The sequence below is a fragment of the Brachyistius frenatus genome, unplaced genomic scaffold (genome assembly GCF_029030835.1).
Source record: "Brachyistius frenatus isolate BFR_SWC_R1_liver_20210118 unplaced genomic scaffold, ASM2903083v1 Contig_19, whole genome shotgun sequence".
Lineage (NCBI taxonomy): Eukaryota > Metazoa > Chordata > Actinopteri > Embiotocidae > Brachyistius > Brachyistius frenatus.
In genome coordinates, this window is record NW_027210618.1 from 1,409,909 (window position 1) to 1,554,087 (window position 144,179).

At 41.0% G+C, this 144,179-nt stretch overlaps 2 protein-coding genes and 1 long non-coding RNA gene across 3 annotated transcripts; 2 read left to right on the top strand and 1 right to left on the bottom strand.

The window, feature by feature from the left end:
* Positions 1 to 16,596: 16,596 nt before the first annotated feature.
* LOC138618975 (T-cell surface antigen CD2-like) lies at positions 16,597 to 18,253 on the top strand. The gene has a single exon (XM_069695103.1). It carries the CDS (start codon positions 16,710 to 16,712, stop codon positions 17,721 to 17,723), a length of 1,014 nt encoding a protein of 337 aa, XP_069551204.1. The 5' UTR covers positions 16,597 to 16,709; the 3' UTR covers positions 17,724 to 18,253.
* A 14,385-nt stretch (positions 18,254 to 32,638) lies between these two features.
* On the bottom strand, positions 32,639 to 115,294 carry LOC138619062 (A disintegrin and metalloproteinase with thrombospondin motifs 20). Its single transcript, XM_069695273.1, has 39 exons — positions 114,917 to 115,294; positions 114,410 to 114,774; positions 109,897 to 110,065; positions 100,803 to 101,056; positions 97,777 to 97,860; positions 96,809 to 96,933; positions 96,661 to 96,701; positions 96,136 to 96,241; positions 92,495 to 92,641; positions 89,191 to 89,332; positions 88,411 to 88,515; positions 78,442 to 78,587; positions 77,974 to 78,155; positions 76,963 to 77,099; positions 76,487 to 76,604; positions 73,871 to 73,966; positions 71,606 to 71,772; positions 71,261 to 71,390; positions 70,261 to 70,387; positions 69,964 to 70,174; positions 69,503 to 69,667; positions 68,767 to 68,937; positions 66,340 to 66,459; positions 62,192 to 62,299; positions 60,222 to 60,386; positions 59,152 to 59,421; positions 56,935 to 57,096; positions 56,553 to 56,729; positions 44,618 to 44,785; positions 41,326 to 41,499; positions 40,267 to 40,437; positions 38,816 to 39,016; positions 38,431 to 38,560; positions 37,364 to 37,458; positions 37,167 to 37,261; positions 36,871 to 37,004; positions 35,569 to 35,660; positions 35,359 to 35,463; positions 32,639 to 35,066 (listed from the first exon to the last, which is right to left on the bottom strand). The coding sequence occupies exons 1-39, from the start codon at positions 115,005 to 115,007 to the stop codon at positions 34,977 to 34,979; spliced, it is 5,736 nt and encodes a 1,911-aa protein (XP_069551374.1). The 5' UTR covers positions 115,008 to 115,294; the 3' UTR covers positions 32,639 to 34,976.
* LOC138619065 (uncharacterized) lies at positions 46,645 to 50,624 on the top strand. Its single transcript, XR_011310780.1, has 3 exons — positions 46,645 to 46,721; positions 47,644 to 47,688; positions 49,912 to 50,624. It is a non-coding gene; the product is annotated as an uncharacterized lncRNA (long non-coding RNA).
* Positions 115,295 to 144,179: the final 28,885 nt, after the last annotated feature.

Sequence of the window (144,179 nt, forward strand, 5' to 3'; positions counted from 1 at the left end):
TCAGTGAAGAGGCTGGAGCTTTTTGAGAGCTGCTTTAATCCATAGTGAAACCAAGCAACCGTTGACATCGAGCCTTGTTTATTATGGGGGAGGATTAAGGTATTGCTAGGTTAAGAACAACTTTGATCATGACTGCTGGCTCCTGGAATGCACAAAGGCTTGAGCGTAAGCCGAGGCAACAATTACCAGCCGACATAGTGTCATTAGATAGAGAGCTACTGCCCACGCTCCAGACACCTCCCCCCCCATAACCACGACTGACCAGGACCGCTGATAACATCAAACCCACTTCTACCCGTCCAAGCTCTGCCACAATCACACCAAGCAAGGCTTCCTAATGCGAAGTACAACTCTGCCAGACTCCACTGAGATCCAGCATTCCCCACAACTAAAGAAGAGAGGAGTGGCCCAACAGGAAGTGTCCAGGGTGTGCCAAAGTGGGAGGCTGCGATCCTGCGGGTGGTTAGGTCCATGGAGAGCTGCTCAGATGTGGTTCAAATGTGATGCTATCTTTCTCTTTATTTTTTTTTTCCTGCTACAGATTTACCAAAGAGGCAGTAAAATGACCTAAAATAGGTACAGGTTAAATAGTGTTTATTTTTCTTTGATTCCAGGTTTACTGGAGATTACTGTAAAAGTACAATAAAGTTACGGTCATCCGCTTGTAATCATTGTGATTCTTTAATTTAAGTGTTAACCCTATTCCTGTAAATAGAAGGAAAGAGCTGCGGATGTGTAGATTCTGATCTCATGAACACATGAGCTCTGGTCAGAGTCTTTGAATCGGACCCTACAGCGGTGCCATTGTTCATGTTCTGTTATGAGCTCTCATAGCAGCTCACAGTCAGTCAAGTGAATTAAGATTGCTGGAGTTGCAGTCAAATTTGACGTTTGCATGCGTATCCATCTTCGGAATCCAATGCACCACCTGATAACAGGCAAAACCTATAAAATCAAAATTAAATCCTGCTGTGATCCCATAACACTTCAAAAAGAAGGTTGGCAAATGATAATCAATATTGTAGTGAAAGCTTTAGGATTTTTTTTTCCTGTACAAGATGATTTCAAATTAATTTTGTGTGTCTACCAAGTGCTCTTACTTTGTTAAGGGCCACAGGTAATACCTGGATTAACCTCATTGAAAAAAGACAACAGTGCTGTAAGTTTACTCGCTGGCTGTCTGCACTTGAAATGTGTGTGCAAACTAAATTAGAGCATGAAATCAACAAGCTGACCATTGACCCATCTGCTCCTTCTGCCCTCTTGACTCTTGAGGTAGGTTAGGTTAGGTTAGGTTAGGTTAGGTTAGGTTAGGTTAGGTTAGGTTAGGTAGTTACTTTATTAATCCCCGAGGGGACATTTTTTCGCTACAGCAGCATTAAGAAGCAATAAGATAATAATAGAACAATAGAAAAGCAATAAAATAGCAGTAAAATAGCAGTAAAAAATATAAAATGCACAGTGTATATGTATATACAGTACAGTATATATCTATATATATTATATACAAACAACCAAGAAACACAGTCAACAGTGTTATTGTTACGTGATGGATTTTGCCAGAGGTGAGTTATTGTACATTATTGTACATTTGCCAACCTTCTTTTTGAAGTGTTATGGGATCACAGCAGGATTTAATTTTGATTTTATAGGTTTTGCCTGTTATCAGGTGGTCACTCACCAAATGCCTGCAAGGTCAAAGCGGGGTCAACGTACCTGCAAACATGGAAGTGGGAGGGATCGCAGGGCCACCCTTCTGTTGAGAGCCTGCTAACATTTGAGAGTGGTGAGGGTCAAATCACTGTTACACTCTGCTATCTGTTTAAATGTTTGGAGCTTCGGGATTATTTTGTACAACGTGAACAGGGCTCTATCTTAAACTGCCTGCAGCTGTGGAGAGCCGCAGACATCCTGGCAGTGTTTCCTTTCTAATCAGCCGGCTTACGGAGAGTTTATTCTCTTGAATATGCTTGCATAAGATCCGTAGTTGTCATAAATCTTAAGAGTCGCACAACAAAAGTCCAACTCAGCAGTGTTTGTCAGTGAATGCGCAGTGTTGACATAATCAACAACCCTCTCTTTGGGTCTGATTATGCCACAAAATATTCAGTCCCAACAATGTTTTCCACCACTCACTTCAGGGTTATTGCTTTCAGCTGGCCAAGCACCATTGATCTACACCCTGAGCATTTATATTGTGCATATCAACAGGAAACAAATCAGCACTGAGTAAACCCACAGTGTTTTGGTAAAACTCACAAAGACTGTGAGATGACTGGCAGGAAATATGTAAATAACAGCTCTATTTTTACCCAGGTCGCCCGCAGAAGCCACAAAGGCTGACAGTTTGACAACACTGGAGGGAAATAAAAAGTGTCTTGTGACAGTGGTTCATCAGCAACAGCATGAGACAACATCTGGCAATAGTTGGCGTGTCTTAGGAAAGATCGGGGAGTTTAAGTTTTAGATTTTAGGTTCTGATCTTCTTCGAGCAGTGTGTGACACTCCTTCTGCCACACTCTTTCAGCTTCAGAAATGCGCGTGGGTTGTGGTCCATTCATCGACTTTTGGTACTTTCCAAAACTGACCATCAACAGCAATGCCCACTTCACACAACAATTAGGCAAGTGTCTGGTGGTTAGAAAACCTGCAGGCCTTTAACTGTCTTTTCAAGCTTCTTTTTTTTTTTATCCCATCTTTCACACAATACCACTGTCACATTTGTGTATAACGGAGTACAACACTTTAAAAACCTGTCAAGGGAAATGCAGAAAATGTGCACCGTTATCCCCGTTTGTGTAAACTGTCATAAACACTGGTTTATTTCAAGTTGGCACCAGAATTTAGAGTGGTATTTTGACGGCTGGAAACTTGAGTGAACTAGAAATTAGAAACCTCAAGTTTAAAGCTACATCTCAATTAAGGCAAATTTGGCTTAAATCTATTTCTATCTCTCACGTGTTTGGATTTGCAGAAAATTTCTATGGCATGACTTTTTTTAAATGCAGAAAACACAAAGTTATGTTAGAAGGCGTGAGCTGGGAGGGCGTCAGCCAGAAAACACTTGTTAACGGATACTCATTTGAATTAAAAGTTAAAGTAGAAATGTAACATAATTTACACGTAAGGGTCACATGAACCACAGGTGAACAGAAAAGCTCACATAATTTGAATACTTGGGGTATACAAACACAATTTTTTATTTCTTTTCATCTGTTGTGCTAATAGTAAACTCAACCTGACATCAAAATTTGGTGAGCTCACAAAGTGGCCACCAGCTGTGACATCACCCATTGGTTTGTGAACTGCTGTTATGAAGCCTCAAGTTTGGATTTTGGCTGTTTTTTTTAGCTCGTTTGGAGCCAGAAGTGACCATATTTGGATGAACTGGGGACGAGCAAGCGGTGGATCTGACTCGTTCTGATTGGGAACCTGACGATAATACGTCCCACCCACCTTTAGTGGAAACCTGACTGCACCACAGGCCTGTCAATCAAACAGACAAGCCCCCAAGCACAGCTTGTTGAGGCCTAATTTCTAATTAATGATGGAATCATTTTCAGATGAACTACTAGAAAACTAATAAGAAGGAGTGACTTTAGCTGACAACATCATAGAAACTTCTGTAAAAAAAAATATTGACTTTTTATTTCACAAGACAAATTTAATGGGAGCTTATGGAGCCAGAGCCTTTTTAGAGTCGACCCCTAGAGGCTCTCGTGGTATTGCAGCTTAAGGAACTTCCGCATTTGGCATTTGCCCAGTGGCTACATCCACTTTTATATACAGTCTATGGTGCTCACAAAACCAAAACAAGCTTTAGTTACAATAATGCATGCAGGTTAGTCAGCAGAATTATTTTCAGACATCTGATGCTCTCCAGTACACCTATCCTCTATCTATTTGGTCATAAATAGATCCGATTGCTGTACTCTATATCCATTTCTTTCCCCTCCTACTACCCCATTTCTCACAAGTTTTGTGATCTGACGTAGACCCTACTATGTGGAAAGACTTTGAGTCATAGTAAGTACAGAGGCATTTTCTTGCAACAGTTTGCAAGCTTTTACAAACATGCCAAATGTGATTGCATTTTGAGTATCCTGAGAGCTGTGGTCTTTTACACAGTCCAAAGAAAAACACCAATTTACTTTCAATCGCTCGAGGCTGATGCTGGAAACATGACCGATATTTTGACAAGGCTTTTGGGAACATTATCACAAACAGCTCAAGCTGAGAATTTGTACGACTTTTGCTATCCTCAGATAATGCTTGAACTCTGCGTTACCTGTGGTTGGTAAGCTATACTTGGCACGGCTGACACTGAGATAGGTCACGTGACACACATTGCTGGCCTTTCTGTCATTATTATTGCAAATGGATTTGAAAGTGGATTTGATTCACCTCTGTAATTTATTAGTTTTAACCATAAATGGCAGGTACAGTTTAGATTTTACTTGAGATTCATGGCAAAGCTCATGTGACCTGAATTCAAAATCTACTGCAAAACAAACTAAGGATCTTTTGGGAACTCTCCACTACAGTAAAATAATTCTGCTGAGCACAGACTTTTCAATCTAGGCTGAAAAATTATCGGTGTTGCAGCATTAATATTTCTAAATAGGGGATTTCACTTTCTGACTCTTTTAGCAGACATGCAAAGTAAAAGCGTAGCATATCATTAGATCAGCAATGATTCCAAGGCCTCTGCCCTCATGGCATGTTCAGGCTTTACAACGAGACTCTTATCAGAGACAACGCTGCATTCCACTGCAGGGCAGATGGAGTCACATTTTTCTCTATCCATCGACAAGATTTACTATTGCGCCCACTATCTCTATGATTTGTAGCTACAACCCACTTTGAAATTATACCATTTACCTCTGCTCCCTCTGGCACAACACATGCAGGGCTTAAATATGGAGGTCTATGGTTGGTGCTTACATTTGCACTCACTTTTCAGTAAAATCATATCATTCTTTCTGTGTTCATCTGTTTCATTTTATCCTGAGTCAAAATGGCTTCCCTTCAAATTTTTCTTTTTGCCTATTTGACAGGAATTTGTCATTTACAAGTAATTTACAAGTTGTCATGATAAAAAAAAATAGCCTTACTGAGTAGCAAGCAGAGAAATACACCACCACATTTTCTTAATTCATATCTTTAACTGTTTATAGTTTAAATACATTTATATGAGTAATTTAATCTTGTAATTGTAATAAATTATCAGTTTTCCATATCCTAATATTTTAACGTTCAACATTAAACATCAGACTGAGAATTAAAATTCAAGCTCAGTACCTCCCGAATTTCAGAATCAGTCAGGTGACATGGAGTCTCTACATACACATTACACATTTTATAGTTGTTGTCAGACTAAAGGCCTGGTCACACAAGCATCTAACTCTAAAATATCTCAGTCAATCAGTAAATTCCAATTTACCACAGTTTGTGGAGATTCGCTTGCAGGTGCACCTCTGAGAGGACAGAGAGTGGAAGAGCCCAAAGTGAAGGTAGCTTGTAATGCACCATTCACTTTTATCTAACAGAGTCTAACAGAGTATATCCTGCTTTACAAAAGAGGCCTGGTTTGCACATAGTTGGGAAACAGGAATCATTGCGCAGATAGGTCATTTGAATAAAATGTGTGACCTTGTTGAAATGAGTGACTGAGCTAATGAGCCACTAATAGCAAACTATCAGCTAACATGTTAATAGATAGCTTGTCTGGTAAAACAGCTCACCAACTTGCTCTGTGAGTAGTAATTACATTATGTCCCCAAGATTACGAAACAAATATTTAACAATGACATATGAATGAATTTTGCTCTGACACTTTCTGGTGTGTCCATTACTTAGCTACTGTAAGAGTCTTACAAATGTCGATATTGACATCTTAAATTGGAGTAAGGATAACTCAGTTGTCATGTGTAGTCTGGTTTCTTTGGGTTTTTTCATTCTTCTCTGACTGACCTGGATATAATATTAACAGAGGGACTGAACTTTATGTGACAAATGGTCTACACTTATATAATGCCTTGTACCTTAGTGGGCTCCAAAGCACTTTACAATTTTTGCCTACCTGCCTGCCTGCTAGCCACCCCCCCCACACACACACACACACACACACACACAATAACTTGGGGTTCAATGTCTTGCCCAAGGAAAAGGACAAAAGGAGAAACTGAGAATTGAAACACCGATCTTCTGATTAGTGGCAATCAGACCACCATGTGAATATATCTGCAGAGACCATCCTGGGTTGTTTATCTTAATTAGTGCAAAGAGGAAATTCTGTGCACTTAAGTCCATCTACCAGTGGCACCTTAGTGTTTTCTTATGCTAGTGCATCAGGCCATGCAAGCAGTTTGATCATGAACTGTAAGAGGCAAGTAGGAAACCGTGCTGTTATTTTTTTTCCGACTAGGCAGTGACCAATAAACTATCATCTTGCATTCCATGCAGCCAACTAGCTCTTCCTGTCTTTGAACTTTATCCAGCACCAAAAAACAGAAGCTTCAGTGTTCAAAGAATGCTTGGCAAAGTTGATGCTGCAGTGTGATTCCAACCTATGAGTTAAGAAGCACGAGGATTACAAGGAACCGACAGAATGGCCCTCTTCCTGCTTTGAATTAAATCCCCCTTTCTGTCTCTCTTCTGTGTCCACAGACAGCTATGTCCATGCTGCGAGGGCCAGGGCACCATACCAGGGTGCTGTAAGCTGTTTGACCTGCATGAAAGTGTTACAGCAGAAGAAAAAAGGCTGACCTCTTCTTCTTGGTCAACATAACCCTCTAAAAAAAAAAATCATTTGAAGTTAAAGCTGCGTGTTAAATGAATCTCTGGTCCGCCAAGATAAGATATACTCAGCAGGAAGCCTTTTGAAGGCGTCTTCTCTTTGTGGGTGTGATGATGAAGACATAATGGACTATAATTTTTGAATGCTAGATTAGCTTTTCAGAAAATATACTCGCTTTGAGATTCAATGTTTGTAAAATTTGTGTCAATACTTTGACAAGAACACATTAGGAAAACAAGCACAAGGATAGAGAAACTCAACCTCAGCATTTAACTATACTGAAATCTGTGGTTCAGAATTCTGGGAATACTGTACAATTTTCAGGCAGTCACTTATGAAAGGTAATTCCCTCAGGCATTTTATATGACTCTTTGCGGTAACAGGTGATAATGTGTTGTCAGGTCAAAAGGAGTTTTCTCATTTGTTATACCGTGGAGACAAACCCCTTTAGCTGAAGGTAAAAGCTTGACAAACTGTAAATAGATGCAATCATGCCCTTTGAACTGTATTTTCCTTTATATGCGAAAGTAATATTAAATTTGGGGCTTGGCAGCTGGCCAAAACAAAAACAAAGATGGTCTGGATGTCTTTCAGCAGTAAGATTGAGAGGGTATGATGATGTTGAATCTGATTCAGGCTATTCTCTGGAAAGACTCCATCACTGTCGTCCTCACATTGAAGACACGAGCTGATGCCGGGCACTTCAAAGAACTGGGAGGAGAACTGGGAGTAATTCAGAATTACTGGTTTCCTTTTGGCTTATCCCATTTTCGGAGGAATTTCTTGTATGTAAATAGTTGTTTGTGGATTTGATCAGTTGGGACCACACCCAAGCATGGCACAAGCCAAACCGTCTAGTCTCACTCAGCGACATCCATGCAACCTTATCACTAAACCAGGAACACATCCTCTCTATGGCTCTATCAGATTCAACTGACAGACATGACCGACAGCGTTATCTCTTGGATACGAGTAGGTTTTTGATCTCTTGATCTTTTCTCACATTTGAAGCCACATCAAAAGAGGCTTTAAGCTATTTAAAGAAGGTGGAGAGTACAGCATCCTGCCTTCATATGAGCTAATCCAAGCCAGGTGGAAGAAGGAGAAAGGAATGAAGACTGATGGATGAACTGATGTACAGATGTAGCCAGTGGCACTGCAATGCTGTGAATCCTGTATATACAAACAATGCATTCAGAGTCTTTGTTTAAAAATTGTTCACTGTGCGTTTTTACAGCTGCCTTAATGTTTGTCTTTTGTCCAGAGTGACCTACTGACAATTTGTGCACATTGAAGTCTATGTTCACACAAATTCATGACTTAAATATCCGGGTCCTTCTAATATTTATAAAATCAGTCATGTTTACTAGTGTATCTCTGGTGTTACAGTCATGTGTTTCATATAACCACCATCCACCCTGACAACCTCAATGTGACCCCAGTGTGGTTCATAACTGTACAGTTGCCTTCATTCCAGAAAAAACACAGACACTGAACCTAACGTGAACATAATCCAGATTGCGACATTTGTCACCACAAGGTGAAAACTATTTTGTAATATATAAACTTAATTTCTCAAAAATACAAGTACATATTAACATGTTGAGATTTGGAGGTGCAGAGTGGATTTTTTTTTTTTTTTTTTAAACTCAGGACAGAACCTGTTCACCCCTCTTTCCATTTTTATGACTCCAAATCTATATTTAATGCATAGACATTCTCTATGTTCTCACGTAACGCTCAAGTACATCTTTATGATTATCTGCCAAAATATTGAATTCCTTCTGTGAGTGCCTCAGTTTGAACAATGAGTCCCAATGGAAGGATTGCTTAATTCAAGATCTACTGGGAATTAACACTCAACTTGTCATCTTCACACTGCTTTCTCTGCTCATTGTTTGGGTTTGCTGCTCTGCACCCAGACGGTATAACTCAGGTTTCCCATGTTGCTGTCCACCCAGTACATAGTCTAAAACTTATTCCAGCTGGTCTCGACCTATTTTAATTGCAACACATAACATGCACAGGTTCTGACACTGCATCAGATTTGTCAGGCTGAGGTTGAGTTCAGGTCTGGACTTCTGTGTGCTACAGTGTGCTCAGCTGTGAGTAATCCTAACAAAACAGCAAGCAAGATCCCAGTATTTTCATCAAACTGATATTATTATTAATATTATCAAGACGCCAAATCTTTCACCATAAACTTCTTTCCTTTCAGAGTTGAGGCTAGCATTTCCCCACAGGTCCGAAGAACAGGCACCACCAAACAACTTTCCTTTATAAACACCAACTCCTAATTAGTGAGTGGGTGCTTGAAACCACTAGGTCTGACTCATTACACCACATTTTACGAATGCAAACAATGTGACTTAACATTACCTTCAAACAAATAAAAAGAAAGTAAGAAAGACGCAGCCCCCAGGGGTATGAAGGAAATCTCAAGATTCACACTAGTAATGACCAACGAGATGAAATAAAACGTTTTTACTGTGTGTAAATTTGAGCAAATCTCTTAGACTTTAAATTACCTTTCCATTTTAAGGAGTGCCACCACCTGGCACCACATTGTTTATAGAGCCATCAACAAATGATATAATGTTTCCAAACTTATGGTATAAACTGTATAAAGAACCATGGCACACTTTTGATTGCGTTTCTCAACCAACTGTTAAGCTGTCTGCCAGACAGAATCCGAGATTCATGAGTGCAATAGAGCTTAACAGTAAATAAAGCTGGTGCTATGTTCTTGTGGGTTGTCAGGATGATGAAATTACCCATTTTTACTTGCACTTATTCAGGCTGCTGTTCCTCACCTCCAGCCATGCAGTGATTTACAGCACAGTTCTGCGTCTATTTCGACTAGTGTGTTGCACAATGTGTTTTAGCTTGTTCAACAGACTCACTTAAGCAGAAAAATAAGCATTTAATCACAGGTTTCTGGACTCACCCTGAACTTTTTACTGCACCACTGATAGTGCTGCTGTTTCAGCAAAAAAAGAAGGTTCCACAGCTTGGCAACTTTTATCTGCTGGCAGATAATTATGGAAATTAATGATTTTGATGGTTGTTGTTCAGTGAATGCGGGTGTTAAAAAAAAAAAAAGTGATGTGTGATATAAATGAATGAAGAAAAAAGCCACTAAATTAGCAGAGGAAACAGTCAGAAAAACCCTGTTTCTACTTGCGTTCAAGGGGAGAACAAGCGGCTTAAAATGGGTTTGATTTAGACTGGATAAGAAAAAAAATAGATGAAAGAAGGCAAAGTCAAACTAACTGGGCAGCATAATGGGCTTCAACACAACTTTCCGGACTGGCACCATGAAAAAAAAAAGGGAACGGGTGTGGAACAAGTGGGATGCTTCATCTGTTAAGGATTAACTGTCCATTAGTCATAAAAGCAGAGTGTAGACAGGATGACCCTCAGGCAAGAACAAATGACAGTCTGTGGTGAAATCTCAGAAAACAAGTGTTTGCTCATTCTTCCCAGCTGTCCAGCAAACTTTGTTTTAACAGAAATGCTAAGTTGGCTTTGATCAACCGGCCATCTCTGACCTAGAAAATGAAGCCAACGCAGAGGTACCAATAACTGCAGTTTCTTGAATGGCCACTTAAGGCTGGCTCCAAAAGTGAGTCAAACCCCAAGGAAAGACTTTATAGCAGATATGAACATGTTTACAGCCTGGTAATGGCCAAAAATGGTTTTGGTCTCTGTAGCTAATTTTCACATTCTTGATAAATGTAATGGCCTTAATTTTTTTACAACTCAAACATTTCATTTTTAGTGAGGCTTTAAGTCATGCATACTTAAGGGAAGGGCTGCTTTGAGTGACAGGTGGGTGCTGAGACAGTCAGCAAGCTATCTCCAGGTTTTAGAAAGCACCCACGCTCCACCTCTTTGCCCAGTTTTGGAGCCACCTGAAATTCAACTTTCAAACCAATCTTCAGGAAACCTATGGGTGACCTCATGCAGGCTACATCTATTATTTATATAGTCCATCGCTTTGATGGACCTACAAACCTTGTTTAGATAAAGCCTTGTAATTGTCAGGCAATGTTTTTGTATAAACTTACACTCAAATGCAATAGCTTTTCTGATTGGACCTAATTATACACAACTACATTAAGTTAATGGAGAGCTGGTCGTGTCCGGAGCGTATGGTCAGCCACAAAACATCTCACTTAAATATCCTCCTCAGTTTTCACAGGCCAGTAGGGGAAGACAACAGGGAACAGATGCCCTGCAGTCATAAAAAAGCGAAAAGGGGAAACAAAACAATCCTTCTTATTTGTTTAAACTTGAACTCCAGCAAGCTGATGGGAGGTAGGTTTCGGGGTCATTGGTGTCAGAGTGCTTCCCCTTTCTGCAGCGCCTCCCTGCGCACATCAAAGATCCCGAGCATCGGCGGATAGCTGGTCAGCGCGGTGAGCAAAAACAGCTGGGCCCGAGCAAAACAAAGATGATATAAGTGGCTTCCTCCTCGGTGGCGGCACCAGAGTAGTCAACAATGATAAGTAACAGCCTATATTGTGTTTGAAGCGCCGCGCCACCCCACACCCGCCGATCCCCCTCACCACACCGAAGCCAGACAATTTAGAGCCCCGTGTAATGCAAGAGGAAATATAAACTGTGATCTCTTGAACCCTGTCAAAAAAAAAAAAAGGTCTGGCTTTTGTCTCTACAACCATTTTGGGGAGGTAGTGAGAGTGATTTTAAGGACTGTGATCTGTGAAAGCATTCAAACTTCCCTGGGGGAAGTATAATGGAGCTACGAAGGGTATGATTGGGCAAGAAAATGATACACGTGAAATGATGCCTCGTTTTGGCGAAAAGTCTGACAAATTGTTTCCTGGTTTTTCTGTTACCTGAGTGGGAGATGCAGACAGACAGAGAATGACGAACACACAGTACTCTGCACCATACTTGTACTTCTTCCTAAAACAAAACCAAGCCCTTAACATTTTACATACATAACACACTGGCTGCTAACAGACACATCAAATTAGAAATATAACACCTTTCAAGTGAAAGTAAACCTCTCAGTCTATGACACACTTTGACAGCAAAATAACGATGTTATTCAGATGACTCATGCTAAGAAAAACAGGACAGGCTGCAGAGTTGGCAGTGACCAGACCTTGCATATGGATAGACTTTTTTTTTTCCCTAGACAGTACCCAAAATGGAGGTAAACATTTTCAAGAGATGCACAATTTCCCGTTGGATTTAGCTGACAGTGCTCCAGGCATGCATGACACAGGGTAAGCATGAATCTATCTTCAGCAGCTGCCAGGAGCAAAAGGTATAATTTGCATACACAAGATCTTTTTCAAAACAGAAATAATTTAAGTTACTGTGTTGACCCTAAGTCCATATCTGCAGTCAAGGGAACCAGGATACAAGACGCAAACTTTTTTGTGCATTAAAGCCGAGGTCTTCATATAATCCAAACTAAATTACAAGGTTAATGGGATAGAGCTGTTTGGGGAATTATGTTGTATTATGTAAACAAAGTTGGTTAATATGATTATTGTGGGCACACATCGTCTGCGCCTGATTACTTCTGGTGTTGAATGGTGTATACGCTTAATTCTCTTGTATTAAGCAAATGCGTGAATGTGTGACAGTTAACTTGTGACCAGTACCTGGACCTGTAGCCTCTTAAAGTTAATTTAAAAACATGCTCTCCTCTAATTAATCCCACGCACTTTGGTCAACTCGGCACGGGCTGAGGTACGCATTTAGAAAAAGTTTGAAGTTTTGAACTGGTATTATAAGGGATGGCCTTTGTCTTGATTCCTAATAAGACAATTAACTTGTCACTGAGAGATCAAGAGGGTTTATGGTATGGTTTTGAAAGTAGCACAATGTATTTAATAAATGGACTGCAGTTATACAGTACAGTTCTTTTATCCAAAGCACTTTAGAATCTAAAGTCTCATTCACCCATTCACACACTATCATCAGTGATGCTATCAGTGTAATGTGCTGTCTGTTAGGTTCACCGTCTTGTTCCAGTGTACTTAAACTCTGTGAATAATGGACAATCCACTTTACTTCCTGAAATAGATGCTGGTATCTTTGCAGACATACTTGTGGGCCATATTGGTTAAGCTGTTGGCTGGTTGACAAGTGACATGCTAGCACTATTGAGCTAGTTGGTTATCAGCAGCTTACCCAAAAATATTTATTTGTATTTCATAACATAGTTTAAAAGACCTATTAGTACCATCAACTCCTGTCTCGATTGCGAACCACTATTTTCTGTGGAGCAGAGTTATATAAAATCAGATGGTGACACATGTATGGCTTCCATTTTGTACCCTGTGGCTCTCTCTTCCTTCAAATGTTGCAAGGTAAAAGCACCAATTTAAATTTAAAGCTGCTCTTTATGATAAAGCTCCTTACAGATTTACTTGTTTATTAAGAATTGGTTAAGTAACCTGTTAATTGTTAATGTTCATGTGATAAGGCTCTTCGAGAGTTTCTGTTCATCCAGTTCAAACTACCAACACTTGGCTCTGAGTGTCATCACTGTCCCCCAGATTACATTGACTTTGGAGAGCAGGGGGGGCCATCCACCCCTTTTCATCCCCCGGGGCCGTCCAGGGCCGCAGCCATGTCTGGTTAAAGTGTGAGTCAAGGAGCTCACAGCCGGGCTGTTACACCTCCATCTGGGTCCCTGAATTAAACATCAGCTAGGCAGACGGGCTCCCTGCCTCAGAGCGTGAGGGGCCGGTAACCGAGGCCAATTAACCCGTGCCTGGTCTATTCAGACCTTAGTGTGTAGCCAATTAAGGGGGCATGTCAAAAGATGATAAAACGGTTGGGTTTGAATTGACATTAGGGACACTGGGTACGGTTTGCATAAAATCATTGGGGCTAAAAAGGAACACTTGGTCCTTGGCAAGGATTGCAGTCATAATAACCCAAACAAACACATTAAAAACACATTAAAAACATCCAGGATAATCATTCATAATAACTGAGGCTACTTGAGCTTTTGTTTCCCTAAAGCTTCCAAGAGCAGCAACAATATTTCCTTCAAGTAATTTGAGAATAACAGAACTTTTTTTTTTAATTGAATTGAACACTGAACTTAGAATATCTTCCCCTGACATATGTCACATTATGGCACTATGTCATCAGACACTACTTTGTCTTCACTGCAGCTCAGTTCCTCTGTCACCCATCTCGTATAAGGAAATATGTCAGCAGATGAGACATGTCAGGAAACAGTGAATGAGGATAGCAGAAGTGAACAGAATCAGGACACTTATTTCCTTCTACCACTGAAACAGACGCAGATGGTCTCAGCTGTGGCCCAATCATAAACTAATGTGGCCTCGCAAATCCTGTCACAGAGGAAGTCTCTTTTTTTTTTCCTTCCTGCCAGTAGAAATAATCATAGTCATTACGTTTTTTATTAATGATCTAAATGATTTGTCATAGAGGAGCTCTGCTGTGCAAACACCAACTATGTAATGTTGTGACTGGGAAAAACATTTGCAGTGTAACAGGATGCAGACAGAGTTTGATTTAGCTTTCATGGACTCGTGCCATGGACATCCCCAAATAATATGTCCAGGATTTATCTTTGTGCGGTGCAGTCTGTAAGTATTAGGAAAGTGATATGTTTTTCATTGTTTTGGCCCGACTCCAGAACACTGCATTTAAAATGAAACATATGCTGGGAGGTCAAGGTGCTGACTTTCAGCTTTAAGGGTGTGTTCACACTGACAAGGGATGAAGAGTGTGGCTCTTTTTACCTCTAAGGGAGGGAATTGGGGTATATATAAAGAGGTCTACAATTTTTACATGTTTTATTGAACACCAGACAGAGGTCTCAGTTGTAACATTTTCACACATTTACTTTTACACTCTTGATCATTGATCTTTTGCTGGTGGCGCTGACACAACTCCAGTAGGCGCTGAAACTAGTCATGTAAAAAGCTGGGTCATGAATCTGCTGCAGCTGACAACCTTCGCTGCACTTCTGAGTATGTTTTTGTTGCCAGGTGCACTATTACAGACATTTATCAAAAAAGGTGGAGAGTTTGGAAAACGCAACTTCTTAGTTTAAAGTCAGCTATGATACAAAACACAAGTTTTACCATATGTCTGACTGCCTTTTTTTTTTTTTAACCTGCGTCTGTGAACCTGCTGCTTTCAATTCAGCGCACACACACACACACACACACACGCACACACGCACACACGCACATATTTACACATATGTTCCTATTTGTAAGCCCGGCCAGCAGGGAAAATTCTTGGCGATATAATCTTTACAACATTGGTAACTAGGAATTCATTGCGTTCAGCCCTCACTACGTCCCCCTTTGAATAGCTAACATTTTACATCAATCTCTCCCCTCAGGGTAGGAAAAAGTGTAATGATGGTGAAACTAAAAGAAACAGGTGTTCTTCACGCTACGGGTATCTTTGAAGGTGCTGAGAGTTACAGAAAGATTGTGAATCACTGCTAATTGCACAAAATTATAGTTGTGGGGTGTAAAATGAACTCATCCCAGTGTAGCTCGAGCCAACACACTTATAGCAGTACTTTGGAGGGTTGTAGACGGCATGAATTATGGAATGACAGAGGTATTTCTGGATGGTAGCAGAAGAATGACTCTGGTTTACTGGAAAGGCTGCAGGAGGTTTACAAAAAGCTCACTTGATTATGACGATTGGAGTACATTTTGAAAGCAAATTTGGTTATTTAATGACATGAAAAAAATGCAGCTCATTTTAAGATCTGCCAAATTAGAAACCTAAGGGAAGTGAAATCAGCTGTCACTGTGTGCCACATGAAGACTTATTGGATTCAAACTATGGAGCCAAACAAGGATGGAATATGACAAGGATTGGCTGGAGCCTCTGTTCTTGTTTATTAAGAGTAAAATTCATTTGTGTAGCTTTCTGTACATGAGCTCTTCTCTGAAGTTAGAATTTATTGAAATGATTTAATCTAATTGTTATTTGACAGCACATCTCTAATTACAAAATACATATACTCTGTAGTTAACTTGTTCAACTGAAGCCACTAAAACAAAAGCATGTGCAACAGAGAGTGTGGCCTCTCATTGTTCAGTTGCTTTATCAGAAGATGCAGCCGTGACTAAACCCATTTAGAGTAGACAAATACAAGTCATTTGTATTCTTTGACAGGCAAAAACCAATAACCAGGATAAATAATGCAAAAGCCAGCGGGGAAATATCTAACTGGTGATAAATCTCAGAATGTCTTTCATATCATTTCAGTAACTTAATAAACTGTGTATATTAAGTTTCTGAAATATTATACTGAGTACTGCTGGTTGTCTTTACACAACACAAAACCATAATCAATCCAAGTATGTGTGAAGTCTGAGATATTCACCTCTGCAGATTGATATAAACCAAGCTTTCAAATAAAAATAAATGATGATTTTAATATATGAAAGACTGATTTTGTTGTCTTTATTGTCTATTCTCTTTTGTATTCTGACTTGTTTGCTATATGACTGAAATAGACTTGACTTGCAATGTGGTTTTAGTGGTTCATTCAGCTCTTTTGCAATGAGGTTATGTTTGGCAATACTGCAGTGAATCATGTATTTACATAATGGAAGCTGAAAATGTCAGTTCTCACATGATTTGCATGTTTGTAGTCTTTGGAGAACTGAAAGTAGACTCTTGACTAAGAATTCACTTGGTACTGAGGATTCACTTCTCTTTTAGGGCTGGATGTTTGTTCTTTAGGTGCCCTTTATAATCTGGGTGGCAAATTTTATGACTCATTTTGTCACTGCTGCTTCTCGGTCAGGGATTGGAAATCCTCTCGACATCGAGTGCTCTGAAATAACAATTTCTGACGAAAGTTAGCAAGGATATATAGGACTACCCAGAAGACATACTTCTTCAAATCATGGCGTGTTTTACTACCATACTCCATGTCATCATTTTGTTGGGATTCATCAACGTCTCGGCAGGAGAGAAGGACAACTGTGAAATCTACGCTGCTGTTGGACAGAGTGTGACTCTGCCTTTTGTCTTTGATGGACTGGTAAACTCATATGTGGTGAGATGGACTCATAACAGCAAAATCATTTTCTACAGAGAACAAGGGAGAGTGTCTATTGGAAAATCAACGGACATCTCTGCAACTGGATCTCTCCTGCTGAAAGTCCTAACATCCGCAAGTGCAGGAACTTACCGAGTAAACATACTATATCCTAATGGTACTTTCGTTAAAACGTGGACTGGTCGCCTCTGTATGATGGACAACGTGTCAAAACCTGAACTCAATTATGTCTGTGACCTCAAAACTGGTGCTGTTAATTTGAATTGCCAAACAGCCAAACCTCAGGATCTGGTGTTCTCATGGGCGCTTGACGGAAAGACATTAACAAGCGAAACAAAACAAACTCTGAGTATATCTCTGACCCAGCTGAAAGGGGAGAGGAGCTTCTCGTGTAGTGTGGCAAACAAAGTCAGCAAGGAGAGCAGCAGCATTGTTCGTCCAACCTGTAAAAGTCCATCACCGCCACCTTTGCTTTGTTATACACCCAAAACTGTTAAGACAGCGCTAATAGGAGGAGCAGGAGTGATCCTTCTTTTACTCATTATCGTCATCGTATTATGCTGCTGCTACAGACGCAAAAAGTCCCAAATGAGACTCGGGGATAAAGGGGCACTGAGGATGCTTTCTCTAAACAAAAGAGAGGATGGCGCCATTAGCCCAGAGTATGAGACCATGCACCCGACGGAGAACTCTCTGCCCCCGACCCCTCAGCCTCCACCAAGAGCCTGTTACCAGACTGTTCAGCCTGAAGTTCACACTGAAAGCGGGCCTGCACAGCTACCCACAGCTGCTGAAGAACAACAACCTTCACCGGTTCCAAAGCCAAGGACGAAGAACCCCCAGACACCGAACATCTGAACATACCGTCCTCTCTTAGCATCCCAGGGACATTTAAAAGAACATGTTTGTAGCTTGACAACAGGGGAAAAAAAAAAAATTCTTAATTGCCTACAATGTTAATTTACATATTTTTTAATCACATAAATACTTTTATGTAAAACTAGAAAGATACAGTATTTGATGTTTTGGTGGTGTGGGCCTTTGAGCTAGAATTTGAGACAGCAACATCTTTGTTTTCTTCAAATGTAATGTCGGGGCTTATCTTTGTTGTTTTATTGTTGATGTTTAAAACTTTTAGTAGTAGGTGTTAAGAGTTGGTGGGGGGTGTCTTATCCCTGTTATACATTATGATGCAACAAACTGTGCGAGATGAATTTCAAACACTGTCCTCCAACCCGTCTTTTATGCAAGCAGCGTATTATGACCTACAGCTCCGCTTTTGAAAGTTAAGCGACCTTTTGTGGTTGCATAAATAATGATTATCTGGTACCCATGTAATGTGAGTTTTTCCTTGTTAGAAGATTGGATTAAAAAAAAAATGCTGGTGATATTCTGTATTTGTCATATTTTTAACCAATCCAAGAGTACTAAACCCCCAAGCTCACTTTTTCCAACACAAAAGATGTACAACATAAACTACGAAACATAGAGATTAGCTTTTAATTTATTTTCAGGCTAAATCATTTCACAAAACAGCTTGGCACTGTAGTGTTTACATTTCTCTAACAAGAGCAAACTTTTTTGAGGACTAATTTCAATTTTGGCTTGATACACATTTGATGGTTTAGTTTTTTTTATTTGCATTAAAATCTCCCCACAATGAGGACAAATATACAGAAGAATATTGCACGACTTTTTCCTACAAGTTGTCTTCTTTTTTTTTTTAAACATTACCTGGTATGGTATAAGGACTAAAAAAAGTAAAGGACAAAAGTATGAAAAAGTAAAAGCGTCTCAACCTCTTCTGTCACAGACAAACTATTCACCACTTGACCTACTTTTGTGCACATTTTATTGAATGAAGACTATTTTTAGCAGCTCCACTGATCCACGATCCACTTTACACAATAATCTTGAAACATAGCAGCTGGGCTTACTGTAATATAATAACACTTTTTGTTTACATATACAATATGGTGTTTGAAATAAATAAAGTTGTCTAAAACGGTCCCGTATCCCATTTGCGTGGAAAACTACATTAGGCAGCTTATCTGTGTCAAACACAGTCCTTTGTTCCAGCTTCTTACATGTCAGCATTCTTGCACTTATTAAAATTTGCTTGCTTGCAAGAAGTTATTAAAGGGAAAAAAATCAATAGAGAAATGGATTAGCCAAGGCAAATATCTATTATCTCCAATGGGTAAATGGTAATCCACACATGAAAGTGTTTGCTGTCTCGCCTAATGCTGTGTGACAGCCACATAATGGAATCCCCCTGAGCGTCATCGCCTAAAACTTACAAGCCAATGTCATCTTTTGTCAGGTCCTGCTCAACTCCTGCTCTCTTTACATGGCTGAAATTTTCAGTCCAGCCAGCAGGGATTTGGCTGTAAAGCTGCTATCTGCTCCTGGAACAATGCCCTTTTTTTTTTTTTTTTTTTTTTTTCCTGCGTTTCTCAGTATCACTGTTTCTCAAGAAACACAGAGACTTGACTGGCAACAAGCCACGTCACTTCCCCCACCAGCTAGAACTGTGCACGATATACACAATCAGAGATGGAACAATATACATGCACATACTTAGACATACTGTATTCTCACTTACAGTACACACAACCACACGGGACTACATTTCACGATACAACTTAATGAAACACATATCATACATCTATGCCAGATCTACCCTGGAAATAGAAGGGAAATACTTCTGAAATGTGTTTAATCAGTGGCTCTTGGAGTCTAGAGGATATGTCCTTTTGATCTCGGAGTGTGTGTCCAGGAAAAAGGTCAATTACCCATGGAAAGTATTTTTACTCATGTCAGATCATTCCTATTAAAGTTCTCCTGTTGTCAGACGCTGCCAAGTCTGGGGAAAGTACAAATTAGAACATCAGAGGTCAGCCAGCGCAGTGGCCTTTTTCATCAGATTTGTCTGAAAATACTGAGATGATTATGACCTATTAGCATTCTTGAGACAACTTGGCACTCCTTGATCTCAGTTCTTTTCTGAAGCTTTAAGCATGCAACGAAGCCACGATCTTCCAATCAGTCTCCACCAGTGATGTAACAACTTTGAATACCATGTTGTTTACAGAAAAATCTTTTAAAAGTGTGGAAAATTGTAAGAAATCTTTAAGTGTGTTACTGCTGAACATTAAAATGGTGTTAAATCTGTTTCATTAAGCTCCAAATTCACAGTATCTGTCAACACATCAGTCCTGTTGCTGTTTTCTCCTCCATCTGTACACTTCACCATTTTTTGTATTTTTTTTCACAGTGCATGTAAATTCAGGACTGGCTCTACACAGTCTGTGGGTGTCTGCAAAACGGTTTCCAAATTTTGCTGAGGAAACAGGCTGCCCTGATTTTTAATGGAGGCAGAATACTTTCCAGACTCAAGGTTTAGCATATAACTGGCTCTAATGTGATTTGCTAAAAGATTATGTTTTTGAGAGGAAATTTGCCTTTTCATCTGACCACAGATTCAGCCACACTGAGCTGCACCCCTTCATTAGGTTGCACCAGGTTGTATATAAAGTCCTCGCTTAGTTCTTTTAAGTGCTAGATAGTTTCAAACCATGAGTTTTTCAGCCTGGGTGAAACCTTAAAATGAAGGAAAGCCTTAACAATAATGACAATCTACTATGTAAATAGGAAGTCATTATAGCATCAAAGGCTGAAATGGAAGTCCAAAACAGTTTTTTTTGGAGGCTAAAACAATATACCTGCCAATCCTTTGTAAATGTGGTTCTGACACATTTTTTTTTTTTTTTTTTTTTAGAGAAGGTAGTATTGTTTTTGTGATTTGAGGCCAGGTCAGTTATACAAATTACTTGATATACTGTTTAGAATAAGTGGGGAAATTTCTGATGAAGTAAACGTGACTGACATTTTAATTTCATTTAAAAGCTTTTCACTTTACATCATTATGAGATAACATGTTAATTAGGTCACTTCTTGGATGAAAAAAGCAGCTCACATTTAAGATTATACAGAGTGCTAACCAAAAAGGTCATATGACATTATGTCCTATGTAAATTTTAATGTTATGTCCATCTCTGTCATTACACAAGGATCAATTGTTGAATCTGTTTTTGTGTATTTAACCAGATTGTCATAGCAGACCAGTATCTCGCTGTTGCTTGCACTGTTGCAAAACACTCTCTCGTTGTCTATTTTGATTAGGACACACCAGCAGAGGCTGATTCCATGAAAAATAACTGCTCGTGAAAAAATAAGCTTCCAATACTTCCCTGATCTGCTACCTAACAATTTTATAGTTTTCTTCATGAATGAATCAAATGTTTTGACCAATATGTGAAACGTGTTTACTTGATGAGTCCTACTCACGCCTGCACTTTTATAACAACATCACATTAAACTCGAGTTAATGGATGTATTGAGTTCATTAAGTAGAAATCCAAAAGCACAGAGTCCTGGCTATACTTCTGTTTGGTGGCTTTCTTTTTTTTTTTTAAGGTGCAAATCCACAGTTATAACCTTAAAACCAACTTAAAAAAAAAAAAAAAAAACAATGAGGAAGTCTTAAATTTGGCATCTGAAAGCAGTTAGGAATGCATGTATAAATCACTTTGATACCATATCATGTGTCCAGGAAATGAAAAGTGGAGGTCATACAGGAAGAAAAGATGGACAGAATCAATGTTGAGACCATATCGAAGTGAGTAGAACAAATATTCCCCTAATTTCATTCTAATGCCTCAGCAGCTGCTCTGAGCCAGAGAGGCTGGCGTGTGAAAAGAGAAAAGGCTAGCAAAACAACAGCCCTTTGTCAGAAACAGACATAGACGGGGGGCGCCGCTACCATTTGTAGCAGCGGAGGAATGTGACAGCACCAAGGTCTGCAGACGAGAACATCACTGCTCTCAGCAGATATTTCAAAATAGTTCACTGCAACAACAAAAAATTAACTCCGTGTGTAGTGTATTCACTAGTAAAGAATACTATATTTTAAAATAAAATAAATACACTACACACCTGTCTTGAATATTGAGTGGCCCGGTGAGGGTGTAGACAGCCACGTGGCCTCCTCCGTTAAGTTTCGTGTTTTATTCACCTGCCATCAAGGAGCTTCATCAGAAGTTCTGAGCGCCTGACGAAGCTGCTTACTGTATGTTGCAACACAGACATGATGCCTCACAGGCTTCCCCCCTGCCAATGTACTTGGGAGGACAGAAAGAAGCTGGAGAGCAAGCGCTTTACATCTCCACCACCCATCCAAAAACAATCAAGACAACTTATGTCAGTAAACTAATAACTTTCTTCTGAATATAAGAGAACATTTTAGGGAACTCAGTGTTTGAAATTACAAGCAACAACACCCTGGAGCGGCGACATGATCCACCAGATATCTGCCAAACAACTGACATCCTTTCTCTTCTTAATCCACACGTGAATCTCCACAGATGAGAAGTGTAGCACATAATACATTATATTTTTGGTGCAGGAAGGGGAAAAATAAACAGCTTACCGCCCAAGTAAGATATCATAGGTGCACTGCCAAGTCAAATTGTGAATAAATCCTTAAAGCTGAGGAAACACGCAAGGTGTTCAATTAAAACTGTCTTAAGCCTAACTAAACCCTGGTTGTGTTACTTTCACAGTCATTCCTAAGTACATTCATGTTGTAATTGACATCCTAAACGTTGTGTGTGACTATTCATATGTGCATGCACTGACAGAAAACTGTCAGCTGCCATTAAGTATGAATTGTTTTATCCTTCTATACAACCAGTGTTGCAAAAAAAATAACAAGATCCCAACATTTGTTTTAAAGAGGCAGTCTCACATGTAGAGTGTTTTTTTACTCCATTGCTTCACTTACTACAAGCGCAATTGTGTTTGGACCATGTGGGAGATGTCAGTAGTGGTTAAAGGATCCCTTTCAGGATGTTAAACCTCGTCTGTTTGTTATCCCTCACCAGGTGTATCTTAGAGTTTGTCTTCATCATGTGCGCCGCAACGAAGCAGGTGAAGCTCCCACACGGGGGAAGAGTCTAAACAAACATTCCAGGATAATCAGCTGTAGACAAAAGAAAGGAGGTAAACTCCAGTCCACAAATGCTGTAAAGCAGCCCTATCATTTCCACTACAACCAGAACTCTATAATAAAAATGCTTCTATCAGCCAAATTACCCATCCATGGTCTTGCACCTGATATAAATCAGATGGAAGAAAAATTCCACCTTCTGCTCTAATAAGCATCTTGTGTGCACCGACTCAACGGTCATGCAAAGATCAAACATTTCTGTAACATTCTTGGAGATGTGTATGTGTGTGTGCCAACATAAAATTACAACCTGGCAAAAGAAAAAGAAGAACAAATCAACACCCTACTGCTTATGATGTACATTTTGCACAATAAGACTTTTTGCTTTGACATGTAGGGCATAAGCATTTAAGATGATTGTCCCACAGCTATAATGCCTTTTGAGGAACACCCAGAAGAGATAATTTGGATAGTTTGAAGCCTTTGTCTTGCTCTCTGGAGCTATCTCCTCTCAGAGAAAAGGATCCCTTCAGCCTTATTGTGTGTGTGGATCCATGAAGGGATGACAGCATCTCAGTGAAGGGCCATGCAACAATAGTTCAAGATGAGAGAGGTGTAAAGGTGCGACAAAGGGCTAACAACAGAAGGTTTTGCTTTGGCTATGTTGTGCCTATCTCAGAAAGCATCACCACAACACTCCAATGGCCTCTCTGTGTGGCCTCGGGATCTTCAAACAGCTTTAAAAAAATAAAATTTAAAAAAAAAAGGTACTCTGCTGTTTGTAGTGGCCTCATGCTGGAAAATTGCCCTGAAAAGTATTTTATCAGCAAAGTAGATAAAAGCTTTGAAAAAAATACATGTGTTTTGCGGTGTATGTGTAGTTTTTTTTTTTAAAATTTATTGCTGCCATAGAAACCATCTGGTTGAGAGAGTTGTGTCAGAAAAAAAAATGAAGGTTGAACAAGTCCACCACTCCTCTGATAGGAACTGCAGCAATAATAAACCATATTTCTAACAAGCTGTGTTTAAAGTATCAGGAGTTGACAGAGGATAAAGGAAAAGTACTTATTATGACTTTTAATATGATTCTTATTAAGAGGCAAAGCTATAAATGAGTATGCAAAGGTTAACACTGAAGCATGACTGTCTAATTGGGAATACATCTAATCATGTGTCTAACAAGTCTTCTGGGCCAATTAATCTGAGTCAATTCTTGTCCTTATGGCAACTGACAGACAGTCTGGACAAAGCGGCCACTGATGTCGCACTCTGTGCCAATAAATGTGTCAGAAGCAGCTGGGTGGAGTATGTCGTTGAGCTGTAGTACCATATGGAGTGCTAAAACGGAATAAATCCTGCTGCCACTATGACATTTGAAAAGCTCATGAATCTTTCTTGTATGACACGTGTGTCATTCAACACTGTCCGGGAAGTCCATGTGCAAAGTGCAAACAATGGCCTTGGTGCAAGGCTTGAATTTGAGTTGCCTCTGAATACAATACAGAGAAGCTTCAGAACAGAAGCTGTCTGATATCTATTCATTTTTAGAGGAGCAGCAGAAAGACTGATCAGCAGTATTATGAATGAAAGCCAAGAATGCATGTTGGTTACTCTGGTTGTTTCGATGGAGCCACCAGTTTGATTTACTGCTCGTTTACAGAACACACAATCCTGGTAAAAAAAAAAAAGACAAATTATTTTTCTTGAAAGATTACACATCTTTCTTCATTAGCTGAGAACGTTTTAAGGCATTTATGGTTAACATCTACAAAAATGCAGTCTTTATCTGATCCCTGTTCCACACAATAATTTGATTTAATCTATGAATGTTTACAAATCCTCAGTTTAAATTCACACCCAGACATGAATGTAATCACTTCTAAAACACATCCTTGGTTGAAATTATGGGTTTGGGGGCTTTTCTTTTCTCAGCCGGACACATTTGTCATAGTCTAACATGAAAAAGCTTGGATCACTTTAAGTGTTGCCTTTCTGCACTTTTCAGATGTTGCAGTAGCTGCTGATTTAAAACATAAAAAATTTAAGAAAAACATTGTTTTGAAAACACAACCGTTGATTAATTACATACCTTCTTAATCTATGCAGTGTCATGGAGCTGGCTGAAACATTTTCTCCTCTCCTCTCCTCTCCTCTCCTCTCCTCTCCTCTCCTCTCCTCTCCTCTCCCTCCTCCTCTCCTCTCCTCTCCTCTCCTCTCCTCTCCTCTCCTCTCCTTCCCTTCCCTTCCCTTCCCTCTCCTTCCCTTCCCTGACACATGCACACATGAGGTGAGACTGATCTTTTGCATGGGAAGCATATACATAACCAAATAACCCTTCCCTTTGGGCAATTTATAATCTCCAAATCACCTAACCTGCATGCGTTTGAACTGTGAGAGGAAACCAGAAATTCCACAGGAAACCCTCACAGACCAAGTGAGCACATGCAAAATCTAAAATAGGAGTAAAATGCTAACAATAGACTGGTCTTCAAAAGCCAGTTTAAGCAAGACACTTTTACAAGCCCTCCATCCCCTTCCTAATTAATCTGTATCTTTATTGCCTCTTTTCAAAGCACTGTATTACATTCACTGAGTTGCTAAAGACCTACTTCAAAATAATAATAGTACATTTGAATGTAAGTACTCTATATTGTAAAATATGATCTTCGGCTGGCAAATGGAGGCTGGAGAGCTTAAAAGCCATCGGCTATTGTCCGGGTCTATTGAAGTGGCTTTTTCTGTGTTTGAGTGGTCTTGTCACAAGATAGACTTGAATGAGAGCCCTTCTTGCCACGCTAATAGACAATTTAAACAAGTGTGTGTGTGTGTGTGTGTGTGAGAGAGAGAGAGAGAGAGAGAGAGAGAGAGAGAGAGAGAGAGAGAGAGAGAGAGAGAGAGAGAGAGAGAGAGATTTGAGTGTGTCTGAAGCACATAACCATAATCAAACAAAAAGAAATACCCAGACACAGATACTGTCTGTAATCCAGACAGGAAGACATGCTCAACACAACACAGAGGCAGTGGGACTGGCTCTTAATTAGAGCAGGTAGAGGGAGGGGTGGAGATGTTTTGGGGGAAAAGGACATTATTGGGGTTTTGAGGGTCCTTTCAAGGTTGAATAGCTGGACAATAGGGGGGACTTCTTATGGTTTAAACATTGATCACAACCTCATGCAAAGATAGAATGATTAATATTCAACACAAGGAGTGATTTTTTTTTTTTTTTTTTTTTTTTCATTGAGCCCTATTGATAGACTACACAACCAAACATTTAAGTATCTTGGAATTTCCCATTTTTCTCCCGTCCTGAGATTGTATCTTCCTTCCTTTGACAGAGTAGGGCTCGTCTGCACGTCTCTGGGCACAAGAAACCAGAACCTATCATTTAGTCAGGCGCAGAGAAATAGTAGTTTGTGAGTGCAGGGGACCTTCAGAGAAGTGATTGATGTGAGTTAACCCTGTCAAATGCAGGGTTATGTATGGATCAGTGCAAAACAGGACATAAATCACTTCCAAATGGTCTTACTGTTACTGTCTGTTAGATCAGACCGATACAGTCTGTGCTCTATATGTGAATGTTCAGAGTGTCTCTTCATTCAAATCCACTACTTTAGGTATTTTTATTATAGTAGTAAAATCACAGTTTAGTGCACACTTTTTGAGGGCAACAGTGCCCTCATCAGCTCATGTGAAGCAAAGAAATGAAACTATAAACCTTCCTTTGCCTCAAACTGCACTTGCACTTTTAATGAAGATGACAAAATACTGAAATGTATCAATATTACTTATTTTGTATGTAAAATTTCCAGTTACACAAAAGATAAGTGTTTTATTCCCCATTAAGTAATTCACAAAACCCAAAAATGTACATTACGTTGTCCTATATAGAGATGTTACTGTGTTTGGGTCTAATTAGACTTCAAGGCGGTGAAACTCCATTAGACCTCTATTAAACTATAAGCTTAAAAAACTGAAATTTGAATAGACTGATTTGAGATTCAGCAGATAGCACTGCAGAAGTGGTCTGTCAATATCAATCACAGGTGGAGCGCGCACAAAACAAACTTTGGTGACGCTAAATAGAAGTAAAGCATCATCAGGCAGACTTATGAAACATGTAACGGGTTTAAAAATATGAAAGTGCTAATACAATGCTAAGGACTATTTCTGACATGTTAAACTGGGCCGTGGGTCTTCGAGATCCCAAACAAATCCTATTTAGTAACATTTTTGAGTTTTCCAAGAGGGGAACACTGCATCTTTTGGGCTTCGTTATGGTTGCTCAGAATGGTCTCATGCCCTAGTTTGAATAGAAACACGCTGGTTCTTTGCAGCAGGAAAACAATTGGGTCTGGAAAAATGGATATCATCTGTTCTGAGCTACCTTGACAAGAATTCCCACATGACCACGAACATCTTTTTTATGAGCTTTGGGAAACTTTTCCACTAAACGCATAGGAGAATGTCACTTCTTTTTCACACAGCTTTAAATACGAAAACATGCTGAAGCCACAAGAATTTGGGAGAATATCTGTTGTCTGTGTCATCCCATGACAGAGTGTGTGTGTGTGTGTGTGTGTGTGTGTGTGTGTGTGTGTGTGTGTGTGTGTGTGTGTGTGTGTGTGTGTGTGTGTGTGTGTGTGTGTGTGTGTGTGTGTGTGTGTGTGTGTGTGTGTGTGTGTGTGTGTGTGTGTGAGTGGCTGGGCTGGACTGTATGTACAGTACTCCACTGGGCTTTTGCAAGTGTGAAATGCCAAAATCAAAGAGGCCATTCTGTTAAGAGGTTTATTTTTACTCTGGTGACGTGAGCCACAACAGTGTGTAAAAATCTCCAGAAAGCTAATTTGATTGGAGTGTTATGCTGTTAAAAATAATGTGTCCATCTGTCCCCCCCCACACACACACACTCCCCCTGCTGTTATCGAGAGTCTTTAGCTGCTGGTTTCACACACAAAAGGCCGACCACAGTGCACAGCTATAGCCGCGTCATTCATTCTAACTATGCTGACATTAGGCAACATTTTCCAGGCTGCTTAACAGCCTAAAGTTTTACAATGGGAAAGTATTTGCTTCAACAAAAACACTGCCACTGGTCATAATGTGTGCATTTCCTAAACGACCGTCAGCTGCTTTTATGACCGCTCCACTACAAGAACAAAAGCTTTGTTTTTGCAACAAATATAGAACTTTAACTACGATACCTTGCTGTATATTGCATGGAGTCTGAACAAAGATCCCTGAGGAGACATGGAAAACCTTCAGTGAGTGTCTTACGTTCACTGCTGGTCTTAATGTGTGATTCACGCTTGAATCTCACATTCATGGATCAAACAATGCAAGTCCATTTTTCACCACACCACATGTGCATATGGACTATTGGCACGTACTTGCAGACCCCAAGGGTCCAACACTAAGCCCTCGCCCCCCTTCATACCTCCTCCAGTTGGACCATGCCCGTTTCTGACAGCATACCACCCGGCCCCGTGCACTGAATAGGTGGTCAGCTTGGGACCAAGGCTGCAGTCCCCCACACATCGCATGCAGCTGTTACAAAATGGACACTCTAGACCTGTAACACAATACCTAAAAATGACCTCATTCAGTCTCAGCCAGTTAAAGTCAAAGCTGACACGATTTCTTCAAAAGCTCTGTCAGCCAGGCTGACAGTACAGTCTATGATGCCCATATGGCAACGTGCCAACAGCTTCTACCCCCCAAACTACTGATAGCCCAGTTGGCAGTGGAGATAACTGCTCAATCTTGTGTGGTTTCCATGGATTTTCAAGCAGACATTGGTGCATCAAAAGATGAAACTGATACTGTTCAAGGCCAACTGTTTCACTATAGGATGTGTGTGGGTGGGAGTTATGTGTGAGGTATACAAGGATTTGAGCTTGCTTAAATAACCTCCTACTGCAACAACTTTCACTGGGAAAGTCTTTTAAGGACTAATACGCTCTGGATGTTTGAGCTCACTGCTGTTTATACAGAAGTACATGCAGACAGTGCTGTAGGAAAGATCTAGAAAAAGCTGCAGTACATTAAAACTATCAAACCGCTTCAATTAATGGATTGCCTAAAACATACATACACACAAAAAAAACCAGATCATGCAAAGAACAGTTCTCATTGCATACTAACAAAAACAAAACGTCACAAAAACCACAAAGGTGGTGCGTGATGTAAGACATAACGCACAATGTGCAATACATCAGGAAATCATGGTGGAAAACCGGATCATTGAAAAGTCTCTGCTTCCTTACCGCGCATGAGTCTATGGAGCAAATCGCTGAAGTAAGCCAGTGGTTTGTCTAATGCTTTACCACCATCTACTGGTCAGCACTAAAGGTGCCTCGGGTTTTACAGTAAACTTTACTATATCTCCACCATAATCCAGTTCCATTGAAAAAAGTTTAAATGATATAGTGTAAAACTGGAAACAAATCAAATAAATGAATACAATTCAAAATGTAAGGTCATTCACGTTTAAGGTATTTCAACAACAAAGCCGCAACTATGTCTAAAAATGTAAATGTGTTAAGATATTTTCACTCAAAACTCAAATTGATTTCTTCATGCGCGTCACTATAATTGACAAGAAAAACTCACCTCCGTCCCAGAAAACCTTTGAAATGTTGCAGCAGGTCAAGCCAAGGTGCAAATACGATGATGGAGTGGAGGTTCATTAAAGTGATCCTGGTCCGGGTGGTAGACTGTAGCTATTTAAAAGCTCCAGGCTCCTGGTCGTCTTTATGTTCATGTTATTAGCAACACCTACACCTGTGTTCCCGGGGCCTCGATTCAAACCAATTCCGAGTCAAACGAGCTGCTAAGTAAGACCTTACGGTGCGGTGCACTGAGATAACGTCACAGTCATGTGACTACAAGAGTCACCGCAAAAAAAAAAGATTATATTTGTAAAACATGTGATTGTTTTACATTATGAGAAAAGTCATGGGTAAGGACAAATGACATCAGCTATGATATAATATTTACTTTATAAACTATGCTTTACTACAGAAACTAAAGCTACAGCAATAAATGATAGCATTATAATATATAGAAAAATATAGGAATTCAATATTGATGATCAATTCATACTAATTATGAGTATACTGTACTCATAATTTCGCCGTAGTCTGCTGGGGGAGCAGCATTGGAGCCGGCGACACCAACAGACTTAACAAACTGGTGAAGAAGGCCGGCTCCATCATTGGCTGCAAACTGGACAGCCTGGAAAAGGTGGTGGAGAGGAGGACGCTGAACAAACTATTATCCATATTGGATAATCCTGACCAGCCTCTCCACCACCTGCTGCAGGGACAAAGGAGCACTTTCTCCAATAGACTCCTCCAGCTCCGCTGTCACAAGAACAGATACAGGAGATCATTCCTGCCCACTGCAATAAGACTGTACAATAACTCACCTCTGGCAAAATCAATCACATAACAATAACACTGTTGGTTGTTTGTTTTCTTGTTTGTTGTTTGTTTAAATCCTTGCACTATTGTTTAGTTAGTTTTAATTTAATTTAATTATTCTATTTTATTGTATGTACTGTGCATTTTTATATTTTATATTTTTACTCTGTTGTTTTATTGCTTTGCTGTACCTGTAATGCTGCTGTAGCGAAAAAATGTCTCATTGTGGGATTAATAAAGTATCTATCTATCTATCTATCTATCTATCTATCTATCTATCTATCTATCTATCTATCTATCTATCTATCTATCTATCTATCTATCTATCTATCTATCTATCTATCTATCTATCCATCCATGTATTTTCCTTTAATATTTAATAAGCATTTAACAGTAAAATAATTACTATTACTTAAATAACTACCTAAATTTAATTGACATCAATTTACTATTTGGACTTTGAATTGTATTGTGTTACCCTATTCATAATCCTGGTAATTATGGACATTTATTCTTTATGGCTGAGTCCCATCATTCCAACAGTGGATGTACTGTCATATTTATAACACTAGGGGGAAATGTGTGGCCAATTGAAAATAAATTCCTTTTGATCACTAGGTGAACTCTGCAAGGCTTTCAGTGCAGAATTCCCCATTGAAATGTTCTGTAAATGCGTTATGAAATGCTTTAGTTCATGTTTTATAAATTCAGTGGCAAATATAGCTGTAGTTCCATTGCAGTAGCTCTTCTGCAGTTGATTTTAAATATGATATTGTATTGTAAACTGTAAAAATGCAGCAAAACTTGTGGGATGTGGTTCATTTATATTTTGTAAAACGTCAAGAAACTTAAGCATTTCCTAGTAGTAGTTTTTGTTTCAGTGTGTCAATGCAAACTATTGTTGTTTCTGGATGTGCGCCCTTTAGTGCAGGTTGCAGCTGCAGATTACACTGGAATGTCTGTGCTGTTACCTCAAAGCAGACTGCGCTTCATGGTAAACATCAATCATTAGTGTCTTTTATGAGGATTCTCAGCGCAGGTTTGTGTTTTTCAGCTCAGTCATTAAAGATGTCTGGTTTATGCTCACAACAAAAGGGCCAGGGAAGTTGTTTCCTAACTTGTCAATAGCCTGGAGAGTCTGGAAGGACCTCATCACAGCTTGGTTTCACTGGAAAACTGCTTTTGAGGGGAGTTGTTGTCGTGCTTCAGGACTCTTCCAAATCCTTAGATTAGATTTTAGGAACCAAGACTAGCTTCTGGCAAGAAATCAAAGCAGCTCTTGAGGGACCACAGTATCTGTTTTCATTTAATGTACAAAGCTATCTCTGTGCAATGAGCCCTGGAAAAGTGGCTTGTATATAAAGTTGGTCTTTTTGCTGAAGTACCTGCACCTTTATTAGAGTCATTTTGGTGACATAATTCTTTGAAAATGGTACTTTCCACCTCTTTTTGAGGTTTTCAAAGCATACAGAGAACTTACCTCATCCTTTGATTTGACATAATAATTTGATGAGTCATCGGGCAGTTGACGGCTTTGGTCGTTTCCAGAACTCGAGAATACATCTGCATTAGTGAGAAATGGATTTAAAAGTATTCGCTCTGTTTATGTGTCTCTTAAATGGAACTGAACTCTTGAAAGTCATGTTGTGGAAATGCAGCCTGCACCAGTAAGTGAAGCCACCTGGAGCCACAATCTGGTGAGCACAAGCACCCAGCCAGCTTTGATCTGCTTCCCTTCTTCATCAACCAATTGACTCTGTGGCAGAGAGAAAGCAATGGTGATAAGAAAGAGTTGAGTTTGTACTCACAAAATTTTAATTTAACCACTTTGTGTTGCATTGGTGAAATATTGAAAGTCTTCCAAGTGTAAGGTCTTAAAAATGTGTCTTTCTTGAAACTCAACTTGGGTGTTTGGGCTTAAATATACAAAGTGTGTCTGCAGTTTGACACTTGACATTTGTCTGAGGGGTTGTCTGCGCTCACCATTTAAGACACTTACCTATGAGCATCATTTTGTAACATAACAAGTTTGAAAGTTAGTTTTGATCAAACAGCAACTTAACACATCTGTGATTTGAAAACCTGCAAGCTCCAGTACATGATCACAAAAAATGACTTCACAGTCATGTAAATTGGTATCTTCTGTAATTGGAAATAGGTAGTAATTAAACCAACATGTAAAAATAGCAGTTTTGAAATACAAATCATATTTGTTTAAAAAAAAAAAAAAAAATCCTAAAATATTTCTTAAAGGAATCTCTAATGTAAAAACAGGTTTTAATGCAGACTGTTAAATGTGCTGTGCAAATAATAAACAAACATAAATCTACTTGTGAGTCTGCTTAAAAGCATCTTTTATTCTTACTTATTTTTTAAAAGCATTAGTATAGTAGCAAGACATACAGTAATTGTATGATTAGTAACCATAGCACCAGAATCATTCATTTCTTTTATACAGGCTACATACATACTGTAAGTAGATATGATTCTTAAAAACATCTTTGGATAAAGCATGGCAAACAAGCACACTGTTTCTCTATTCAGTACCAATGCCCATTCAATATTTAGCACACTGTTTATAGTTCAAGTATGAATATTAAAAATACACATATATCATAAGTTACAAATCTTAACGGTTATTACAAAAAAACACAACAACATAGGATTACATTTCTACAAAATTTATGGCACATAGTGCATCAAGTATTCTTTAATTTCTGATACAGACCTCATAGCACAATTGACCATCATAAACATGAATGATAGCCAAAGGTTTTCTAGCTGCTCATTGACTTTTATTATTTTCAGCCATTCTTTAAATCAAAAGAAGCTGCATTGTCTGAGAAGAAAAGAAAAATCTGCATCTATCCTCTAACTTTGGTTAAAGCTTAACATCAGCGTACCAGCTTGTTAGGTTGCTTGATAGGGTAGAAGTGATTATGGAGAAAGTCACGTTTGAGTTAAGCGTTGCTCAAGGGAAGATGTCCTCATGAAGTGCTTTATCTGATACATCCTATCATTTTTGCAGCTAGACTTTCAGCTGTTAATAAGAAGACCGTGACATGCTTTATAGGCAGATCCTACATCTGCTAAAGAGTCCTTAAAACCAAACCGTGTCAGTTAGAGAGAGTTGAAGCTCTGCCACAGTGAGTGTTATTCCCAAAACCAGTGTTTTCCTTCTTAAGATTAGAGGTAATTCCAGTAGTTCAAAAGCACCATTCAAAAGATCCTCATTTAAGGTTAGTGGTTACACACTACAAATAGTCGGCTAATACCTATTTTTTAGCAAAGCAGGCGAAACATATCAGGCAATGGCTTCTCCGTCGGTAGTAGTCATTGTACCTTAATAAACAGAACATATCTACAAGTCAATACAGAATAAATATGGTCAAACATAAATATATTACAACACATGTTTGTGAGAGGTAGGGGTTGCAGGTACCTACAGTAGGCCCAATGGAGGGTGTGCGACGAGATATCACACCTGATACTGTGTCCTGGGGTAACAGATGAGAACTTGTCTGTGTGACGTAATTAAAGAATAACACTAAATAAAATGTAAAAAAGAAAAGGAAATGTTGATGTATTTCAGCTATTTCCTCACAGCACAAGTGTCTATTCTGACAGTCGTATGTCAGCGTCGGTCAGTGTCAATGTGGGTCTCACTAGTTCTGTTAAATATCTGACAACAGATGACAGCAGACAGACTCTAGAAATACACAACAATGAAAACAAAACATGATCTGTAGTCGTTCCAAAGGCTCCTAATGTTCTCTTAAAGTTTGACCTCGACATGAGGCAGGTCTGGAGGCATATCAGTACTTTGTTGCTTGTTTACTCTTTTTGAAAGTCAAACAAATAGTTTACTGTGTTGAAAAATCTATTTTGCATGAATTAAATGAGAACATTCATAATAATCTCCTGTCTACCAAAAGCCAGTATAGATTAGCATATGTCTTTTTTTTAAATTTATATATCAGCCTAATCAAACTAAAAAGATTACACAACTAGCCGTTACATACTATTCCAATGTCTGTCTGTCGTACCTTATGTCACAGGAGAATTGCAATGATTATTATAGTATATTTACTTTTATACTGTCTCACGGATTGCAAGTCAGTTGGATAAGTGGTAACTAAATGCTTACAGTGGAGCTACAAATATAAATATCTATCTACCGTGGAGAGTATAACGTATAACATGATTAGTTCCAGGTACTGTGCACAATGAAGATCTGAAATGGTTTTTACCAGAAACTTTTCTGATAAGAATCTTTCTCTTGAAGAAGCTTTCCCAGTGTTTTTAAGTCCATATCCCTTGTCATGGTACAAAATAATGCAAAATAGTGTAAGAGAAAAAAAGAAATAGCATTTTAGGTTCCAAAGCGCAGATGTGTTGATAGCCAGTGCAAAACTGTTGGCAAGCAAATGGAGCTGGCTCCTCTTCAAGGTTAGCAGTTTGGATGAAGGGCCTGATGGTGGCCCTGTTGTACTGCACAGTATGCAGGGTGTGCTTTAGCTGCCATTTGGGAACGGGGGATGTTACTGTAGGATGATAACTGTTAAATGCTCTTCCACCACCCTCACAGATGACTACAGGATCTGACAAATCCCTCTTATTGTATGTTCCTTGGCCTACAGTCTTCAAGATATATTTGGGGGTTTGGTCTCTGCGTGTCCCTCAGTGGACTTGAAGGAGTAGGCCGTTGTGAGCCTGGGGAATGCACTTCCCACAGAAACCACCACAGCGACCGTAGATTCTTTTTCCATCCTACAGATAGACACAAACGAGGGAGGAAAAAGTGGGCAAAGGGCAACTTTTTATGCAGAGAATGAGAGCATGTTAAATGTCAGTGAAGATTCCTGATCAGTGAATCAGAACGAAGCACAACATGGCAATTCAGATGACATCTCATAACAACAATCTCATATCAACACGCCACGATCCAATGTGAGGAACAATTACATCCCAGTAAAAAGACAACAGCAAAATCCATTACTTCACAGCCACATAGTGTCAGCCATACTACAGGAAACTATTGGATCTATTTGAAACTTCTTACCTCAGATCTGTGGACTTTGACGGAAACATAGTTTCCCTGAGATGTCCATTTGGTGGCCTGAGCCACTTTGAGGCCAGTGCCAATCAGATTAATGCTGAACTGACCCTGAAAACACACATCAGATTGAGTTAATTATGAGAAGGTATTTAACCGGGAAGGTATTTGCAGAATTATACAACACACAAAAAAAATAGATAGTATTTGACCAACCTGTGGACACTTGGCTGCACTGTAACAATCTCCTGCTGTAGCAAAAGGCACAGGTCGACCGAGAAGAGTCTGAGAAAACTGCAGGTCTGTGACTAGTAAACAGCAAAAATACAAGAAGTAAATAAATACTGAGAACATCTGCTCAAAGGAAAGTTTAAATCCTTTGTGGAGTGTATTTAGGTTTAGTGTTCAAATGCTAGGCTCACTTTTTTATTAATGACTACATGCATGTTTTTTAAATTGCAATATGATTTTTTTACACTAGCAACAACTATAAACCAATGAATGAAGTATTTACTGACAGGTAAGCAAATCCAAACAGGTTATCAGAACCAATGCTTTCTTACACTGAATCACGACTGTGAGAAAAATGTCTAGGTAAATAATATTTTACATTTTAAACTCAGTGAATCAGTCTGAACCCTGTTGACCTGAGTCCACTATTCAGATTTTTCATTTTCCATTTATCCTGCATTGCCACACACTAGCTTTGACCAGTACCTTTTCCTGCCCTCCCTTCATATTGCCCAAGAGATGTGCAAGTCACACCGCATTAGCGCCTCTTCATAATTTTGTATTCATCTTGAACTCATTATCCCCCCCATAGCTCTCTTCAAGCCACCTGAAAGCCAAATGAGTACCATGCAGAGGGAGGCGGGTAACATGTGCTGTCAGGACCCAGACGAGACGAAGGGGATGGGAGGATGACGGTGAAGGTACTAATCCAACTTCCCCTCCACTCGTGCACACACACGCACTGTAGTCTAACCCTCGTTCTCTAATCAAAGGCATACTTGGACAGAACAGGCCAGGTGGAGCTGACTGTAATAATGAGCAGAGGAATATGGCCTGAAGATGTATGTGTACACCCTTTGAATGGGTGACTGCTTGCATGCAAAGTATGAGTAAGTGTTTGATACTGATGCAGTTGGGTGCACGGGTGTGTGTGTGTGTGTGTGTGTGTGTGTGTGTGTGTGTGTGTGTGTGTGTGTGTGTGTGTGTGTGTGTGTGTGTGTGTGTGTGTGTGTGTGTGTGTGTGTGTGTGTGTGTGTGTGTCACACATGTCTGTATGTGTGCGCATGCATTCTTTTATTCTCCGGCTAACATGTTTGTACTGACAGGCCTGGTTTCAAGTCCTCGCCTGGTGATGTGAACACAACTGCTGAGCGGTCATTATTTTGAAGAGAGAGTGTGAGGGAAAATCAGCGGCTTTTGGATGAGGCTTGTGAGAGTTAAAACAACCACTGTTGTGTGGTCTCATTATGGTAGACAGTGCAAGGCAACCGCACAGTAATTACGCACTCATTATCCTCAGGGAGCTCAGGTCCAGACGAACTTTGTGGAAGAGTGTGTATCCTGCTGCTGAGTAGTCATTCCTACAGTCGCAGTCCTGCCTTCGGCTGCCATTATACGGGCATTCAAAGGGGTTCAGCAACCTGTGTGTTACGAACAATGAATAATAATATTTATTTAAGACTAAACACGGGAATCTGAACACTCCTACAAACACCGTGTGTTACAAACCGCACAGTAACTTTAATTTATACTTTACATAATCTTATACACAGTTACAGTGGTCATCGCTGCATCATATCCACCTGTGGCCGTACACCTCGGAGTAGTTGTCTGTCTGACCGCTGCGCAAGGTCACATACTCTTTGGGGAAATCGGTCTGCATCTCAGCACAGTAAATCTAAGGCCAGAAACAGAGAGAGAACCGATTAGAGAACATGTGGGGAAGCTGGTGGTTGAGTCATTGATGTGTGCATCAGTAGTTCTGACTGAGCAGACACACCTGTAGGATCCGGGATTTGACTTTGAGATAGTATTCCCCATCTATCCTCACACCCTGTCTCATCTGGACCTCTCGGCAGGACGTGAACAACTGGCCTTGGAGAGAAAATATGAAGGAAGGAAAGGACAGATTTTAGTGCGACACCAAGGTAACAGGAGACAAGTGTTTGACACTGAGGTCAACAACTTTTGAAGGTCCTGATATTTAGCGACTCTACTTGTGCAAGTTAGTACATAAATCTTTTGTCAAGAAATGCCAGGAGGATTTCAAAAGCTAATAAGCTAAGCGCTTCCCACCAGAAAGAATTGCAACCTGGCTCTTTTCTTCTCCAACAAAAGCTCTTGTAAAGGTCTTGTTATTTGTGTGGCCTCCTCCGTATTCCCATAGCGCTCTAGAGCTGATTAGCTGATTAAAATTAATACTTGACCACAGAACTGGCTGTCACCCGAGCATATCATTTTAATTTCGGCAGTGACTGACTTGGCAGAAGCCAAATCGGGAATGATTAGCCTAGTGTGCCAGTACTGAACCATTTGAAATGTGGGGGAACGAACCTGCTGTTTTACAGCACTTCCAAGTTCACAATGAAGAGAGCCTCAGCCACAGCACAGACCCCTGAGGTGCTCTGACAGACTGTCCATATCACAATTTGTAGAAAACTGCTGACTGTCTATTTACTGTTCCACTAAATAATCAGTCCAAGAGGCTTTAAGTGGAGGTCGCTGCTCTGCCTAATGTGTTAAAACAAAGCAAAAAGTTGAGTTTCTGTAAACACAATCAGATATGGCATTGGTTGCCATATATAGCACTGTCAATTTAATGCCATTACGCTACACATTCCTTGTTGGCAGTGAGAACTAGAGGGATAAGAAAAGTTGAACAAGATGGGAGAAGAGAAGAGAAGAGAAGAGAAGAGAAGAGAAGAGAAGAGAAGAGAAGAGAAGAGAAGAGAAGAGAAGAGAAGAGAAGAGAAGAGAAGAGAAGAGAAGAGAAGAGAAGAGAAGAGAAGAGAAGAGAAGAGAAGAGAAGAGAAGAGAAGAGAAGAGAAGAGAAGAGAAGAGACTCACATTCTCCGTCTTGACAGGCAGCTTGAGACTCGGGTCTTTCTGATGGACGACAGTGTTTGGATGGCTGCCTTTTGGAGGTCACACACTCCACACTGCGCTCAATCAATCCTGCCCCACAGGTCTGTGAGCACTGTTATACACACACACACACACACACACACGCACGCACGCACGCACGCATGCACGCACGCACGCACGCACACACACACACAATAATTCACACACACACATGTAACAAAACAATTACCGAATAAGCTCCAACCCAAATCCACAAATGAGATTGATCAGCAGAACTGTAAAATGCACAAGTCATCAAAATGTTTTGTTAAAATAGCAATTAGCTGGAGAGGATTTGTCACTGCCTAACAAGCATTTTCTGTTTCACCTTGCTCCATGGGCCAATTTTCCAGTAGGTTGTGTGTGGGCAGTCCGTGAGGAGGCACGGCCGGGTGCCAGGAGGGTGGGGCTCGGGGCAGTTTGTGCTGCCAAACGAGGCCTGAGCATACACGCGCTGAGTGTGAGAGGAGGGCATCACTGAGCAGGACACAATGCGCTGCTGGTACCCAACACCGCAGCTGGCAGAGCACTGAGCAACATACAGATACACACACACTGACAGTTAAAAAACACTCAGCATGAGAACATGTTTCCACAGAGAAAAAAAATAATAATATCAAACACAGATGTCCTCATCTGGGCATCAGTAGTACTTTTAATGAGAATATACTGTGTCATCTGACTCATTTAACCTTGTCTCCTTTATTGAGCCTGATTCTACTGAAAAGCAGATGTACTGAAAAAACTAGTTAAGTAAACTACTAAATTATTGATAATTGTGAAAAGTTTGATTTGATCAAGAGTTTAAGAAAGTTTACCATACAGAAACACCAACAATTTATCACTGTCCTGTGGAAACTATATCTCCACAATACTTTACTTTTTTTGAGCAAAGACAGACAGCCCTTTGTGATGCACTTTTAGTTAATTCTGTGTTTATTAATGGTTTATGCCTACAAAGGTGTACTTTTCCAGCCCTTAAATAAACTCTTAAAAAGACAAGTCCACTGATTCAACATTGTAGTCCTCTAACTTTGCACTCAGGAGGAACAGTTCAAAACAGAACCCAATTAATGCATAAAAAACAAGGATAGCCTTTTTCTATTCCACACAGAGGCTGACAGAGGCCTGGTAAACTCTCTTCTTTCTAACTCCACCCGCCCTCAAGATTTTCAAATTTATACTCAGATTTCACTTTCTTGTACAACTTTTTTGATTCCCCAAAACTGTAAGCAGACCTTTATGTGAAAAATGGGTGGATAGATTCAGACTGTGACTAAGGTGGTTCCTGCTTCTTGTATTAAATATGCAATGTATTTAAAAAAAAATTCCCCTTGGGGATTAATAAAGTAACTAACTAACTAACTAACTAACTAACTAACTAACTATCTATCTATCTATCTATCTATCTATCTATCTATCTATCTATCTATCTATCTATCTATCTATCTATCTATCTATCTATCTATCTATCTATCTATCTATCTATCTATCTATCTATCTATCTATCTATCTATCTATCTATCTATCTATCTATCTATCTATCTATCTATCTATCTATCTATCTATCTATTTGGACTTTTGAACTGTTGGTTGGATAAAGCAAGAAATCGCAGGTCACCTCCTCTGATAATTTGTACACTTTCCATTATTTCTCTACATTTTACAGATTAAATCCTAACTTGATTAACTGACAAAAAATTATGAAAAAATAACAATGACTGTTGTTGTACTACTAGAATAACAAAGCTCAATCTTTACATCTCCCTTGATTCCCACCTGTGACCACTCCCCTGTTATCCACATGGAGTGACAGGGAGCTGCTTTGCAAGGCTGAAGCGATGAAGGCCGCAACGATGGCTCACAGTAATCCTCCTGGGCGGGTGTCATCCCTGGGCCCATGCACCCCACCTTCCTGCCTCGCATGCCTTCTCCACATGTTGCATTACACTACAAGGCAAATCAAACACAGGGAGAAGTCAGTAAGGGTGGAGAAAGGCTTGCAGAGGGTGGGCAGTGTTGTTACTTTCAGCAACAACATCATAAAGTTCTCAGACTTCTGCTCGTCTCTTAAGCTCTCCAGATAGCAACAAATGCGCACTCCTTATTTTGTAAAGGGTTACACAAATGGAGAAAATGTAGTTTTGTGTGACAGTGGCGATGTTACCACAATCTCGTACATATACTCTGGTTGACAATGTCACAATTAAAGATAAAAGTTAAGCTAGTTTCCCTCAGTGATGGTTTAGAGGTCCATTTAAAAGAACTGATATGAACTAAAATCTTAAAATAAATTGGTGTAAAAAGCCGGCTGAGCTTCTTTGGATTTCATGAGAACAAAAAGGATTTCAGGGCCAAACTGTAAAAGAAAGGAGGCTGTAAATTCTCGAGGCAACACAGACAGTAATCTGCAAACATTCCAGCACGAGGACACAGTGCTATGTCCCTAAATGGCGCCCTACTTTTATGCCTCCCTTTTGAGGACAAAGCACACGACATTAAAGTAAGATGAGCCAAGAAAAAGCAGTCTGCTAGCGTGACGCAGAACTGCAGGACAAAATGAATGATGGCCATCAGTACTCTGAGGTTTGATACTGTAGGATATACTGACTGATGGTTATCGCCAAAGCCCTCGCGGCTGACGCAAGAGATCAAGGGTCCCTGCAGGTCGTCCATTTAATGGTGCGGAGAGAGAGCAAGGGAAAGAGGAAATCTCAGCCAATAAAAACCTTAATAACATGTTTAAACATTTGTCCATCTGTTTCACACTGGAAGACTGAGCACAGAAAATGGGGAACCATGGATAGGAAGACAGAATGAACAAGCGTCTCTACTTACCTCTTCCCATTCACCTGCAACCCAAGTGTACTTTGTGCATTCTGCAGTTTGGCACGGCCGGACAACAGTAGGACGCGTGTGAGCATCACACAGAGCCTCTCCGACTCGTCCGGTACCTTTTAACCTGCAGTAAACATCTCGGTTCTGAACTCCGACTCCACAGGTCACCGAACACTAGTAAAACACAAACAGAACACACATCCGCTTGAGAAAAAAAGGCAAAAAGAAACTTAATGGTGACGTGTTTATGCCACGTTTGTTTGTATGTTTCTCTTACTTTACTGTACATAGAAACAAACATAAAATACAGTATGAGCATCAGTACTTCATGGCACTCCAACTTCAGTTCGGTCGCAGAGCTGACCTTAAAGGGACACGCCACTGATTTTACACATGAAACTCAATTAACTTGTCTTGTGAAAACAGTTGTCCTCTGTATCTATTCAAAGTAAATAACCCCGATTATGTAATTGGAGTTATATTAGCATGGGTCTGAAGACATTACATTGTTAATATAAAGTTTGTGGTACCTGAAGGGTAGTGTTTAAAACAAGTGGGTCTAATAGAAGAAGAGACTCAGTTACATTATAGGAATTGGAGGATGCAGCGTTTTTGGAATCTGACCCATTTTTTAATTGAAGTCAGACTTCTGACTCATTAAGTCAGAAGCTTCTCACCAAGCATGAACTCAAAATGCAAGATGGCTGTCCGTAACAAAAGTGAAAGTTTTAGTGTTACTTTTTATTAGCAGTTGTGTCAAATACCATGTAATGTATTGTCGGTATGCTAACAACTGTTAGCAGTGGCTAACCTGGATTATCCAACTGAAACAGCAGCCACTGTGGCCACAATGGACAATTACAGGATAATAGCACATTAAACTTCCCTTCATTTTCCAAGATTTTCTTTAATATCATAGATATGATCATTAGGGAACCTAACTGAGAGCCTCTATAACGCATGGCTGTAGCATTTGCTGCAAATCTACCCCAGTGGTCAATCACAGTACTGCAACTAGAAAAATCTGATGCGACCAAAACACATCTTTGTTCATACAGCACCATGATAATAGACATGGTTAGAAAAACCTTTTGAATATGTGTGATCCCATTTCAGTGAAAAAAAATAGTTATTGAGAAAATGTATCTTCTATTTGAACATCAGCCAACATGAGCTACTGACCAGGCACTGAGTAGTAATGGTGCATTTTTTTGCTGATAAACTCAAGTTGTCTTTTGCAAGAGGAAAACTCTGTTATTTCATCTGTCAAAAGTTTCAGAGACAATGTTTTAAAATATTTATTTGGTCTGTCGTGTCGAGATCTGCTGCTTTAATGCTTCTTTACAATGCACGTAATAAATCCAAAGCTGGTTTGTTGCCTCTCTGTGAGACTTATATCTGGGATCACACAAAGGTCTATCTCCAACATCTCTTTGATGTGGTTTGAGAGGCATACCTGCATACAGAGGAAGCGGTCTGTAAGGCTTGAGCTGATAAGGCTGATTTCTCCGTAAACCCTCTAGACCTAAGAGAACAGTGCCAGGTCTCATCTATGTCAGACAGTCCTGTGCATTATACAGAAAGTAGGGAATATCAGATGTTCTGTTTATGCAGTTATTTTCACGCTGCAATTGTAAGTTATCATTGCAGACTGTGTGGTTGGATGTAAACGGTCAAGTCCATGAGTTTGGAATAAGAACAACAATCTCCATAGGAAATGTGATCTTCAAATCAAAAGATGTTTTTTTTTTTTTTTTAAAGGTACTAAGCATCAAAATGGAACTGCAGCTAACAAAGCCTGACTGTGTATTCATGAAAACAACGTATAATTCTTTTTAGGATTACTATTTACTTTTAAGGGTATCTCGCCTTGCAGATTTTTTTTTTTGGACAGTGGAGGTAAATGGAACTTCACTTGTGCTGCTCACAACATTAAAAAAAAAAAAATAAAAAATACATTGAAAGACTCCAAACACTGTTGCTGATGATTTTCTAAAATGCATTTTCAATGCTGTACAAAACAAATGTTAAAATCTATTCTACCAGGGTGACAGCAAATAATTCAAAGACATATCCAGAAACATGAAGCTGAAACTAAAACTCAATTCTAAACAAGCGAAAGATAATTTCTTTAAAAAATAAAAATAAAAGTATTATAATTTGGATCATGCAACCTTTTAACTGCACTTCAAATATTTACACTGAAAATGTGTGGGCACAGTGTTAGAAATAATAAGAAGAGAATAATTCTCCTGTCCTTGGACACCACTAAACTTCTCTGGGCAGCCCCCATCCGACCCAGCTTCTCTAACATGTTGCCCATTACACCCCCAGTCAGAGGTGAGTGAGAGGGCTGGGTAGCTGTGGAATAACTCAAATGTTGGGTGCTGAGGTTTCAAAGTTGTCACATGCATGGATATTAAGATATAAAACATGTCTTTATGCTCTAGTTGAGGATTTCATGGTTGCTGGTGGTATGTGGAGGAAGAAGATTGCTTCCAGACACCAGAGAGAGAAAAAGTGAGAGGGGAGGAGGACACCCTCAAGAGAGTGGAGAGTGGCGGGAGGCAAACATGGGTCTTCATGGATCATTGGGGATTTTACTTTTACATTTTAGGCTTTTATACTGAAGATTGTGGTTAGCCAAAGAGTGTCAGAAAAGACATACTGCAGTGCAAGAATAATCCGTATGTTTCTATGAATCTACTTACCTGTGAACAAACTTCCCCCTGCCTGTGTAGGAGTTACCAGTTACTAGTTAATCCAAAAAGCTGCTGCGGTTCAGGATATGTGTAATTCTTATCACCCTGTTTGAGTGCATGGGAGGCCAAGCTTGGCTGCATCAGCTGCACCTCTGGATCTCTGTGTTTATCACATTTCATTCAGATAGCTTATTATGTATGTATGTGGTCAGTGTGTGGTCTGAAAAAAAGCTTTAAAAAAAAGAAGAGCTTCCTCTGCACAAAACTGGAGATTACAAAAGGATTTTAACAGTTGGTCTGAATATGTTAAACCTGAAATATCAATGTCAAATGAACTACATAAACACTTGTGCAAATCCAGCCCATGGTGTTTAGTTTACACTTGAGGAAATGGCACATTACTCTTGAATAAAGATAAACTGAGCGGTGATTGGGCAAGTGCTCTGTGTGTACATTTGCAACCTCTGGGAAGCTTTTGGCTGCATTTGTGTTTGTGTCTCAGCTGCTAGCTGCAGTCAGTGATAGTTTGGTCCCACAGAGGCTTGGGCTATTATCTGAGCCAGAGGAGATAGCGAGAAGCAAAACCATACCTCCCTCCACCTGTTGGCTTTCCAACTGGGACATCCTCGAGCCCGACAGGCCTTCTGTGTCCGCGGTCGAGGCAAATGACTGCAGTGTTCCTCCTCTATTTTGGTTAGGTTCTGATAAACACAGGCAATCTCCCGCTGCTTGGTCCCCCGACCACAGTTAACTGAACACTGGAGAGGGAAGAGTGAGAGGAGGGGGATGGGTGGAGGGTGGAGAAAAAAATGAATTTATTAGCAAATATTCACAAAGTCCAGTAATATCTCTATACAATAATGCTCACTCTCGAGGTCACAAAAGTGGAAATACTATAAAATTAGACACTATTTCAAGTTCGAGCTAATATTTCACGATCTAAACCACCACTTAATTTTCATTTGACCTTTTTCTTATTTACATTTGTAAATGGATATTCTTTCATCACATTTTATCACAAAAGAGGTACTTCATACATTATAAAACTTTTCCACTGCAAACTATTGAAGGATGAACCACATCACTGTTTCTGAAAAGACCCTTTGCTGTTGATATTTTTTATTCTAATTTCAATGCAACAAAATTGAATTATCCAGAAAACTCATCCATATACAATATATGATCTTGTTTTTGTATTTTGGATGAACCGACCCTTTAAAAACAAGACAATAGCAGCAGACTAAAGAGCATAAACATTGGTGTAGAACAAAATGTCTCCTTTAGTCCTACATATACAGTATTTAGACCTCAGTGGAAGAGCACGCAATATACTCAAAACCTTCCCCATAGCATTTCATGGCCAACTGGACACTACAAACAAATTTAACTAAACAACCAAAGTGGATTTGCCCAAAACCTTTGTCAAACACTCACACGCTGATGGAATGCAGCCAACTATTTAACCTGTAAACAGAGGAATTACTTTTAGAGCTGCTGTGAACGGCTGAGGAAAGAAGAGCAAAACATAGATGCACGTGTGACATATCATCTGGTACCAATACGCAACCTAGAAATACTTCAGGAAAGCTAGACAACGAAGAAGAAGGAGAGAAAAAAAACATGGTGAATAAAAACCAGACATTCCGATGAAAGCTCCGAAAAAGGCCTTTGCCTACGATCACGGATGAAAATGCTGTAGAGACTTCGGTCCCCGTGAGGCCAGACAGCAATTAGGGAGACTATTTCTGCTTGACGAGTGAGCGCCCCTATACAAAGACACTCAAAAAATGGGGTGCTGGAATCAAATACACAAGACAAGGAGAGTTACAGTTTGTCTTAGCATATTTTCCAGTCCAGATAATGAACATAATATTGCATTGTCCTCTAATTATGATCTCAGAGTATTGCATAAGTGTTTTTTTGTGGTGCTGATCATACCACAGCTGATGACCTATGGAATCTGCAAATGAGGATTTATGTCTTTCCTCCAGTTTACAGGAGCTAAAAGGCAGATTTCCCTGTTTAAAAAAAACCCTGATATTGAGGTTTGAGTGTCGCTTTGAGGACTTCAAACAAAGCGACCTCCTGCCTTTTCTTCTAAAGTGTTGTGCGGGTAGTAGTTGACACTGCACACACACGCATCATACCATTGTAATTACCGAGGCATTTTAAACACAGGGCTGGCTCAGCTGACGGAGGACATCAAAGCCGAGGCCAGAGCTTGAGTGACTAGTCCTGAGCATGGCAGATTCACATACCCGCTGCACACTCACTCAAAAATGATAACAGAACTCCCTCTACCTCAGACAAGAGCAGAGACAGGCAAACATGTTGGAGGGGGGAGTGGGGAGGGGGGCTAGCCCCTCCTTACTGCTGTAAGAGCAGGAGGGGAAAAAAAAAAGAAAAAAAAGGGAGGAAGAAAGGAAATCGCAGCCATACGGGCTACGTTCCCCCAGCTGAACTGTATCGGCATTTTAACGGTGGGAGAAAAGATGTGCTCCTCCTGCTACCCTGCCAACCTCATCTGTCAGCCATTAGTTAATCAGGGTTGGTAACACAGAGCAGAGAGAGCTGGCACAGCGCGTGGGACCAGAGGACAGCTTCACCTCTGCGAGCAGGAGGAGGGCAAGGACTCGGGGACCTCTGCTTCACTGATCTACAGCTGGGTTAGTTCACTCACCAGCACCCACTCAGGTAGGACTCTTCTACTTATTACTCAACCAATACTACATCTGTGACACATTACCGTCTTGCTGCTTGCTTTTACCTAAAGAAATATTGATCCCTGCATTTGTTTGCATGTCTTTGAAGTAAAGTTGGTTAATAATTAATTATTGTGATGGCATTTGGTGCCTTGTACTGATAAAATACCACTTTATCTGAACTTCTATATATATTAAATCAGTGCTCTGGTATTATTCAGATGTGTTGAGGTGTGAGAGTGTTATGAATACAAGGAAAAGCTCTTAGGGTCACCTTAACATGAAAGAGAGGAGCAGCTCCCTGAGAAAAGCACATCAATCAATAGGTCACACGGGAAATGAAACACTCTTGAGACAGATTTGCCCTCCCATGTTGTCCCAGCAATTAATTTCACATGATTAGGTGGGTTAAATCTAGTATAATCCGCTGAGGTTCATCTGGGCATAAAGTGGATTACTATAAAATGGAATGACTCAACCGCTTTGGATTTGGCAGTTGAAAATCAGCCAAGTAAAACAGCTATTATGAAACAAGGTTTTTTTTTCCCCATGCAGGACAAAAGTTCTGCAGAGAAAGATATCATTGATATTCAAAACCAAATGTAAAGAACAGGCAGCTCTCAATTATTATACTTAGTGGCTGTTAGTGGCACCCTCACTGATTTGATACGAGTTTCACAGTTCTGGATCAAATCACATAATGGAGTGCTAAAACCGTTGCCAGCTAATTCATGACTTTTATTCGTGCTACAAAACCATAAACCAGAAAGTTTTGAAAACAGATGTCTGATTTTGATTAAGTTAGCAAAATGTGAAATCATACAGACAGATTTCTTACAGATAAATTGTAACCAGATAATCAGACTGACATTATTATTTGTTTGTGCACTAATGTCTTTGTCTTGGACTGGCAGGCAGCAACCTCAAGATGACCCCACCCACTGCTTTCCTCACAACAGGTAAGCTAATAGGACACATGGAAACCGTTAGGTATCCAGGAGAAACTTGACTGTACCTTAAATATCTGTCACTCAGCCAAAATGGAAATGACATGAGCTAATACTGATTAGTACCTCACAGAGAGAAAGTGAATCCCACAAAACCAACTAACCACCTGGCTCACATCAACTATTTTGTACAGAAATGTGCATTTGTTTGATCACTGATCACAATGGCCTCAATCAGCGCATGACAACATTTAATCTTGTAAGAACTATAATTACGCCATAAAGTGGTTATAAAGCAGAAATTAGTGTTTTAAAAACTGGTTCATGTTGGGGCTGAAAAATATTAAAAATTCTAATATGTGTATTTTGTCAAATGTCATTTTTTCCAGGTGAACTAATTTGTATTTAACATTGTTGTTGACATGCTGCTTTATTTTTCCATTTCAGTTTGTTTCTTAGCCACTATGATGATGTACAATGACAATATAATGATCGTGGATTAAATCTGCTCCTAGGACAACAGATAAGTTATCCACATACCTGTATATTGAAAAGAAGGCAGTATTATTTCAAAAATAAATAACTAATTACTAAATAAAGCATTGTATTTTGCTATATTTATTGGTTCTAAATGAGACCACATCTTAAAGTGTCAGCGCCAAGGTCAAATTCCAATCACATTGCAGCACGCTCACAATGCAAGGGTGGTAATACCGAGCATATGGTAACTGTCGCTACGTAGTCTTCAAAGGAGCTCAGTGCTGATCCGGAGCAAGAACGAACTTGCAAGTGTAGAGGGGAAGAGAGTGTAGAATTATACCTTGAACAACATGTTGTCAAGGTTGTAAGATACAGTGTCTTTGAACAAACGTGTCTGCTCTATATGGACAACAATACTCTTGCAAAGTCGTATTTGTCTGAATTCAAAATCATGCAAGAAGCTTAACTGTGATGGTGTGTGTTATTGCTTCATCAGTATCACCACATCCTCTGGTGAAGAGAATACAAGTTTGAATGAGAAAAAGAGGAAGATACTGTGTCATAGAGCATTCAGGCTTTTCTGTTCATGGTCTTCTTTTGCGGGGAGGTTTCAGAGACAGAAGTCAAAACAACACATGTTGTCAACATGGGAACAGCTGCTAAAAGCGGTGTGATGGGGGCAGAGGAATGTCAAGACTCATAGATCTTTTATCCATCAGGTCAAAATACCCACCCAGACTTGAAACCACACACAGGAACAGTGTGTGGTTTCCTGAACATTCATATGTTCAACTCATCTCACGCCCTCTATGACTAACTTTACCCACTAGTCTTACAAGAAGCTTTGAAATAGAGAAATCATCTGATTAATTTAACTAATGCATGCAAATTCAATCTTGTTTTATACTAATACACAGTAAAATGATGGCTTTTAGATGTGACAAGTTGATTTTTATCATATTATTCATCCCAGGTTGCAGTTGATTGTACGATGTGGAAATAATTTCCTGTCTGTGCAGTTTTTGACAGACTGTCAGCAGCTGCTAAAGCTGCAGCAAACTTTTGATTGGCTAAAACCAAACAGCATGTTCTGCACTCCATGCCTGAATACGAGTTTGCCATTTTGTAACAGTTAAATAAACATGTTGAGTAGACATACACAGTGTCTTCCACACAGTTTCCTTTTAAAGTCAACACCACTCAGAGAAGGTACAACAAGTAACCATAAGTAAAAATGAAATGACAAAACAGTCAAGTTTATCCATCTGACGAAACATTCCACTGAGAGTTTTTCCCATGACCGCATTGAACTTAAACAGCAAAGCAGTACCACACCACATATGGAGGAAAATGAAGAATAACCATAGACACAGCCGAATAAAGCTGACTCTTGATGACAGACCTTGAAAAATACAAACAGCAGGCCAGGTGAAAACTTATAAAGTAGTAACCTTTGACACAGGGCATCCAAGTCTAACTCTGTCTTCCTGCTCAATGTTACACAGCTGCTTTTCTAATGTCATAGCAACCAGCCTGCCACAGCTTGCAAGGATGGAAGTATGGAAAAGCTCTGGGAAGTGGAATGTCTTTGCATTTGTGTTTACTAATATATATATATATATGTATATATACATTTTTTAATGCAAGCAATTACCTGAAGAAGCATGCACTTTCTTTAATCAAGGTGATATTGAACTTTTTTGGTATTTATGTAAAGAGCCCAATGTGTCCCCACTGACATTCCTTCTTCCACAGTGTCTTCTGTTTTTGTAGCTCTGTCAAGTCCATGGATGGTACCATGTGGAAAATGCATCCCTCAGAGGAAAAAAGTCACCCGGAGAATTGAAGAGACAAGACATGGTAGATAACAAGAGATAGTGGCACCAGTAATATCCCCTGCTGAACACCAAACGCATAATGCAGGGCATTGATGTGAAATACAGCGCTTCCTCTAAAACCTTTTGTTATTTAAACCACTGAAAGAATTAAAAGTATTTGCACGCCTGATATAACTCCCTCCATGTTGTGGCATGGAAATGTTGAAATGAAGCTGAAGTGAATAGATACAGCCAACAACAATATTTTTGACACGCCCAGTAAAAATTGTGAAATGGAAACTGTTTCACCTAATGGATTTTTTTCAGCATCTGTGGACCCGTGGCCCTGCTGACAATAAACAAGTAGAAACTGATGGTAGGCTATCAAGTGATAGGTACAGTACGTGCAAACAAACAGGACAGTGTGAGTACAATTAAATCTCTGGTGGAAAATACACCGATGTCTAGAGAAGGAAAAAACATCGGCAGCTTTAGGTTTTTATGTTAGCCAGAGTTGAAATAAATGACTATTAGCTCCCCGTTAGTGGAAGTGGGCTACAGCACCCAATCCATCACTCTCCCGTAAGAGGGGAAAAAGCTGCCACATGCTCCATTTCACTCCATCAACTTGATAGCATTGGCAGGCCCAAACAGGAACAGGCCCCATTAAGTCTGTGGTGGTAGCCTCATGTGAGAAGACTACATTTATGTGGAGTCCAAGAAGCGACTCCTAAAGGCTTAAAAACCCTTTACAATACTCTTCCAAAGAGTTGAGAAAAAGCAGATGCTCTCTACCTGTGTCAAAGCGAAGCCGTGTTCCCTGTCATTCCACGGGCCCGGGCTAGACCGAACTAAATGCTTCCAGACTTTCATGCCCTGTCTCCTCTCATTTTGTCTCACTACATCTGCTCCCAACTCGGATCGCCCACAAAACAACATATACCTAAGATGGACTCCTCTCTTAATTTATTTTAATGTCCAGCACAAACTCATTGTGGTAAGGAGTCAGCTCTTATTCCTTAAGATTGGGTCTTTGCACCAACAGATACAGCATTAATAGCATCTTTTAACTGCTCCCTAAACAACAATAAATTGCAAGGATGTTTATGAAAAGATAATCTATATTAGTGTGCAATGTGTTTAACTTTTCTTCTTGTTATCCAACTGCTTAACCTATAAAGGACTTCAATCCCTGATGTAAGAGTCATGCTGTGAACCAAATATTTTGAATCTTGAGATAACATCTCACAGCATCTGGTTTTCTGCCTCCCAAGTCTTAATGGTTTGCCAAAATCTGTAGGCCACACTGCTTGACTTCTAACCAGAAAATCATCAGCTGAACTGTTTTTCTTCCTCTCACAAGGCCAAAATGAAATATAATCCACTAACTCGTATTTAAATTAAGCCACAATAAGAACCGTGCTAGTGAGTACCGGGAAGGGTGTGTGTGTGTGTGTGTGTGTGTGTGTGTGTGTGTGTGTGTGTGTGTGTGTGTGTGTGTGTGTGTGTGTGTGTGTGTGTGTGTGTGTGTGTGTGTGTGTGTGTGTGTGTGGGGGGGGGGGCTTTCAGCCCCAGCTTCAATTCCAATTGCTCACACTCGACTGGCATATGGGCAGGATAGGGAAACACAAGCCTCGTGATGTCACAACCATCTGACCCCAAGGTGACAGGTTTGCAAAATGGTCCTGCCCAATGCCCTCAGGCCAAAGTCAAGTATGTCAATGTTCTGCATGTGGATTTCATTTGAAGCAGCGTGATTAGTTTACAGACGCTCTACTGCGATCGCCCTCCATGGGAAACCCACACTGACAGGAAATGGTGTGTTTTTGTTAGCAACAAACAGGCATAAATTACCAAAATGGTGCCTTGGTTGACGATTCATCAAACACAGCCATATTGTTGGGGCATGCACGGAGTCGACGTTGACATGGCTTTTAAGGTAATTACCATTAGTTAATAATATTTACATTCCTGATAGTTTATATTGAACTATGTGTCTGATTTCTTGATTTGTGCAATAAACGATATAATTGTTTTGTGTCTTTTCTTTTTTATACTTGATGAATGTGTTTTTATGGCATGTATTTGCAAAATGAATATAACTTCTACAGTTATTCATAAGAGTTTCTGAAGCTTAAAAAACGTTAAGACTGTTTAAAGAGACCTCTCAGGGTATTAACAACAAACTGAAGAAAACATTAAATTGGTAGGTTTGTAAAACTGTCCACATGCAAATAAATGACATTGATGAAATGTTTACTAGAAAGCCTATTTGTGAACATTTTCAAGATTGTAGTATATATGCAATATGGTGTTTACTATTAACAAGCTTATTTCCAGGAATGTGGCCAAACTCTAAAATGAAATATGAGAGAAAGGATTTAAGAAAAATGCCTTACAGCTACTGTTATCTCTGGAGTAATACATTTATTAACTATATACCCTAGAAATCAATTTACCAGTACGCAATTATATGAGATCTTTTGGGATAATAAAAACTATTGGGAGGATATTTTCCTTAGAATATATTTGATATATTATATAACAAGGACTTCATTCATAAGCTATTGCTGCAAACTGATGTGACTAATATTAAGGGTGCAAAAAAAATAAAAAAATAATTAAAAATGTTTGGTGGATAGTACAAACAGAAGAGGCCATTACATAAAGGTAAGACACCTTCTGAAGCCATGAGACATATTTTGACAAGGTTATTTAATGATAAAAGGCCACAGACTATATGATCTCTCACTGGCATCTAAAAGAGCATCATCACCTCACTATATATATGTTTTGTTTGGATTAAAGGATGGTAAAAAGCTTTTTATGGTTTACTGTAATATATATTAGAAAGTCTTGTGTGTAAAGGCAACTTAATGTTAGTTTCAGATTCATGTTTAATAATTTTGTTGAAAGCTGCAATATTACTTTTTATAGTTAGCTATTTTGAGTGAATGCAGTTGGCAAATTGCAGGTTTTCTTATTGTGGATTGTGGTATTATGGTCCCTTGGGAGTTGCCTAAAGCCTGTGTATAAACTTGAATTACTCCATCATTTGTAGTATTGATTTTCCTTCTTAGTTTATAGTTTAACAATTTATTGTACTGTATTCTGTAAATACTGTCTTTTTCAGCTCTTGCTTTTAGATCTCCTCAACTAAAGAACCCTTGCCAGCATCAATTAATACCAATTATTGCTGTAGTAAAAGTAATACACTGTGGGTCTCCTGCCATATGCATTGCATTCCATTAATACAATGGCAAACAGATGTGCCACCCAGAGCCAAAGTTTGATTTGGACTTGGCATGTTTTCTCCAGGGAGATTACACAATAAAATGTTAAAACACATTAAAAGAAAAGGCCTGCAGTGTTTTTACACTGCATTATGCCAAAGTATGTGAAGCACTGCAAATACTCAAAGAAGCAGATTTTAAGTATTCCCCCACAGGTTGAATTATCATGAGGATTACTGAAAAAGGCTGGTGAAGTCAATTGATGGTCAAATACCAAAATATCCCACAGTGACCTACAAATCAAGTCTTTTCTTTGAGCTGTTTACAGTACCTTACCTACATACTGCTCATGTATTGGATGCATATTGTTTACCACAGCACAAATGTACTACAGAGTCACAATATGGAAGAGCAACTCTTGTAGCTCAGAAACAAAATCGGTTATCAAAGTAATAAACTATGTATTTCAAGTTTTATCATTTTGCAGTGTGTTGTGTCTTATTTTGTTTTTTTCCGTCTTGTAACGCTGTTTCTGATGAGGCATTTGTGGGCTCTATGTATGTTTATAAACTTCCGTTACTTAGTTGTTAAAAATATAGTCCTGTATTTTGTTTGTCAGTAAAATATCGCATCGAGAAACAACACAAATTTCACAGTTATTTTTCTTTAATAGTCTTTACAGTTGGAAAAAGCTAATTTAACATATTTCTGTATTTTTGCATGTGAATGAAATAAATAGCAAAAACAACAACGAAACCAAAGTATGCAAAAATAAAGCGGAGTTGCCCTGTTGGGTTTGTGCAACTTTGCACCACAGGGTCAGGCGGGAAAAATAGAGGGAGTGGGAGTGAAACTGCCATGGTTGAGGAGTCTTGGTTGTAGTGGAAGTCTTCACACACACAAAGGGAAGCCAAAAACACAAAGAGGGAGACTGTGGATGTCCTCACTGGGGAGGATACCGACATAAACACAGACCCAACTGCAACACTTCACCTGATATATGTGTCATTTGATGTTGCCCTAATTCAGAGTGCTTACATGTCACATTTTAAAACTGGTCATTCATTATTTGTACGAGCCTGAATCCGCAAAGCAACTTAAACCACTGCACGGTGTCCAACTGTCTGACTCACAGTCCAACACATACTCAGACTGTATATGGCAAAAGTCCTGGGTTTACCTGGAAAAGTTACTAAGTTGTCACAGTTAAACTGAACTTAAGACCAGACTGATAAACAGTATTTCATGGCCTTTTCTGGGTAACACACATTCACTGTGTACAGACATGCCTTGCAGTACCTCACTACCTCACTGCAGCAAGATGAAGGGTACCAGCTAGTTACAACTGGTATTTATTTGCTCTTTAAGGTTATAACACAAATATAAGGGCAGCTTACATTTTGTTAAGCTAAAAGCTGCTCCTCATTTCCTGACGCAAAGGATTTGTTATTTTCTCTTACCTGATTGCAGATAATGGGACACTATGGGATTAATAAGCAATTGCTGCTTTTTCAATTTCACACTGCCACAGCTGCTCACTGATTTGTGTTGGCACTAAGTTGCCCTCAGTGTAGTATTGTGGAGGTTGCACCCCTGGTAAGGTCACATGACCGCGAAAACTAAAGGCTCAAACCATAAAGGTTCAGGTTACGTGTGTAAAATGACAAATAATTCAAGTAAAGTGTTACATCAGTCGAAGCTGGAACAAAATATTAAAGCTGCAACAATTACTAATCTATTGTAAACAAATAAATAAGTTTCATGTGAAAAAAAAAAATCCTTCAGAAATAAAAGAAAAAAACCTGGCCAGAGGAAGAAAAAGAAACAGCAACAACTGCGGATAACTTTATAAAGAGGAGGTATCTGTGTGCTTCGGTTTGTTTTCTGGAACGACAAACACTAAAAAATGAACTTATTAGCATTGTCGATTAACTGCACTGAAATGTTTATGTTAAATAAGCTGCACTGATGCGACCTACCATTAAGAAAATAAATAAATTCATTCTAAGCCTGGACATATGATAAAACTATCTTCACAACACCGATAAGCCACCATTATATAATGTCAAAGTCAATAGCACCTTATCATAATGAGAGGCAAAGTATCACAATATCATGAAAAGTTGCATTTTAAAGTTGCTATTTTTGTTGTTGTTTGCAGAACAACGGGTTAAAAATCCTGACTCTTTATCCCAGATATGACACGTCGAAAGTGCCCACCATTTTGATCAACACAAGATGACTCATTTTGATTTTGGCCATTGTATTTGTGAATCATCACATTAACAATAGCTTGGCTGTATATTAAGCAAGAACCATGTTAGAGTGGCATTGGAAATGTATGCATCTAATCCTTTTCCTATGCCATAGGGACAACATCATATACCAGACAATATCAATATTTAAACATTAAAATAATATTTTAAGAAAAACCTTCCCTTTTGAATGATTTTTCATTTCAAAGCACTTATTTTCAATGAGTTTTAGAGTAGTGTTTTTAAGATTTCTTTTTATCTTTTGTTGCATAGTTTCATTTTCATCTGTGACAGTGTAGCTATTTTTCAGATAGTTTAACCTAACGGAGATGAAGCCGTTTCATGTTGCATTTCAACGTAAGTAAAAACATATTATCAAAAATAAGAATGAAACATGTTCTGAAATTATTTTCCTCTGTACAAACCGTATTTACTCACAGAGAGATACGAGAGGTCGGACCAAGAGCACCAGCAAAATATTAAATATTCAGTAACGAAAATGAACTAGTTGAAAAATTAAGTCATACTGTACAAAGATACATATACAAAATATGCTGACAGTCATTTGTTGCTGTTCAATAAAGGTCATAATATTAACTCTTATACACAAATATACACTTGTGTACTTTGGATACAGGGTGAAGACAGCAATAACAACAAAGAACATTTACTTCACGCCTCACATATGAAATAAATATTTTCGAGAGTTATGCCTCTACAAATATATGGCGTTGTTGGACAACACTGTCCTGATTTATAGGTTTTAATTTAGAGCCTTAGCTCAAAATGGGGTCCATGTGTTTGTAATGATCCCTTTAGTGGAGCAGCATTGTTTTTGTATAGCTTTTTGTTTTTCCTTTTTTTTATTCTAATCAGCACCACGCCACTGCCGTGCCCATCTGGGTGGGCTGGAGCTGGCTGGTCAACAGTGGCACTCAATCCCCCGCACTTACTCCATAGCTTCCTACAGTTTTAGGCATGAAAGCACACTCAGTACACAGGTCTGAAGGCATTTTAGCACACACCTTACAGTGACACACCCTTAGTGAGAAGGACAAGGGTTGAAGGAAAACAAGTTAGTACTATCGTACCGGCTTCCATGGTCGGCGGTGCCAGGAGGCAGAACCCGGGCAGGGCTGCAGGTTGCACTGCTCCATGTCGGGCGGCTTGTCCAGGATGTCACAGTTGTAGTCGTTGAGCCTCTGTCCATTGGGCCTTTGACATACCACTAAACGAGTCCTCCTTCCTCCACCGCAGGTCTGGGTACACTGAGAGGAACAACAAACAGATATGTTGAGGATGCTTTTCCTGCCCTTTAGTGTCTAAACTAAATAAGCACTGGCTTTACATGATCTGTGTGCTTTGACCTCCAGAGCCGTGACTGCCAGCTTGTTAATGTATCACACGTGATATGAGAGAGACAGACATACAGAAGACATAGCAGATGATAAGGATGAAACACAATATCCTCACCTCTCCCCAGACACCGTAGTTCCACAGCGGACAGGGCCCAGAGTCGCAGCTCTTAGACTCGGCGGGTTTGACCCTCTCATCACAGTAGCTGTTGCTGCGGCCATCAGCATCCTGACAGACCACCACTCGCCTCTGGAAGCCTCCTGCACACGTACTGGAGCACTGGAGAGCACACGCAGTATGTGGTTGTGTTTACAAGATCATTCAAGCTATTTAGATATATTTGAGTTGCACTGAATATCAATTTATTTAATTCATCTTTTGGTAAAGTATAAAGTAAGTGTAAACAGGAAACAGATTTATTACAAGACCAAATTACCCTACTTAAGTCACTTGATGACACCTGAAGAAAGTCCCATTCACCCCTGGAGGCCAAGCTTCAGAGAGGACTTGTAGACTGGTATGTAAGCACCTATCTACTTGTGTTTTATACTGTACTGCAGGTTGATTTTATAATAGAAACTTTAAAATATGGCAGTTCCCCCATTTAGAAATCACAACAAGAGGAAGTGCAAACAAACAAACACGTAAAAAAAAGAAAACCTCCATCCGCAACACAATAACCAGTCTTATGCAGAGTTTACGTGAGTCTAACCACAACCAATCCCAGCTGTGATGTTCAAAGTTATATTGCCTGAAAAAATAACCCATGAAGGACAATTTTATATGCTGAACAGCACAACCTTGACCAGAGCAGTAGGAACACTCTGCATCCAATTAAACTGACACATCCCCAGTGTCAAAGGAAGTGAGTACATTCAGTGCTTTCTATGTGTGAGGGATGACAGCACAAAGTCGATCTGAATGTTTTTCGTGTTTAGTGTTTCCGGTAATGTGGGACTGAACACTGTGCAGGGATGAATACTGCTTTAATTTTCAGGAACAAAACATGAATCTCCTTAAAAAAACAACAGCATTAAATTAATCTATAAAATATCAAAGAAAAATGGTTTCATTGTCGACATTAGTTGGGCACTTTATTTTAAAATGTATGAATTTTGTCAATTATCTGCTAGCAGGGAGAAGAATTTCTCTTTTAACTCGGGGTGGATTAGATCAACTAAAAATAAAAAGCCTCACGTATTCTAAAAGTGGATATGGACGACATTCCTAGTAAGAATCCTCCATAACCCTAACAAAAGTGCTTCCTATGAGATGTTAACACAACACAAAAACACAAAAAGTCAAAAGTAGCTCTTTGCATGCGAGTTTAAAATAAAATTGGGCTGGAAATAAACGGGCCATTTCATGTGAAATGAAGTCCTTTGAGAAATAGCACTGTGTGAATACATACAGGAAACACAGCCCCACCTGCACCAATCTTCATACCTCAGGCAGACGTGAAACTACCAAACTTTGCGGTAAATCAGGAAGGCACCTCTCACGACAAACTCTTTTCTGTTCAGTCATTCACAACTTCAGTCGGTCCAACCTGATCAGCGCACTTTATAACTGAGGTAGCGCTCATTCATCCCACCTGCTGTTCACCACAACCTGCTGTTCTCCCCATCTCTGCAGCTTCCTGCTGCATTAGCAAAATTGATTTCTTTGCTCACATTGTGGTCGTTCAGTCAGATCTGGTGAAATCTGAGGCTCTGCTGGAGGCTTTGTGACCTTTAAGCCAACCCGATTCAAGGTTAAGAACATTAAGAGCCTCAGCTGCCCTAAGCCATTTTGATTTGTTCATCCCCAACTGATATCAGCCAAAGAATTCAGGCTCTACCTCATGGTAACCTATATTTTTTCTTGAATACACAGCTATAGAGTGCTGAATGTCAGTATATACACTAACACAACGTATAGTGTGTATACACTGTGCAGTCTTCAGTGTACCTTACAATCTGTCCCTTGGCGCTGTTTGTAATATCTGTAACCATGTGTGGCCTTCTGCCCTGGGAAATGAAAACATCTGCTTTTTAACCCTCCAAGTTAATGTCTTCACAAGAATGTGTTTACAGACAGACACACACAGGCCTCCTCAACAACATGTTATACATGTATGGCCTGTATGCTGGCCATACACACACAAAAGTTAGATTTTTTTTTTTTTGTCTGCCAATAAAAAGTGTTAATCAGGCTCTGAGAAGATTTTAACTGGTTTCCTTCACATGGCAAGACGATGACATCATTATATTCTGATGGAAATAATTGAACCCAAAGATAAAATATTTCTGGTCACTGCTATTTCTTCAAACACGCTGTATATGCTGAACATACTGCGCCCCAGGGTCCCGTCCTCCACTGGTTGTCTGCTGAGGGCACATTCCAGCTGCTGTGGCCAGGGTGACGTCCCGGGTCCTGAGGATATCCGTAGGGCTGGTCGTTGATGCGCTGACGGTGGTAGACAGAAGAGCAGGGGGCAGTGGTACACTCCTGCTCCGTCACAGGCCTCTCATCCGGGTCACAGAACACCTGGTCCACCTGCTGGTGGTAGTTAGAGCAGACTACCTGTCTGGTGGTTCTTCCTACGCCACATGTCACTGAACACTGAGGCAGGGGAGAGACAACCAAAGTTTTATAAACAGAGGTGGAAGAGGGGCACTGTCGATTTCACAAGCAAACTACGTAAATCTCTAACCTGGATATATCCAGTTAAAAATATAATCTCATTTAAAGTACAGATTCAACAACATGTCCGGCATTGTTGTGAGAAACATGTGATGTGATCATGTGACTAAAACATGTTAAGGTGCAAAACCATTTGATTCTATACACTTTAAACCTCACCATGTCTTGACATTTAGTTCACCTTTTACTTTGCATTCCTGCCTGACCTTGCTTGACCTATTTCACTACGACTCCTTTCCCAAGATTTTCTTCCATTTATTTCTCTAGTGAGATGTTTGAAGGAGGTTTTCCAGGTTCTAAATCAGCCACGAGTTTAGGGAGTGTTGTTTTCTCTGATTGTTTCCATGTATTGCTTCATGATGTGAAGCCCCATGAGTCTGTGATTGAATACAACAGGAGTAGAAATCAACTTAATATGACGTAAATGTAATAAAACTCAGTATAGAAATTTTATTTGGGCTTTTGAATTTAAGGGCCTGTGATTAAAATGTCACATCATCGCTGTAAATCACCTCTGGCCCCACCGCACCACTTTCGGTAACATCATCAACAGTTTTGGATGAAATTCAAAAATCAAGTCTCAATTGTTCATGACTACAGCAGTACCATATGCCCATTTTGTTTCAGTGTGACGTTAACATTGTTTCAAAGTGATTACTGCAAGTCACCGGGGTGGAAAACATCTGTATTGATTGGATACAGTTGGATGTTTTACTCACAAGAGACCACTCTCCGGCGTGCCATTGGCCACAGGGGCTGAAGCAGGCGGAGAACTCCGGGGGACGGGGCAGGTGGGCGCAGTACGATTCGTCAGCCACTCCTCCCTGGGCGTCTCTGCAGCTGACGTAACGTGCCCGCTTCCCCTTGCCACAGGTCACCGAGCACTGGAGGAGATGCAGATACAAGCAGGGCCAAGATTAAAAATTGTCACATGTGGAATAATACAAAAAAAGCCTTCATGTGGTTTTTAAAGGGATGACTCAATTATACTCATTCCGACTCAGTGACAGTTGAGAAAATGCCCTCGAAATGTATTGGTTTTCTCTGCTAACATAAAATAATGCCAATTGAGCCCCAAATGATAATGGGAGCATACTATATATAATAGTCGAAATAATATATCTATGGATCCCCAGTAAAAAAAAAAAAAAAAAGTTTAAGAAACTTATATTGTTTTCGGATGATTAAATACTTTTTTATTTATTTTTTTTATTTTTATTTTTTTAATCTCAGCTATAATACATTTGCTTTAAATTATCAAGGTAACTTCAAGGTACATGGCCTTTATCTGTCTTTTATTTTTCAAATTTTTTTTTTGCTAGACCTGACTTGGGTTAAACTTTGTTTGGTGATAGCAAGTTTCTATAGACTACACAACCTTTTATTTGTTGTAGAGGAGTTCTGTAACACTTCCTGGCACCGTGTTCATATTTTAAGAAATAATAGACATTTCTGAGACTTTCTTTTCTTAGGTGGTAAAAGATCAGCCAACATTTTTTCATGAAAACAATATATCATGGCTTTTTCATCTGCTGCCACAAATAAATGCATTTTGACATTGTCTGCATTTCCTGGAGTCCTGTTCGACTTTCACCCACTTTAACTACATAGATGTATTCCTGCCATCTGAAGACGACATTATAGTAAACACATCAGAAGGGATGAATACCTAATGCAATCAAATGGCTCCAGCTCAAACAGGCACGTTAATATCCCTCTCATATCAATGACACCTAGAAGAGCATGGCAGTTCCGCTGCTTTGGGAATGTATGCATGTTTATGTGTGCATGTGGGGTGTGTGTGTGTGTGTGTGTGTGTGTGTGTGTGTGTGTGTGTGTGTGTGTGTGTGTGTGTGTGTGTGTGTGTGTGTGTGTGTGTGTAAGACCACACTGGCACTGGTCTTACACACACACACACACACACACACACACACACACACACACACACACACACACACACACACACACACACACACACACACACACACACACACACACACACACACACACGTCTTTGACATGTGAGCTCACACCGACTTTCAGACTGACAGATGGGGTTCAATCTTAGAAACCGTAGACTCGTGTTTAGATGGAATCTGGTTTTCATTTGCCACGAATAACAATGCAAAGTATCAGAGAGACGGAGGGGCCTCTCAGCCTAGACACTGGAGCCTGCGTGTTTCTACATATGTGTGCGTGTGTGTGTGTGTGTAGACGCAGCAGGAGGGTAAAAGAGACAATGCAAAAGAATATTATAGTCATGTACAGTATGTACTATCTGAAGGAATATATATATATATATATTTGTAAACACACATACAGGAGATTCATCACTATTAGAGTGTGGTTTCTTTCTATTAAACCCACACATACACAAATAGCTCCATCAATACTCTTATTTTCATTCTTTTTCAAAGTGTGATTGCAGAATTCAGCAGATCACTTTCCCTCAAACCACACACACACACACACACACACACACACACACACACACACACACACACACACACACACACACACACACACACACACACACACACACACACACACACACACACACACACACACAATAGTGAGCAGCACAGTACAACGATTTGTTTGTCATTTAATTAAAAAAACATTGCTTTTGTCTATTCAACATATTATAATGTGCTCTGACAGACCCAATGAACCCTATTTGTTTTCTTACTGCAGTCCAGGAGCCGTATCTCCACTGAGTCAGGAGCTGCGCTGAGTTGTCAGGGCGAGGTGTGCTTTGTACCGGAGAAGCCCATGGACATGCTGGCATCTCACAGTCCTGCAAAAACAAACATGTAAACACAGTATCCTGTAATGTGCCCAAGAAAAGACAGCTTGAAAAATCTCCTTGATCATTTCTTTCCAAGCTTGTAGACCCCCAAACTGCAATGTCTGTCCATATCAAGATCCCTGCATCTGACACAGATCTCCTATTTGGGCACGTAAAGGTCATCAGGTCAGTGCTCTTTGCCTCCACTGTCCATTAGCGTCTAAGAACCCTTGAAAGGCCCTCTCCACTCAAAACTGTCTTTTTGTCAATGTCACTTCTCTTGGATGTTTTGACCTTCGCTGTGCAGAATGGTGCATGTCCTGAGATTGACACGAGAACACTGTCCCCAAATTCTTGTGTTGAAAAATTGTTTATGCTCACCTTAAACCTAAGTTTGAGGAGTGTCTCTATGAGCAGGATTTATGACATCAACTAGTTTAGACAACAGTCCATCAATAAAAAGAAAAAAACAAATTATTCAAACATGTTTGGAGGGGATCTTTAAGCACTCCACTTAAACCACTCAGGTAAAGTGGGCTGCAGCATTATGGTCTGTGTCCACCTTGACACTGACTTTGGGTCCAACCAAAGCAGAGAAGTTACTGAGGCTGATGATATTCACAGCCATCTTGACATTTTTGTTTCAGTAAAATTCGTATTTCAATGACACTTAATTAAAGAACATAATGAAAGGGTGAATAATATATTTTGAAGGTGAGCGGAACTGCTTTTAACCAATTAATAGGTGATTGTAAAGAGCTATGCTAAGCTAAAATGTTAACATGACCGAAATTATCTCGAGGTATCAGATTATGAGAGATAAACTATAAAGTATTTTATTATGAGCCATATAGTTGCTGAATAAAGTTCAGTTTTAGTGATTTGGTTTCGTGGTTTGTAATAAGAATCACTATTTGGTCTGGCTCCCCATTTATAGGCTCACTTTACTTACTATTGATGTGTTCAAGCTCGAACCAATAACATTTAAAGCTACATTTATCAATTTTCTATACTAAAAATGTATGAGTTCCCCTCAGCTCTATTTCAGCATATTGTTTTGGCCTTAAAACCCATAACTGCCCAGTCTGGATTAGTTTCACTACTCTCCCTTACTTCCTGTCCAGTCACTGCAGACAGCTGTTTTCACTGTAAAAGAATTCAATAAAAAACACTGCACACCCATGTTGTAACAATTTAACAAAAAGGAGGACCCAAACACAGGGGACTGAAACAAAAAGGTGAGATGTACTCACAGACTGTAGGTAACAAACAAATGAAAACCCAAGGCGCCGGCAGAAAGCCAATAACAGTCATATACAAGAATCTACAGCGAAGTACTCACAGGGAAAAGACATATATGAACCAGGAACTGAAGGGGGAAAGGCTGGTCTAAATAAACTAGATGTGCTGATAGTCTATAACGAGGTACAGGTGTATATAGGAAGTTCACATGACAGATGAGTGACTACAAAATAAAACAGGAAGTGACTGCAAAACAACAAGAAAAGCAAAGAGCAAATAAAAACAAAGACCTGACCTGTGTTACCTAACCAGCACCACAAGGCTACGAGCAACTTTGGCAAGTCGCTGGTAAATGTAGTGGAGCAGTTAGCCACTTCAGTGCCTGATTATTCCCCGTGGGAGCGAGTGGAGACCAAACCAGAGCAAACAAGAAAGTAGCCGGTAGCTCTGGATGGAAACATGATTCCGAATGCATGCTAATCTTGCTTCATGTGTGCTGGATGTTAAAATTAAAAAAATGTTTGCTAAGGTGATAACAGACAGATGCTGTGTTTACAGCTTGTTCTGCTCCACTCAGAGGCAAATGAGTATTTAATGCTGCTTTGAGTTGGCTTAAACTCATCACTGTTCTAAATCTGGCCTGCTAGCTGCAGAATTTACAGGAATGATCATCCATCCATCATCTTCTGCTTATCTGGGGTCGGGTCGCGGTGGCAGCAGGCCAAGCAAGCTAACCCAGACTTCCCTCTCCCCCGCAACATTTTCCAGCCGAGGTGTTCCCAGGCCAGCCGGGAGATATAATCCCTCCACTGTGTCCTGGGTCTTCCCCGGGGTCTCCTGCCAGTTGGGCGTGCCCGGAAAACCTCCAGAGGGAAGCGCCCAGGAGGCATCCTAATCAGATGCCCGAAACACCTCAGCTGACTCCTTTCGAAACGAAGGAGTAGCGCCTCAACTCCAAGTTCCCTCCTGATATCCGAACTCCTTACCCTATCCCTAAGACTGAGCCCGGCCACCCTACGGAGGAAACTCATTTCGGCCGCTTGTAGCCGCAACCTCGTTCTTTCGGTCACAACCCAGAGCTCGTGATCATAGGTGAGAGTCGGAACGTAGATCGCCCGGTAAACTGAGAGCTTCGCCTTCCGGCTCAGCTCCCTTTTCACCAACACGGTCTGGTGCAGCGGCTGTTTTACTGCTGCAGCCGCACCAATCCGGCGGTCGATCTCCCGCTCCGTCCTCCCCTCACTCATGAACAAGACCCCGAGATAGTTAAACTCCTTCGCTTGAGGCAGGCACTCCATCCCCACCTGGAGGGAGCAATCCACTGGTTTCCGGCAGAGAACCATGGCCTCAGATTTGGAGGTGCTAACCCTCATCCCCGCCGCTTCACACTCGGCTGCAAACTGCCCCAGTGAGTGCTGGAGGTTGCGGTCCGAAGAAGCCAGCAGGACCACATTGTCTGCAAACAGCAGAGATGAGATCTGGAGACCCCCAAACCCGACGTGCTCCTCCCCCCGGCTGCGCCTAGATATCCTGTCCGTGAAGGTCACGAACAGGATCGGTGACAAAGGACAGCCCTGGCGGAGGCCAACACCCACCGGAAACGAGTCTGACTTATTGCCTTCTCCAAGTTCACAAAACACATGTAGACTGGATGGGCAAACTCCCAGGCCCCCTCCAGTAGTCTTGCGAGGGTAAAGAGCTGGTCCACTGTTCCACGACGAGGACGGAATCCACACTGCTCCTCTTGAATCTGAGGTTCGACAAACGGTCGGAGCCTCCTTTCCAGCACTCTGGCATAAGCTTTACCCGGGAGGCTGAGTAGTGTGATACCCCGATAGTTGGAGCACACTCTCCGGTCCCCCTTTTTGAAAATGGGAACCACCACCTAGTGCTGTGCATGGAGGTGATCCCAACCATATCTAGCTGGTACCGCCCCACCTCCTGCACCAGCTCCGGCTCTTTCCCCGCTAGCGAAGTAACGTTCCACGTCCCCAGAGCTAGTCTATGCTGCCGGCGATCGGTTCGCCCGGGCCCCCGGCCCGGCCTGCCGCCCGGTATGCAATGCACCCGAACCCGATGCTCCACCCGCAGGGTAGCTGCTCCATGTTGTTTCTTCGGGCTGAGCCCGACCGGGCCCCATGGGCGAAGGCCCGGCCACCAGACGCTCGCCGGCGAGCTCCCCTCCTGGGTCTGGTTCCGGGAGGGTGCCCCAGTTTCCCTGATCCGGGCGAGGTGGCTTCAGTCCGTGGGCTGCTGTTCATCGGGGTCTTTGTGAGCCGCTCTTTGTCTGGGCTCTCACCTGAGACCAGTTTGCCTTGGGAGACCCTACCAGGGGCTGATGCCCCGGACAACATAGCTCCCAGGATCACTGAGCCACTCAAACCCCTCCACCATGTTAAGGTCATCAGGAATGATCAGCAGTTCTTTAATATTATGGGATACATGTTTGAACTTTTCAAGAGGTCTCCACTTATTGCAACATGAGGGACAAATCAATACAAAATCATACACTGGTTGTAAAATATACAGGCATTTTGGTTAAAATATTCTGAAACCAATTTTAATGAGCCTATATTCAGTCTTTTTATGATTGTTTCCTGACCTCAAATGATGCATATGACATCTGCATTCAATACTGTATGCAGTATTTAATGCTGTCAGTCCTTCGTGACGAATTTTATGTCTTTGTATCCTAAGAGTGAAATACTGATTCTGGTACAAATAAGGGCAAGCCTTGAACTTTAGGTTATTTGAGCAATCTGGGTTGTGTGAGCAGTTATTATGAGTTTTCTTTTTAGTTTTTTTACCTGACTGTCTCTGGGCCTCGCTGCAGCATTGCACTCTCTGTCATCTACTGTGTCGCCATAGTTCCCCGACACACACCTCACAGCTCTCATCTGGTAGCCATGGCCACAGGTCACCGCACACTGAAAAGACAAAATTACACACACACACACACACACACACACACACACACACACACACACACACACACACACACACACACACACACACACACACACACACACACACACACACACACACACACACACACACACACACACACACACAAAGAGAGGGATGCTCAGTCAACTGCAAGCTATCTCAAACTCTATCTAAGTATGTCAAGGTTGATATCTCAGACAGGGCCTCAGTCAAGGTCCAGCTCAGCAGAGCCTGGTTAAGGCCTTGACAAGCACACACACAGACATGTTCGTTCAGATACATACCCACAGTCTCAACTCAACCCTTTACCCAATTCTTACCCCACATATGAGGCCATCCAATCATGATTAGGTACAACACGAGAGCAGAGGAAGTGCCATAGGATCGGTTTATTTGAGCAGCAAATTCTAATTGCACAGGCAATAATAAGCCGATATATTCCAGCTCTGTAAATACCACTATCTGACTTCATACAAACACGTGTGGGAGGGCATTAATTCTAGATGTTTAAAATATGCTATGAATAGCCAAAGACTTCCATTCATACATGTTTCAGTTTGTGCTCTACCCCGACAGTGCTAAACTGATCCAGAAATAGTTGGAAATGAAATTTGAATGCCAAGGAAGTTGTGTGCATCTGTGTGTGTGTGTGTGTGTGTGTGTGTGTGTGTGTGTGTGTGTGTGTGTGTGTGTGTGTGTGTGTGTGTGTGTGTGTGTGTGTGTGTGTGTGTGTGTGTGTGTGTGTGTGTGTGTGTGTGTGTGCGCGTGCACTGTGGCTCGGGTTTAGTGTAACAGGATGTTAGGGCAAAGTGAAAGTACTATAGAGGAAATGGCAGCTGGAGTCACAGAGAGCACACTTCTCCGTAACATGCCGGTATATCAGGTTACATATACAAACACACACACACACACACACACACACACACACACACACACACACACACACACACACACACACACACACACACACACACACACACACACACACACACACACACACACACACACACACACACACACACAAACTAGAAGTCTACACTGCCTCTCTCCTACACACCACATTCTTACTTTTTGACCACACACACACAAACACACACATAGTAACAGACAAGTAAAAGTCCAAGACAGCCACACACGAATCTAGTGTTGGAAAAATCTGAGATTTTGGATATCAGAATAACATTAAATGGCATAAATGTGGTCCTTTCCTGGTTTTAAAGGCTGCATTACAGTAAAGTCATGTAATTTTCTGAACTTACTAGACTGTTCTCAGTGTTTTATTTATTTGCCTTTACCCACTTAGTCATCATATCCATACTGCTGATGATTATATATCATAAATAGTTTTTGTGAAAGCACCAATAGTCATCCCTACAATATTATTGCAATATCGATTTGGTTTTTTCATTTTGGCCAAAACTATCCTGATAGTTGATTTCATCTGTCTGGCCCATCCCTAAATGAAACCCATTTACAGTCAGATGCTACATCAAGTCACCTCGTTCCAGTGTGTTGATGTATTACGCCTGTACTTCACCGGTTTCAGGTCAATGAGGTCACGTCTGTGTTGCTGATTTGTTCCATCCTTCACACAGCTTCATATCCCTCTGGGAGTGTTTCACTGCTGGAGTGTTTTGCCTGCCCGATGTTGTTGACGAGCTGATTTTTTTGCTTCGAGTTTGGGTAAGGAGCCTACTTGAATGGATCGTTTATTGTCTTTTAAATTATGTTTATTGTTGTTATTTCTGCTTTGTTGTGCTGTAGCCAACAGACAAAGTTAATGGAGTTAAGTCCAGTTACAATCGACACAGAACAAAGATGTCTTTTAGTTGTTAAAATCACAGTCATCCTCATAATTAATATGTCGTGTAATATATGATCGGGAGTATGCACAGGATGTTTTTGAAGCCCGACCAAATGCTTTGTGATGTTTCTGTGGCTGACCTGTTCTGAGCGGCTTAATGTGCTTTCTGTCAAAAACGGACTTGATGCATAATTTTAATAGAACGGAGTGGAGAGTCACTCATGGGATGCTTCTGAAACGTGCTGCTGCACATATAGTAGAAACACAAGCATTGTCGACATTTGGCTGCGATCAGCTCTGATAGCTGCATCCCAGCTGAAAAGTGACGCAGTTGGCCCCAATGGAATCCAGCCTTTCACCTGTGTGTGTGTGTGTGTGTGTGTGTGTGTGTGTGTGTGTGTGTGTGTGTGTGTGTGTGTGTGTGTGTGTGTGTGTGTGTGTGTGTGTGTGTGTGTGTGTGTGTGTGTGTGTCGTCAGGACTCACCGCTCCCCAGACGCCGACCTGCCAAGTCGCACACTCGGGTAGCTCGCAGCTCCCCACGGAAGGGGGTTTATTGGACGGGTCACAGAAGTGCTCGCTCAGCTTTTCATCCCCGGCTCCCGTTCTGCAGGACACTTGTCGGTGCCTCATCCCTTTCCCACAGGTCACCAGGCACTGGTGGGGGGAGAAGGGTGTAGTGGGATGTGGGATTATGGTAAAGGAGAGAAAATTGTGAAAGTCTGTGAGTTTCTTTATGATGCAGTCCTCAATCAGACATTCCACTCTTCCAAAATAGTAGACGGGACACCCACATGACCACCCTGATTGTCCTCCCACAGTTATGTCAGTGAGCGTCGACAAAAGCCTCTAAAGTTACTATTGTAAAACATTCCTACCTCTCTGACACTGTCGCGTAAAACTAAATAAATAAATTATTGATTTATTGCAGGATTTATGGACGGCTTGGCTAGTTGCATGCACCATAACTTTATTATATTTTTTGGCAATGTGGTCCGACCCATATATTAGATTACAGTATACTGTAAATACACACATGACTTCATTGTTAGTTTCTATAAACATTTGCGTGTGCTGAAAGCTACTTTCATTCGATGAAGTTTGTTGACTTTGTTGTCTCCTTTTTGGGATTGAAACACTATTATTCAGACGTTCTTGCAGCATGTATAGGTGTGTCTGTATGTATCCATATCTGCATGTCCAGGTGTGTGTCGAGGCCCACCTCACTCCACTCACTGACAGTCCACTTCGGACACGGCTGGTCATTGCAGGTTTCAGTAACCACCCTCTGGTATTCATTGCATTCCCTGTCCACCAGCTGCCGGCCCAGATTGTTCATACAGTACGACTCTCTGCTGCGGCTCCCACGTCCACATGTCTTTGAGCACTGTATACAAGAGGAATACACAAAGGTGTTTTCATGCATTTTGCTTTTGTTGTTGTTGGCTCAAATGTTCAGTTCATGTAAACCATTTCAAACAATTTCAGTCTGTTCAAAACATCTGTTTTTGACGGCAAGAGCAACCTGTGTTTAATTTCTTTTTCCTTTTATTGTTTTGTATTTTGCATCATGACCATTAACCAGAGCACAATGTAGGCTTGAAAAACACATGTCCCTGAATTGGAATTAGGGTCTTTCATTTTGCATTCAGTCTGTTTGCCTGGTATATATAATGACTGTACCTGTGACCAGGCGCTGTACTGCCAGCTCTTGAGCAGACAGTCCCCATGGCAGGGCTCTCTGGTCTGAGGTTTAGCGATGTCTCCACAGGTGCTCGCCTCCATCCTCTCACTCTGTCTCTTCATCACGTTGTATTTCATGCACTGAACATCCAGGCTGCGGTAACCCGGGCCACATTTAGCTGAGCACTCGCTCTTTCCAGCAACATGCCACCTGTGAGATAGGAGATGTTGAAAAACGTCTGGTTGTGTGTGTGTGCGCTGTAGGATTTTATTTTATGTGTGTAAATTGATGCGCACCTAACTTCACAGTCAGTGTTGCAGGGCTCAGTAACAGCAACAGGACGAGGTAAATGTTCACAGCGTTGGTCCGATACCTCCAGGTGATCGCTCTTACGCACACACACCACCTTTCGTCTTCGCTCACCTGCACACACACACACACACACACACACACACACACACACACACACACACACACACACACACACACACACACACACACACACACACACACACACACACACACACACACACACACACACACACACGGAGGAAAGCAAGTTTAAAATCAGACGACATCTGGTAGACACTTCACTTGTCAAAATATCATATTCCTTCACCTCTAACGAGTCTGACCAGCTTTCTGACATTAAATCCTTCATCAGACAGCCTCAGGGGTCCATGTTGGTCTCAGACTCCACAAACACATTTCTTTACTGTGCACTCTGACCCACTGGGAGTCTGAGTAGCTCACTTCCAGGAGGGAAATTTACGGGGCTTAAAGACCAGACTAAGGTGAAGGTGTCGGGCGATTTCATTGGCCTGGGTCCTATCGGGCTTGCCAGGAGGTAGATTTATGGAAAGAGAGGATGAGTGAGGAAGGTTTTAAATCCGGAGATGTGTGCAAATTGATGTGAGAGAAAAGCTGATCGTAATGTGCACTGACACCCGATTCATGTCTGTGTTAAAAGAGCTGTAAGATGCATTGTCGGTCCTTTAAATTTCACACTTTTACAGGTTTTTGGTGATCCATTTTTATACTTTATATTAGCAGTGGCTGTGAAGTTTGGCCACACGACTCAATAAACCTTTTTCTTACAAGGAGAAAAATGGCAATTTGTTAAATAAAAATTAGCCAAAAAGTATATAAAATAGTATTTATGAATCATCACAATTGCAGAAAAGCTCTCAATTTTGTGCAATTGTAAAGTTTTTTTTTTTTAAGATTCACTAAAGCCAAAGACAAATTATCACATTTTAGATGTGCGGAGACTTGGAAGCCAAGCTGAGATCTTACCCTGACAGATGCGGCTGCACTCGAGCCAGGAGCCCGAGGGATCCCACACAAACTGCTCCCTGTGTTCCTCAATGGGTATGTTGAAGGAGTAACGCACATCTGGGTTGTAGAGGTTTCCAACGCACAAGACCTGTGCAAACAATGGTGGGAAAGACAGCAGGGTCAAAGGACTGACCTATGTATTAGTTTGAACACATCCCTTGAGGCACAGGGATTAAGATCAGTGTGTTGAGAAGCTATTCTTTGCAGAAAAGCATACAGAGATGAATGAAGAACATACAGAAGGACTCATAAAGTAAACATAACATACATTAATTAAAAGGCAAACAAATGTATTCTTAATACCTGTAGAATGAGCTCCTCCTCAATTCGCTCAGTGCAGTTGATGCGCTCAACTTTTGTGTCTGAGCCGCTGTACTCAATGACGGTTCCCTTGAAGGTGATTTCCCTTTTGAACATGGCCACCACAAAGTTCCCATTTAGGAGGGAATTGGATTGGCTATCAGATAAAGCTGGAACAGGAAACATACAGATATAAACAACAATTTTTACCACAAAAGAAAGAATTTGTCTTAAGTGAAGGAATGCTTGGTTCCTAAATGAGTTTGTCTCTTGTGATTTGAGGGATTAAGAATGCATAGAAAATGGCATTTATCATTTCTGCCCATATGTTAAGTAAACAGTCTTTGAGTTGCCAACCTATTGTTCTGCAAAGCTATTGTTGCAGGGGAGGTACTGTATGTTGAAACACTGGTAGCACTAAGTAAAGTTCGACTGCGTGACTCTCCTCAGTGACTGACACTCCAATGTAAGCAGAAGAGCTCCACTGACAGCAAATACAAACAAATGCATAAACATAAATCCATGATGAATGTCTACAAGCTCTTTCTCTACCTCCAGCATCATGATTCCAAGAAACATGCAGGCAATTACAATCTGAGAGTGCATACTGAAACAATGATTAAGTCTCTCAATAGAACTTTGTTTACACTTATATCTACACATTGTTCGATGCCAGCTAGTCAATCACAACTAGCAATGATCTACAGAATCTGGTTGTCATCAGTGACACTCTTCAGAAATGGAAAACGAAGACAATGCCTGTAATGTAAAGTCATCAACACAGAGAACTTATATGAACATAGTTTTTCTTATGCCTACTGCAGACCAAAAGAAGCATATTTTCCAAAAAAAACATGTACACCTTAACGAATGAACATAAAACTTAACGTAAAAAGATTAAATCTTCTGTTACAAAAGTTGTTCTAAAAGAGTAAAAAAGAGAGAGAATGATAGCCTACATGTGAAGAGGAAGTAAGAAACCAATCATGTTTATTTAGTGAATTAAATATTAATTAATAGCTTCAGAGGACACTGAGAGTACTGATGACAGACACCTCTGAAATTTGATTACTTTGAGAGGCTGTTCTTGAGAAGATCGCCGTGCTCATGACAAAGTGCTAAGACTGCATTTACATTGTTTTGTTTTCATGTTTGCTTTTAGTATTGATTTATCCTCACTATTAATTTTACTGTGAACTGAATAGCTTGTGTGCATGCATGACAGAGCACAGGTGAGCTCAAGGTTTCCTCTTTATGAAACCTTTTCCATGAAACAGACACAAGTTTATTTGTATTTCTATTCTATTTATTTAAAGTAAGTACATGCAATTATATATTTATGCAGTACCTTTTATATTACACTTCAGGAGGGCCTTAAACAGCTTTCTAAAGGTGTCTATAGTATCCAACTGCCTTCAAACACAAGGAGCCGCAACTTCAAAGGTACAGTCTTCTTTTCATGTCACGAGTGTCCTGATCTTCTCCAAAAATCTCTACATACTGTACTGGCTGGAGTGACAAAGCTGGCAGGGCATTGCAAATATCAACCATATTTAATACAGATTCCAAAGTGCAGTTGTGGCACTCAGGAACAGTGGGGGTCGACCTTCTCACAGCGGTGTGGCAATGAGGCTCTGCCAGATGTGTTTCCTGACAATTTGACTTAAAACATCTTGAACCCGACTTGAACCATCTGAAAATGGGCGCCCACCCTCACAATGCAGGCAAAACTACTTTTCTCAGGGTTTTTTTTGTTTCTGTCTGTCTCCACACACTCGCTGAGCCAAAGGTAGGTCCATCTAACCCTACGCCCCTATATCTACTTTCATGCAGCCTGGGCTCCACATGCCTCTAATTAGCACTTATTGCTGCCTCATTTATCTTTCTCAGTGGCTGACACTCCATTTGCTTTCTCAACCAACCCAGATCGACCAACGCCCCTCACGTTTCCTTCATATATACTCAGTACAAATAACGGTTTCCTTTTCATTTATGAAAACAGTTTAACAACAGTTTGGCCCATGTCTCAGTACCCTCATTTATTGACACCCGCCTCTACAGCTCCGGGTCACCAGGTCTTGGTGCTTTATGGTAATGATAGGAATAATGGCATTGACCTATGGGATGAGAACTGAAGGGCTGTAATTTATGCATCTTATTAGGTTGGACTGCTCCCACTGAAGATTGATTCTCCCAGAGAAATCCTGAAACTTGAATAGTATTGCTTAAAACCACATTCTTGTACTGACATACACGAAGCACACTCACCGAGGTAGTTGTCATCTTCTGGCTTTCCAGAGTAGCTGACCTGTTTGATATCAATGTTAGTGGCTCCAGCTGGGATCCGCACCACTGTGTTGTAACCTGAAGGAGGAGAAAACACAAAGAGACAGACACAGCAAGGGAGTGAGACAGAGAGCATGCAGAGTGTCAGAGGGAAATAATAACAGCAGCAACAGCAGTGAAAAGGTCCCACCTTGATTTTCATAATAGCTTCATTATGCTACACCACAAACCCAGTCAGGGAAGTCCGGTTCCAACCACTGGGGGATTTAAATGTCACACTTGGAAAAATATATATTAAAAAAAAAAAAAAGGTCTAGTCATCTCAAATAACCTGCAAGAGGCCTTGTTTTAGTCTCAGAGGCCTGACCGTGAAATGGTATGTAATTATTCCCTGGACCTACCTTTGGCCTGTAATTACTGCACCGGGCCTGTTGTCCAATGATAAACTAACACAAAAAACGAGGGAGCATGAGAGAGAGAGAGAGAGAGAGAGAGAGAGAGAGAGAGAGAGAGAGAGAGAGAGAGCGAGAGAGAGAGAGACCCTGACAGCCAAGAGGTGACAGCAAAAAATTAGGTTTGAAAACTTAGCGCTGAGCAGGAGGAATGTAATAAACAAAATATAAAGACAATGGAAGCATTTAAAGGAAAAAAGATCACATTTATGAATCTCGCACAATCAATTAGATGTATTAGATCTAAATATTCTTTTGTGACCTACTGAAATCATCATGATCAGCATTCAACATTTAATCAGTTTGGCTTGTTTTTGGTTTTATTGAATAAAAATAAGGAATATAGATATATATTGTTTGGTTCAAAACTCATTTTGTACTTTTGGGTTCTCTGGAAGTCTCAGTAGAGACTGTAGTGTTGATTAATGATATCTGGTAAGTACAGTTGGACACAGTAAACATTTACTAATTTCCTTCATCATGACATTTCAGCTTTGACTGAATGGAATAAAAGGAAAGGTGTGGGTTGATGGGATCTTCCTTTCATCAGCCTCATAGATCTTTTCATGCACGCGCGCGCACACACACACACACACACACACACACACACACACACACACACACACACACACACACACACACACACACACACACACACACACACACACACACACACACACACACACACACACACACACACACTAACAGCCTGTTAGTATTACAGTTGTCTGCCTTTGTCTTTGATCGAGTCGCATCAAGAGGAATTTTTCTCAATCTTTTCATTCATAAAAGACAGTATGAAAACACTACTTTGCATATTCAGTCGCTATTAAAAACCAAACCTTCATACAGCTGTCCCCGGACTTCATTGTTTTTCAGCGTTATGTAAAATTCCCTCTCTAACCACTGGAGAGAGGATAAGCTCATAAAAACGCAAGGGTGTATCAACTTTAGAAACCGCCAACACGGTCCGCCTCTGAGGCAACATGGTATCCACAAACCATTAGAGCCCTCTGGGATCCCCCAGCTTTGCAACTGACCACACACACAATCCTCCACCACCACAGGGTGACCCAGGAATGAACAGTAAACACACCACCAGGAGGGAAAAAAACAACAACCATGCTGCACTCAGGGAACAACTAGGGTTTACCTCAAACATGCCTCTCTCTGCCACGAGCAAGAAAATGATGATGTAGTATTAATAGCTTGCAAATTAAAGTCATTTGATTTATATTTTTTTTATTCTGAAAAGTGCTCAAACTTCTTCTCCTGTTGGCATTTTATTGCTTTAAATTGAAGAACCTAGAAACCAAAAGGTAACGAAAACTGTAGTTAAGAGAAAGACAGAAAAAAAGAAAAGAAATAAAGAGACACCAAACAAAAAAAGAACAAAAGGGTGAATGACAGAAAGGCAGGCCCAGACCCAGGAGCAGAAGGATATCCTGCCTGGGCTGCACTCCCACTTGTTTTCTCTTTCTTAAGGTTAAGCCAGATTTCCAGGGCCGAGGTCAGTGCCTGCTTTGGTTCAATACAGTCCTCAAACTCTGTGCCCCCCAACAGCCAAAACAGAGCAGAGAGAAAAGCAGATAGATAGAGATGCTGAAGCTCAGTGCCAAACTAATACAGGGGAAACATGACGGGGGCCACACCCAGGGCTTTTTATGCTAATGCTTCTGCTGTCGCTGCCCAGACTTAAAAGGATTGGATGCAATCAGGAGTTGGCCCGTGCTGAAGTGCTGCATTAAGCAAGACAGTTCAAAGGGATGATGTCAGTTTTGTATTTGCTATCGAGAGACCTGACAGGGCGAGATCGCCGAGTTAATCAATTTCTAAAGCTGTAGAATAGACTGGTTTTCAAAATGTTTCCAAATTTGTATTGTTGCTAAAAAACAAAACAAAAAATCAAGCTTAATGTGTTTAAACATAACCAGACGTGACATCGGTACCTAATATGAGCATATGGTGCGTCAGCGTTGTAGCAAGAACTGGAGGTCTTTCTTAGCTGGTCGAAGTTTACTGTGCATCACATTTATCAAAACTCAACTGCAGAAGCTGCTGACGTACTGTGTTTAATAGTGACACTTTTTGTGAGAACAGTCAGCTATTACTGGACGGGACATGCGATCTGAGCGGCAGGACTTACCATACTGAGCGTCGTTGAAGGTCCCGGCCAGAGTTTTACATGACGAGTTGTCCCCGCCACACACTCCGCACTTGTCATTCCTGGCCTTCGAGTTAAGTACATGGTCACAGCCAGCTTGCTGAAGACGTGCAGATGAAGAGAAGACAGAAATTTGTGATTTAGAGTGATGTGATATGACACTCAATGCTTAAAAAGATCCGTTTGAGTGATTTGAAGTACACATTAGTCAACAATTTGGACACCATGGATTTGGGAAACGAAGATGGTTCTGATACAAACACTTCACAAAAAATATGTATAGGCTGACAATGTGTTTTTATGCAACGGCCTAAATGTAGCTGTGAGACGAATGTACATATCTGGCACTTTCATACACTACATCATGAGAATAAGTTATGGCTGACAATGCTGAGTACACGTTTTGTTGCGTGCATGCACAGATTTATAACAGAGGAAGAGGAAACATGCAGATGTACCCTGCAGAGGCCTTGAACACAGATGTCGTAAGTGTCTGGCCCACATGGTGTGCCGTCAATGACGCGGTCCTTCAGCTGATAGTACGCCATAGTCCCAGCAACCCGGCAAAAGAGCTTACAGCGATCCTTCATTAATACTGCCAGGAAAAAGAAAACAAACAAAAAAAAAAGTTGGACTCGCTCATTAAGGTAATAAGAATACAGAAATAAAAAAAACTAGATCAATAATAGGATGAAAAAGCAAGAGATATTTTGTCTGTGCTGATGAACATAACACTTCACACATTTTTTTTTAGCTTAAATGTATTTAAAAAAAATAATAATTTAAACTTCAGGAACTGCTAGAACTGACAATTTATTATCCATTGTTTGGGAAAAATCACTTTGTATCTGAAAGTACACTGGCTCCAGGGCTTGGCTTGTTTGCTTGTGTAGCTTCAATTAAATGAATGAATCACTTGCAGTAACTTTGCCAGATGGTAATCTGTTGGGGGAGGGCTATCTCGGAGGGGACTGAGATACGGCTGGAAGAGGGAACTCTGCCAGGGGGTTCATATAGAAGGGCTGTGTGCTGCTTTTATGTTGCTGTTGATTAGTGTTTACTGAAGGAAAACTCAGGGGTACCCTCTTATTGCGGGTATAAAACATGACCAAAAAAAAACACACACACTCGCACACTCCTTTATCCTTTATGTGTTAAAACTGCGGTGCATTAGATTCGAATGCAGTAGACCCACAAAAATCACAATTTTGTATGTTTTCACATCCCTCCTACACACAATGTGGACTGCATGAGAAATTTACACAGGCCCAAGTGATCATACAAACAGTGGGTGCAGACAAAAACTGATTTCAAAATGGAGACATGCAGTATTTAAGTTAAATGCACCAAATATACTGTAGCATTGGCTTCAAACTACATTGTATAGTTACATGTAAATAGTATCCGTCTTTGATGTTGCTGCACAGGTTCCCACAAGACATTCAAATTACATGCTTGAGCGTACTCACTGCCACTGTACTTGGGGACCCAGCGGACGGTGGGAGGTAGACCGTTGATGTTGAAGTGCTTGCCGTCAAACTGAGAGCACTGCTCTTCGCGGAAATCTTTCCGTCCTCGAGGACACGGCTCAGTGTTGCAGGAGCGGAACTTCATCCTGCGACCCACGCAGAACTTACCACCATTTCTGGGCCTAAAGTTCAAGCAGATCACAGAAGCACTTCAAACAATTTTAATTTAGAGATCACATTTTCTCATGTTTGACTGCTGCTTTCTGAATTCAAACCAATATTGTTTGACCAAAGTTTCCCTGAGTGTTGATCGCAATCAGGTTGAGACTTAGTTTATTTGACATGCGATCTTGTTACTAACTTAAGCTTCTTTACAACTCTTATTCAAATGTGACTGCTCTCTGTGACATAGAGACACTTGCTCTGCATAATGCGTTTGATTGTCATAACTCTATGATTCTCTCTTACTCAGGCTTGTTGCAGTCTCTCATGGTGCTCCTTGTTCCTCCACCACAGGACCTGGAGCAAACACTGTAGGGCCCCCAGGGCCCCCACTCCCCGTGGACTGGTTGCAGGTCCAACTCTTTGTTTACACACATCCCGTGTTTGCAATACTGCATGTGAAAACACAAAAACACAGACAAACACACACAGATCATGTTATAAAACCATGACTGCAACTCCTGCAGTGCTGAAGACAAACACAGACTGTGTTGAGCACAGTTGGGAGTGGTGTTCCCTTTTGCCTTCTTAATCCTTTCTTTAGATCTTTAGTTGGACTGATTCCAAATCTATCCAGTGAGGATGAGAAAATTCCATTTCATCAATACAACGTAGTAGTTTGAGACTCATAAAAGGTGTTAAATGTATCACTGCTTCTCAAAATATTGCACACTCTTTTCTTTCTTCAGTCATTGTTTAATTGGGCTCACATACAGGTTATAAAAGACTGATTCAAACAATGCTGTTAGACATTTAACCCCAAAATTTGTTTAGCTACAATAAGGAAAAATGACATCCATTTTCTGCGCCACAGATAATGGAGAATACAGGTTAATTATTTGATAAATAATCACTAGATTGTAAATACGAAATTACATAATACAGAGCATTCATACAGTAGATCCAGTGGGAGATAGAAAGTAAGGCGCCTGGTATCAAACAGTGTGTACCCACTGAGCAACTTTTGCCAAGAAGTGCTAACAGTGCTTTCATAAGCAAAGCACGGCAGGCACATTTCCCTTTGTGTGTAACCAAATCCCCCTCTCAGTGAGTAAGATATCGGAGGGTCCTGTTCACTGAAAGAATGCAGGACAAGACGGCGTCTGTCTGGGTACGTAGCCCGCCGTCCGGGCACACAGGCACGGGGAGTAGTGGCACCATGATAAAGAAACTCTAGAGTTGTGATAACAACAGGAACAAAGTTCATTGCTGGCTTGACATCAGGAACTCTCTTTTCCTGCTGAGCTGTGTATCTGCTCAGGTGCATGGCTTTAAACCTGTAACCAGTAGGGGAGGATGCTGAGTGTGTTTATTTGCACTGCACTTCATTTGGTTTATAAAGTTGACGTGCAAATTGTTTCCATCACTGCCAAGCTCCAATCAGAAAGTTCTATAATTTCAACTGGGCACAATTCCATTCCACTACAAGATATTCAATCTCCTATTTCAGATTAAAAAAAGCGAGAGCCTCCTGCTTCGAAGACTTTTGGGAATTGAGAACATAACCGTGTGAGATCCGCTCCAGTGCATTTTCATAATTACACTAATGAACCAGCGAGGATATCAATCAAAGTCATCTCCTGGACAATAGCTAATTGGGCCACATTCTGCTTTAACATTCACAAGTGCGGTCAACTTGCAGCTATTGCCTTCAGTGAACCCCTGCAAAACTGCAAAGTCATACACACAACCACATCTAAACACACAAAATGTGGCACCATTGCTTCTACTACCCAGGCCTAGTTTGCACACGTGTTTTACACACTTGTGGGACTAATGATGGAGTGTAGAATCTGTGTACAATGACAGACAGGTGTTAACAGCTGCATGGCATGGACTAAACAAGCCAAAAAAAACTTCCATAATCTAGGCCTGGTCTGAGGAATGGCCCAGCCCATTTCTTTTCTTCCTGTCCAACTCCACTGTAAACTGAAGGCATTGATCATTTTGTTGGAGCACAACCAATAGATTCAGAGAAAAAAATAAAAATAAAAGGCACTGAGAAGAATATGATAAAACCTCCACGAGTGCAAATTGCTTCCACACCCATGAAAAGGCAAACAGGTGGTGGTTCTTGTTGGTTGAGCAACCAAAAATAGAGCGTTAGAGTTCAGTGAATTGTCAAAAAGACACATTTAAGAAGCAAGTCCAAAAGCTTTCCCAAAGAGTTCCCCTCCCCTTACAGCTCTCACATCCCCTTCCCCCGCCTCAGCTTAGGGTCTGTCAACCCGGACCTGAGCATCGCTTCTATACCTCCTCTCCACAGACACCCATCCCCCCCTTATCCCCTTATGGGAAATTGCAAGGGCCATGCAGGGACCACCACAGTGCAACCAGGCAGCGGGACCCAAGGAGCTGTCAAACACAAGGCGGACTGTCTGTCACAGAGGACCAAAGACTGTGTAAGCATCTGAGGCATTCCACTCTCCCCGCTGGCACCCTGTGTTTACCACCGTTTTGTTTGGCTTGAAAAGGTGATGTGGGTGAAAAAAAAAAGGAGGAAAGGGGGTTGTGGAAGGGGGAAAAACATCTGTGTGAGATGAGGTGTGTGTGTGTGTGTGTGTGTGTGTGTGTGTGTGTGTGTGTGTGTGTGTGTGTGTGTGTGTGTGTGTGTGTGTGTGTGTGTGTGTGCACGTGTGAGAATGTGTGGTAAGTGTGAGAGTGATTGCTTAGGGTCTGGAGGCATCTGGGGGCCACGCTCAATTCCAATTAGCCTCTATCCAAAAGTGCACAAACACACTTGGAAAACACTGAGGTGAAAGGCAGACTTCGCAAAGCTCAAACAAGCATTACGAACACCAGCAAACCCTTCCCTAGAAAGATTGTCAAATTTGTCCCTCAGTTGGGAATGTGGTGAGACATTTGAAGGTCTTGTGAGAGAAACCTGTCCAGCTTTGATTAGCATGTGTTTCAAATTAGGAATTTCACAAAGACACACGCTGACTCACCAACTCATATCAAGATATGCATACAGTAGCCTATATCACATGCATGCATCTTTGCACAAGTATGTAGATGGACAAGAACACAACGTACTTTTGCCTCTTTTCAAACAAACGGACCCATACAGCCACAGAGAGTAGTCACCAGCAGGCTAACCCCGTCAGTGGGAATAGTAAGGACGGCAGCATCTGCTCTGAGCTCCTCAGCTGGCTGGTTTGGAAGTTAGCACCTTGTAATTGCCAGGAAACTGTTGCAGAAAGCACCTCATTTCTGAACCCAAGCCATACATCACTGCACGAATGAGAAGGCAGAGGACTGATTTAAAAAGCACGCCACTCTTTCATTTTAACACAGCCATTTCCAAAAGGCATCACCTTTCATGTTGCGGTGTCTTTCTCATGGCTCTGGGTTAGGACCTCAGTCTGGCCCCGGCCTGTTGGGGGGTTGTGTATTTGCCGCTGATGCTTTGCAGCAACCGCCCCTGTCCTCTCAACAATGCACGATTAAAACATACTGCAATCTGAAAAAAACTAAAAACATCTGAAACCCCCTGTCAAAATGGGACAATATGGACCACCGCTGTTGATTTTCAAGAAGGCATCATTCACTTTAACATATGTTGTAATTTAACCTGGAGGTGAGAGGAGATGTGGAGCTCACGAAGCCACAGGTCTCTTTGGGTGGAAAGGAGATGTGGAAATAAGTCAAATGACAGTTATTATTATAGTGGATTTACACTCATTTTTCTGCCATGGCATACATTTGTTCCCTGTTAGTTCCATATTTCCTCTCCCTTGTGTTAAAAGGGTGTGAAGACAGGAGGAGGAGACATGACAAGACGCAGAAGAAAGTGAAGAGAAACAGGAGAAACAACCTGATGAAACCATGAACCCAGCCAAGCCCTCCTTTAAGTTTTTACTCGGTTTCCTATTTTTCCACCTCTCTGTGATCTCTCCTTCCCCCACACTTTTCCAAGGTTGTCATTAGAGTGAATGAGTAGTTTGGCCCTATCAGCTGTTCCATTCACGTGCACTTCAGAGACACTTTTACCGTTGATTTTCCCCACTTATGAACATCTCTGCACAATCTGAGACACACATACTTCATGTCCAACTCAACTTGCAAGAAAAAGTTTTAGACACACAACCAAAGAGGCCTGATGTGCAATCAAAACCTTTTGTGACACAATAAAGAGGCTGTATAAAACAACAAAAGTGTAAGACATGGGTTTTTTTTTTTGCAATCCAGACAATTTCATATAATATAAAATACATTTGAATTAATATGGAATCAGTTCTTGTTCTTCTTCTATGATTAAGTACAGTGATGATTTCTGACATTCTCTGATTCAGCCCTTCACATCTTATACACCATTCACTTAAGCTCATCAGAGCTCTTACAGCTGCTTTAGATGACGATAGACTATAAAGAATGAATGCCATGATGATGCAGACTTGGCTGACAGGAGCCGCTGCAAAGGCCAGCAGTCGTGTAAGAGAATTTATTTTTCTTTTTGTAATTCCATTTATGGTTTTACTTGCAAATTTAGCATTTGATTACAAGTGCAAGAAAATGTACTTTATGCTTGCATTATAAAGACCCTAAACCAACTTCATAGATGCAAGGCCCATTGTTACAGAGGGTTTGAAACAGTGCACAAGGGAAAATAGAATAAATATACAAGTGCTCTATGCTACATTGTGTTTAGGTCATTTATTTGCGAGCATTTGCTGTTAACAAGGTTCTTCTTTCCGTGGTTGTTTTCTGGTGTGATCTCAAAAATAGATCAGGTAAACTTATAAAAATGACAGACTTTCTCAAAAGTTGGTGGAGATTACCCTTATGTAAAAAACACAAGTTTCCTCATGTTTTCCACATGGGACACATGTGATCACATGTATGACACATGTTGACTGCATGTTGCAACATGTGACAACATGGGAAAATATGTGGAAAAGTCTTTACATGGGAATCTACGTGGGCTTCACACAATACACCGTGAAAATGTTCCAAAATCCCATGTTTCCAATGGGCAAAATACATGTTTCACACGTGCACAATCACAAGTGCACAGTATGTAGTCAGTATGTGAATGTGAAATGCAAGTGTTTTTTTCTGTAAGGGTAGGAATATAGGGCTTGGGTTCATAAATTAAGTGGCAGAAATATGACTCCAAATGTTGGTTCCTGTCGGCTCTCTGTAGATGTATAAATCGACACTGACACAATTTTATATGTACATGTCAGATGTTGTGTTTTTAGTTTTCTTGGAGTGTAATTTTGTAATTATTTCCAATTTCCAGTGAACATATCAACTTTCACATTGAGTATTAGGCATGGATGTCACCACACTGCTGTAATCATGCAAATACATATCTCTGCTTCAACCCAGCCAGCAATGAAAGCTCCACTCACTGGCTGCCGGACACAGTAATTCCATCAGCAAACTACGTGAATGCTAAAACAACAATTCTGTTGTTAGCCCAAATCCACAGACATGTCTGTGATGATGGCAAATCAAAGTGGCAACATCCTGCAAATATCCAGAGATTAACTGAGAGTGACACTGATACCAGCCTCACAATCCCAAGCTCCCATACAGGCATACAGGCACACGCGCACACACAACCATACACGAAAAATACACACAAACACACACCCCGTCCCTGCATCGTACGACAAGTGCTGTCAGGCTGCCAATGGAGCTCCAGCCAACACTCACCGCCTCCGCCAACAGAGTCCATTCTGCCCTGGCTTCACTTTTCAAGACCTCACTATCTCACTCTAATTGGCTGAAACCAGAGCAGGTCGTCATTCTTTTCCGAGGAATGTTCTGGAAATCAAATACAGCTTTCCGTTTATTTACTTACACTAACTGCTCAATTAAGCCCCTATTAAGAGTATCTGTGAGCTTTCTGAATTTTACACAGTTAAAGAAAAGCCCAGCTAGCAGTCATTGTAGTCAATGAAAGAAAAAACACTTGAATATTTGGCATTTGGCATTAAATTCCCAACAAAATGTCCTTCAAAGGAGCTTTCAGTCAGGACCGTGCTCAAGTTGACAATAAAATGAACAAAACTGAGGACAATAAAAACGTTGACAACAAAACATGGCAGCTTATTCAAGCTCACTCGCCACTTTCTCTCTTTGCCACCCACTGAGCGACGACGTGGTGAGAAGCAGCGCGGGGACCTTCAAAGGGTGGGGACATGGGTACAACGCCAAGAGGTCCCTGGCTTTGGCTTGACAGGCTTTTACTGACCATGCTGGCTGACCACTAATCCACACATACAAACATGCTCGCTCGCTCAAACATCTGCGTGTGTGCATGTACGCTCGGACTTAAAGATGGGTGATTCTGCAGTACATGCACGCACTTACACACATAATCAGAAGACACGCATAAACAGATGCACACAGATGTACAGGCGGAATCCTTTTGAAGAGCGAGAGGGGCTGAAAAGGGGAGGAGTAAAGGAGAAAGAGCAGAAGAGGAGAGAATGGACGGGAGGGAGGGTGGTGGCGGTATATATAGACAACAAGTGATGGGATGCCCTCATTAGTGCACGGCCCACTGAGCCAGATGACAGACGCGCCGCCAAGAGGTCATGTGACCGCATTACTCACCCCGGCGCCCTGTGAAAGCAATAGATGGGGAGCGAGGGGTGGGAGGGAGAGAAACAGGCAGGAGTGGAAGAGCAGCAGAGAGTCAGAGAAAAAGGGAAGAGAGAGAGAAAACTACCCTTGGACCCTGCAGTGCCCATTGCCCTATTTTAACTGAGCAGTATACAAACAAACTTTTTTTCCCCTCCTCATTTCGGGGACGTGCCTCTCTCCCACTATTTGGGCACTGACCTCAATTACCCAATGCGGTCACTACTTTTGTTTCATAACCCAACTAAACAAAAAAACTCTCCCCAGACAACGCAGGCTCAAGAGGTGACAGCCATTCAGAAACATTTTATGAGGTGATGTGTAATCACTTGGTTTGGTCTAATACAAGCTACAAAATAGATCTCTGGGATGGGAGCTGTGGACGCTAAGACAATACCTGCTGCTAGTTTTCCCCCATAGAGGCCATAGTTGTAATCCCCCAGATCTGACACCTAAGAGCCAGGAGCCCGACCCAAAATCCTGCAAAGCCCCAGACTTGGACCTCATGACTCCTTTGTAAAAAAAAAAAGAAAAAGAAAAAAGAGACAGAGAAAGGGGTCAGGAGATGAAGCGAGAAGGTGTGATATATGCATTACATTAAGAATCTCTACAAAAAGAGAGAACGACATGGTGGACATATGCAAAAGAAGCACCAAGAGATATAAAGAACAAACAACGAGATACTGACACAAAAGAATCATGAAGAGTCATCTGGGCGAGCAGATTATCCGACTCTAAGGCATAAGAATGAACACGAGCACACTCACAGACACACAAACGCAGCACAGCAGAATACCACATAAAAGAGTACTTGTACGGGCAGGTGAGTGTCGGTGCAGGGTCCCCTTCTCTTTCAACTCACGCTACTTCAAACAGCACCCTGCATGAAGATGAGACTGGGGCCTCTGCACCACAAACAAAGGTGGTGCCCACTCCTGACGCACACATGGACAATTGAAAGAAAACTGTTCTCATTTGTTCGTACAAAAAACAACCACCACTAAAAGATCACATATGATTTGTAGCCACACTAGTTTTGTAGCTGTAGGGATGGAAATGTCGGTCTGTTGGTCGGTCCACCACTTCTGTCCAGTGTCGCAACAACTATTTGATGTGCCGCAGGGTTTCAGACTGCATCAAAACAGCTGCATATGCAACCATTTTTTGAGAGTAAGGGAGATGAAATTTCCCATAGTTGCATAACGACCTAACACACAGCATGGGATGGACGTGTACGTAGCGCCGGCGCTGCGTCAGATTGAAGTTCTCCAAAGTGGAGGACACAAAACGTTACGAAACAATCTATTTAGCTCTGACTGTGTTAAAAACATAAAGTGGTCTGTAGCTGATTATTTAAAAAAAAAAAAAAAAAAAAACACCAGGAGGAGGCTGACAGGGAGGGAGAGCCAACAATAGGTATGACAGGCGGCGCTCATGATGAAAGTGGACGCAGGAATGGACCAATTCAGCCAAGAACAAATATTTTCAATCACAATGACAAACGCAGTACCTGTGGTTGTTACGAGGGGTATTCACTGTCCAACTTTACTTCTATGAAAACTAGTTATGCAAATCATATGCTGGTGCGACCAGCTGAGAAAGATGAACATGGTAAACATGACACCTGCAAAATATCTGTATGTTAGCACCTTCGTTGTGAGCATGTTTACTTGAGCATTTAGCTCAAATTTGTACTACTATACCAATATACAGCCTCACAAAGCTACTAGCACACTTAATTAGCAGTTTTGTTTTCTTAGGCCAATAGAGTGACTAAAGAAATGTGGAATAGGATCTGTCTATAAAAATTGGTTAAAAAGTAACAATGACAGTACATATATTTTAGCTCCAAACATATCCTTAAAAGACATAACTCTCATGTCAAAAAGAATTGACTTTACAAGTAACTTCATCCTGCCTTCATTCAAGATGTCTGAGCCTCTTTGGAGCTGCCAAATTGACCAAATCAATGTTTACCATGTCCAATAAAAAACAGACCTCTGTGGTAATCTCAACAAATCAGCTCAAGTGGGGTTAACGGATTGTAATTTAATAAAACAAACCACTTGGTGCGATTAAACTCTGTGTGTTTCTCCCACATGCAGGCTGAGAGCAGTATGGGAACTCCAATCCCAGGACCATTACTGTTTAGTCCGGTTGTTGTAGTTGGATTAAGATGTTAGCTATCCCCTGTTAACCTCTCCTCGCTAGACTGGGCTGATCCCGGACCTAACATGGTGAGGAGGGAGATGGAGCCAGATGAAAGGATATAAGGGATATGAGACTTACATGGGCCCACACTGCAAGACTCCTGGAGGGCAGGAGGTTAAGGAGAGAAGAGGACCCTCCTTCTCTCGCTCCCTCTCTTTCTTCCTCTCATGCATGTTCCGAATGCTAAACACCAGCCTACCAGATCCTCGTCCCCCTGTACCTCCTCCTCGCTCTCCTCCTCCCTCCTCTCCTCCCGCCTCCTGCTCTGCAGAATCACTGATGTGAGATCTTTTGTGAGAGCGCTGGCTGGCCTCAGCCTGGGCTCTGTTACGGCCTGACCACTGACCCACTCACCCGCCTTTTAAAGAGGGTTTAGGGTCATGGGTTCACAACAAGGTGACTCAACTGTGAACGGCGGGCGGCTTCCTCTTTCAAAGGGCCCACGTCTTCACCTTTCCCTCTCAGGACTCTCCCTCTTTTTCTCCCCCTCTGTCTGTCTTTTCTTTCCTTTTTCTCTCTCTCTCTCTCTCCGCCCCCCCGCATGGCCCTCACCCTCCTGTCCATGTATCCTCAGTGACTGACCCGCCGTCTCAGCCCTAATTAGCATAGCATCCCAGAGCGAGGAGAACATGAAGGCTAATGGGGGTTGGGGCCCCGTAACAACACTGAGGGTAATGCTTCAAAGTTTCTAACTTGGGCCATCACCTGACCACATTTACATGTGTTTCTGCAACCAGAATGCAGGCAGCGGAGTAATGCATGATAAATTATTCTTTTTTTTTCTTAGTAGAGGAAGTGAACTAGAAGGCATCAGGATTCAAAGCAGCGCTGCACGGGAGGTTTGGCTGTTCTTCGGTATAATGTATTTTGTGTAAGATGCAACGAGGCTAACTTTATCAACAACGCTGATTAGAGAGAGAGAGGAAATACATTCGGTGTTGCAATATGGTGATCCGAAAACAAATATTTAAATCTAAACCCTTTTTGGGTTTAACTCAATTGAGTTTTCACGGTAGTAACAGATGACTGTACGTGTTTTTCTTTTCCTGCTTCAAATACAGAATAAACGGGCTTTACTGTGTCATGGTAATTCAGTGTGTCCATGTCCTGTGAGATACAGATGTTTCCCTCCCTCTGTGTAAGACATGACTAAACATTTTCATATGCAGTTTACAGTTGAGCAATGTTGTACATTGTTCACTGCACAGTGACTGGCTGATTCACCCACAGCACATGTTCAGAAGACATGACTGCAGCTGTATCAAAACACCAACACCTTCACCCCCCTCCCCCCACATGGGAGGCCCTGGATATCACCTGGTGCCCAATAAATGTCTGTACTGACCTAAACATCTACGAGAGAATAAGAAAAGTATGCTTTTTACTGAAAGCCATTTCCTGACTTACCATTCCATGTCCACAGTCAGTCCCATCAGCCAGTGGCATGTGCTGCGTGCGACAGCCTTTATGGTCCCCCTCGGCACTTGTACACCACAGCCTCTTGCACTGTTTCTGTGGAGGGAAGAAAAAAAAAGAAGTGAGAACTAGCAATAAATAATTTCGGGCTGAATAGGAAAATAGCTTGTGATGACAGCATTCTCCAAGCTTCCAGTACAAGAACAAGACACCTGTGACTAGAAATAATTCATTTTATTGAAGAACTCTGAGTAACAGCAGAATTTAACAGCTACTTCCTCTCATATTGCTTTACTTCTCATGGGAGGAAGAGAGCGTTTGCAGTTCCAATATGTCAATTGATTTCTTCAAACCATATTTTAGTCTGAGTAGCTGGGAACTGACACTCTTTTTTGTGCTTCAGTGCTTTCCAGACATGTACACAATGCATTTTAAAAAGCTCAGCATCAGGTTTTGATCAGTGACTGTGCATTCAACAATATGCTGAGCTAATCCCCCCTTTGCATTTTGTTCAAATGCCTGTTATACATTCCACATGGGAATTTACAGATGGAAATGCACTCCGCTGTATATTACAATAAAGGTCACACACTGACTACTGCTTCATCTCTGTTGGCCTTTAGGGACAGCTCCTCTGCTCAAATGTCTGATGGTTCATTCAAAAAGGTTTTCCTGTACATCTGAGAGGAAAAAAAACATCTAAGCTCTCCACCTGAAGTCTTCTTCACTTTTAAGTATGTTTTTTCTTGCTTTGATAGCAAGCCAACTTACCATGTAAGGGCAAATTTGGGAACCAGGACCAAACATCAGTTCACACTGTCTGTTGGCATTGTAGAGCTGACCAGGGAGGAGGGTGGGCAGCTCATATGTTCTGCTTACAGGCTCATCTAGGAGGCACTCCCCATAGCCAGTGCTAACACAAAAGTGAGAGTGTATGTACAGTAAATTAAAAGGAAAGTATAAAACCATACGTGCACACACATTCATTAAAAAAATAGACGTTCATGGTATACTTTTTTATTTTTTAAACCAGGTTAATCCAGTATCTTCTGACCCCAAAAAGTATCAACATGTTTCATTGCTTTCCTAACAGCAAAGCAAACATCTCTGTCATTGTCTGCGATCATCCTCAAATGGGTTTTCCCCTGTGGGTGGTCTGTGAAGTAACCTAACACACACTGATACCACCTCCCTCAAAAAGCCTGTTTGTAATTGCTGTCACTATGAAAGCTGAGTTAGGCACCACAGACTGAAAGAAGCAGCTTTTTGATACAGACTCAAAAGGATCTGCATGCTGACCACATTTTCATCCCAAGTGTATTAATCTATGCTGAAGGCAAACAAGAGAATGTAAAGTCATAAAGCACCTTGATTAAGTTACATAAATCAGTGCCAGCACCAGCACTGCAGCATAATGACAGATTGTGCTGTGTATCAGCCACACCCTGAGCCACGACGCAATAACACAGACAACAAAAGCACAGCTGGACTGAGTATATACGCAACAGCAGCCTGCATATAAAATCATCAGCCCTTGCGGTTGTGAAAAGACACTAGTCAAACATGTTAGCAGAGCGGGCCGAGCCACAAAGGATCTCTTCTTTCTTTTCTTTTGTTTGCTTTGGGAAAAGGAAACTTTCGGATGAGACATGTATAGATATGTAATTACACAACATGTTTGCACCGCTCTGACAAATTTCATCCCGGATTGAGCTGCTAAAACACCTGCTCGACAAAGCACCAGCTGATGTGACAGCCCAATAATTATCCGGGATTATCCTGAGTTACCATCACTTTGTTTCTTTACCCTTTCATTTCCAGCCGTAATGTAAGAAACTGTGGCAAATTGTGCCTGGTGGCAGGGGAATGAAAGCACAAGAAGAATAGACACTCTGAGTGAAAACTCTGGAGCAGCCTGTCAAGGAATCATACAGACAGTCCTGTATTACAGTGTCTTTCAGCAGTTGGTCATCTGTCTAATCAGTGTCCTGGAACCTAATGGAAGGATTATTAAGACCAGGACAGATAGACAGAGGGAGATGGGGTCAGTGTGGTCATTTTTTAAATGAAAACATCATCTTTTTTTTTTTCTTTTTGGGGGAAAATAATATCAGCTGTGTAGATTAGAGATTTATCTGGCACCAGAAACTCCACACCTGGCAGCCATTGGGAGACTTGAAAGTGAGCTTATTTACGATCTACAGTTGACTGTTGTGTGCTTGTCATATGAGACTAAACAATAATAGTTTCCATGTACATAACACAGACAGTGCAAGAAGTCTACTTATATGACGGATTGATGGTTTCTGCAGAAGGCTGAATTACACAGCGCATCACTGTACAGTGTCTGATCAAACAGCACCATGTCAACTACAGCAATCCTGTCATGTCAGAGTTTTGTCTCTGACAGCATGCACCAATTATTCTACATGGAGATATGAAACGAGATAATGGCAGATGTTTAGTTAAGCTTGGAGAAACATGCGGTGCATAAGGATCCATCTTGATTTTATTAAGAAAAAAAGATATCTGAAATGATTTCACATTTCTAGTTTTTCAGAGTGGTTGCTGCTTCGGCAGTTTTTGGAAGTGTAATGGAAAATGATAGGGCACGCCCACTGCTAAAAACGATGTGGCGTCAACACCCAGCAACAACTAGGTGGTGGCAACAGTCAAAGACTTGCATTTTACTTTTATATCTGGATTTTGTGGTTTACATCAAACGGCGTGGTGCCAGGGAAGGAATGAATAGTTTCTTTATGTAGCAGTTGACACATAATAACACTGCACTACAGCAGGACACTTTTCATCAGCTTTAAGGTGTGGGAGTTCAGTACACATTATTACAGCAACAGCAAGATAAGGGGGAGCAGAAGGAGAATCCTTTGCCTTTTTTTTTTTAAAAGGGATGTTTGAGAGGTGGCGCGGCCTTTCGTTTTTTAAACTGGTAGGAGAGTGGTGCGGATTGAATTTGCTCTACAGGGAGAATGGGCAGTCAAAACACTGACGTACTTGACCAGGTCAGTCCACTGAGCAGGAGTGGTACTGTAGAAGTGCTAGTATGAATCAATGCTGCTCATTGTTGGCTGGACATAGACTTCAAAAGCACTTGGACTGCACTCGCAAGGGTCTTTCCCACCGCTGCAGCTCCCACACTGAACCAAGTGCTGCTTTAATCTCTCTATACCTGCACTCTTTGTTGCACCGTACATCCCATGTGGCTAACAATTCCTAGAGTTTGTCGCAAATGCATTTGACATTTACTTCATCGTCTTCTTTGTTTCTGTGTATCAATAGGCCACAAAGAGAAGCCCCACACAGCTGACAAGGACCCATCCAAATCCCTGGCTGCATGTTCCAACCACTCGATGTTGAGGTCACTGCCGGCTGGAAACTATGCAAAGCACAACCATAAAACTCCATATGAGGCGTCGCCTAACACTCGGCTCTCGAGATGCATCTGGTCAACAAGGCCGTCCTTTGTGAAGGCCTCCACAATTAACAGAGCAAAGGAGGCAAAGATTAAAGGGTCATGTCCAGGGAAGATCTAATTATAACTGACATTTCCTATTTTAAAGGGAAGTCCTTCACCACGATCAGCGACCATGGCGCGGGTTATGAGTTGCTGAATGAGCCGTTGCCCCGTGTTTCAGGTTCGGGTGTGGAAAGGAGGCCGGTGACTAGATTACTGTTTGCCCAGCCTGTTCAGAGCAGGGCTCCGTCTGAGCGGCGACACAACTGAAGGACTGCAGAAGATCCATCGCTGAGGTCAGCCGAGGAAGACCCCCAGATTCAAACAGGAAATACTCTTTCAACACCAGGCAATAACAACTCCACACAGTTTACATTATGTTGACCTGCCTACGGAGCTCTGTGGGGGACGTGGAAGCCATTTGTTTCGCTCTGCATGTCACAACAAGTAAAAGTTAATGTTTAACTCAAAATTCTTACTGTCCACTTAAATTGTGCGTGTGATAACATCCAGTTGGAAAACCACTGCTGTCTCTGCTGTGAGAAAATATCCCAATCGGTTATATTTCTAAATCAAGTTTTGAAGTGAGCTGGATGGACGTACTCTAGAAACTCTGTGATGTACTTGCGGCTGCACTTGGACCACGACCAGGGATTGGTATCATAGTTTAGGATTGGAGCCATGACATGGTACTGGTGCTTCATGCCGGCCTCCCGGCACTTGGGGTTGTCATCATGAGGCATGTTGAACCTGGTGCAGAGTGAGATGAAAAGAGGGAGGGGGGGTTAGAGACGGCGAGAAGGATACAAAGAACACCCACAAAGTGATTATCAGCCACTTAACGGCTATGTTGCAGTAAGAAGGATAAATGTCACAAGATTTACATTCAGCCATTTTTAACAGGGGATCGCCCCCACATGCATCCCCACAGGCCGCCACACACAGATGCAGCCAAAGACACGTCTGAGAGCCCTGCTGCACACTTTGCACACCTTTCCCGCCACATGTCTGTTTCTTTTATACATCCCTATTTGTGCCATCTTCTAAAATTGTACACAGTAAAATCAACAAAAGGCTTCAATAAAACTCACACTGGCCAGTAGGTGGTGCAACATTTTTTTTGTAAAACGTCACTCCATATATCGGCATCTCTCCACCATAATGGCCAACATTGTGAGTGAGAACCCCCTTCTGGTCACCCCTTACAGGTCAGAACTCACCAACTCACATTCTCAAAGGGCTTAATGCAGAGGAAAAAGTAAGGGGCAGTAACACCACACACATCAGTGCATACACGTGTATGTTGCTCCGGTGTATAAGATCTCTTTTTACCAGTATAAAACATTTAGAGCTGCTATAAATATTTTCATTATTCTCTGTCGAGGTAACATTTCCTTGTATTGTTTATGAGTCCAGTTACTCAACTAACTGTTTCAGCATTTGCCATTAAGCAAAAACAAACAGAGTGTTCAAAGAGGGACAGCTGCATAAAGTGCATGACACAGTGCATCTGCAAATTAATGAATTCATCCGGGCCGTCTGTAGTTGGCAGTCTCACGAAGCACGTTTACTTGATCATGTCCAGAGCAGTGTCGTCCAATGTGGATGTCCGGTTTTGTGCTGCGGTTTGGCGTATAACCCACAAATACATGTAGTGCATGCACACATGAGTGCAGCTGTATGATGTCTGAGATGTTTACAACAGGATGTGGGCCAGTGCTGGGCTCTGGGCTGTAGCGGAGGGTCAATCCATACCGCCAAACAAACAAGCCCTAGCATGGCTGGCATGAGGCCTACCCTACAGGGGCTGAGGGCCTCAGGGCAAACACCCAGGAAATAATTAAGCCTCTGGCACAGTAATAAGCTGCGCACACACAAACCAAGTTGTTGGCTAATAGTCACAATATCAAATCCGACTCAAATTCTATTTGCAAACAATTTTCTGTTGCTCACGATGGTGCTATAGTGAACTGGGAAGATGCAGACGTGACAGGCAAGTTTCCAATCACGGAAAAATATCAGAAACATTAACAAATGGAGACAATGCTACAACTAAGTAGACATTGTTATTATCATGATGGGTGATCTGGAGATTTATGAGTGTCGTTATGATTTACTTGACCTATATCGGAAGGGAACAAATGAGGATACTTGTTTGAAATCCTGGGATGAAAGCTTTTAGCATAATTAGGTCATAAATCTGGTAGATTTATGGTCAGATCAATAAAGAAGTCAATTCCAGTGAATTATTAGCATCCAGAGTGTCATTATTTTAAAGTACACTCACTTTAAGTGAAAGCTCTTCATAAAAAAAACTGCAAATCACTATCTTAATGCCACACTGCTTTTCTAGTAGAAGGATTTCCTGCATGACATAAACATATATCTTTAATGAAAAGCCTTTGAACAGCAGAGACAGAGCATAGTGACGCCAGAGAGAAAAATGGATCGCTACATTGCACATCTTAGCTACACCAAATGCACTGGTCCACAAGAGAAACCATCACTGACAATCCCAGTGATTTCATGCAGTTAGCTTGCCGGGGTTGTGTGATCATGATAATGCCAGTAAACATCTGTGGTGTAGCCTTTCATATTTCTTAAGACGTTCAAGAAGAAAGCTTGTTTGCAGCTAGTTATTCAAATGATACAGAAAAATGTCAGGAAGATTTATTTGTCATCTAAGACATTTGAAGACTGAGAAACTTCATAAATTGATTTGTTTGTCACCTTTGAACAGCTATCAGGTGACGCCGCCTCACCTGAAAATCCCCACGATGGCTATTAGTAATCACACGTTTTCGTAGTCATCTGAGAAAGGCCTATCCATTAGCCTAAATCTTTCTTTAATCTGCAATGCTGTAGAGTAGCTCCCACTACCTGACACTGGCTTTCCCAGAGCGCGAAACACTCTGGAGAGCTCGCGCCCTTGAACCCAGCGATCAGCCATGCCAAGAGGCAGCGCCAACTCGGCCTCCAGCTGCTTGAACTTTAGCATAAACAGATCCACATGAGATGCGAGGGGAAGAGGGGGGCAAGTGGACTCGTCCATCTGCTGCTGCTCTCGTCCGATCGCTCCACTGGAAGAATGTGTGAGCGTGACAGAGGAGGGAGAAGAATATCTTTCATTCTCAACCAGTGGCTCACAGGCTCACACTGACAGTGGTCCTTTTTTACTATCCACACAGAGATGAGCAGGCGGACCAGACTCTCATTCACTTTCACAATTATACTCTGCAAAGGAGGCGGGCAGGAAGAAAGGACAGAAGGAAAGACAAATGTCTCGTCTTTCTCAAAACATTTCTTCAAAAGTAAATTTGCTACGATGGTGTTAAACAGATCTAAGGCTTCTCCTTAAATTGCACCATATTAAAATCACCTGCACTGGTTGACAAGAATGAGGAGCTAATGACTGATTTACCATAATTGTGCCTCAGATGGATGTTTGGAATAAACAGCGCTTCATACATAAAGTCATGTGTTTTGATTTGGTCATTTGGAGACAGATTATACACACAGGTCTTTTTTTTTTTTTTCATTTCACACATGTGGCAGTATTTGCTTGTTGTGAAAACACTCTCTGGCAGACAGGTGTGTTGTGATAACCCTGCCATTACCCGCTAAAAGACAAGTCACACATGATGGCACTGTGACATCTCAGGTTGTTTTATCTGTCTTTGGGTCTGGTAATTAGAAAAAGAATTGACAAACCAGAACGCACCCAAATACTTGACACAATATTTGGCCTTGCACGGTCTGATAAAGCTCCGTGTGCCAATTTCAAGAAACCTTTGGATGCTTTTACAGTGTTTAGACAACAGAGATTTGCCAAAATAATTCAACTCTATGTTGTTGTTTTTTCCACCACATCCACACTGAATTTCATCTGAGTATGTTGTCGTCAAGGTAAAGCTCCGACACATACGAGGCTAACTTCTTGAGCTGTACAGTAAGGTATTATAAGTTGGCATGTTATTAAAAGTCAAGATTTTGACTTTATTATGTTTTGCACCTGCGTCTGCTGCACCCTACGTCTCTTGATAAGAGGGCTTTTGTTGTCAAGGCTGGCTGTGAGGGCTGAGAAAGGCGGTGTGTGTGTGTGTGTGTACAGTGTGTGTGTGTGTGTGTGTGTGTGTGTGTGTGTGTGTGTGTGTGTGTGTGTGTGTGTGTGTGTGTGTGTGTGTGTGTGTGTGTGTGTGTGTGTGTGTGTGTGTGTGTGTATGCTGGGGGCAGCTGTAACTTACACATGGCCCAGCTCATGAGTGATGGTGAAAGAGGCACTAATTCCATTTTCCTCACTGATGGAGCAGCTCCGGTACGGGTCGCACATGGTCCCCAGCTCTGCAAGCCCTGCATGATCACGTATACACACACACACACACACACACACACACACACACACACACACACACACACACACACACACACACACACACACACACACACACACACACACACACACACACACACACACACACACACACACACACACACACACATACGCACAGATGCACATAAACATGTTTGAAATGTTAAAGGTGATTAAACCATCAAAACTTCTGTTCCCTAAGAGAGATTAGCGTGGCACCAGCCTCCTTCCCTCCTCCCCTTTCTACCACTCTGTTCTGTCACTATAATATTATTAGCTGACAGCTTGCCATAAACTCATTACTGCACAGTTTATGAGCTCTGGTCAGCGGAGTGGAAAGTTAATTGAAAGGGACTCGAAGTGGACATATTTTTGCAAAGAGAAAAGGCGAAGAATTTACCTAGCGTGTCACATTTATCTTTCGCACGGCAGATGTCTTCCCTGAAAAAGAAAAGAACGTACAATGCTGTTACCCCTCTGTGAGCAGGACTCTTTGTTTGAGCATCTGGGATTTGTTTTTATAGAGCGGATGGGAGACAAGTGTGTACCTGGTAATGAGAAGTGCGGTGTCATGGTGAGATGGATGGCTGTCATCCTGGACGTTTTGGTTCTGCTGCCAGACACAGAAGTTGTGGAGAGTGGTGGCCGCATTGAAGCTCACTGTGGGCCCTTCCTGTTTTGGGTAAAACACAAACAGGGTTGTGACCAAGAAATGGGGTAAACATATAGTAATATTTAAAGTGAAAGTTGTAATATGACCACAAAAAAAGTGTCAGCCTGTCTCATTCTCTTATTTTTGTCCACCATGAGTCATAGTAACATTTTCACTCACTCTGTTATAGAGATTTGGGAAACGCCATTTTTTTGGGGCTCATTTTTGATCCAATTAGAAATCCTGTTTTAAAACATTCTTTACCAACACGATAGTCTTGATAGTTAGAGTCCCTTGTTATTCGTATGTGGGCCACTTTGTCGGGGATTAACTGGACAACAAAACTGGACTATCACTGTATTTTATAGTGGTGCTCTGTGAAAACGTTACTGAAATAGATCCACTGTGTTTATCAGTACTTTAAAACAGCTAAAGGAGACTTCTGTCTTAGATTATTTCTGTTAAATTGGATCTTTTTGGAAAGCTGCAGCAAGCTTATGGTCTTTGTTCAAATCAGCCTGTCTGTAGCCAAGGTGTTGAGTAAATTCTAACAGTGACCAAAAATACACAAATAATACCCAGGAGGGCAAATACCCGAAATTAATTTAAGAACTAGCTACATGTACCAAGCACAAAACCTACAGTGCACCTCTGCAGCCACATCTCATTTGCAGGTGGCTGAGCTGCCTCACTATAGTATCATTTGTTTTCCATAGAGAGCTCTCATGAGACTTGAGACTGACAAAAAAGGCAGTGTCCTTTCAAACAGGCCCCACAGTGAAAAGGCCAAGCCAAAGACACCTGCAATGACGTCAGCCATATTGAAGAACTGTACACACACAGTATTCAGGACCCCATACTCACCTGTTCATTGTGGATGATGACTAGCTTGACAATCATAATGTTGATGAGGTTTCCTACACTGGGGTCCCTGTACACTGCTGCTACCTGTAACGAAGACAAAACACACAGACAAAAAAAATGCAAACCTCCACTAACCTGAGATGTGGACAGAAAAAAAACTAGTCTACTTCTTTCTACTTGATTCTTGGAATGGGAAAACACAGCCATTGCTTTTCTTGGTTAAGCCCTATTTGGTTTAATCAAAATAGCAGGTGAAGTCAAAAGAAAGCAAAAATATCTCCTTCAGGGTAAATTTAATCATCAGGGTATTAAAGCCAATTACAATTCCCCCCAAAGACCAAATGAAACCTGGACAAAGCTACAAACGCGAAACTTCAGCAGAGCTGGAGCTCAGAGCCCTTCTGTGAGGACAGCAAAACATTCCACCTCTTTTCCCCTCTGCTTCACTTGCTCTTCTCGTGCACCCCTGTCACGGTCGGCCAGCGGTCTCCTGAGGCCGTGTGCGGCCTCATGACAGGAACTCATTAGTCCACTATAAACATTTAGCTTGTCCTAGCCTAAGTGGAGGAAAACATGGCCCAGGCCTGCCGGTGTGGCCAAAAGGGGTGTTTTACATGCTCTCAATACACTATATGTTACTGTAGAGTGTGATCAGTGCAACTTCGCCGAAGTATCTCACAGAATGAGTTAACTAAAAATAAGATAAGATGGTACAAAGAAATGTCAGCAGGGCTGTTGCTACCATCACGGACACACATGTCATGATCTCAGGGAGAATTCTGGGAACTCAGTGATCAAAGGACAACGTGTTTACATTGTTCAATTACACACATATTGTACAAGGCTGACTGTGCTATTTTTTTGCAGTCGCGATCCGAACAATTTGCTAATTTTATGCAATAATCTTTACAAATCCTAATGATATAATACGTGTTTTTTTTTTTTTTTTAAATACTCAATTTTGTATGAGATGGCTCAGTGGTGCATCAAAAATTTCTCCAGTCAGTGGGAGTCTTCAAAGGGTATTTGGATTTATTTAAATTGACATTTTATTGTGTTTTAAACATATAACAAAATATATATAGCAACTAGCTACGTTCCAAGATATATCAGAAATAACAGTAATACACACACTAACACTAAATGGTCATTATACTCTACGTAATGTGACTCACTTCCATCAACATGACCAATAGCTAAAAAAAAAAACGTTGGATAAGATTTGGTAAATTTCTCTGCTCTGATTAAAATTGTTTGATTAAATTGTGGCAAAAAGAAAGTGACTGAGAGCCTGTGAAAGAGAAGAGGAATGAAAAAGTGTGTGTTGGTGTGAGCCTGCACCGCTAGTCTGCAGACATAAGCCTGACAGAACTCATGTTTTGACTTCCAACCTCGCAATAAAAACTGGCACATTCAACATTGACTGCCCTCTTTCAGCTTTACTTAAAGACGACCTTCCACTGGCAATCATTACTCCTTTATAAGTTAATGAGTGCTTCAAAAAGTCTGTCTGTCATCCTGGTGAGAGATGGCAGACGGTACACACAGTTCAGTGCAATTGATAATCAGTCCTGGTTTGACACACTTTTACAGGACAGTCGATCACTGTGTTACTGGCTTAATTACCAGTCAGATTTGGGAGTTATAAAAAGGTGTAGGTGCTGAGTCAGGACTTAACAGGGCCACTTTGGTTGATGCAGCTGAGGTCACATCAAGGTTTACGACCAAGATGTCAAACAGTAAAAACAGAGGCTAGAAACACCCAGCCCTGGATTGCAGTTTACAACTGGCACATAGTGGACAGGGCTGGTGCACCGAATTACAAAAAAGATATATTTAGCTTCTTTTACCTCCCTTTATTTTTACCTTGACACAGAGGCATTTTTGTTTCTATTTACCATAGGATATGTCAGTGTTGGAGATCCACTTACCTATACAATTAAGATAATGGAATTTCCTTTAAGGTGAAAAAAATATCAGCAGCAATTTTACTTTATAGAGATGGAAAGATGTCATTATTGATAATTCACAGACCTCCTTACATCTTACAGGGGCTATACAAGGTCGAGTTAAATCTGTTCACTTTAACTAGCCACGGTAACCGTAAGCATTTTTTTTCTTCAACATTGCGTGAACCACCAAACCAATTGCATTCACCTCCAGTGTATTCTAATGTATTGCTTGGTCATAGAAAATCTGATAATGCTTGAAAAGTTCATGCAGTTGTATAAAAACATCTGCTGTTGTTATGAAGCTATTTTCAGCATCCCATAAATCTCTTATAACGAGGTACAAGGTGAGAGCTGGTGGGGGCGCATACCATGTGGGCACAAATACTGTCAGCAGTGAGTCTCAGGTGGGGGTGAGGTTTGAATCGTGGCCAGCCGGACCTTTACTGCATGACATACCCCTGTTCTGTTTTTCACATTGTTTTGTCTGTCTCTGCTGGTCTGATCTAATAAAGGCAGAAAGCCAACCCCCCCCCCCAAAAAAAAACAACCTCTCAAACCTAACACATCTTCATCAGAGAGAAAAAAGGTTTTGGTCTGCTTCATGAAAAATCAGTGTTTTTACTTGAGGAAGCCATCAGACTGCCATCTTTGTTTTGATTTGGACACAGAGACAAAACTCGGGAAACCTGCATAATCTTTTAAATCTGAGTAGTTTTTATGGAGATTGACAGAAAATTCTGAAAATTTGGGTGTTAAACAACCTTCTGTTTTTTTGTTGGTTAATTAACCAATGCTTAGCTCAGTGAGCCAAAGGTATGTTAATACATGAGCCTACATTAGGGCCAGTTTCAAACCATACAGATGGCTTACGGAACCTTAAAACCTGCAATACTACAGTTGGCGTAGGTAAAAACATTTCTGTAACAATGTAATATAGTAGACAGTAAGGTGGTGCTTGAACAGGAGGACAATAATGAGCTAAAGCCCAAACCCACATCATCTGATAACACTCAATAACAAAAAAACACTTTACCATTGAGAAAAAATAATTTTTAGAAACATTATTTTACTTACTACTGACATGATTGTTAGGATGTAGTGCTCGAGGTTGCGTCCATGGTGACGAACCATTTTGGCATCGGCTGTCACCATTAGCTCAACATAGCGAGGGTAGGAGAGGAAACGCTTGTGTCTGCGTGGTGATCTGAGGTGTGTGCTGGTGGAGTTGTCTTCATAAATGTGCTGATCATCTATCGTGGCTCTGAGAGAGTCCAGCTCCTCTCCCATATTCCCTCTGCTCTCAAAGGAGAGGGGCCTCTTGGAGTTCTCTGTTTTAAGATAGAAAAACAATGAAAAAAGGTTGTTGTTATAGAGTTAAACTCTCCATCATAAGGGAATGAAGAACTCCATAGTTGGCACCAACTGCTTTACGTAATAAAGGTATTTCATTGGCGAGATGGTACATCAGTTCAGAACCAAAGAGTTTTAGCTTAGCTAAATTCCAATTACATAACAGAAGCACGCTGGACCTCTACAGCAGAAACCTGCCATAAATTATTGTGTCATTCCAGTGTTCAGGAAAACATTAGTACTCACAGACACGAGGTGAGTGGTGACCTTTGAGACTTTTGTAGGTCAGGCAATCTGCGCTCCCTCTCCCTCTCCCTCAATGTGAGCCACACAAACAGAGAAAATCCCTAACGCCATTTTTCAGACTCACAGAGTGGGGTTATACAAATCCTCAAACTGTCCCACTTCTGTGACCCCAGCCAGTATATTATCCAGAAACTATGGTGAATGGCAACAATCATGCTGATTGGAAGAATTCAAATATATTGAATGCCGAAGTGAAACAAGTCCATTTATAGGTTTGAGATGAATGCTGTCAACAGCAGTCTCAGAACCATTATGACAGCCGTATACCGTGTATACTCTACCGACTCAGTTTTCAGCTGAAGTGCACGTGTTGAGCTGGCTACGATTGATAGATTCCTTCACCATGACACAGCGAAGTTAAAAGGGGGAGGCTGAGACAGACACAATGAAAGAGTGGCAAGGCCTGACGTTGAAGCAGATTTAATTACACATTAATAAGACTGTCAGAGTTTAGACAGACAGTTTGAAAGGGCCACAGAAAAACAAAGAGAGGAGCAGAAGGGGTGATACTGGATACCTAGCAGTGGTCATATAAATTGTCTATAAAGTCTGAATGTCAAAATGTTTTTCAGTCAGGCTCAATAATGTATTAGCATTGGATGGATTTCCATTGCATTTATGTCTTAAAACGAGCAATCTGAGCACTAAGAATAGCATCCAGGCCATTGTGCTATCCAGATTTGCAGGTACGCATTGGCATACGTGATACAATGGAAGAAAGATTGCAGATACAGGACAATTTAAGCAGCTACAAGACAACAAGCCACAGAAATGTAGCAGGAGCGACTGTTTAAATGCAACAGTAATTAAGGCACAAAAGGAGATTTCTATGATATCTTCCACTTTCATCACAACTCAAACCACTCCAAAGACAACATTTTCACAAATAGCCGCTCTGCACTGTTTTCTGTTGGCAGGCAAAAGAATGGGCAATTTATTGACAGTTGCTAAATAAATTATATTGAGTAAATATAAATGACTTTAGGTAAGACTGTTAGTGTTTATGAGCCAAGCATAGTTTGGAATCCGTCATCCTAAACAACCTCCTCAACTTTGGATAACCCGATGACAGTGAAGAGTTCCTTTGTATTCTGTAAACTCAATCTTTCCAGACAGTCACACAGAGAGAGAGATTGTGTGTAACTGTTAGCTCAGAAAAGAGGAAAAAAAAAAAAAGAAAACGAGGAAAGAAAACTCATTGAGCGCTTCGAGAGTATTCAAGCGATGCCCCCAGTGGGCACACGAGGCGGAGCGTGACTCCCTGGCACAATGGCGCGCAGCTCTTGCCGCCGTGAGGCCCAGCCCCATGCCAGCGCCAGTATCCAAGTCAGCGCCAAGGCCGTCTGTACCCGTGCACACAGCCAGGGCAACTGGGCCAGAACAGAGCTTTGTATTTTCTAGGAAAATTCACTCTGAGGCCAAATCCACTAAACTAAACCCCTTAAACAGACTCGTCACTGCAGACAGTCTGACATCAAAGGGATTATCAAAACACAGAGGAGTATCTGCATCCTCAGAAATGGGCATTCAGACTCAGAGTAATTGACTATGAGATGAAAAAATAAAAGAGGAGGAGGTGGAAATATGGTCTGCGTTATAATAGCCTTTGAATCAGTGCAGATTAGCCACACATAACGTTTACGAAATCGCCTTAGGTTGAAATCCCCCTCTCACTAGGTAGTGAGCTGCTACTTACACCATGAGAAGACAGGGGTGAGTGCCCTGACCTGCTGGACACACAGCTGTCAGCACCGGGCACCCAATCAGCATCAGCCATACATCTCCTTCTCCGGATTTTACATTTCGGAATTCATTACCTGGCAACAATTTGTGATATATTTTATTTTGTTTTTACACCAGCAAAAATATCATAAACATGGGCCTATAAAAAACAGACTCCAGAGGCTCCTCATAACAGCTCCAGTACACACATAGCTAAAACAGACCCAAACCACACTCACTTTTCTGCTCCAACACCTGCTGGACTCGTGAACGTGGCAATCTTTTTATTGTCGTGCCAAAAAATAATCAAAAACAATTACTATTATAAACAATGTTGATCTATTCACTCGACAACATATTTAATTGCACACACAGTATCCCAAATGTATTATTACTGAACAGCTGCATGCATAAATAAAGATTTCATTGGGGTTGTAACACCTACATATGTTTATAATTAAGTATTTATTTACATTAATTCAAAAACATTGCAGTGTGACCGTTTTCATGTTGTATATGCATTTTCAGTTTGAGCCCGCTTATGTACAGCAGCCCATCCACAAGGAGGTCATTGAGATTTCATCTTAGATTAAAGAGCTACTCTTTGACTCTCCTTCAGTTCTCTGTCAAAAGTATCAATGCGAAGGGCCCAACAATGGGGAGCCCACATTTCATTGTTGAACTAATTAACATTCTTCTTCAGTGGCCCGCTGAGAGTTGTAACACCGTATTCCCTGCGTACCAATTAAATAGACAGTATACCTTACATTGAGTATAGGTGGTGCTTTGCTTTTACAAAGTCAGACACTCTGCTTACAGAAATTTAACTGACAGTACAACTCAGGAGGGGAAAAATGTTCAACCTCCTGCAGACAGCAGCACAATTAAGTGCAATTCTGTGGCTAGACAGAGTAAAGCACAGGCAGCTAATTGTTGCTGCTGATGAAGGCTTTTAAAAGGGAAGTGGCAGGGCTTTTGACCTCACTGGAAGACGGCGGGCTTTGTACACTTACAGTGCTCTCGGCTGTTATTTTCAGTTCAGAGACATGCTAAAGACAGCATGGTGGTCAGCTGAAGAATGTGTTTGGAGTAGCAGACCTCCTTAGACGAGACAAAACACTACTTTTGTATCGGAGCTCCTAATGGTGGGCAGGGCCCTGGAGTGTTTTCTTTAGTCAGGATCAAACTGAGATACTTCTGACATTTGGTTTAAAAGAAATTCATCCAAACTGGTGGATGTCTAATGTCTTCAGAGGTCCATGTGAAAATGCATACTTCCACCAACCCCATCCAAGGCACTGTCCTTTTAATTTCTTGTTTGAATAATAGAAAATGTTGAAAAATGGAATACAGTATGAAAACAGTGGGTAAAGGTAAATAATAGAACAACTAGAACAGTCTGGTAAGTTCACAAAGGTACATCACTCTACGATGTTGCAGCCTTTAAAACCAACTCTTAACTTTATCACAAAATGATGCTATCCAAAATCAAAAAAGACGATATCGAGTCTAATATTATGAAATCAGTATACTATGAATGTATTGCCCAGCCATACATCTGACCCTATCATTAACCTACTTAAGATGCTGAAACATCTTTGGCCTTGATATAAACAAAGCAGGCCTATGGTTTTGAGTGATGTCTGGCCTCTCAGATGATAAAACAGCCAGAGCTGCAGGAGATGACACTGATGCTTCACTGGTCAGCTCTTACAACTGTCGTTCCCCAGTCTACCTCAGTGGGAAACTGTCGCTCACCTGTCACCCTTTCTCACCTCTTACTGTCACCCATGCCACCACGCAGTCAGTCACTGTCACTCAAGTTGTTCTAGCCATTACAATCGGTGTCCGTCTGCTCAGGATGCCCAGACAGTAGACAGTGGCAGAAAATAGCCCCAGCTGGAATCTGTCACGGGAACTTCCGAGGCAACACAACACATTGGGTTCAATAGGGCTGAGGCCTCGGAGCAGACAGACACATGGCAGCTATTAAAGTTATAGACTTCGTGGAGCTGCCCAGCCCCGTTCGGCCCTGTATACAGTATCTGTTATCTTAAAATCAGATGACAATGAGTGCAGTGGACTGTATTATTAGCTGCGTGCACTGTCTCTCATGCAGTGTTATGAAATCTGAAGCAGTGAAGGGACAGAGCATTATGCCTGAAGGGGAAACATACACATCACACAAAACTAATATACATGTTGGCTCACACTAATAGTCAGTGTACATTTTTCAAATCATTGGACAATTAAGGGAAGTAGCATCATCTTGTACATTCAAAATGGCCGTCAAAAGACAAAAGAAAAACTGAAGGCAAATAGCAACACTGCTTTTTGTTAGCCCTGTAACAATAGCTACTTCCTGGTAAGGGGGGGACGGGGGGGAGTCACTCGAGGGGACATGAGGGCACAGAGCAACCCTTAGCGCTTTGAAACAATGTGACATTCAGAAGCTCCACACCATCTAAAGCCAAGCCCTAAAGGTGAGAGAGGTTGTCTGAGTGCCAATCACGCCCCGGCTGACCACCTTTCCTGACCCCTGTCAAGAGTTAAGAGCAAAACAAAGAGCTTGATGCATGCACAGTTCTGAGAGAGTCCCAGCAAACAAGCCAGCAAGCCCAGAAACCACGCACCTCTAGGAGGGAGAAACTCAAGGTCACATCCACCCGTCCAGTGAGTGACTACAAACAAAGAGGGAAGTGAGGTCACAATCAACAAGTGCCTCCATTCACATACATGAAAGCGCAAAGGGAGAGCGGGCACCGATTCAAGTCGGCTAGTTCAAACCACAGGCGGGGGAGGGTATTTTTCCATGTAAATGAACCCATTGACCAAAAACCTGATGCTAGCATTTGAACTACCATGTATACACAGTGGGCACCAAGGGGGGAATCCTATACAGTGATTGTTTTTGAGGGTCAGGGGGCACAGATGCCATGTGTGCCAAGTATTGCTGCATCAAAGCCACTCACTTCGCGGTCCCAGCTGCTCTCAGCTTGCCATCACGAAATCAGGTGAAATGCTTTTGAGATCCAACACTGGGACAGGGCTCTGGCTGTTTGGGTGTCAGTTTGCTGTCAAGCTGTCTGTATATTCAATGCACTGTTTCTAATTCAGAAAAAAATGTGACACCCAGTGACTGTGAGAAAGAGTGACACTGACTCCCTTCGTCTGCTGCTTGTCTTCACATGGATTTCAGAAAGCCAAGGGAGGAGAAGGAGAGAAGAATCTGCCCCTATCTGCAGCCACCCTCATCTCTGTGGTTATCTCCATGGAAGGATGACACAGAGATTCACATGCAAGTTCAGAGACAGATAGAATGGGTCATTAAAGTTCGGAGCTCTTGTGATTTGAGCCCCCCAGATGCTTTTAAAATCCACAACCAGGCACAACAAGGCACTCTGTGACTTGAAAACATGAATCACCCACTCAACAGCTATCTACTCCAGAGTTGTTCTAACCAGCAGGGTTGCCACCCAGGTTGGCTGACAGAAGAAGAAAGCTGATATAGCTGCCAGCGTTGTCATTCAATGGGACCTTATTTCAGAAGGCCGCTCAGAGGTTTTGATCCACTCATATGTTTTCTATTCGAGCTGTTAGTCGAACACTTTGGATTTGAAATATATCTGAAACATCCCATCCATTCAGCGCCACAAACAATAACGCTGTGATGCTTTATCAACAGTGCATGAACACACACAGTGAAGGAAAGCAGCTGAAGACAGGTATATGGCCATGTCCTGACTGCTGGAATAACACATATCATTTTCCATCAAGGTAACACTTTAACTGCGCTTATTAGTCCACTTCTACTTCTGACATCTCACAGACAGTGACAGCACATGTATGAAAAAGTCAAGCATTTGTATGTATCAGAGATGACAAGTGTGAGGTTGAAAACCAAAGTGTGGCTTTGTTAAATTCAGCTCAGTGGAAGCATGGCCTTCCTCTCCTTTCAACACATTATTGCAGAGACTGTAAAAACTTTGGAAAGTTTTACTGCCTGAAGAGACAGAAGTCCCCGGTGTTGTTCTGGCACAATCTATAGTACACTAATCTCAGACATCATATCTGAGGGAAACACTTATCTCACCAGAAGTATCTTTTCTGCCGACACACATTTTGTTTCCTGGAGGTGTGCTCGATAAAACGCAGCTTGTTTCATCTTTGTCATTTTCAAAAATGTGCTTTCTTTCAAGACAGAAACTAGAAAGACAGATGAAGAATAAATCACCACAGTGAGAAGATATATCTTGCAAAGCAATTTCTGTGCTGGTGCGAGAAACTGCTCGCAGGCACAGTTGGCCGTTTGGCATTATCATGTGTTTGGACCGACAAAGGGCTCTAAACCTCCAGAACCTCTTCAAAGTCTTCAACCTGCCAAACCCCTCAGCGCTCCAGCTCCCAATTCTGATTTAAGACAAGAGTCCTCTTCACGGAAACATAAAGTGTAGAACGAGAGAGAGAGAAAGAGAAAAAGAGAGAGTCATAAGATAACTGACCCTCACAAAGAGGGCTTTTATAGCTCCTCAAAAAAGAAAAGATACTGGAATCTGCCCCCCCCTGTTAACATCACTGGTTCTTGGGTCTATCATTTATGTAATAAAATAAAAATCTGTTTTAGACTGAAGCATCTCTGTGTTAACCCCTCAAAGACCTTTGAGAGATGTTGATTAGACTCGGTGGTCATTTGTGGGGCTGTAGTATGTGGTAGTATTGACAAAATGTTAGTTACACATACAGTTAATTAACATAAAGCTAATTTTATACAATTCACGGAAAGAATAATAATAATAATAACTTTATTTATATAGCACCTTTAAAAACAGAGTTTACAAAGTGCTCTACAGAGAAGCGAAGCATAGTCGTACATAACGTCAATACCGGTAAACATTTAAAAAAACAGGAGGCAAAAAAAAAGACCATACCATTAAGGTAATGAATACAAGAAAACCAAACAAATAACCAAAATGAGCAAATGGAATAGAAAACAAACAAATAAATAAATAAATGAATAAAATAAACAAACAAAAACAGGGGAACAAAAGAACTGCATAAAAGGACATAAAAGGACGACATCACTTAAAAGCAATTCTATAAAAATGTCAATGATTCTGCAAGCCTTATCTCCTCAGGAATGTACATGTTTGGTTCGAGACACTCCTCATAATCCTCTGTTAAGAAATGTTGGTCACCTCTAAGACACTTAAATTGTCCCTGTCATCCAATAAGAAAAAAAATATTTTGAATGTGACACTTAGTTTTGCTTCAACAAACAGAAGAGAATTCCTCAGCTAAAAACTTGGCAGTCCTGTGTTTCTGTGGCCATATTTAGACACTAATTTAGTTGAGATGTGAAAAATAATGATGAGAAAGAGCCTGACATACTGCACAGAGATGCTGTAGATTGGAGTAAAGAAAAGAGAAAAGCTACAGGGGCTAATCTAAAGCCGAGCGGGAAATGTCCAAACCCAAGACCAGGGGCAGCAACAAGTGTTTTGCAAGCAGAACGGCACGTGCCAAGTCAGTGTTTATATGTAACCTGCTAGTAGCAGTGTGCACTGCACTCCTTCCCATAAAAAGGCAGGACAGCCTTATTAGTTTAGCTCAGTGTGGCCTTCAAAGAACCCATTTATCACTGCATCCGGAGATCTGATAAAGCTGAGGAGTCCCAACCTGAGACACCTCAGAGTCCTAGCACAGGCCCGCCATTCTTTTAATCCTCCTGCTCATTGTTTACTTTCTGCCCTTTGATGAGGCCCCGCAGGTGTCTCACCCATTTACACATCTGCTACTCTAATCCTAATCTCCTGCTCTGCACTGGATATAATTTCCACATGGATTTCATTTTAAAATTGAGGTTATGAGAAGACAAGTCAGGATGTATGTTAAGTAGATGTTAAATAAGAACTGGTTAAAGCATAAAAGATAACTGAATAATAACAATGGATTAGACATCAGAAGTCAGGGGTCATTCACAAAGCTTTCACCCAGGCGGTTCTTGAGGGAGAGTATATTTAAAAGTGTCTCAAGAGTGGGGGCTGAGAGACCCTCTAGATTTCTCAGTCTCTGTTTACCACACACAGACTGAGGGAGTGAAAGGGCAGAGCATATTAAATCGGTTTTGGCCTGGCCCATCAGGTCAGCCCAAGTTTTTAAAACCACCGCCACACACAAAAGCAACCACCAGGCGACAATGGCTGAGTTCAGACAACAAGCAAATCAAGCGGTCGGCACATAAAAGATTTATTGCATCGCACAACAAAGGCCACCCTCAGAGCTCCCTGTGAGGACGACTTTAAGGTCTTCCATCGAGGTGAACTCCACTCGGTCACCCTGCTTTCTCTCGAGGGCCTCTCCACCGCCCAAAGGCCTTAACCATAAAAATTCTAATGAAATTGGGGGAACTTTTAAGCAGCCTCCCGAGCAGAAACCCTCTCCAGTTCTTTTCATTGCACTAACTAAAAAAAAAAGCAATTATTCCTACCCTCTGAGCTCCTGCCACAAACCTGAGACTGAATGCTCCAGAAAAACAGGAGTGAAAACAGGCAGTGCTGGAGTACATTCTGCTTGATTAAGTTGAGGAGTTTTCAGTAACACCCCCTAATCAAGGCTGAAATCTTTTGGGTATCTTGCAAGCCGAAGATCATGACTGAGTATAATTTACATTTGAGGGCCGCATTTATTGCCACGGTTCAGAGAGTGAATGCAGGTCATGAGGAGGTAAGTTTTTGCGGGTGAAAGTCAGACAGACAGTGGTTACAGGCAGTATAGTTAGGCAGTCTGTTACCTGAGGCAGCACAAGGCTCTGCGTTGTTGTCAGTGTTCGAGATGTTCTTTTTCCTCTCATGCCGATAGACGAGGTGAGGTTTGTTGTGTTCTTCATCGTATTCCTCCACCACAGCATTTAAAAGAGGCTCCAAGAAGTATTCCCCGTGTTGTGTCGTAAAAGTTCCAATCTGGAGGAGAATAAAGGCATGTTATTGATGGCTTTGGTATGAAACATACACTTGCATGTGTGTAGGTTTAGTTTAAACATTAGGGCATAGTTTAATTTGGAGATGTTGTAGTCTCATTGCAGTTGTTTTGTTTTGTTCTTGCCTTGGGCACCACGATGCACATTATTTTCCATGCTTTTGAACAAGCTCTGTTTTTGACAGGTGCATATGGAAAGAACATGCTGACTCAGAAAGGTCAGAGAATACGTAGAAGACTTCACTGTCAGTCATGATGGAAGTTTTAACCATGAGATTCACTGACAAATTTTGACACATCGTGAGTCATTTATACATGTATCAATGTGCAAGTAGGTCATGGTAAGTCAGTAAACTGTTCCACACCTTCAGGCACAGGCTGTTGAGTCAGTGCTTGTTGCAACTGTGATGCGAATGCATTTTCCCCTCACACCAAACTACTGGCCAGAGTGACATCATCATACATGGACAGAGCTGCTGACAGAGGAATGCTAATATTGATTTGGCAGCTCAGTCCCCTCACAAAGCTCCTTAGCTCACTCAGCCATGAGGCACAATGGTGTTTGCATGGTAATTTCATGCGCACACTTAAACAGGACATTGGACACGGGAATGTTATGTTTAAGGCAGCATTGCTCCATAACCGTCCCTAAGAACTGATGGACATTTGACAATGGAAAACATACAAATCGGATATGGAAAACACGTACAAAGTGTGTGTGTGTGTGTGTGTGTGTGTGTGTGTGTGTGTGTGTGTGTGTGTGTGTGTGTGTGTGTGTGTGTGTGTGTGTGTGTGTGTGTGTGTGTGTGCGCTTTTCCTTTCTGCCTTTCAAAGACTGAAGGATTAGTTCCCTTGCACATACAGTATACACTACACTTCCTCAGAAGTGCTACAGGCTGTGGGTGCTGCATGAGTTCAGAGTTGCAGTGTAATGACTAGCTTGTGAAAAGAATACACAACATAGAAACGTCCTCACTGCTGGAAACAGACTAAAAGTTGAATATTCTCCTGTGCCTATAATGCTGTCCCCCAATAATGCCACTTCTTTAGCTCTGACAAATAGTGAGGATGAATTAAACTAATTCTAACCAATCAGAGTAATTATATAATCCAATTTGACCTACTATGAGGCAAGGAAGCACAGAGTGGTGCTTTTGTACAAACCTTCTTCTGAAGACAAACGCATCGTAAGATGTTGGGACAATGTTTTACGTCTCCCACCCGACACATCTGGACTGTCACAAATCACGCTGTGACCAACACTTTCCTGGAGATACTGAAATACAAGTGTTCACACTGCTTTGTTTTCCCGTTGAGATAATTGTACAAGTTTAACTGAGATATACCGTATCTACACTCACATTTGGACTTGAAGATGTCAACACCAAAATTAAACCACAGATAAGTTTGACCTCGAAAGACTTTGCTGAATATGATTTTTTCAAAACCATATCTGCATGAAAAACATTATAAGATATCCAAGAGCATGTCCTTGAGTGCCTCAATACATCATCACTGAAACAAACTTGGCACTAAAAAACTGGTGATTTAAATGTTGTGGTGCACTTGAAAGACTGCAGGCTTCAAACATTTTGGTCTGATCAAAGTGAAAATTAAAGCTTTTAAATGTTCATGCACATTTCATGTTATTTTTAAGTAAATATGAGAATGCTGCAGCATTTCTGCTACTACTGCTGTTATAATATAAATCTAATGAATGATTTACATGGTGTAACAACTAGGAGATGTTTACCTGTGTCTTCTAAATCCCTGTGTGTGGTGAGTAAACTTTAATTAGGTGATGATGGTTGTCTTTCTGAACTTCTCATGTGGTCTTAAAAGAAGGCTGCACAGATAAATGCTCTGTTTAGTCAATGGAGGGGGCAGAGTTTCAGAGTTTCCCAGCATTAGCTCAGCAGCAAATCTGGCAAAAGTTTGGACAGACACAATAGTTGCTGTTCAGTAGCGGGTGCTGAACTGGACCTTACAGCAGAGAGATTACTATTTGAAGTGAGGTCACACTCACGACATGGGTGGTGAATGACTGTTGGCACACATCTGGTTTATTAACTCGCACAAAGACAGGGTGAAATGCTGTGGGCGCTCAGTCATACGAAAGTGACGCGCAGCTGCAGTCAATCTCGAAAGTTAAATAGGACGTAAAGGTGTCATTAGCCTGCTCTTTACACAGAGGTACATCACTGGGGGTTGGAGAGAAGATGGATTCATTTCTCAGGACACCACACGTCTATTATGTGAGTGAACTGAGAGAGCGAGCTCCTCCCAGGAACGAACATTTCCCACGGTGTGAGCAATCCTTAAGTTCTCCACAACCTTCATTGGCAGTTGTCTCCCCTTCAGAGCATTTCTCCTCTTTTCTGCCCGTCACAGCTCACTTTGAAAAGGCCAAAAGCTCCTCAACCCCCTCTCACCCACCCCCACCCCCTCCCCCAATTGCCCCCTGGGGATAGCTTTGAGCAACTCTGGCCGAAAAGGGGAACCTGCTTTTTTTCTAGAATGACCCCGTTGTTTTAGGGCTTAATTATTCCTTAATGACCTCATCTCAACAAAATGTCCCCGGCCATTAAGCCCCAGTGATCAGATACGGACACATTTATGACCAAATAGCCTCTGGTGCTGTATCCATTGTCCTGTCATTCTCAATGAGTGACGATGCGGATAAGCCACAAAGATTGTTGAAAGAAGGATGCAAAACATGTTTGGATAAGTGAGTCATATATCTATGATGGGTGGAGGAGCAATTAAAGGCTTATTACTTTAATAATTTTCTTTATAAAAATGAAACATGAAAAAGCACTTTATTTGATTGGTCCTTTTATGCAAGGCCACACTGAATCTAAGTTAATTACTCCTTTTAATAACACACAATGATTTCTGATCTGATGTCTCATCAGGAGCACCATCACCACATGCATTGTGAATGTACCAGATCCGAAAGCCTCAACGTGCAGCGCATACCTATTCTGTAATACGCTATCCTGGTACTGTACACACTGCACCAAACTAAAATAAGGATTATGTCACTGACAGGGTGGGAGAGTCCAAGGCTATGGTCACTCTGTCCGTGTTGCTATGACCAATCCAGACCAGCACTCCCCCTCTCCCCTCCAAAGCAGAGTCCACACCAGAATCCGGCTGGCGCGGCTGAGGTCAACCCCCTGCCCCCGGACCAGTAACCTTATGTGACCCATGAAGTCATCCCCTTCAACAGTTATCAGATTCTGTCGCACAGGACTCAGCAAACTAACCCACTTGGGCATCCTCACGATATATTGGGTCCATAAACTCATTACCTACCCAATAACTCCATTACAGCCCCATAAGATTTGAAATATATGACAAAGGGGCAATGCAAGCAAAGAAAACAGCTGCTCTAAGACTTAATATCTGCTGTTTGGGGTGCCGAGATGACTTTCATTGATGACTAACCAGATGATTATTTTTTTCCTTGGATCAATCGCCTCCTTAGTCTATGAAAAGTTAATAACTGTGGAAAAAAAAAAAAAACTCCCATTAAGCTCTAAGAACCCTACAGTGAAATCTTCAAATAGCTTTTTTGTCACAAACAGTCCAAAATCAGAGGGTATTCACTGTGCAATGAAGCATGAAGCATCAAAAGCATCATATTGACAACTTTTGAGAAGCATGTGCTGGTTCGAACATATCTGACATTTGTAATTGATAAAGTGAATTACTTCAAAAAGATATCAAGTTTTCGAGGAGAGTCACAATGTCTAATTGATCAGTTAACTCCTCTCGGTAAGTCTGCTATTTTTCCTTTTTAGATTTCGAGGTTCCCCGAGTCAATAAAAACGTGATTGACTGAGTAAAGCACACCCAAGACACCACAAATCACCCTGCTTCTTCTATTGTAGGAGAAAATCTGTCTTTTTGCTTGCCCTCAACTCAAGCCACAGAACAGCCCACCCCAGTTGGACCTGATCAGGACCGTTAGCGTGATTTGGTCAAGAGCACTGGAGCAGAGCGGAGGCAATTGTTGCACCATCCACCCCGGGTCTAGACCATTACACCACGCTGGCTGCACTGTGCAACAGCAGCATCACCCCACGGGCGCTGAGGTGCGGGGCTCCTCGGTGACATGAGTCCAGTAACACTTGCTCTTGTTACACTCCTCCACACTTCACTAAAGCGGCGGGTTATATAGGACATGCGTGGATGGAAGCCGTTGAAATGGGAGAAAGCCTGTCAGCATCGCTTGATTGAGGCGTCTAAAAAATAATAATAATAATAATAATAATAATTTTAAAAAAAAGAAGTTTGGAGCGAGTGAAAAATCTAATACTCACGAGGCCAGTGCACAGGCTGAAGACGGCAGGGTACTCGCTCTTGGCGTTGACGTGTCCGCGGAAAAAGCAGTGGCGCATATCGCTCGGGTCATGGAGGTGGTGGGAGTCCGTGCCGTTGCTCTGTTCCGCTCCCAAGTGTGTCACTGTGTAAGAGGGGGCGATAAAGCCGGAGTCTGCGGTTAGATTGAGATGAAAGCGTTCCCCGAACGCATCGATCCTGTAGTGAACCCGTAAGCCCGACAGGTCATCATTTAAACTTCTCCGTCTCCTTCTGTAGTGCAATTTGTGAGGGAATGATTCTCCGAAGTCATTCACACGGAGCGGGGTGATTATTTCATACGATGACAGCTGCTTGATGAAGCTTTCTGCAACAACAAAAAGTCAGAGAAAGTTGGGATTCAGAGACAAAAGTAGCGGCATTAAGAGTCAGTGAAATAAATGCAGCTGCAGATTGTTCACCGGGAATCATTCTCAAACACCTTCAGCAACCATAAATCAAAACACTACCTTGTTTCGGATGCAGTCGGTATTGCAGAGTCTCCCGGACAAGTGCTGACAGATGACACATTAGTCCAACCAGCCAGATTGCAAACTGCATGATTTACTCCTCGAAGAAACCCAGGCTGTTGTCTCCAAGGCAGTACCCTCTGTCTCTCCCGAGTGGTTCCCCCTCTCCCTCTCCTTTCCCCCGGCTTGTCAGCAACAGGTCGTGGGATCCGCGGAGGATCTCTGCAGCGCAAATCTTGCAAAGTGCATTGGCCTCATCTCATTTTGCTTAACATGCATCCACTGCCCTCTATAAAGGCGAACTATTTATGACACATTCTTCCCCCTGACGCAAAAAAAACCACGCTGCATTATGTAAAAGCAGTCTATACTGAAAGGAGGGATCAGTGCCAAGTACGCTTTCCCTTAGCCATCCCTAGAACACCCCGTGCACCCTAAGCACTCACCAATCACGAAGCAACGCCCCTACAAGCCTCCCGAGCCAATGGTGAGTGCGCCTCGACCACCACACATGGGGCAGGCTGGAGTGCTGCAGTCTAAGGAAGACCAGTCATCAACCGAGACAATGAAATCAGTCTGAAGTCAGTTTTTTTTTCCTTTTTAGACCTCAGCAGATGATTAAATTCATGCATAATGGGAGTCACAAACTTTTGAGGAAACTAAGACACACATTGCAGCTATGGAGCACAAAACGGACCTTATTTCTGTAAAAAAAAAAAATATATATATATTATACAGTATTTATTTTTCAGGCTAAAACTATAGAGACTTATTTAACTAATATCATAAATAATGATTTATTGTATAGAATTGATTGTAGAGCTTGACTGATGTAGCAGTCAGGCGAATATTCACCTATACTACCTATGACTGATAACACATGAATTAAGCGGCACACAGTAGGTAGCTAGAAAGTGCTGCAGAGAAATGTCAAATATATATTTGGGTCATTAAGAAAGGTGTCTCCATTGTGTAGTTTGTCCACCAGAGAGCACTGACAAGCAGTGTTAAGTAGTAACACACTACTCAGTGTTACAGTAATGTGATTACTCCTTTCAGTAAAAAGGAGTGTTGACAAATTGTTACAATTTTAGTCGAAGGGACAACTCCCAAAGGGTTCGACTACATTTGTTTTGTTGGTTTACTGGGAGTTTGATTTGATTTAAAGAGTGGGCCTCAGTTTGGTCTCTTTGTGTTCATGTAAGTTTGGTGCATTGGCTGAAGGTGAAGGAAGGCGAGACTCCACCAAAAGAGAAGAAATGTACCTGATTTATATAGAAACACTCAGGAATCAGCGGATTATGTTCAGAGTTGGGGGTTATGTGCTGCTGATAGTCAGTAATACCTGAAAAACATATGCCTTACTTTGTATGTCCACAAAGTTAAATACACAGAATGTAACATGATCGATTTTAACAGAACCAAACTGGATCCAGTAATGAAAGTAATTATTATTAAAGTTGTGAAAACACATTTTCAAATCAATAATCTATTGAGTAACTGATTACATTTCAATAAACTTGCACAACACAGTTGATGACAAGTTGGTCACAATAAACCATTAAATTGAATATTGATGCACACTGACTGATATGACATATTTTTAACACTCACTCACTGATATCAGTTTCAGCCTCACATATTTAGTCTCAGTTGGACTATAATAGGCAGTATATTTAACATCATCAGCTTTTAAAACAACCAGAAAAGTATTTTTTCATGTCATTTTTATCCATAGAAGGGACAAAATGTCAGAAACAGAAATGCCTCCACCCAATGCGGATAAATATAAAAACACATTTATATTAATGAATGAGTCAAGTTAGTGTGTTATTGTTAGACATTTAATAATACAATGAGTTTTGTATAGGAAATCTTTTTTTGGAGGGTTGATGTACAGAAGTCAAATTAATCCTAATGGGAACATTAGTGTGCTAAATTATCTTAATCTTTAGGCCTCTGTTGACTGTATTGTACATCTGATGGATTATTTTGTCTACTTCAAATGTAGTATTGAATTATAGCTTGTGGGAAAATATTAGACAATCAGAGCACAAAAATAATTAGACAGAGGCCATTATGAGCCATTCCTCACTGTCATCTATTGAAGTGAGTGGACTTCCTTGGCTGTGATGTGGTCAGCTTCTCGTTAATCATTCGGGCACGTAAAGTCTTACACAAGGTTGATGGACGTGTGAAAGGAATCTTGTTTTTCATGTCCTTTGAAGACTAATGTCACAGCATTGTGAATAATTAGACTCAGTGGGCTCACCGGAAACACTTTTGGGTCCTCTAAGCTCTTTCTTTGACACAAAACATCTAGTCTCCAAGTCATGGCTATTACTTTTTAAAAGTCTCTCTCTTACGAGTCTGTCTCTATCTCTCTCTGAACTTTCATGGACACATTTTAGTTTAAATCACAGTGTGGTAGTGCGGTCACTGGACCAAACACATCAACTTTGTCATTGTGTTTTTCCTGATACGTCTCTGCAAATATGCTATATTCACAGCTGCAATATATGAGACAAAATCTAAATCCCATCAACCTTTCTTTCTTTTTAATATTTTCTGCATAATGTTGTGACATACCCCTTAAATAACAGAGATTTGTGTTCTTCTGAATTCCAGTAAATCCAGGTTTTCCTACATGTGCAAACATCTGCTGTGATCAACCCTTTTGAAGCAAACTTAAACAAAAGAGAGGGAAAAGATGAAAAGCACATCTGGAAACAGTTCAAACTTCCTAATAAAACAACAAGATTCACACATTCCCTTTTCTTATAGCTGACAACAAAAAGGCTGCACTGTAAGTTTGGAGTTTAAAGTCAGGCTGTCTAAGCTGCATCTGAATTTCAGAGCTCCTGAGATGGAGTTATTGTTATCTCGATCAAAATCTCTCCACTGTAACTCCTCTGGTGCCTCCCTGATGTGTTATTCATTCAGTCTCCTCCTGTGAAGCTATTCATTCCGCTAAACCACTGCCGCTGTTCTTTCACTATCTAGAGCCAAGTGAGAATGTGCAAAAAGGACTATATTTGACAAAAGAGGCACGTTTAAGTACATTATAGAAAATAATATCAGTGATGAAAAGAAATAAATACTGTTCTAAAATGTTCAGTCCTAAGGAAGGTCATACAGTTTACTAGTGTTTGATTTGACCATTATATCTCCACAGTGATGTTTCCAAACTTTATTTATTTACTCCAAGTTCTGAAAATGTCATATCTTTTTAAGAAATAAAGATCATTTTTTTCGGGGATTGTCCAAAATCATGTTATGGAAGTATGATTAAAAAGACTTAAATTAACTTTTTGGGGTGAAAATAATGATAAGCCCCATATCAGACTGAAACAACCGCAGCAGGAGGTTTCCCACTGGATGATCTACTACATGGCATACACACATGTTCTAATGCCTCAAGCAATCACTTCACCCGCCCATCCACTAACTAGCTTTTATCATCTATGGTACATTTTAAAGTGAGCCATATGACTGCACTGGATAGCATATTTAGTGTAGCTATTCATGCACTCATTAAACATCCACAATTTCTGCCAGATGTGCAAAGTCACAAGTCAGTTTCTGCTGTAGACACATCACGGAACCCTCAAATCTGGAGTGCACTCCCACAGTGCAATGTTCAGTCCATCTTCTTTGTGTGGATTATTGGTGGTGAAAAGCATTAATATCCATCAGTCCTCAATAAGCCACAGAGGCTTTTACTTCTCGTGCCTCAAAACAAAATGGAGCAGGAAGTCGGATCTTGGTAGCCACAAATTGTGCACATATTGAGGTCATTAATTGTAATGTAGCAAAGTGCTGCAGCTTATTGGTTTCCACATGCTACCCATCTTATTGTTTCAAATGCGAATCTGATGACATGCTCTGGACAGTCTAGCCACAGTTGACCTTGTGGGGTCAGAGAAACGGGGAGGTTGGCGTTTGGGAAAAGGCGAACTAATGAGTTGGCTCTTCCTCGGCGTAACATTGAAGTAATTAATACAGGGCAATATGATTTTAAGAGGTATTGTGGCTTTGATACCAACACTTCTTACACTCATTGCCAATCATTCTCTTGAAGTGGTCTCAGTATCGCCTACATGTTTAGATGTAACTGCATGTCTATTTTACCATGCATGGGAGATGTGTCTCCATATGGGAGCTATTGATTGTGGTGAACCAGACATCAGTAGAAATCACGCAGTCAAGTGTGGTACATTTCATTTTATGGTATTTGATGGTTTTGTGTACCCTTTTGTACCCTGATGCCCTAATTTAGTAAAAATACAATATTGCTCACTTTTCTCTTCTTTTCCAGCCTTTTGTGTATCATTTCTACAACAAAGCATTTGTATTGGTTCATTTCCCCTTTGCAGTCACATGCTTCATGTTTCTCCTCTTGGTCATTCATTTACGCTACTCAGAACTTTGTTGTGACACTGATTTATGACTTAATGGCAATGCTGTACAGTTACCACATTTTTCCTTAAAATAACCTTATTTTTGCCATTTTAATTCAGGGAGATGTACATGTAAGCAAATATACAACGTGTTTTGACAGAGGAATTACAGAAGACACTTACTGTACACACAAAAACAGCTAAAACAGAAACATCACGTCATTACATGAACGTATTATATTACACTGAATCAACATTGGTGAAAATCAATACCCGAGATTCCAGATAATATTTCCAAGAATCATGTACAAAGCACCGCCGTGTTAATCCTATTGTACACTTTAACTGAAGGCAGCAGTGGAAGCTCTTCCTCCGACATATCAGGTGATTTATCATCCAGCGTTTGACACCCACCCCTTCTGCTGTCTCCCAAACTCAAGCAAAAGCTCAGAGCTGAGAGCTCCAACAGCTCCAGAGCCACTCTTCCTCTCATGGTTCACCAGTTTTGAACTCCACAGTCATAACAGTGATCTATACCTCCTGACATACATCAGTGTCTCACCTTCACTAGCCACTCCTTGGAGTGTTGCAACATCTGCTTTATTTGATGCATATTTTCACATGAATGAGGTCTGAAGCGCAGAAATTTGTAACATGACCACAGAGAGAGGGCAACCAATAACTGCAACACATCACTGCATATTGTTGTAGTCGTGTTTGACGATAAGTTCGACGTGACAATACACAGAACTTATGGAAATACTTTTAAGTGTTACAGACTGCAGCAAATATTGTCTCGCAATACACCCTTGTATTGAACTCTTCTTATTCTGCATGGTTCAACAACGTCGACTCATCGAGGAATAAAATGAAATAAAAAAGTCGGTGGTGTGTAGATAGCAGGTTACTGTGTCACTGAAGGAGCTACCATAACGCACTGGCCACACCTCTGATCTTATCTCTGCTCCCACCATCCCCCATGTCTGACCGTTCAGGTGGTTCTCATGGTGCAGTGATCAAGGAGCTCGGCCACCTGAGACTTGTGTTGGCTTGCACTCCAGATTAAGGCCTCCACCCCCCTAAAGAGGCTTCCGCCCCCCGTTGCCACAACGAAGCTTCATAAGCTGCTGAATTCCTAGTGCCCTTTAAACACAGTGGTCTGTCAACCTCTTTCCTGCTCCCATTGAGTGAGGCATTGTCTGTCCTAGCCCCGCACACAGCTGTAAAACAATGTCAAAGCGGCACTCTCTCACCACTCTCCGCACCGTCTCATTGATGAATCATCATATTATGGCAAAATAACAGAACAGGTTGACAGAAAACAAAAGGATAGCTGTTTTCTGAAAGAAATATAACAATGAGGCTTTTAATTTTACATTGTGGTGACTGCTGTCAAGACAGTTGAGTAAATAAATGATGAGGTCTGATGTGTTTGCAATGACGAGTTCTGTATTTTGATATCTGCATTTCATAGCAGGGTCAGTGTGTTTATTACTGTGTTGCTGTGGTCATTACATAACAAGCAGAAGCCTGCTGAGTTACCTAACAAGGAAGCCTTCCACAGTACTGTAAGGCAATAATCAGTTATATATATATATTATAGAACACAGAGTCTTGAATTCTTACTAAGAAACAAGTGAAGACGAATTGGGAACTGGGAGTTTTCTGGCCCCTTGGAAAATGAAAATCCAAAAATGCACTCGTATTTTAGCTGTTTTTGGTCTCCACCATCGGCTTTTTTTCCGCTAAATGCTCCGCTATTGTTAAAAGCTAGTTTCCAACTTGCTGTTTGGTACCGAGAAGGTAGTGTGCAGTGGGTTTATCAGAGCATAAACAATAAAAAGCAGCTAAATATTGAAGAACAAAAAAAAAAAAAAAAATGTAGTCTTCATATAAGAGAGCACTAAAATGGACCAAAACAGTAAATTTACAGGGCAAAAAAAAAAAAGATTTACATTACATATAGCCACAAAAATATCAAGTAATAATCATTAAGTAATGACGGACTAAATAGTTCAATGTGACTATATTGCACCATTTTCCTTGAGGGGACACTGATTTGTATCTAATTAAAAACATTATTCGTAGTTTTTACTTTAGTTTTCTGTGATGTTGAAGTGCATTCACGAAGAATTTATTGTCGTCTACTACATAGCCTCCAAGTCAGGGTGATTCTGACATAATTGATTGATTGATAATCATTTGGTTCCTGTTGGTAACAACTCAGCATTGAGTGTACAATGTTGTCAAGTATTTCCCACTTGTCTTTGCTCATATCAGTTGGTGTGTTTTCGACCATTTGAAACCATAACCATTTACACCATATGCGAGCTTTATCACTTCATAAATAGGTTTAACCTCGGAAGCAACAGCCTGATTCCAAATATGTATTGTTACAAACTCCCTCATCTGTAGTCTGCGACTTCTCAGCTGAGACCCTCGAGGGCCAAGCACGTACGTGGCTCTGTTTTCCATAACAGGAACTGATACGTTTCCACTGCTATTGGGACTGCAAGGAAACAGAGGTGTGTCATTTGTGTGTTTCTGCGTTAGGTTGAAGGGTGTGAGGATTGGGAAAAGGTCTGGTATCATAAAGATCAAATTTAGTGCCTCACATGATTGTATCAATTACGCTAAAATGAGGAGTCAAATCATGCAGCCAAGTGAAGTGAGATCATGTTTAATGCTGAAATTGACTTTAAAAAGATCAGACACCAAGAGGGGGGGGGGGGGTTGTAAACTGTATTAAGACATCACACTCATAAATGTTACGCAGAGTGGACGATGAGCTAAACAGAAGGTATGTGAGCGTTTCACACCCAGGATGTGTCCACCGTGGCTCCACTCACAACATGATGCCTGCTACACGACTCATGTGACTGTCTCTAAGTGATTCTATTTCACTGAGAAATGTATTCCCTTTTTGCCGTTGTCTGCAGGCAATCGTGCATCCATTCCTGTAGTAGAAATAGTAGGTGCTGATGTCTTTTGACATTTGTCCTCACCGGTGCTGATTTTTTCTTTACTGAAAAATGCCCTTGTCTGCTCCAGCAAGTGGAAGTAGGTACAAAAAGCAGCATGGAAGTCATCCTATAATACAGTTGATGAAGTTCAGCTTGACAAGATGAAAAATTTCAACACCAAATGTTAGCAGCACTTACTGCACGACAGACATCAAGCAGCCATCTGATATGTCTCCATACCATGACTGGATGCCACACAACTCAAAAGCAATCATCATGTTTTACTCAAAGTATGACCAGCAGGCTTAAATGCTGACCATGTCAACTGCAGAGCTTTGCATTTTCTCCTGTAACATCGCGGACTAATCCGGTAGTGATAAGTGGCACGGGAGGTGCCACAGACAGCTGCCTAGTATTTGGGATATTAACAGCTGTGAACTTTAAGCGGGTAGTGACTCTTGAGATTTGGTGACAGTCCAGTTGGGGCTCCTGGGATCTTTCTCTTGGTCTGCATATAGGAAACACACATCATCCCAAAGATAAGAACATGGCCAAAGAAGGCTCTGGTCTGAGCGTTTTTTTGTATACTTGCTTTATAAATGTTAAAACTGACCACGCTCTGAAATTGATTTTACAACCACAAAAGTTCTGGTTCCAGGACCAGTGTACCAGTCAGCATTTATTTTAGTTTGTAGTGAACACGCAGGTTCACATTTACATTTTCACACCACAACACAACACAACAGGTTCTGCATTGGTGGAAATGCTCCCTACGTGCCACAATGATCAAAATATGTCATTCAAATTGGTCATTCTTCAGGCCAAATTTCCAATTTAAATAATGCACAAGATCTCACAATTGGACCTAATATCACTGTTGGAAAATACTGGCGTTCAGCTGCCATGGACAGCCAGAAAGCTGTCAGATGCTATAAAAGTCTTTAGTTTGTCCAGAATCAAAATCACCTCACTGTCACAAAACTCCTGGAGATACCACATGGAGACTGTGATTAATGATTTCTGGGTTTACCAATTTGGGTTTAGAAGATATCACTTAATGAGAAGCAAGGTAAAACAGTACAAACGTGACAAACATAAGAAATCTATGACCTTGTAAAAAAAAAAAAAAAAAAAAAAAAAAAACAGTTTCTGACATCTAAACAAGTTTGTAAAATTTCATGAATGACTAAACTTGTGCGTGCAACTGTTAATAATTTGCTCTAAGAATGTTACGACACATTTGATGATTAAACCATGATTTACAACCTGAAAGGCCCAGGCCCACGTCACCTACCATGTCCAAATATCACAACTAACCAAAAACACACTCCCAAAAGCATAACATTCGGACTGTTGGTTAAAAGAATTTGATCTTTGCTGAAGGTTTGCAGAGAATAAGGTAGACAGCAGGCAGGCAGGTCAAAGGTAAACGCACAAAGATAATCTGGCAAAGGGAGTGGCTGTGGACTGCTGGTACATAAACATGGGAGATAATGAGGTGAGAAAAAAAAGGTGAGTGCAGAGGATGAGATGGTCAGCTGATCTGAAAAAAGGTCAAGTAGGATTGACTAATTCTGAAATGACAGGAGAAACAAGGATAAAACAACAGAATGACTGAAAGAATGAATGACGCTGTTGAACACGTAAGTCACGGGATAAGCACGGGGATTTAACACAGAAACCAGCTAATACGTCTCAAATGTACTATCTCTACTTTATTAAACACATTTCTTACCACTCACTGCCATTTCACATGAGCTCAGACCCGGTTTTAAAGGAATAGTTCAACATTTGGGGATGTATGCTTTTTTTGCTGATCGGTGTGAAGAACTAGAGCTCTAGCCAAGAGACAGTTGGTCTAGTTAAGAATAAAGACTGGAAAGTCTAATAGATTCTAATGAATTGTTAGTTTATGCTGCACTTAAGAACACATGGGTATATTTTACAGTGTTAAGTTTGAACAATAAAATTTCCATCTGGCACTAACCTGTGTTTTGGTGTCTTCACTTTGCCTCTCACTACAAATTCATGTTTGCACATTACTGTTTGTGTTTGGATTAAACAAATGAGGCTTTGTGTGCGAATTAGTGAGGTGCTGTAGAGTTGCTGGTAGGTGGACTTTATAACTTTGTAGAGAGCATGGCAAGTTTGTCAATTGCCATAGGCTCTAGTTCTGTAATTAACAAACACAAATGAGGCTGGTATTGAGTCACCTAAATTTCAAAGAGATGTTTCCAAAACTGTACAGTAGGTCTCCATGCTTTGCTCTTTCCTCTTTTTGTCTCTCATATACATGCTATTTCCCTGCCTCATACTAACAACCTCTGATTTCCAGCAGTTGGATAGGTCAGGTGATGTCCAGATATCCCAGAACTCAGGGGGAAATTACTTTACTTCATTTGCTTTCCACTTAATGGCCTCATTCCTCGAGATTATATCCCTTCTGTTTATACACAGAAAACACGCCCCCACACACACTTGCATACATCCTTATATTTCCTGTCCCTTTACCACTCAACTAAAGCGAGGGTCAGTTTTCACATCAGAACTTGAGAAACAAATGACCTTTTCCTATTTGTCCACATGTTTTGCATTAAACCAAGCTATTCATTTGTCAGAGTGCAGACACGCCGTATGAATTCAATTTAATACCTGACCTGTGATTTCAATGTGTTTGAAAAGACATAGAGAAATTTCGGGATCAAGTAATAAATCTCAGAGAGCCACGGGCAGAACAACTGCTGCACTATTTGTGACCAGCAACCAAAATAACAGTGAGGTCACATGGGGTGGAAATAGATAACACCACCCAATGAGAGTCTGGCGTGACGACTCTCTACTTCCATTATAGATGCCCAGAAGTTGAGCTTGCCCCGGGAGAAACTCTTTGAGTGCTTTCTAGGTAACTTGATATTAATGCTCCACAGTGACACACACACCATTTGGGGATGTATAACCTGAATATCTCAACATAGTAACTCAGCACTCATCTCTGTATGACCGTTAAAGCAGTTTAATTCTCATCCTATTACAGTCAGTAATATCAGGTTTGCCTCAGATACTGCGGTTTCTTCATACTGCCACACAACAGAAGAAATATAAAAAGGAAGCTGGTAAAATAAGTGATACATGATGGCATATAATGTAGATTTTAAAGGTGCTACACTGACTAAAACATTTTTGTATAATTATTATTCTAATTTGTATGTATATTTTTTTTATCAGTGATTTTATAATTAACTGTTGCTATAAAATGAGCATGAAAACTCTTCTCATTTTTAAACAGTGTTTAATTTTAGACACCTCATTTTAATTTTTGCTGTTAATGCTGCAGCAAAGCTATTAATTCTGGCAGATAGGAGGGTCACTGGCTTTTATTTGTCACAGTGGGACCTTATCAGTGACACAAATATAATTATATTTAAATATAAACTGTAATGGTTCATTCCGCTTTTTACTTGTGGCAAACTTTCCAGCATACAGGTGTAATCTAAAGTTTGAGGCAAACATTTCTGCTGAAAGCACACAATAGCACCTTCCTCTTTATTGTCAGAGCAGATGTTGCAACAAGTTGCAGTGTTTCTTGTATGAGCTCACTTCCTAATAGTACAGTCTCAGAAGACAGTGACAATCAGCAATAACATAGGACCAAGAGGTGAGTGAGAACTGTTTCTGCTGACATTTTCTTGTATGTGTAGCATATTGGATCAATGTATATCTCAAATTGACCTTTTAAGTCGTATAATACAAGGGGAAAAATATCTGCAGGTGTTCAATCTCAGACAACTTAACTTCTTTTATTTACTTTTGGTTATTTTACAACAGATCTATCAAATTAAAAGGATGACGTCTTTGATCTACTCAGTGATTTTCTGGTTCATTTTGAAAGCCAGCCGCTGCCAACTTCCGTGTATCCCAGGTTTGATACTGTTAAATATCACTAATGATAAATGAAAATAAATAAATATATCATAAAGTGCCTGAATCCTCAAAGGTTGGGTAACAAACCACATTGATGGTGTTTAGAATTGATGGTGACAGCAGAATCTATGAAAATAGTTTGTCAACAGACATTGACCAATAACAACACATTCATTTTAAATCTGTTCCTTTTCAGCATTAACTCAAAAACCAATCATTTATGTTGATCCCATGGAGGAGGGAGAAATTGCCAGATTAAGATGTCATCCTCGTAAGATATGCTCTAGTAGACAACGTATCCACTGGATCTGGACAAAGGCCGATGGACAATATGAAGAGTTTAATCCTGATTTTCACAATCTATTTAACAATATATTACAGCTCTATCCTACCGCAGAATATCACAACACCAACATCACATGTGTGGCAGAATATGATCATGCAGTTGTTAGAACAACTGTCACATTGACTGTGAAATGTAAGTAGCAGCACTGTTCGTATCAACGATGATGTTTGCATGGCATCTTCTCAATCACTGGATATCTTCCTTCCTTCCTTTCTATTAGTTCGACCTAAAATGCTAAATGGTTCCCAGTGCTTGGTTGAAGGAAGGCTGCTGGTGTGTGTGTGCAACAGTGGGGGCAACCCTCTGCCACTGATCACCTGGCCTCTGGTGACCCTCACAGACTACTCAATCAGCAGCTCTAGAAGCATCCAGACAGTGAAGAGCACCATCACCATGTCTGCTGCTGACTACCACAACACCATGGTCAAATGCATCAGCAGCAATGAACTGGGCCAGGCTGAGATTGAAATTCCACTTCAAAACTCCACAGAGAAATTAAGGCTGTACAGTGAGTAGTCCGTCATATGTTTAGTGCATAGTGCAAATGTATTTCTGTTTGTGCTGTACATGCGAGAGTATATCTTCTAACAGTCATTCATTAACTAAATCAAATTAATAAATTTTACCGCAATTCAAACTAAATGAATTTCTTTACCTGGTTTAGCTTCTAAAGACAAGTCAGATGCAGTCTTTCCTTGGATAATTGCTGGTGTGTCTTTAACCCTGAACCTGGTCCTCCTCAGCACCCTTATCGTCTGCACTTACAAAAGGTAAGGACATGAAATTACACTGAGTTAAGGCCTTAATATTGTAAAATAGTAATATTAAGCCAACCAAATAAGTATTAAACAAATTCATGCCTGGTAAATGAAGATATTGTATTTTTAAATGGTTTTCTTCAAAAGGAAGAAGAGCAAAAGTCAAGAGAAGAAACTAGGTGAAGAATCTAACCCTTATGCCTCCCTGAATGTGGCAGATGTTGGGCTCTACAGTGTTATTTCTTCTCAGAACCAATAAGATTTGAGATCTCCTTTTGTTCACTGAGACAATGTATTTATTCAGATGACATTAGTTCTGGACAAGTTTTTTCATTATATAATGTTTTGTTCAAATGTTTAAATGTACTTAAATGAAGTCCTATTTATTTTTTGAACTGATTAAATTGTAACCTAGACTCAGCAGCAGTGTAAAATGTGGCCACCAGCTGCTATGTTGACAGACCACTCCTCCACTCTTTATTTGCTGTTCTATTTTGTTGGCTTGTATAAACAACATGAAAGTCTCTATGTACATTAGATATTTATCAGACACTGGAAATACAGGCAAGCTGAATAGTTAGGTTAGAATCATAGACTATATATAAAAGTGGACGTAGCTTACGGGTCTGACAAGGTTGGCCAATGTGTGAGTGCCTTCAAGTGTAATACCACTGAGAGCTGCGACAGGTTGGCTCCAAAAAGCCTCCATAGACTCCCACTCAACTTCTCATGAAATACAGTGAATGCATTTTTCCACGTTTTTCATCATTTGCTAAAGTCACTCCAAATTAGTTTTCTGGCGGTCCAACTGAAAAAAGTATTTGGTAATGTATTAGATATTAGGCCCTAGGGGGGTCTGTTTGACCGACAGGCCTGTGGTGCAATCAGGTTTCTGCTGTAAGTGGGTGGGGCTGTTTTTTGTGTAATTTCACGTTCAGCTTCACACTTAAAACAAACAGGATATGATCTTCCCACTGAAAAAAAATCATACAGATAAAACACTGCCATAAAAGGGAAAAAAAAAAAAACACCAGTCACATGCTTCAATGTGACAAATGTGTAACTCTTACGTTGGCGTAATTTCCTCAAAACCCAGATGACGTGTCCACATTGCCTTTTTCTTCCTCTATTGTTTGTATTGTGATAGTATTCCGATGCTGAATTTGGAGTTATAAAACAGTCATATACTGATTTAATTGACGTGTATAATTAAATGAACTACATTCCAACAACTACAGTGAACAGATCTGTTGTTCTTGCCCTCTGAAAACGACCCGCACATCTAGCACAGATATTTTTTCACTGTTTTAGTCCGGCTCAAAACCAAATGGGTTAGGTTTAGGGAAGGATCTGGGCTTTGGTTGATGTCGTCATAACAATAATAATAAACAAGTGATAAAGGTTATGGTATATAACAATCATGGTCAAAAGAAATGTTGACTTTGAAACCGGAAGACACACAGCGACGTCCTTGGTTGTTGACCACTGATCCACTCTGACCTCCTTTCTACACTTATTGTGTGTCTACTTCTTCGCTCCTGTAATAATTTGATGGCCACTAACAGGCACGGTCACAATCAAAGTCACTTATAAGCTGCTTTCACAAGGTTGTTCGTGTGAGGCCTTTCACAACACTTATTTTTTGGATGGAAAATCCCCAGAGGGAAACAGTGACTGAACTGATAACATGAAGAAATTTAAATATATTTTCTTTATAAAATAAGTATTTTGTGCAGTCATTAATTTCAAACTTACTTTTTCAGACATGAAATGAGGATTAATGGAGGCCATCAGTGGTACATGAGGCATGGAAGACCATTTGTAAGCTTTGACAGTGTCAGTCTGTCTAAAGCAGGGCTCATCCTTTTACACACCCACTGAGCTCACTGCTATTCTGCACTCGCACAAAGAATCACTCTGCTTTTCGCCTCATTTCATTCCCTTACAGGAGGATTAGGGCCTTGTAGCACAGAGGTGTTAGACGCACGCGCACAGATACACATACACAAACACACACACACACACACACACACACACACACACACACACACACACACACACACACACACACACACACACACACACACTTACACACTTTTATTATTCTGTCTTAGTGAAAACCAACAAATATGTTTTCCTGTTTCCTCAACCATGACACAGTAGTTAAATATTTTGAGAAAATGCACAAATTTCATTCTTCTCTCTAAACACGGTGGGCGTTTTATTCGTGCAGTTAATTTGGACGTCAATATATATTTTTTTAACTGTTTTCGTTATGGCTACTTTCACACAAAACACGGTAAAAAGCGTTGTTCAATTCTCTCAGAAACAAGCTTTCGCAGTGCCAATAATCATCAACTAATCACAATATGAATTTAGGGTATTATGAAATCCCCTTCACCGTGAACAATATTCATTGAGATGCTGCACTATAAATTACATATGCAGAGGGATTTGCAGATCACCCCTCACAATGTCCATGGAGCAGACAGAGCACACAGTGTAGCCCATGTTGGTTGGCTCACCATCGTCAGGCCTGAACCCCAAACATTCCCAAAAACTCCTTCTCTGTCAGATGGGCTGCCTGAATGCTGGTTTGTCCAGCTGCCTGCATCATGACTGACTGATGTGCACCACTATACATCACATAAAGCATCTCTGTCTCAGTAGAAAATAAAAAAGTGCACATGTTTAGAATAATTATTGTCATTATTGAGTTTTCCTCCTACAGTAGTATATGTTAATACCAAGCCGTGTCAATTTTAAAAGGATATAGGATAGGGGGGGGTTATGCAAAATGTTCACGCCAAAGTATTTTGCTTTGTATTTTCATGTTTTGTATTTGTCATGCCCCGAGTGTGTAAAGACTTTTACGCAAAAAGACCGACTGGATATGAAACTATAGCCACCAGCCGAATAGCACAGTTTAGCATAAAGACTGGAAACACAGGGGAAAATATTTATATAAAAAGTGATATTTTCTTATTTTGTTCACAAACTGATAAAGTTTGAGTTATTCCTTTAATATTAGCCTTCCATTGCATGAATTCTTGATGTTAACACCTAGTCCCAGTGTATATAGCCCCAAATGAAACCCTAACCTGCCATAAATCTCTAACCAGTAAATAATCTAGCACTAATTTGTCAAAGTTTATACACGTACTGTTTGATAGAAACACGTCCGCATTTGAGATCTCTACTTCTTCTGCTTCAGTTGTGAGTATCACGTCCTTACAAAGATCCACACACACTAACACACACTCTGTATGATTCTGCTTGATTCTGTCAAAGGAGCGCTCAGTGCACTAAAGTGTCCCCTGATGAAGACCGGGTTCCTACAGAGCTCTCTGCGAGCTTGGGGACCTTCTCGCCACAGATAACCTGGCCTTACAGATACTGGGACGTCTAAAATTAGTATTGTCAGAATGCTTCATGATAAGAAAGCCTGAGATGTTGCACAGCACACTGGTAGTCACTTTGTTCAAGTCTCACTGCTGCCACCTCTGTTACAACATTCAATGCTGCAGTATGCAAGAGCTAAGACATTTGGAAGGTTTATGACATCAGAGAGACAAAAGAAAAGCTTCTTCACTTCCTTTTCCCCACCACCCAAATCCAGTCTTTGACCAAAAAGAGAAGGAAAACAAAAAAACCTCAGGCCTTTTCAAATCCCAAACTGTGTAAATCCTGTGGCATGAGTCCATGAAGCAGTCCTTGGGAGGAAGATAGTGTTTGGGGGATTAGCTCCAGTCCAGGTGGTCTTCATTTAGCCCCCTATCCCCATCAGGGAGCTGCTGTAAGAGATCAGCACATGGTCATCACCGAGTCCATGCTGTTCTGATCTCCTCTCTATCCACCTTCCCTCTGTTTTTTACATGCATTTCAACGTGATCCACCCTAGTGCACCAGCTCGTAAAACACTGGTGAATCTGTATAAAGTATGATAGTTTCAATGATGGACTGCATCTTTCATCATGCTGCCTCTGTTTTGCAGCTGTGGTATTAGATTGTTACTGCAAAATGAGAAAGACTGATGTAGAAAAGCAAAACTAAAATGGAGACCTAGAAGGTACAAGCAAAGTGACATGCGAGTTTCTGAAACTTACAACTGTTATGTAGAACTAAAGTTAAAAAGAACCAAGAGTAATAGGAAAAGTACTGAAAGCAGAAGTCAGTGAGGGAGAGGATGAAAATGACAGCCATGTCAATGATGAAGTGAAAACCCAACAACAGGACAAACTCAGGTCAAACTTATCCAAATATGTCCCCCACTATATATCTTCCCCACCTCCTTAAATGGGTGTTCCAGGTATTGTCCCTGTGCTTGTAAGAGTCTGGAGTTGTGTAAACAGGTCTAAATAGCAGGGAAGCTGCTGAAGATCTGAGAGAAACTCTGATCAAAGGCACCTTCACATGCAGCCGGTGTCAGTGCTGTGCATTTGTGTGTATGTGTGTCCCATCTTGAGATGACAGACATAGATCTGTCTGGTGTGGTTCCTTGAGAGGCCCCACTGCATTTTGACAGGCTCTGTTTGCACAACACAAACCATGGTAAGCATACTCACCTGTGCTGAAGCACGTACAATACCTCACGTGGCCTCCTCCCGCTGGACTGAGCCCACCATATGTTCTCAAATAAGTGTAAAAGGGGGTAATCAAATGTTGACATGTTAAAGAAAACACTGGAAACAAATCTATGGGGATGGTGAATGTAGAAATTACTCGGCTTCAGCTAACTGGACAAGTGACATGTTGATGGACAAATTCTCTAGTAAAATCTTTGTGAGTTAAAGACACCTTTATCCTAGACACCTCTTGAGCAAACAAAGAGAGGGAGAGAACCAAAAGAGGAAGGGTGAAAGAGACAAAAGCTGGCGAGGTTGAGTTCAAGACAGCTTCCCTGGTCAGCAAGAGCTGCCTTTGAAAATCCCTTCAACAAAAAGAAATGGGGCAAAGTAAATGTCGTTCCAGGAAGTCCAAACTCTGGAGCGATTTTGCAGATTATTGTTCGAGGTGACATTGCATGAGAGTTCTTTTGGCTGAGCTGCTTCCATGCAGTCCAATCCCGAGGTAAAGGGACCACCCATTAGCCTTGTCTGAAGAAATGCCCATTCAGTCTCTGCGCCTATTCACAGACCTGCCTGTCTCTCTGGGCTTGCTCCTCGCCAGGGATTGTGGCTGGGGAACTGGGGGAGTGGCAGACTTCCTCAAAGCAGTGGTCAAGGGAATGAAGTGTGGTTGCTGTGGGCTGCCGAATGGGCTAAAGCAAGTCAGAGGCCAGGGGGTCTCCTGCTGCAGGAGAGCAGAGCTTTGATTCACCACTCAGCTCCACAGCCGTGTCCCAGAACAACCGACAGCCCAAACCCCAGGGGCCAGGCTTGGTGAGAGGAAAGGTTAGTGGTAGGGTGGGCGCATGGTGATGACAGTGACATTGACAATGATGGGGGAACAATGTGGCAGCAAGCAACTGTGTGGGAGGTGACAGTGGGGTGAGGAGAGAGGTTGAGTTTTGAGGAGCTCCGCAAAAGGACTTCTTGGACTGAAGTGTTGGAGTGAAAGGGGCAGACTTTGTCTGTGATCCAGCTTTCATTTGTGCCGTTAAGAAACGGGTAACCACAAACACTGTGTGTTGAAATTCTGAGGCATTTATAGGATTTCAACTGAGTTTGTACTCTGTGATATAATGTGTGTGACTGCAGAAATGATAAAGTCTGGATTTGCTTAGGCAAAACATTTAGTTGTCTGCTGCTTGGGTATTACTCAATTAGAAGAGGGTGTTTAGGTCCGACTTTGCCATTGTGTGTCATGTAATTGCTGCGCTTGAAGGGCAGTTTTGACAGAGCCCTTATGGTTCCAGCAGATGCGACAGAGCCCACCTGAGTTCACCCTCACATGTCTGCTTCATATTACTGTTCTCCGCATCTGACAATTTGGCTCACATTATGGGAAGCTGCACAGCACTGCGGTGAGATCGGAATTTGATTTAGATAATGTGCATTGAAGGGAATGACGTAATTACTTGGCAATTCAATAGTTGTATCAGCCTCTTCAAGAGCAACTCACAAACAGACCCCCCAGTTGTTGGTACATTTTATTGGGTGTCCCCAAAAATTTAATTTCCTTTGACAGATTAGAAGCTTTAGAAGTTTTTCTTCCCTTCGACACCTGGCATGAAACCAATTTGCCCTGTTAGGTTTGTGTTACAGCTCATGTTGCTGAGAGTGCAGTGGGCCAAATCGCCTGTCAATCTCAACGTACTTTCATGATCAATACAGCACCAGAAACTGGTCTCAAGGTAGGAAAGTGATTTTCAGTTAATGAAATATAGAGCAAATTGATTTATACCGACTTTCACTTGCAGCAACAACTGCCCTGTTACAGGAAGTTGTGGGCGCGCACTTTGTGAATAGCCTTGAACCACTTGAGCAAGTTAGTATTTGATCATTTAACAGGTATTTCTTTTTCCTATTCCTGTAGACGCTTGCTTACTTTACAAGATATATTTCAATGTTCCACACAATTGCATATTCTGCCCTATTGTAAATATAAATGCAGGAAAAGTTTTTGTTTCCAAAACTGTTACTGTAACTAATATTGATAAGATTTTAAATGTCTTGTGGTAAAAAGAAAAGACTGTCTTTCCACAGAAGGTGGACAGCATGTCAACACAATGGGTGACCGAGATTTTATAAGGACTAACTAACGAGAAGGGGAAAAAAAACATGCACAGCATTAACATTTGCCATTGGGATTAAATACAAAGTCAGAGACCTATTCAAGATACACACAAATACACAAATTATCTACAACACAGTGGTAATACAAAACGTGCAAATTGCGGGTGAAAAGATGATGCACAGCAACTCAGAGCATGACTTCACTGAACTGCAGGGTCAGCAAGAGTGTGTGAAGTTAGGTTCTGCGTGGCATCTTTAATGCTGCATGCCAACACAGCAGAAGTACCTTGTTTTAAAGTAGTCAGTCTCATCCCAGAAGAGACTCCTAACACAGAACACCTCCCTTCTCCTTGAGCTTGATGGGGCCCAGAGAAGGAGCCCCCAGAATGCTGATAACTCCCCCCACTATTCATCAGCACTCTGGTTCATATTTTTGTAGAGGTCCATTGACTTTCTCCTTTTCAGTCTCCCTTTAATCCCTGGGTCTGTGTCCTCAGTGGCTCTCTACAGAGGGGCTATTATTCAGGGCCTTATTACTGCGCCCCTCGCGGCTTATCTCCTTCCTGGTGACAGTCTTTTCAAGCCTCTCCCTAATGACCTGGGGAAGCTCACATGCTCAACTTCCCAGGGCTGCGGGGCCTCGCTGATGCAGAGGGGGTGGCCCCCACGCAGGGGCTCCTGGTCATGCCAAAGAAAAAGCGAGAGGCACGAAAAGGTCCTGCCACAGCCACCAGATCATCACACATTCACACTTTCCACATTTCCTCGGCCTTCTCCTTCTCTTCATGCAGGTGACAAGCCAAGCCAAGCTTGCCGGAGGACTCCTCCATGAGATCAGAGCTGAGAGACACTCGCTTCACTCTCATGAAAATAAGACAAGATGCTCCGCTCCTCATAGGTGGTGTCAGCGTCTACTTGGACCTGGTAGATGTGGTACCTTTGCTTGTGAATGTTTGCTGGGAGTGAAATCAGAGCTTGTTTTATCACTTCGGGGTGATATCAGAAAAGTTGCTGTAAAGCAGAAAACTTACAAGTGAACTGGAAGAAAATCCAGTGATGCAAAGTCATTAGTTAAAACATCCAAACCTCCTGTTGATATTCCAAAGTGGTCTGCTGGCACACACTGTGTTACATTCTGTATTCTCAAGTCTTGATTAAAAGTCTGCTAAAGCCAACCATTCATCTTTGTCCAGACAAGTGAGGGGGCCGAACTGCATTTATATGAGTGAATGTTTTTAATTCTCCTAACATCTTCTGTTCCCAGTAAATCAAGAGAATGGAACCCCAGCTGAGACTTCATACCAGATTGCCTCCAACTCCATTCAAAGTGTCCAAAACATTGCATTACAATATACAGCAATATCATGCATAGAGGCTATTGAAGCATGGAAAACTCCAGCTGTTTGCAGATCAGCTTGTTCATTCAGATGTAATTTCAGTTCACATGAATGCTGTAGGAATCAGTGAGGAGGAATGAACTGTGACTGTGAGTGAACATGGTGTCCTACTGGTGCACCTTCTAATTATCATCCCCATATCTTTGCTAAACCTCATGGTGTCTTTGGAAAAGTTCGAAAAGAACATGGCATGCCATTAGGCTTTCATCTGAGATTGGCCCCCCGTGAAACAATAAGCGCACTACTATTCGGTCATCAGAGCAGACCCACTGCTGCCTGCTTTAGAAAGAGATCATGGGAAATGTGACACAGGTGTCTTCTTGCTTCCTCACATGGCATGCAGGCCTGTTGCCCTGAGGCCAGGGGGGAAACAACAGTCTTTAGTGTTTGTGTCTCTGAATCATAAACTATTTAAGACTTTGGGAAACATGTTGAACTGGTCCAATTAAGAAAGTAATGACTTTAGTGAAGCTATTTACGGCACAAAAGGCTGGAGACATGCGGGGAAAGCCCCGGAGGAGGTAATGGAGTCTTCTGTTTGGCTTTGCCTGCATCCCCCCTCCATCCCCATCTGGTTCATCTTTAGAGCTGTGAAAAATTGCACTGCAGTATTGTACTATGCACAAAGTGCACTAGTGGAAATCTTAATGAGGATAAATAAATAAATAGATATGCTGGTTTCATAAAATGTTGTCCTATTTTTGACATTTTGGCAATCATTAAGTCTAAAAATATACGAGACAAATATTTTAAGAGAAAGAGAAAACAAAGGTAAAAATCATGACTCAAACTTTCCTTTGTAAACATTAATAACAGTTTGCAGTCTGACTGCTCTGTTCAGCTTTGAGCTGCCACTTTTTTCAGTGCAATAAGGAATTGTTTGACCTTTTTCAGTTTCACTTCCGAGTAAAGTGGATTAGATCATCTGAGAGAACTGTTGCGTTACAATTTCTTGGATTGAGTGATTATTGCAGTTTCTTGCCCCAGTGGACTTGGCGAGGTTGCCGTGTTCCTGCATCACAGCAGTTATTTTGGCAAAATATTGAGAAAAAAAAAAAAAAAAAAAGAAAGAAAATTACAATTAATAATTCATCAGTATCTTCAATTATAGGGCTAAAACTATGCAGTTTTTGCTCTACCTAAAACCACCACAATGCCCACCACCCAACAAATTACACAACCTTTTCACCCACTGAAATGCTCCTCTCAGCAGAACTTGTGGAATCTGCAAAGCCCTTTAGAGCAGCCCACTGATGCCCTTTAACCCTTTGCTTTGAGTTTTCATTGGGGCTTTTAGCCACACCTTAACCAACTTTTAATTACCCAAAACACTCATCCCCACTGCTTTTATTAACAAGGTTACTGAGGAGACAGAAGAATGTGCACACACAAAGGTAAAGTAACACAGCACATGAACCAAGATAATGTTCAGTGAAAGAATAGTGCAGATGCAGAAACCCAATCTATAGCAATTTCAATCAGCACCACACCCCAAACTTCAACAAAGCACTTCTGCACTGCTGACTGTGAAGGGTAAAGCTCAACAAAGTGCAAAGAGGCCATCAAATTTGGTGGCAATCCATTTAGTGGTGGGGTCATTGCTGTCTTGCACAAAAAACACCTTCCTCAGCATTTAAGTGTCCCATTTGTGAACGATATCACTTAATCCTCCCGTACCAAACACTGCATTTACTGGACACGCAGGCACAAGAACAAAGTCAATGACTTTCTAAAATCCCATTTTTCAGCATCTATAGTTATACAGTGACATAAATACCCTACAAATAATATTGTTTTTTAAAGAAAATGCTTGAAGAAGCTACTTTATTTAATTACAAACAGATGTTGGCAGCTTATGAAGTGGCTTTTACTTGTTTATTTCCTTATGCTGTGTCATTCTTCAGATTGAAATTTAGTGCTTTGTAGTGAATTTTTTGGGGGTATTTACAACTTAGTTTGTTAATGGAAGAAGGCCAATTGCAGCACAAAATAGTAGTCTGTTTTCAGTAGACAGGCACAACATCTTGATACTGGTCATAAATGAAAGCTATATACAGTACTGTATTGTCTTAATCCTGACAAGTCAGCAGTGTATCCTGAGATCAGACACAGTTGTTCTGTCCCCTGGGACAAACTTAAATCTTGTGTTTATGGATCCTGACAACTCAGTTGAGCTCAAAAAGACTCAAGGACTGTGTTCCTGCACTGTAACAACTGGCATCAAAGAAAACGGGGGGAGAGGAGGCTCTGATAATAATGGAAAGTGTTTTGACATCCAGGTTTAAGTAATTATTGGATTTAGATAAGAGGGGAATTCCATTCGATGTGAGGTAAAACAAACAGGAGATGGCAAACTATTCCACCAACAGCAGAAGTCCCGCTGTAGCCTCGGGGTGGGCGTAGCACACTCACATTACATCATGGATACAATCACATGTGAAACAATGGAAAAATGCATGTTGCTACAGTGCTGTCGAGCCTGGTAGCCTCCCCACAGGGTCACAATCAGGGCACAAGGATTTTACTGCAGCAAAGAAAAATATATTTCTGTGGACTGATGTCTTGTGAATGAATATGTAGACATGAAGTGCTCTGTTCCTCACACCAAACCAACTGTGACTCAACTTGTTCCACATCCTCTGCATCTGTGTGTTCTCTAATTAGAAATGTTACAGCAAAATGTAACATGTAATCATGGCCTGGGAGGCCCTGGTCTCTTTTTCCAGAGGCAGGTGGAAACAAATACAAATTATGTCAAAGCAATCTCTGGTTTTAACTTGCAGATGCACAACTGCATAAATGCAACTCAGCAAAAAACATATATTGTAAATTGTGTGAACAACTCTACGAGCTGTTGATCACACAATAAGCAGAGTATCCAGGAGTAGAGCTTCTGTGTGACCACACACATAGATATTTGATCTGTTATTAGAAAACAATAAAATGACAGATGAATTAATCTTGCTGTGTACATGATTGGCTTTTTTTAAGATGACTCAAAATACAGATTGACAATGTATGTCAATATATGTGAAGTTAGAGAGGGGGGTTCTCAAATAACTCACTATTTTTTGTCCTTTGTCCTCCTTACAACATTGTCGCAATATCAATATTGACATATTTGATTGTGTCCATATCACATTATTGACAGTATAATCTTTTCTCCACTGTGTGTGTGCATGCGTGCGTGTTTGTATGTACAGGTTGTTATATCCCGGTGTGGACTTAAATCTGAATACAGAACACCCCATGGTGACGTGTTACTTTAGGGACCAAAACTGCCCCACTGGTACACTCTGCTTTTTGAGGGTTAAAACCTGGTTTTACAGTTAGAATTAGGTTTAGGTTAGGGTTAAGGTTAAGGTTAAGGTTAAGCATTTAGTTGTGATGGTTAAGGTTAGAGTAAGGGGCTAGGAAATGAAGTATGTCAATGAAAATCCCCATGGGTATGGTGAAAGAATACGTGTGGATGTGAAAGAAAGAGAGCAAGAAAGAGAGAGTGAGTGATTGAAAAAGAGACTGCGCAGTTGTAATTCGTTTTTTAGGTGGCATTTGCATTTGTCACTACTTCACTGTTTGTTTTATGTAATGATTTGAATTGAAGTATTTCTAGTCTAGGGCTGTTGGAAACAAAGCATAGTCCATAACCCAGTAGTTATTGTCTAAAAGGACATTAGATACAATGACACCTCTTCAGACATCACATTAAATCCCTGCTCTGTTAGACATTATTCTCCACATACCAAAAAGCCCCCAAACTGATGAAAGTATGAGTGCTAACCGCCTCTTTCCATCACACTTAAAATAGATGACCCATAAAGCCCTGGTGAGTATCTCTCTTTGCATCAGTTAAGTTTGGCATCTGTCTAAAACACCTCAATTTGTCTTCTTTATCCCCAAAGACCTCTGTTGTGGTTATGCGTTTATGGAGAGAGCATAGCTTTACAACTGCCATTATGCATTCCCAGATTCAGAGATGCACATCAATCACTTCACAAAATGTAGGGCATCCTGACATAGCTCCAGATTGTGAGGAGATATACCTTCAACAACAGCATTACAGACTTCTTCCTCAGGGAGCAAACCCATCGTCACTAGAATCAGTTCAGTAAAAAGATTTGTTAAAAAGATTCGTTCATTGAATCATTCAGTGTTCGACCAGAGCTCTCCCTGCGTAGCCCCAATGGCTGAACTGAAACACGACCAAGTGGTATTTATTACTCATGATCCCCAGCTACTGGAACCAAAAGTGCTGTCCCTTTAACAAACACGACAAACTCCATTCTTGATATAATTCATGTTTCCTCCTTGATCAACGCTGGTTTTTATGACCTTTAATTCTTTTTAAATGAACAACAGTTTCCTATCACACGAGAACTTGCTAAGCCTGATTCCAGCCGTTCGAGCCACCGACTATCTGTCATGGCTCACGTTCATTTCAGTGAACGAATGCACGTTTCCTCGCGGTTAGAGGATCTGAGCCACTAACCTGCCACACCACTGGCGAGTCTCTACACTCGATACGGGCCGGCCTAACATTTTAAGATTTATCTGGAAAGTCTTTTTAACCAATTTGGGAGTATGCGTTGATGTCAATGTGGCTTTGGAAGTGCAACCATCTTAGGAATTAGGTCATTGGTTATCGCTCACATCGCTCACTGACTGAGAGCTGAGAAATGAAAGGATCGTTGCAGCAAGTGAACCATGTGTAACCCAAAAAGATGCATTCGTTGAACGAATTGAAACTAGTGAAGAACTAGGTTTCAGATTGTTAGCAATCCTTTGTTGGCAATTGTTAACATGTCCAGCTAAATAGCTTACTATCAAGGAACCAATCGTTAACTGCCATTACTTTATTTTGTGGAGGTACAGGTTAGAAAAAGACCAGTTAAGAACGGGAGCAGCTGCTTTATGATAGGAGACGGTCTTGGATGCTACAATGGTAACATTGGTATCTTTGCCCTTTTCGACTACAGGACAAACTCGCTGAATGATGTAACATTATGTGTGCCACTCTCACTGGTTATCCTCAAAACCCTTTCTCTTGTAAAAGTAAAAAATGAAAATAATATAGCATCAATCTAAGCTTGTTGCTTTTCCAAGTGTGTGTGTTTTAGTACACAGTTTTCAAGGGCTAACGAGCTGTATCCTGCAATACTGGAACAATGCCGCTGCCTCATTTTTTACGTCGCATCAACTAACTTTTTCTTGGAACGTGTAGCTTTAGCTTCAATCTTAAGTTATTATATCACAGACCGTATGTAGCCATTACTACCAATATTAAGTACATTTTGTGTTCTGTTTTAAAATAAGCCAGCCAACACAATATTTCCCACCAACTCACTGAGTTAGCATTAATAAGTGAGATTTAAAAAAAAAAAAAGCAGAAAATATAAATTTTGTTCATCTCTGAAAAGTATTTTAAGTGATCAATCTGCCACTATTATCACTCAAAACTGCATACATACTATATTGGAAAGCCTGACAACAGTAACAAAGGGGGAAAGGCTTAGTGAGCAGTCGATTGTGTTGGTGGCCCGAGACTTCACTTAAAACACAGTTATGTGGAGTCGGATCCGTCTCTCCCTCACTCTGATGCTCCTGTTCTGGCTGTAATATTTGCAGAGAAAAGTAGGTGACCAGTGCGTTAGAGAGAGCAAACTGTGTTATCCAGACTGCTTTGGACCAGGCGGCATGCGTCTCTGATAGCATCTATACTCTATCAATGACAGACAGGGTGTGGATGGTGGACTCAAGGGTTTGGGATGTCCATTTGTGTCAAATTTTGAGGGGAAAAAATGAATTTAATCCATTTTGGAATAAGGCTGTAACATAGCAAACTGTGGAAAAAGTGAAGCTCTGTGAATACTTTCCGGATGCACTGTATGTGAGTGTTTGTACATGTGTGTATGCATGACGGGTGTGGGGGCAGTTAGTGGTGGGATGTAGGTAGACCTGCTGGACAAACACTCAGGGTGATCTGTCAGGAATGGAAAGGAAATAAGCAGCCATAACCTTAGTTCACCTATAATGAGGAATTTTGTGAATGGGACCAGGGATGCTTCCCGAGTCTGAAAGCACATGTTGAAACAAACGTCTGCAGAAACACTGCAAAACCTCTCACCATAATAGCACTTTAAAGACTATTCAGTGACACAGGTATAGCTACTCTTTTGCATCTTGATATAGTAAAATATAATACAAAATTCAGTATTATCATCTTCCAGATTATCCTATGTTCAATTATTTGAATTGTAAACAGGAGCTCTCAAGAATTACAAATCTAGTTTATAGAATTAAATGTGATTTCATTTTCTCCGGGTTTTTTTTTTTAAATCAAACTTGAAAAATAAAACAAATATTAAGAGGCATGTCTAGCTTCAAATAAAATGTACAACAAATAGTAAACAGCAGATTAAGGGGAAACACTAAATAAAGACTCAAAAACAGACCAAAAACTTGATACGGTAATACTAACAACTATAATAAAGAAAAATATTAACCAGTCTTACTACAAAAAACAACAACATGGAGTTACATAGCAGATGAGAAATATATTTATGTATACATATAATCACACATACACAGGTACATGCCAGTGGCATTCACAACAGTTTAAAATATATTTTCTAAATTTCAGTAGGGGTCAGAGAGAATTGCTACAGTATTATTATGCAATCCCACCTGTGTATGTTGTTAAAATCATTTGCAAATCAGTCAACTCTGGGCAGGTCTTGCTTTTCATCCAGCGACTGCCATAATGATAATCTCGAGTCTGTAATCTGCGGGACTCGGCTTTCTAACAGTGCCACAGTCTGTACGGACGCAGCCTGACACTCGTCTTCAGCGAGCACTTCTGCAACAGCTTTTGATCTACTCTTCAATTACACCATGTAGCAACCATCTCCACATCCCAAAGATGGTGATTGAACTTTAAAGGATTCACACCGATAATTTACTGACACACTTGGTGATGTTAGACACCCACATTTCAAAAAGGTGAGTTTTAGGGGGTTTGCAACTTTGTTATTTTTCGTTAAATTTAATTGTAGATATTTTTTTTTTTTTATTGCCATCCTTTACGGTAGTAACTGCATTGGGCTGCATGCTCTGATAGGCAGTGCTAGACAACAGTGTGCGTTTTGGTTTATGATGACACCCTCACATTTACATGACAGCTAAGTGCTCAGGAATGGGGCCCTTGTTCAGAACATGCACAAGCCTTCCTGTGTGTGACAGGTTTTTCCAAAGGTGCAAAGTTGACAGAGGAGTGACTTGAAATCTATTGAAAAACTCAGACCATTTCTTGACAGAAACACTAGAGGATGCCAGGATTAACACCTTTACATATTCCATGAGGATTATGAACTATGTGATCCTGACGTTTGTGACCATGGTCGACGTTAATGGAAAAAGTGTTACAAAATTCTGTTTTTGCCGTTTTGTTTAACATGTTGGTTTCTTTAGAGTTCTGGTTTTAAACAAGTCCAATTAAACCAAAAACTGCAGCTTTAGTTCTGTTTTTTGTGACAATAGACCATCTCATTTAAGAAGATGGTACAGCTTCGCTTGAAGGATCCAGTCCCTCAAATAAATCACAATGACATGAGATTTTTGGAGGTCCTTCTTACCTTAACTTTAACCCACAAGTTTGTAATGGACATTTACATTTACTTCAATTAAATGTCCTGACTAATTAGGTTTAGAGAGTTTGAAGGTCCATATGAAAGTATCTGTTCTCTAAATACAAGTTTCACTTGCTTGCTTTTGCTGAAGAAGGACATGCTGTATCGTTGAAAGCCCTGAGAACAGACACCTCAAGTTTAGTTTTATCTTGTTTGAATTACTATTGGACTTTAACTTAAAATTTGACAACTGTTATTATCTCTTTTTCTTGAGGAAACTTCGATCCTTCAATGTGTGCAGCAAGATGTTGGAGATGTTCTACCAGTCTGTTGTGGCCAGTGCATTGTACTTCGCCGTAGTCTGCTGGGGGAGCAGCATTGGAGCCGGAGACACCAACAGACTTAACAAACTGGTGAAGAAGGCCGGCTCCATCATCGGCTACAATCTGGATAGTCTGGAAAAGGTGGTGGAGAGGAGGACGCTGAACAAACTATTATCCATATTGGATAATCCTGACCAGCCTCTCCACCACCTGCTGCAGGGACAGCGGAGCACTTTCTCCAATAGACTCCTCCAGCTCCGCTGTCACAAGGACAGATACAGGAGATCATTCCTGATACAGGAGATCATTCCTGCCGACCGCAATTAGACTGTACAATAACTCACCTCTGGCAAAATCCATCACATAACAATAACACTGTTGTCTGTGTTTCTTGGTTGTTTGTATATAATATATATAGATATATATTGTACTGTATATACTGTGCATTTTATATTTATATTTTTTACTGCTATTTTACTGCTATTTTATTGCTTTTCTATTGTTCTATTATTATCTTATTGCTTCTGTAGCAAAAAAAATTCCCCTCAGGGATTAATAAAGTAAGTAACTACTTTACCTTACCTTACCTTATCCCTATATCAGGAAGAATAGAGTCAGGTGACCCACATAATCCCAATGGGAAGCAGCATTGACTGAAGACCATTTATTTCCATACCTCACACACACACACACACACACACACACACACACACACACACACACACACACACACACACACACACACACACACACACACACACACACACACACACACACACACACACACACACACACACACACACGCAACCATCCTGCCCACCATTGTTGTACTGCTTAATCCACAGACTAAGTC

Bases quoted from the DNA above. Each gene is read 5' to 3' on its own strand.
- LOC138619062 (XM_069695273.1), bottom strand. From the start codon at position 115,007: ATGCAGTTTGCAATCTGGCTGGTTGGACTAATGTGTCATCTGTCAGCA. The intron at 78,588-88,410 runs GTAAGTCAGGAA...TTTCACATGCAG, and splicing joins CTGACTGTGGACATGGAATG to TATTGCAAACACGGGATGTG. The intron at 56,730-56,934 runs GTGAGGATATTG...TGTTCCTCTCAG, and splicing joins ACTACGGTGTCTGGGGAGAG to TGTACCCAGACCTGCGGTGG.
- LOC138618975 (XM_069695103.1), top strand. From the start codon at position 16,710: ATGGCGTGTTTTACTACCATACTCCATGTCATCATTTTGTTGGGATTC.